A 127420-nucleotide genomic window follows, 5' to 3' on the forward strand; every position below is an offset into this window, starting at 1 on the left:
GATGAAAAATAATAAAGAACGATACAAAGAATGAAAGTAATAAGAAAATTCACCGGTCCTTCATTCACATAAAATACAAACAGAAATGAATATACGTAAAAAGAAGAAGAAAAAAAAATGATCATATGCGAAATGATATAAAGAAAATTTTAAAACTTAATTACATTTCTAGTTACAATTAAAATACATAAAGAAAAGTGGTAATTATTTTACAATAAGTTGAAAGCTATTATAGTTTAAAATTACGTATAATCCCTAATCATTTAAAAGGGGTTATGATAAGCATACATTCAGGGTGTTTCTTAAAGATCACTCTTAACACGTAGTTTTAAAATCCTCATCGAAAATTAAGGAAAAAAGTATATTCATATTAAGGGTTGTAAACTAATATTTAAGTGAGGGAAAAACAAAAAAGCTATCGAAATTCGATAAATTACAGTAGAGGAAGCTAATGAAAAAGCAACAAGAGAGGTTTAATTGGAGAATGAAACTTGAAGGTGTTTCAAATAATCACCCTTCAACTCCTTTCTATTTCCTCATGTTTTGTTGTTTATTACATACAGGGTATCTGCTACATTTTAGATTTTCAAATTCATGACTAATTCCTAAAATTTTCCATGACTTAACGAAAATACTATTTTCTCCGACAAAAAAAACTACAATAAATTAAAAAAAAGCATTATAATAACATTAATTGAAACGATAAGTATAACCAAAACTGTTATACTCTGTATCTTCATATTTATAGATTTTAAATTTAAAAAACAGAGTAAAGAAAGAGCTGATGCAATAAAATAGCTGAAATAAAAATACAAAAGCAAATAATTTTTTTTTATGCAAAACTATATTCTAAAGTTACTTTTCTTGTTTATCGGAAAGGAAAGAAATACTCCTGATTTTTCTGTTCTCATTTCGAAATTAAAAAAATTTGCCAATGACTGGCTTGCTTCAGCTAGAATTTTAAATTGATAAAATAAAAAATAAATAAACAATAAAAATTCTGTAATCAGAGATTTAAAAGATAATTTGCTCTAGAAATGTTGCTTTTTCCTTCATTTTTGAAAGAAAACCATAATTTTTAAAGAACATGATAAAAACATTTTATATTTTAATAAACTATGACTGTAAGTGGGGATTTTGTTACAAATTCAGATATTCGGAACATTATGAAATTGGGAGGGGAGGAATCCATTTTAAAAATTAGATTTTTTGGCGTGACCTAAATCCATGACTTTCTATAAATTTTCTTTTAAAAAAAAATAGGTTAAATCTCATGACAAATTTTGTTCAATACCAAAATTTATGACTTTCCAGGTGCGCAGATACGCTGTACATATAACCTCTTTTACTGTGAAGGCTCATTTATCAATAGTGGTTTTGTTTCTTCCTTGCTTAATAATTAACTTGTGACCCTCAGCGTGCATACTTTTATTTCACTTTTAATAAGGATTCTAAAAATGTATATTAAGAGCTGTTTTTAAGAAACACTCGCATCCTATAAAAAAAAAATTGAAAGAATTAATTTAAAATTATGCATCATTCCAAAGCATTTAAAGTGAATTTTCATTAACATAGATATTTAGAAAAATGAACAAAGAGAATTATTTTACAGAAAACTATAAGCTATACTGATTTAATACGTATGACTCCAAAGCACTTTACAAGTTCTCTAGTGAGTTGAGAAATTCAGATGCTGAAATTACAGAAGAAAAAAATTCTACAAGAGTAATATATATTACATGAATGATCCTGATAATTACAGATGATTACATTTATGAGATAAACTAGATAGACTATAGCGTGAAATTCCCTAACAAACACTTTTTTAGAGTAGCGACTACAAAAGTGAAGGGGGATCTCAGCCATATGTACAATCACCGGTTGGTTCATCCCTTTCGACATCGAGATGAGCAAGTACATGTGCGACACACAACAACACCCAGAAAGACCTGTAGGGACTTTTTTTTTAATCACACAAACTTGCTGTAGGAACTTTAAACCATAGACAACACTGGATTGAGTATGCTATGAACTAGATATTAAAGAACTAAAAAAAAAAAGTTATCAGAAGAAGACTTCGTTTTTTGGAGTATATCAGATAAGGGGATTACTCTAATCATTGTCTTGATATGATTGTGGTAAAAAATTAAGTCATTAAAACTTTCTTTTAGGTTGTAAATTTATTAAAATATATATGACATAACTCTAAAAGGGAATTTTTTTATTACCAATAAAATGTATTAACTTGAACTTAACTATGCTTTATTATATTCTTCAATTACTTATTATGAATAGTAGTAGTTACAAAAATCATTTCAAATAATAAAATTATAAAATAGTACCTATTATTTAAATAATAGTAATTTTTATTTATAGTAGCTTTAAATAACACTTAAGTAGGAAAATGCTTGTGAGAAAAAAAAATTTATTTTTTTTAATTGATTTAAAGAAAGAAAATTCTCATTAAAAAAAATTTGTAAATATTAAGAAACAATTACAAACATATTGCTACAGATGATATTCACTTCATTACTTAGTTGTAATAACTTTCAAGCAAGTTACAATCTGACAAAAAAAAAATATTTCTAAAGAAAGGAATATATTCTTCCAAAAGTTGAGAAATTTCTAAAAATTACAAAAAAAAAATTTTTTTAGAAGAAACTAGCAAAAATCCAATACAGTAGAGATCTATGATAATATCGGTATAAACTCAACAGAATCTGAAGAGTCTCAGTTCATTAAATTTAAAGATGTAATTAAAATGAATGATCGGAGGTCAGTATCATCAATAGCAGTTCTTCAGAATAATTATAGGATAAGCAAAAGCTAATAAAATAAATGCATCCAAACTAGTTTTACTTGGTTTAAATCAAACTTGAACATGTGAATTGCTTCAAAATCTTAATTAGGTAATCATTTATGATTCTCATTGTGTTAGAGGTTATACTGATACATTTTTGACAATTTTTTCTCATTATATGGAACAAGGTTTATATTTAGGGAATTCACTATGAATAATAATGAAGTATTTTGCTTCAGATAGTATGAAGTTAATTAAACAATGAGATATTATTTTAGTATTTTTTAACTTGAAAGTTACTTCTCCATTGATCTTAGAAATGGTTTTATAAAAGTATATGGATTAAAAATATTTTAATTAAAAAGGAGATAAGTTAATTTTAGCGTTCAACATAGACTCATAGAGCACATATTATCAGCAATTACATACTCCTCTTAAGGCACTTACACATTAAAAAATTATTCATCACATGTTCACCCAGGGGTGTGTTTTTAATTAATATATACTTAATATAAACAAAATATTTAAATTAAGCTAATGAAATTGTTAGGACTATGTTATACTATTTCTTGTACTAGTTTTGAGATAAAAGTTAAAAATTGTTTTGAGAGAAAAATTTATTGTTGATGACATTGCCATTTATTGATACAACTTGATAAAAAAAAAACTACATTTAAACAAAATTATTTAAATGAATCAAACTTGCAAAAATTCTGTTAAAAAATAGTGCATACAATAATAAAAATTTTGATGTTCTAATAGCTATGAATTAAAAAAATTAATTACCGGAAAAAGTTAAGATATTAGTAATTAAGACAACAGTTTTTTTTTTCAGCACTGAAATTTCTAAAATAATTATACCCTTTGAAAGATACGAGATTAAGTGGTGCTGTTTCACATGAGGAAAAGAAAGAAAAAAAAAGAGAGAAAGAACAATTTAAACTAGAAATAAAAAATATGCAAATAATTAGAAAATATATATGTAGAATACTTTTAAATCTCAATTTAATACATAATATTTTTCTATAGTGGATGCTAATGATTTGTTAGCAAATATTTTCACTACTTACTCATAGCTGGTCATTGCTTTCATGAATTCTCATAAATTTTCAAGATGAAGTGAAAGAAAAGAATATATCAAAACATACAGATATAAAAAACTAAAATTTTTAATGTATCAGATAAAGTACTAAAAAACTGAGCTATGTTTCAATTTTTCTGAAACATTCCCAGGGAACTCTCAAAGAAATTGCTAATTAAAAAGATGAATATAAACTAATAACCTGAAAATTTCTCATTAATGTATTTAAAATGAATGCTCTAAAAAATGCAGTATTTTCTTTTGTGTTTTGTTAAAAAGAGGTTAAGGAAATTTGTTTTCATCAAAACACAAAGTCAAAGCTGACTAATTGTACTGTTGGGATATAATAGTGAGAAAAAGTTAATAACCATTCGATGTTGTGCAGCCCAAGTTTTGGTTTTCGAAATTTAAATAACTCACATTGCTAGAAAGAAATTAACAATGCACAGGTTAAATGAAACACTTTAAAGCAGTTTTTAAAATCTTTTCAATCAAATCTTTTATATTCTAATTATTATCAAAAAAAGCTTTGACATCATTTAAGATATGAAATTTTTTAAAAAAAGTGCACCAGTATTTAAAAAAATATTTTGTACGAACACTTAATATAAAATTCATAGAGGCCTTCGACAATAAGTCTGTAATATACAATATATAAGGAATATTTCATGATTAATCCCAGAAGACTTTGTGAATCATAGAATTAAATATATAAAAATCTGTTTCAGATTAGAGTTTACTGCTTCATAAACATACAAATGTCAACAAGGTTGCAATAAAATATTAAATGCATGTAAAACCATAACAAGATGCATCATTATTTAATAGAACATATGTCGCATTTTTGATCTTTTCAAATACATCATTTATAAGTTTTAACCTAAATTTAAATAATAAAAATGATCATTGAATAATAGCAAAGGAAAAAGCATTGCACTCAAAATTTGAGAAACATTTTTTAGAAAAACTGTACAACTGTAAAATTCCAATAAATTATACCTAAATTTTAAATAACTGAAATAAATAAATTATAATTAAAATGTCAGTTTGCACAGTATTAAATGTCAATTTGCACAGTATTATTTGCTTGAAATGCAAGTCGGCAAGGAAAATTTTTATAATATATAAAAATGAACTAAGAGAAAATAGGGTTTGTAACTTTAGCTCAACTTCTTTTTCTTCTATCATTATTTAAACCATTTTATAACCTATGAAAAACTGTTTAGATCATTTCTTTTCTTGTTAACAAAAAGATAGATGACGTACAATCAATATTTGAAGTTAAAAAATTAATCTAGAAGTCTATTCTCCATTCTTCAGCCATACTAATGCCAGGTTTTCTTATAACTAATTTATGTTTAGCTTCATCAAATGTAAAAATAAGGTCACTAGATTTAACACCTATAAAATAAATAAAGAAATATATGAGTAATATTTATTTTCAAGATAATAAATTAAAAACTAAATTGGGTATTTTTTTACACATTACCTATTTAATATCAGAAAAAATGATAATCATTCTCTAAAATCACTTAATATTATCACTTAATATTAATTCCGATACATTGATGATTTGATTTTGTTTAATTGTGACGATTATAATTTTATTTATACAATTTATCCTGGTGATTTGGTCCTGAAAAAAACTAATGAAAATTGCTTTAATATTGAATATTTAGATTTTAAAATTGATATTGTTAACAATTTTATTAAAATTGGTGTGTTTGATAAAAGAAAAGCCTTTAATTTTAATGTTATTTTTTTCTGCAACTTTAAAACTAATTTGTGTAGTAAAATATTCAAAAATCTTGTTTTTTCGCAATTAGTTAGGATCAAGAATATTTGTAATAATGTTGAAAGTTTTCGGGAAGCTGTGGATAATTTTTTAAATAATTTGAGTAAAAATGATTTTCCTTTTAATTTTTGTAATGTTAATTTTTTAATTAAAAAAATGATTGATGGTTTTTAAGTTTTTATATATTTTTTCTTTTAACAGGGCGCAATTCTAGTCTTAACTGAGCAGCCCCAGTAAAGCATTCTATTAATTTATCTACGTATCTCCTTCTCCTGACCTTTTCATATCATTTTTAAACTTTTACTGCGCATTATTATAGGGGGCGTTGTTTTTCAGTTTTTAGTGTTTTCTTTTCCTCCGCTTTTGAAGTTGATTCTTGACCTGTGACTGTGAGTTTTTAATTTTCTGATGATTTTTATTGATTTTCTTTTCGTAATTTGTTTATTCTTTTGAATGTATCTTGTTTTTCCTGGACCTCTATGCAAAACCATCGGGGTACTGAGGGAGATATTTTAAGCTTTTGCTTCTCCCTCAAATAGAAATGGTTTTGTTTTTAATGGCTACCGGGGCCGGTACCCCCTGAAGACGTCGGCTTCGGTGGTCATATTTTTATTTTATTTCATTTGTTTTGTATTGATACTTTTTTCTGAAATTTCTGCTGCTTCTTAGCGCGTTTTTTTCAAAGAAGTTTTATCCTTTTGATCTTAATTATTTGTGTTTTCTTTCAGTATTAATATTATTTAATAACAATACAACAACTGAAATACTTAATGCCTTTAACTATTATGCTTTATATTAAATATACAGTACTAGGAGGCTCCGCCCCCTGTTCGCTAACGCTCGCCATCCCCCGAGAATTGCTACGCAATCCTATGAAGTTCACGCCGTGAACCATGGCTCGCTGCGCTCGCTCGCCAGTGAACACAATGTTCTAGCACAAAGACATAGTATATTATCATCAAAGACATAGTATTTTATCATCAAAGACATAGTATTTTATCATCAAAGACATAGTATTGTACTTATGTAGAAGAATTCTATCAATGTTCTTATTGGCTTTTAAAAAAGTATATTAACTATTTAGATTGTACATGGTGAAAAAATCAAAACATTAGCTAAATAAGAAACATATTAGCAAAATAAATTTTAAAGTATTACAGTTACTCACCTAAATTCAACTAAATGTGTATAATAAATTAGTTAATGCTAGAAATTCTGAAAGTTTTAGTAAAAAATTTTATTATTTAAAAATATAAACTTTAAACCCTAACTTTTCCTTGTGAGATAATAACCCTCAAAAAGTCTTTCATTTTCAAGAACACAAAAATTTGTTTTATCGCCAAATGAAATATTTTTTGGTGATCAGCATTATTGAAATCAATTTCTATATTAATTAACATTTGTGATAAAGTACATAACATTTTAGAACAAAATAAGGATGTTTTACATACAATAAATTAAAATGCATGGCTGTTAGCATTACCCGAGAAATACCACGTGGAGGTCGCCATGCTTCATTTCTAATCGGGGAGTTTTGATTTTGGCAGTTCCCCTTGCCTACTGCCAATAGAAGTTTCAATTAAATTTTTTCCAAAAAACATTTTCTTCTGCAAAGCTCTAAGAAATTAACACTAAGCATTTAGAATTTCTTTGAAAACACAATTATAGATTTGGCATCTTGGGGCAATTACTGAAAAGCTGTCAAATGACTTAACTCTTGACAGGCCAACATAAAGTTGTCCATGACTAAAAACTTTTTTAGTCAATACTAAACTGATTTTCTCAAAAGTCTGACCTTGTGACTTATTTATAGTCATGGAGAAGGCCAGCCTAATTAATTCCTAATTGAGTTTAAATTAAATATTATCATGTTTTTAGGGCATGAATCTGAATTGAACAACCTGATAATGCTCACTCTGGTTATTGTTTTCGTTTTTAAAAGCGCTATATGTTGAGCCAGTTTAAATTAAATATTATCATGTTTTTAGGGCATGAATCTGAATTGAACAACCTGATAATGCTCACTCTGGTTATTGTTTCCGTTTTTAAAAGCGCTATATGTTGAGCCACCTGATGTGACATTTGCCATGTGACATTTTTAGCAACAATCATTGGTTGATTTTCTAACGTTGCCATTCGGGGAGTTGTAATGAGGCTTTTTTTTTTGGTGCCGTGTAAGAGAAATATATATATAGACAAGGGAAATTTTTCTTTCTTCTTTTTTGCATTTTTGGTGATTTTTGTCATTTTATTTTTAATATAAAAGATGTTTTAAGTGAACTGAATATAATTATTCTATACAAATTACAATTTTAGTACAAAAATATATTTTATTTTAAAAAATTTGATTTGAGTGAAGAATTCTATCCAGATAAGAGAGTTAACTTGAAATTTTGTTAAGCGAGGGTATGTTTGAAAATTGATGAAAATGACTGGAAAGAGAAAAGCTTTAATTTTTTTTTATGAATAGAAAATGCTCAATGAAGACCATGATCTAGAAAATATCTCTTTTTCTCAGTAAATCAGAACCACAGAATATCAAGCTTAATAAGAAAAATAATCATTCGAGTTCTGGAATTCGAGGAAAATTATTCTTTTCATAAACAACTGTAATGCACATAACAGTCTTCCTAACTTGAAAAACGTCAATGTAAAATATTTTACCACCTCAAAACTAATGGATCAAGGGATAATTAGGAGTTTCAAAAAGAACAATAGAAAACAGCTGTTATGGAAACTTGTAGTAGCCATTGATGAAAAAAGTTCTCTTCCAAAGATAAATGTGTTCTATCAAATTGACTGATTATGCCAGGAGGAATGTGTCTCTGAAAACTATCCAAAATGGTTTTAAAAAGGCTGGTTTTAAGAATAGCTGTGAAGATGATGAACAAGAGGTGGAAGGCACCAGTAAAGAAGAATAAACTATTGACACTGGAAAAGCAATGCCTAATTTTTAAGAATGGAATGCAATAAAATCACGATATAATGTCGAAATTAATTCTGAAGATTTTTTTCCAAGTGGACAACTGCCTGGCAACGTGCGAAACATTGACAGATGCGGAAATAATAGATAATGTCAAAGGAATATCCGATGAAGAAGCTGAAGACTCTATTTATGAACCAAAAGTGAGTGTAAAAGAGGCAGAAAAAGCTGTAAAACTCTGACACACTTTTCTTGAATCCCAGGAAAATGTTGGCTACGAGGAATTTGCTACTCTTTCTAACCTTAAAAGAATTATTGAAGCAAAGAAGGTAAGACATCAAAAATCTTAGAAAGATTACTTTAATATGTAATTACTTAATTATGTAAATAGATGTAATAATAGATTACTTAATTATGTAAATAAATGTATGTGGTATAATTAATTTACAGAAATGCGGATATTTTTCTTTTAAAATAATTAAAACACCTTTAATAGAATTTCTTAATTAAATTTAAATTTTTAAAGTACATGTATAACTCGAAACCTCTTTATCCCAAATTTTTTGCCTTTCCCGCGAGATTCAAGATAAACAGGTTCGACCGTATAATATTTGAGCTAATTTATTAGCTCACTATAAGGAAGCATTTTTACTCAAAATAATATACATTTATTAGAAATTAACCATTTGAGAAATGTAAAATTATTGAGAAAGGTGAAAAAATAAAATGACTCAGAGGCCAAAACTGTACATTTAATAATTGATATAAGTAAATATCCACTAAAGCACCCAAATATTACTTAAATACTCAACAAAAGTTATAAAATATGTTTAAGCCTCAAACTGTAACTTTAAAATCTAATGAAATATATAGCAATTTTTTTGATGTCAGTATCTAAAACAAAAATATATATGTGATTGCAATAGTCTAGTTTTTCGGGAAAAACTTTCATATTTATGCAATTATAAAGAAAGGAAAAAGTGAGAGAAAGAGAGAGGATGGAAGTAGACTAAATGGTACAAAATTTGAAAACCCACTTTAAAAATAAAGAGTGCCAGCAGCTATGCAATATCATTCCAATACACATATCTACATGCATATTTTTTACATTGGATTTGAATTTCACTTGTCAAAAAGTTTACCAGGAGCGAAAGTACTCCTTGCAAATGTTTTGTGAAAACTATCTAAACTATTGTAGACGTTTTGTTAATTGCAGTATTTATCATGCATGAAAATGATATATGCTTGTACAAATATATCAGGTAAAAATGGAGAGAAGGTGACATGACAACTCTTTCATGTATCCTGAATTCAGAAATTTGATTATTTTGCAACACTGCCAATAACTGAAACTGCTGGTTAGACAAAAAGATTTTTCAGGCTAAACTAATAATAATAATGTAAAATTTGCAAGGGGATAAGAATTTGGATGATCTTTACCGATTGCCGTTTTTTTCTTGAAACAATATAGATGTTACAATATAATTAAATGTAACAATGAAGATGGCAAAAAGTTTGAGCAAACTTTAAATTCGTGGAAATAAATGGAAAAAAATCATAAAGAAATTCATTGTAATATATTACAATTTTATTAGTAAGTTTTTTTAAAAACCTGAGTCAAATTTACCCATATGTAGTATAAAAAAAATTAAAAATAATGTGGAGTAATGTTTAAGGCTAAATACTCAATCAATAATTTTAGAAGGCTTATAAATATAATAATATAAATATGTATAACATAAATATGTTAATGATAAAATAATTGTAGATTTCTCTGTTTTGAAGTTCATTTCGCCTTTTAAGTTCCACTTCTGAAAAGTAATAATTGGAAACTCTCTCTAACTTACTCTTGAACATTTTTTTTTCTGGATAACACAGGTGTCACAATTTAAAAAATCAAGATAACTGACTAAAAGTTATTTTTTATAGTAAAAAAGAGTATTTTATATTACAAAATAACTTACTTTTGCTTGAAAGTTTTAAAGATTTTGGAGCTTTATCTAAACCTACAACAATAATTTTCTCCAGCCAGGAATTTGTTCTAAATTCACCTGGACCTCCAATGATTCTAAAAACACATTTAAAAAAATTATTACATAAATATGAAAATACGTAATTAACAGGATGTTCTTAAGAAGACAAAGAAAGATTAATTCCTCTTATAACATTTGTTTTATTGTTGCAATAAGACAATAAAGAGAGTTTGGTTGCACAGTGCTAAAACTAAAGATAATGCTCGTAAATGCATCAGAATATTATATTCAAGATAGAAATATTGAAATTATATTAAAAATTTTCAATAAAAGTTTTTTTTGCAATCTTTAAACTAGTATTAGTAATTACAAGTTTTATATTTTGCACATTTTCAATCTGTTTAATGAAGGAAAATTGGAATCCATTAATTTTAAAATGTAACAAACAAGTGCAATATAAGAATTAATTCATGTTTCAGGAATGGAAATTAAAGCTAATTACAATTCTATAAACAAAAGTTTTTACCCACATTTATTATCATTAAAATTACAGTGTTAAGACCTCTGCAAGTCAAGTATTAAAAATAAGTACTTTTTTTTTTAATAAAAAATGAACCATATTTTTTGATTAAAAGGCAAAACTTTTTTTATGTACAATAATTTGCCCACCAAAATATTTTTATTTTTCACCCTCACTTTTTTTGTAAAATTTCAATATTGTAAAATTTCTACCTAATTTCACTAAAAGCAATTAAGCTAACATAAAATTGTTAGCTTAATTGCTATAGTGAAAATAACTTTTTATATATATTTGCATAGGAAGATTAACAAACTTATATATTTCAAAAAGGTTTAAAAATTTAATTTTAACCCTCTTTTACCCAGGAGCATTAACTGACGTTTCCAGGTTCTTTATGGGTTCAAAATACAACAATAATATTTACATATTTAAGAATTGTTAACAAAAGACTGTCATCAATAACTTTTAAACTGTGAAAAAAAATTACGTTAATTAAAAAATTTCCATTCAATTAAGAATCTCGTTTCAGAAAAATTAAATTTAACATTATAGATATTTCAATTGTCAATAAATTTCAATATAGCAAATAACAATATAGTAAATGAAAATTAATAATTTTGTAGGACAGATTTGAGTAAAAACTTTTTAATGAGTCTTTTCTAACTTCTTTTTTTTCTGGTTAACTTCTTTTTTAGGTTATTAGCAAAAATTTTCATTTTCTCTGATTTTTTTTAAGCTTATTATCAGAAATTTTCAATTTTTGGTTTTCTGGTTTTCCTTAAGGTTTATGATCCATGCATTATCAAAAGCTAAATTTAAGTTAGTGAAAAATAAACGTTTACTAGAAAAAACTGAATTCAGAAGCAAACTCAGACTCACTTTGAATTAATATAATTTTTATCATAAGTAAATTTAAGTAGCAAATAACTTCCTTGTCGATATCTGAAGGAGTCAAAGTCGTCCATGTATAAGGTACCATTGGCAAAGCTACCCTAAAAAACCATAGTATAAATTTAAGAACATATTAAATTCATGTCATTATAAATAAATAATAGTAAAAAAAAAGAAAAAGAAAAACACAAATCCTACAGCTTTATCTAAAGCAATATCTAAAGTATAAGGATCATTGTAGGTTAGTGATGCACTACGCCTTATTCTGTTCTTTTTTGGTATAATACTTCCACCTTTTTGAAATACAGGAATCTGAAAAACACAGAAATGATGAGATATATTAAACATAAAATATATTAAAATGGGTGTTATACAAGTTTGATTTAAGAGTGATCTTATAAATTTGAATTTGTAAAAAAAAAAAAAAAAAAAAAAGAGAATCTTTTAAAAATAGGAAAAAATATAGTTAGGGGTTTGTCTAGGCTTTTTAAAAGGTACCTATTTTGTGAAAATTAAAAATTATATTAAAAATTAACACAAAAATATGGTTAAGTAAGAAAATATTTTTAAAAAGTGTCACTACAAATAAAAATCATTTATGACTGGTAAATTTCTATATATTTTTCTTTATATAGTCGAAATAATTGCAAGTCAAAATGCGCAATTAACCTGTGATTTATTGTTTTTTTAAGGAGACATAAAAACAAAAATTTAAGAAGCGGAAAGTAGAATCTTAGAACTTGCTTTTTTAATATTATTTTGTGAAAAAACAGCTTTTCCTAAAGGTGAATTTGTGAAGATACCCCTAAACGGTAGTAAATTTGCCTTAGATAGACCCCTAATAACACACCTTAATTAACACACAAGTACTCAATTCGAAATGGTAAGGAACCTTTTAAATTTTCTTTCCAATTTTAGAATGCTTTATCTTAAACAAAAGACAACTGTATGAATTTTCTAATGCCTGCATATTACTCGTAATACTTGCTGTCAGAAGAAGTTCTAAAAATATAAAAAAGCAAAATATGCAATTTTAACAATAGAAGTTTTTAAAATACTAATAGCAAAAAAAAATGCTACAGATAAATTAAAGTATAATATTCTTTTTAGTACAAATCTATGCTTTGTTTATTTCTTAAAACTATTACACAAAATATTTGTGAGCATTTTTTATGCACCTATTAAATGCGCAAAAAATTGCAAGATATTACATATTTTTTGAGAGAAGTTTTAAAAATGTATCTCAAACTCCTTTTAGATATTCCACATTCAGAAGTCTAAAATAAGTCGCTAATTTAGGCACAATATTTTAATACAGTCAAAGAAAAACCATTCCCTTCCATATATTTTATATCATTTGGTTCCATATATTTTCCTTAGCATAAAGTAAAGCAAATTTTCAAAATATATATGAGATTATCAATGAATATCAGTATTTCAGAGAATCAAAATCTTAAAATATTGTCTAAAAATGACATAAAAAGCCTAGTTCAGTTTATAAAGAGTAACAGAAAATGCAATGCTATTTCTATTGCTCTTATTTTACTACCATTGTAAAATACATTTTAACTATTTAAAATATTTTTACTTTTCAAATACAAAAAATAAAAAAACAATCAAAATAATTTTATAACACAAAAATTCGCAATTTCACAGTTAGTGCAATAACTGTAATAAATTGAGAAGGAGCTAGTAAAATAATGATTTATTTTTTAAGAGAGAGAGATGGGTTTTATACAGTGCACGAAATCAGTGTGCTTCTTTTAAAATTATAATAAAATAATTACGCATAAAAATTAGAGAGCACTACCTAAAATTACAGTATTTGAATCTTAGAAATATTTAAGGAAAATAATCGATCTATAACAGAATTTACATGAATATTTCTTTACGTTGCAAGCAGAAGTCACCGTAAATTTTTAGAACAAATTTCCTATCATTTACTGCAATAAAAATACTCCATTTCAGTTATGTTTCTTCTGATTTTAATTTTGTAAGATTAACTTATAATATATTATATATACAGTAAAACATTAGTACAATAATATTTTGGGGACACAATAAGATTTTTTTAAATTTTAATGTTATAAATGTATTAACTATAAATATATATACAGTAGGGAACCGATTATACGGAGCGATCGGGACCATCGCTATTCCGGATAACTGATTTTTTCGGTTTTCTGAATCGCTACAAAAACCCGTTTTTTTTTTAATTGTTTAACCCAACTAAAAAACAAATATATGGAAATAATCTTAAAAAGAAGAAAAAACGATGAAGTAATACACTAATGATTATTTCCAAAATGATGGTAAGGTAAACATCTTTCAAAAAAGAAAGAAAAATCCTAAAATCCTATGAGGAAAAAAACATTTTTTTTAAAAAATGGCGGGAAAATTTATCGAATTTCGTTTCGGTTTTTTGGTTTTCCGGATAACGGATTCTGTACTGTATTATATAAAAAGCAATTTGAAGTTATGTTATCAGATGTTAATGTGATGCGTGTGGTCTTTTGTGACTCATAATCAGCTTTTAACACGAGGAAATAAAATTATACAGGAATGTTACATCTGTGACTTCTTAAGAGATAAGGGAGGCAATTCTAAGAAAAGGAAACTCTTGGGGTGGTCAACAATGGGTCCTCTCCAGTCAGAAAAATTGCCAAAAGATGATAAAATAAGATTTTTTACATTTGAAAATCAATTATAAATGGAGAAAATAAGGTTGAAATTTGGAGGAAAAAATCGTTTTACAGGGGTTTATTGCTTCAGAGGATATCGTAATATTGAGAGGAGAATAATATTAATTCATATGAAAATTTGTCAGGATCATGAAACATTATCATAATAGAGAGAGTTATTATTGTATCAGATATCGTAGTAGTGAGAGTTCACTGCATTATAATAAATCATAATATATATATATAATATATCATTGGCGAAAAAAATCGTTTTACGGGGGTTTATTGCTTCAGAGGATATCGTAATATTGAGAGGAGAATAATATTAATTCATATGAAAATTTGTCAGGATCATGAAACATTATCATAATAGAGAGAGTTATTATTGTATCGTATATCGTAGTAGCGAGAGTTCACTGTATTATAATAAATCATAATACTATATATATAATATATCATTTATATAATCAAAACACTCTGTGATGGTACAGATACTGAGTATTGCAGTTATGCACAGACATAGTAGTTTAAGGACCTATTCTTCTAAGATTCCAATGTATCAGGTGTCCAATATATTTAACAACATTTGGTACAATTTTAACAATGCAGGGTTGCCATAGAAAAAATAAACAAAATAGTTGCTTTTAGTAGCCTAAAGCATGAAAATAGTTGCTTAAATAAGAACAAAAATTCATCAAAAATAGGACTAAAATTTTATTAAATGACTTAATTGACAAGTTTTTATATCAAACAATTAGTATATTTGCAAATACTTTTATTTACTAGAACTTATTCAAAAAAATACTTTTTCATTAAAAAAAATACTTACATTTCATTGCAAAAATACTTTTTCATTAAAAAAATATATACTTTTTCTAAAAAATTTCCCCTTTTAAATTCACGTATTGTAAGAGCATATTATAAATTAGTTTTTTTTTTCAAATCATGTGGAATTTCATAGTAATAACCGTTGAAAAGGGGATCGAAAAACGAAATAGACTTACAATGGAATCTGTGCAAATTGAACAGATTAAAAAGTGATAACTCAAATTTGCCATTCAAAATTTTCAAATTTTTTTATTTTTAAGAAAAAAAAATTCAGTGTGTTTATAAGCTCTTGCAGGCCGCAGGTTTTCAACCCAATTTATGTTAAAAAATCATTGCTAGGAATACAGAAATGTCTCCCAATAGTCTCCTTTTCTTGAAAATTGCTACTAACCTAGGGGTGCACAACCTTTTTCAGTGAAGGGCCACATGCACAGCAGATTGACCAATGAAGGGCCGCATGCCAAAGTGTTTAGACCGACATATTGAAAACAATTGTTGGTGGTGATTGCTATATAAACATCATTGTTTATATAACACTAAATTCTTTTTGTCGGTTTACCTTGTAATCTCTTTGCAGAAAATACAATACTTTAAAGCGTTTAAAATTAGAAAATGCAAAACTGATTACTTAAGAAGGAAAACAGAATTCGAAAATCAGAATCAATTTATCAGAAAAAATTTAGATAAATTGAAATAATTAAAAAACTATGGAAAAATTGAAATTTTTTTTATCACACTACAAAATACAGAAGTCCATTTAAACATAAATTTTAACATTAAATTTTTTTTCATAGAATTAAATTTCAAATAAATAAATATTCTAGTTATTAATATAAATTCAAGTTAAATACTTTGATTTAAGGAAAGTTTATACGGTTAAAAATGATTAAAACTAAAACAAAACCCCTTAAGTGGAAAATAAGATTTAGCATTTATTAGGGAATGTACTTTAAGACATTAATTTTTCAGACATTTTTATTTTAAATTAATAATAAGAGGCTGAGAGAGGAAAGAAAAAGAAAGAAAGAAAACACATTAAATTTTAAGGAACTATATTCCTTAATAATAAAAAACTATTAAGATACTTGTTTACAACTTTTTATGACGAATATATTTTTAACATAACACTTACTATTTACAATTAATACACAATCAATTAAACTAACTAACTAACTCAGTGGCGCGACAGCCCATTAAGAGGGCCAAGGCCGACTGTGCCCATCTCAGTTTTCTTGACCTTGGGCTCTGGGGTGCAGGAGCATATGTTCCGGTCAGGTGGTCAGCCGAACGTGGAACCCCCAGTGTTAGTTCCCAAGCATGCTTGGTACTCATTTTATCGACCCACTGAAGGGATGAAAGGCTGAGTCGGCCTTGCCCGGCCCAAGGATCGAACCAAGGACCTGTGGCACGACAGCGCGAAGCGCTACCGCTCAGCCACCGGGCGTCACACAATCAATTAACAATCAATAAAATTTACATTACTTTACGAAACTTATCTTGATTAAATTTTTTATACAGTTAAAATTTAATGATATACAAATCATTTCCCAGCATATAATCATAAATGATATAAAATGGTCCAAGAAGGTAGAAAATGGTTTAAAAAATTTCTTAATGGTTATACTGTAATTTGCAAAATTTTTGAATATTGTGATAATTTTATCTACTTGATCATGTGATATTTTTTGAGCCATTAAATGAAAATGTAATGATTGTATTTAAAGACTACTCTGTAATTTTGAACAGGCCAAATTCATTCTGGAAAACAGTCTTTCGACAGAAGCTGTTGTTGTGGGTAGTATTAAACTTAGAGCAAATAACATAATCAGTTTTGGAATTTGTCCTAGATGGTGTTCTTCCTTTCTGGGTTTTTAAATCGCGGAAATACAAATAGCGATGTGTTATTTTTTAATTGATTGAATATGAATTGCTATGTGTTATTTTTTAATTGCTTGAATACGAATTGCCATGTGTAATTTTTAAATTACGTAAATAAAAAACTCAATGCCTGTCAAATCGCGTGAATACGAATCGTGTGGCTTTTAAATTGCGAAAGGACTACTCACAACACTTGATTTTTAAAATGCATGAATATGAATTGCGATATATGGTTTTTAAAACGCGTGCATATTAATTGCGAGAAAAGTAGCAAAGGATGATATTTTAAACGCCAGAACACAAATCGCGATATGTGATTTTAAATCCCGTAAATGGTTTATTTTTAAATCTCGTTAATGTTAAAACGAAATGCAATGCGCAATTTTCAGAGAGCGTAAATACAAATTACGATGTATGACTTTTAAATTACCTGTGACAACAAAAAGAATAGGTTCGATGTGTGTTGTTAAACTTGCACGTGTTCATGGGACTAAAGAATTATGCCGTGTTTTGAATTATTTTTTTTGCAAAACGGACCGCGTTTAATATAAACACGAAATGCGATGCGCAATTTTCAGGTAGCGTAAATACAAATTACGATGTATGACTTTTAAATTACATGTGACAACAAAAAGAATAGGTTCGATGTGTGATGTTAAACTTGCACACGTTCATGGGACTAAAGAATTATGCCGTGTTTTGAATTATTTTTTTTGCAAAACGGACCGCGTTTAATATAAACACGAAATGCGATGCGCAATTTTCAGGTAGCGTAAATACAAATTACGAAGTATGACTTTTAAATTACATGTGACAACAAAAAGAATAGGTTCGATGTGTGTTGTTAAACTTGCACGCGTTCATGGGACTAAAGAATTATGCCGTGTTTTGAATTATTTTTTTTTTGCAAAACGGACAGCGTTTAATATAAACACATCTCGTTTTTTTTTCCGGGAAGGTGTTGATTTGGCTAAGGTACGTAATTACTTTTTAAGTTACGAAAAAAAATTAAAACTGAATCGAATTTCGCGAGTTGTAATATTGTGTGAAAATATCAGGTATATTCTAAATCACAAATAAAAATGGAGCAATAACGGGAAAGAAGAAAAAACACGTTCGAAAAACCTCTTAAAAAATGCGTGTTAAAATCGGTACAACGCAAATGATAAAATCGGCACAAACAGAGCACATAAAAAATAATTATTTTAATGCGCGATTCAAAACTCGCTTGCTGTCAAACCATAGTATTAAAAATATCATAATCTTTTTAAATCACAGGGAAAGCGTAATAACTACTAAAACAATGACCAAAATACTTTTATATTTCAGATGAAATTGGAGTAAATAAAGTCCATCAAAATTTTATGTAATTTAAATGCCGGATTTGAAATTAAAATGTCGCAATAGCGTATAAAAAATATCGGTACTTTCAAAACCTTGTAGAAATGTGTAGCAATAATTTCTAAAATAACGATTGAAAAATAATTTGATTTGCGATAAAATCGTTACAAGTAAGCCATGTCAAAAAATGGTTACCTAAATGAGCGATTCTTTACTCGCAATTCGCAATAATATCGTGTTAAAATATCGAAGTTTTAAAAACCGGGCGGAAATGTGCAGCAATAACTGTTGAAGAAAGGATCTAAAGTCATTTAGATTTTCCATGAAGTTTACACAAATAAAGCGTTTCATAACTTTCAAAAATCGCTATTTCAGAAACTACTTGAAAATGGGTAGCAATAACTACTGAAAAGTCATTGGAATCGGCACATACGAAAAGCGTCAAAAGTGGTAATTAAAATTCGTAAATCGTAATAATGATGTATTAAAAATATTGGGATTTTTAAAACTATGCTGAAATCCGTAGCGTTAACCATCGAAAAACTACATTGATTGAGATTGGGTGCGTCAAAAGCTTAAAAGTGTAAATTTAAATTACCGAATTTTTTTTATTATTCTTCAAAAACAAATATTTAATTTTTTCATTTTGTTCAGATTGCAGCCGCGGGCCGCACGTCGAGGGTTGGCGGGCCGCATTTGGCCCGCGGGCCGCAGGTTGAGCACCCCTATACTAACCCAATTTATGCTAAAAAAAACATCGCTAGGAGTACAGAAAAGTTTCCCAATAGTCTCCTTTTCCAGAAAATAATTGCTTTTTTAAAAAAAAAAAAAAACCTTTTCAGGCAAAAAAAGTTGCAATAGTCGCCACATGTTGCATTTTAGTCGCCTGCGGCAACCCTGAACAATGTAAAAATACAATTAGACTTGCCATCGTTGGTTGGAGTTTTTAATTACAATTAAAAATCATCCAAAAAAAAGGAAAGAAAATTCATACGAGTGACATTTTGGATATTTTTAATAGCTGATATTTAGACTAGTGAAATTTGTTTCATGATCAAAATGTCAAGAAATGCACTAAAAATTATCATATTGCAAAATGTAAGAAATTAAAGCTTATAATTTTTTTTAATGCAATGCTTTTTAAAAACGACTAGTTTAATAATAAATTTTAAAAAAATTGTATTTATGAGTTTATTTTCTTCTAAGCTACGTATTTCCATAGGTGCCATTCTAAAAATATTTCAAGACTGAATTTATTTTTTGACAAATTAATAAGGTAGGTACAGCATTGTTCACAGGAATTTTCAGAAATAACTCACAAACACCAGAATTTACTTCTCAGTGGATAATGGCCTATGTACTAAATCAATCATTTGGCTTAATTAAAAAAATTTTCTTTAATAAATTTTTGGTAAATAAAACAAAATAGCAGCAAATCTTGTATATCGGAATAATAAAGCTACTAAACTTGTCATGAAATCATTCATATCTCTACTTATTTTTCACTTCATTATTCATTTCATCCTAGCACTACAATTTAAAAAAAAATAATCATGATTTATCTTCAGCTAGCATGCTAATACCTTGGGGGAGGGAATGCTAACTTAAGCAGATTTAGATTCAGCAATAGTACTAACCCTAATCTTTCACTGCAGTGTGACATCATTACTTGATCATTTTGCAATAATTGTGAAAAATAACAATGCTTTAAGTAAAAGGTAACTTTTTTATTTTTACCAGAAAATATATTAAATTTTTAAGGAAAGAAAAGGAATTTAATTTTAATTTAAGTCAACAAATGGGAAAGCGATATTGATGAAATTTAATCCACTGATTTTTCTCAAGACTAATTTCAGTCCCCGGGACTGAAGAGTGGCACAACACATGTATTTCTAAGCAAAATTAATATTTTCCACAATTGCTTAAATAGAATGATGAGAATAAAGAGTATAAAATAGACAGGAAGGTCACCTTTTCAAGAGGGGTGGCTATAGTAGCAGTAGTTCCTCCTTCAAATTTTTGGTGTGTTGTTATGTCATACCAAACCTATAGAAGAGACACACAAATGGTAATTCAGATTAAGGAAAAATAAAATTTAGTATACAAAATGTAATGAAAATGTTCTCACATCATTTTGGCCAGGAAAATAAACATTGACACTAGAAACACCAGCTTCTAAAACAGGTCTCACAAGGAGAGAGGAACCTATAAAAATAATAGCACAAAATACATAAAAATATATGCGATTCGGGATAAGAATTTATACAAATTTGTAAAAAAAAAGAATTTTTAAAATAGCAGGCAAAAGAGAGAGGGGGGAACAAAAAGTCTGAAAATACCAATCAATTCATCATAAATAAATAAAAATGCAAAACTATTCCTCGCAGGCAAAATAAAAAATCTAAATTACTTACATACTTATTAAAAGTTAGTTGTATTACTAGTCACAGTGATTCAAATCAACTGATTTGGATCACCAGATCAGTACCTAACTCTACATTTATGTCACAAATAAAACGTTAAAAAAAATTTGAAAAAATAAAAAATATTTAATAATTTTTTTTATAGATTTATCATATCAATTACTGATTCGTATTAGCACACAAATCAAAATTTGTTTCGAATTAGTAACTGATTCAATCTGTGATTATGACTTGAATCACCTAAGTGAATTAATTCGACTAATTCGAATCACTTCGATAATTCATTTTACTCAGCTTTACCCCTGAGTTGAGATCTATTTTTAGAAGCCAGACTTTTTTACAGCTATCAAGAAAAATGCATTTTATTCTGAAAAACTATAGTAGAAGAGAAGAGAAAAAATCAAAGATGTTTTATAGGCTGTTAACGTTGAAAATAAATATTTAAAATTTGAATTAGAATTTCCTAAAAGAAGCGATGTTGATAGTAGAGATGAACCTCCACTGCCAAATTTATTGTTTCTTGGAGAATTTTGATTAAAAACTCTGTAATAGGGAGAAATGTCAGGGTTGCCACTCAAATCTGGAAAAAAAATCCATGTGTTTTCCCTGCACAAATTATACATAATATATATTAAGAGGAAACACACAATCACTGTACTATTGAGTGACATATATTAGTCTAGCTAATTGCTGGTAAATTTAACAAAAGTAAGGTACAGCTTAACATGCTTAAAACATATAATGCAATAGTAAATAAAATAGCTTAGTACAGCTGAAATATCATCCTCAAATATCTCATAGATTACGCTTTGAGTGGTCACCACTTTTAAAAGACAAAAATAAGAAATAAAATTCCCTGTATTTTCCCAGTCTGTAAGAAAAAACTCAAAATTCCAGACCTGCCAACCTTAGAAAATAAAAAAGCAGGAGACTCTTCCTGTATCACGACATAGCGCAATATTGAAAATTAAACCTGATTCACACTTCCTACAAGAAGTTTATTTCAAAATATATTATTTACATTACATAAAATAGACCACAATAAGATTCTGACACTGACTAATAAAGATATGTGTTCTTACTATAAAATATAAGGTTCTATAGAATTATATTAAAACATATCTTTTGATTTTTTCAAATTTAGGAAGAAGTTCAAAACTTACAAAATATGTCAATAATGAATACAATACTTTATAAATGCATTTCTTAATTTTTTTTTTAACTGCTACTGTTTTAAAACTGCAGATGTAGCTGATTTAGCATTATTTAAAAAAAAAAACAGGCATCTATAGAAAGTAAAAAAACATTTTGCCTAATGGTGTCCAAGATATCTCCGATTTTGCCATTTCATTGGTTATTGCTGTTGTTTTGGTTCACACTCACCATAATTTTTAGTGATGTTACGGGGCAAAGTTTTTCTAAATAAATGCCCAGCATGATCTGAAGCACAAGTTGGGAAGGAAATTGCACAAATTGTTGTTTTTTTCCTCTATCTTGCACTAAATAGAAAAAAGCAGGAGAAAACACCCTGAAGGCCTGAGGGCGAAGATTTGAGACAAAAGCAGGAGACTCCTGCTAAAAGCAGGAGAGTTGGCAGGTCTGAAATTCCCTGCATTATCCCCGCTATTTTAGGAGAGTTTTAAATTCTCTGTATTTTTCAGGTTTTTCCAATCAGGTTCCTTGCAATTTTTTTTAATCAAATGATTCCATTATACTTTAGGCAAATAAATCGTAATAAAATAATTTGATGGACGTCACAAACCTATCATATATTCATCGTTCATTTCAAATGTTATGGATTCAGTTGGGTATTCCATCCAGACGGGCCTCATAGGAGGGACCCCAGTGAACTCATTCTCGTGAAACAGCGTGTACCAGAGGGGAATGAAAGGGTAACGAAGGCGGATGGCATCACGCATCAGGCTCTTGTATGGATCCTCAAACAACCAAGGCTCACGCCTTTTTGTTTCATGGTGGGAATGAGCCCTGAAGAAAGGTTGAAAAGCACCAGCCTAGGAAAAAAAAGCATAACATAATCAATGATGCATATTAAAGAGAGATTAGTAGTTGTACCTCAAGCATAAATGAATTCAGATAAAAGATTTAAAAAAACGTTACAAGCGAAAATGATTTCCTTAACAAAGAATAAGGAGCCGCGACGGCTCAGGGAATAGACTGTTTGCCTTCCAATAAGGTGAATTGGATTAGAATTCCAGCGATGACTGGTCGATACGAATTTCACATCCGGCTTGCACCAGTCACGGAGCTGACCCAAAATATCCTCAGTGGTAGACAGATCATGGGTTGGAGTCCCCTAACCATGGGAGGTTTTCCTCAGCCCCCGTGGCAGAATCAGAGTGACTTGGCGACATTGTCTCAGAACATTACAGAGTTCTTGCAGAAAGATTTTTCTTTTGAAAAGTAAAAAAAAAAAGAAGAAAAAAAAGATAAGTCTTCTACAGAAATTTACACGTAAAGTTTGAATCATGCATTTAGATAATAACTTTTTTGTGTGCTCAATTTACGAAATAGTATCGCAGATCGAAATTTTTTTTTATTGTATTTTCATCAGTTATTGATTTTTAGTGGTTTTTAAATATCCCAATATATTTCAAACAATATGGAAAATTCAAACCTTGCATTTGAGAATTTACTTTTTAAGATAATGATTCTATCGATTTTTTTGCAGCTATTGCTATTGATTTCTCCATAGATTTTAAATCCGATATTTTAGAAAAAAAATATTACATGTTTAATTAAAAGTTATACCTTCTTTCCCCTTTTTTTTTTTTTTTTTTGTAAACACAGCGATGTTTAATTTTAAATTAGTAACATATATGTTTGTTATTATTTAAAGCATCCTGCAGAAAGATATTAATGCTAGAGAGTTTTGTTGCAGATAGCTCAAGAAAATTCTGCAACAGGGTCCTCAGCATATAACACAAATGTGGATTAGTTTCATCAAAATATTCTCCTCGAAGGCAAATTTCTCTCAATACTTGAGCTAGGAGTTCCCTTGTCATCTCGATTGGGTTCAAAATAACAAGGCTACAGAGTTAAACATTAGTGGTCGTAAACTCAAAAAATTGGGTTGACTGTTCAAAGAGAGTTATGTATATATAAAGAAAAAATAAAGAATATGCAGTCTACTTGCAGACTCTTCACATTTCGAAAATATGTCTGCACGTAGATATTCAAAACCAGGGTTTTTTCAAGGTGGGTCCACTTTGAAAAAACCCGCCCGGGTTTTTATTGGGTGGGCCCACCTTGAAAAAACCCACTTGGTGGGTTTTTTCACAAATTGGTTTTCTGAAATTTGGTTGAAAAAGAAGTTTCTCTTAATACTATCACTGGACACATCGTGGAAGTTACAAATATTTTCGAAATGTGCATCAAGCACATGAATGGGCAAATGAAAAAACTGCTTGATGCCCCAATTACCAAAAGTTCATATTGTGACCGTGTAAAAACTTATGCCAATAATTACCATAAATATCAAGAGATGGCTCTTGAACATCAAAATGAAGAATATATATGTCAAAAATATTAAATAATGTTGGGCTTTACCAATTAACTATCAATTTGGAAAAACAAATATCAATTGTTTCTGAAGCTTTAAAAAAGCTCCCATCAGAAAACATTTCAATTTCAGAAGCTGTTGAAATATGAATTAACTTACTATCGTGGGATGAATTAGAACCCCATAAACATTTTGTAAAAAGATTCCACCAGGCTGTTCAGCCACCTCTTTTATTAGCATATGCATCTTGGATCCCGAAACAAGGAGACAATTTTTAAATGGTGAACAAGAGCAATTAGCAGAAAACTGTCTTTCTAAGCATCATGAAGAATTTCTGCCAGGTGTTATGGCATTCAAAACTTACGATCCAGAATACTTTACAAAATCAATGATGCTTAACACCGTTATTCAACAGGTTTCATCAAAAAATAGTGGAAAATTATGGCAAAAAAAAAAAAAAAAAAAAAATGAAAAAAATTCCAAGCTTTCACAAAATTTCTGCCAATTCTTTTTTCCTTTTACACAGCACCAGCATCCTCTGTCTCTATCGAAAGACACTTTTCAACTTTCGGTTTGGTGTGGAGTAAACTATGAAATAGATTAGGAATAGATAAAGCTACAAAACTTGTAAAAGTGTATCACCATCTAAGAGAGAAATGTAGACACTCTGCTGAATGATAATAATAATAATAAATAAAAAAAATTGACTTTTTTTTAAAGTTAACTCTTAACATCTGCTGACAATTTTTAACTATTTGGAAAATTATCACCATTAAAACAGATAAAAATTAAAATATTACTTTTAAGATTTTTTTAATATTATTTTTAAGATTTCATTTGAATATAATTTATTTTGTATATTTGAATCATGTTTAAAAAAAATTGGAAAAAAAAATTCTATTAAGAAATGAATATAATTTATTTTGTATATTTGAATCATGTTTAAAAAAAATTGGAAAAAAAAATTCTATTAAGTGATACACGAAACAACAATTAACAAATTAAAAGTTTTATTTTCTGGTTTTAAAAAAAATAAGCTAAAACTTTTTATACATGCTCTTTTATAATTTTAAGATTAATTTGTTTTTAGAAATTATAAAAGTAAAATTTACCTAAGAATGCAGTCTTTTTTATAAGGTAAAATATTTGATAAATGGGACAAGTAACTGATACTCCTTATAATTATACGTAATTTTAATTTCACTTTCTATTAATCATATTATATAAACATGGAAGACCATTAAATATTTATTCCAGTTTAATTTTACTAAAGGTAAAAGTCAAATGAAATTTTAGTTTTTACTGATTATAAATATTTATTGATTATAAATTTGCAATATATACATATATATATATATATATATATATAATATAGTGCTTCAGTTAAAAATTTTGAAACATTGTGTATTTAACAATAAAGATTCAATCATGTATTAGTGATAGTGCATTATTTTTTGGAATTATTTCTATTTTTAAGCTTATACGACACTATTTCATAAATAAAAATATTTTCACAGTAAAATTTTAAAGTTCATGAGCACTAAATGAAAAAACCCAATTTTCCCCGGGTTTTTTTCAAATAAAACCCAAATTAGTTTTTTCAATAATATCTTTTTCAATAAAACCCGGGCGGGTTGGGTTTTTTCAAACCCTGTTCAAAACACATAAATTATATTAGAGGAAAGTGCAAAACACCCCTTTTACTTATGGCCTTTAGATTTCCAAGAGAAAGTGTTGCTAATGAATTTCAGTATATATTGCTTGAAAGCAATATTAATTTCTATAGCCTTAGGTATAAAATTTTATACTGTGCAATTTATGTTTCTTAAGGGCTCTCATTTATCCCTATTTTAGATTTTGAAATAAATTTGGCATTTTCTGTTTGTTTGTTTTTTAATGCTTTTTTCTTAACAAATTTTTTATGAGAGTATCATTTGACAATAAAATGTCTTTTATCTCTTTTTTAAAAAAAAAAAAAAAGGGAGTAGAAGTAGTATTTTATTTATATCACACAAAGTTGAAGCTTTGCTACAGTCATAACTTTGGATAAACAATTAATTACTGCATATCTGCTTGCCTTTAAGATTTTATTCTTATGAATGTTAAAACAAAAATGGATTCAGATGACGAAAAAATAATTTTATCGTAAATTATCAAAATAGACACTGGTATTATAATAGTGAACTACACTCTTTGAAAGTAATAATTTAATTTCGTTTCAAAAAAATTGAAACTTTAGTCAATGGCCTTTTTGGGGAGATAAACTTGTATTTTAAATGTTTTAAAAGATATTGCTGAGCAGAATAAATATTAATGGAAATTAAATATAGATAATAAAAACCATATGTAAGCATTTCTGCATAAGCTTTCACTGTTGGATTTGGAAATGAGAATTGAAGTCTTTCACTTAGCCAACAAGTTGTAAAACAAAAGAAAAAATCAAAAGCTTCAGTTAAAGCTTAAAATATCTTTATAGGACATCAGAGTGTCAACAATTTATTTGGAAGCACATGTGTTTAATTAGCAGAAAACAAGATTTATAATGTTTCGAGATATTCAATCAGTTATTTATATCAATTTATAATAGTAAATACAAGATAAAATCTTTTCAACTTAGTATTCTAGTTATCTTAATACTAATTACTTTGATTGCTACATAAAAATAAATTTTAGGCAAAAATTGGTTTTCAATGATATTTTAAAGAAAGTCAGAAAAAAAGAAAGACTGAATTTTGGATAACTGAAACATTAAAATAAATAAAAAGAATGATGCATCTATCATTTCCCCTTCTGGTTTCAAAACTGAAAATTATCTGTAGAGACCTACATACATAGTAAGATAAAAACAAAGTAAATGCGCACACAATCCAAAAGTATCTGCAAGCTTACAATATTTTTGATAATACATTTGCTGAATGAATTGTAGAATGATTATATTAAATATACAAAAACAGTTAACTACTTAATACCTTTATTTATTCTTGAGAAATATATATATATATGTATATATATATACATACATCATACACATGCATATTAACTTTAAGAACATTAGAGAAATATTAATAGTTATAGAACTACATTTATATAAAGTAATTATTATATTAAGTATTATTATCAATTTTTTAAAAACGAAATTACATTAGAAGATTTCCTACTGTCACCGCTATCGTCTACTCTCGATGTAAAGCAATAGTCGAATCGAGTTAAGTTGTAAAAAATGAGCTGATTGTAGACTTGACCGCCAACGATGGGATCGCTAATCTTTGGGCTAAAGTAGCTTTTATGTTTGGGAGCAGCATGCATACAACTAAACATTGACTTTCTTTTACCTTGCATTACGCTGTCTGCTTCATATGTTCTTTTTCCCCACTGCAAACTATTTTTTTGTGGAAGGGGATACTTTTTTTAATTACAATAAATATTAAAAAAGTATCTGCAAATTTGGAGAATCTCCACCAATGTATCCGCACACATCTATATTATCTAACTATGGCCATATAGGCTCAAAAATTTAACTCTGACAGTCTTACATAATTTCAAGTTATTATTTCCGATATTAACTTTGGAATGAAGTGATAATATAAGGAATTGTTAGTATTACAAAAAAAAAAGTCAATCACACAGTTTTCAACAAGTTGCGATTTATATTATTATTATTTTTTTAAAAAAAGCATAAATAAAATAAACCATAGTTTTTGACACAGTATGAAATGAATAGCTCACCTGATACCAACGCAGCATTAGCTCAGAATTAGGATTTCTAAAGAAACCTCCAACATCAGCTCCTGAGAATGACATGCCAGTGACACTCAAACTAAGAATCATGGGAATACTAATTTTAAGATGATCCCAATCTGCAATGTTATCTCCAGTCCACACAGCACCTGGAATAAAATGTAAATTCAGCAATTAACATGTGGGGAGTGTTGTTATCGACAATGTCAACTTTCATCCATGAAAAGGTACCCCTACATAGAATTGAGTTAACTTGTCTTATATACTAGTGAACTGGAATTGTATTTTGGTAGTTTTAGATGCAATACAAACACTAGAAATACGGAGGGGTTTGTGTGCCTTCTCCCTCATTCCATGTTGCTCAAAACAAACTTCAAAAATTATAGCAGAGCAATTTTCTAATTTTTCCTGATACGACTCTATTTAAATTCTCATTCAATAATTTAGGTTTTAGCCTAATAGGAAAGTAAATATTGAAACTTATGCTTAGAATGACAGGCCTAAGTGGTTAATGCTAGAATGACGGGCCAGTTTTGCAACATTACCAAGTACATTTTCGTAATTATTGGAACAGATCTTAATAATATTAAATTATAATTTTTCATATATGTTATAAATACGTCACTTTTTTATGAAGAGCTAACTGGAAAGAAAGAAATTATAAAGAGCTTCATTTGTGTCCTAAAACAATATCAGCAAAGCAATTTGATGACAACAATGTCACAAAGAGAATTAATTGCAAGGTAGTGAAAAAAATCAGACTTAGTACACATGCCTGTATTGCGGCATTTCTTAAAATAACCTATTGATTGTTATGAAAACTGTAAAATAAATAAATAATAAATAAAATAAAGCAGAATAGTGTCATAATATATCAGTTTCATTAATTGAAAATGAGTAATTCATATTTGAGATCTATAATTATTAACTTATAAAGAATAAAAACTCAATTATTTGAAGTAAAAAAAATTAGCACAATTCAAAAGTCCATTAATCAATATTTTCAATAATTAAGAAGGTAGGGAAAAATTTTAATGACTGAGCCTCTACTACACCTGTAATAAAATATTTTTAGAAGAATCTGAAGACTGACTATTCTGTTTATAAACTATTGATTATTCCGTAGTTAAATTCAAATTTTTAAATCTTAACTTAATTTTTTAAAAATAAAGATTTACATAAATTAATTTCTCAGTTCACCATTTCAATAATTCTGTGATTAATGTACCGCTAATTAGATTAAAATCCTTTGAAATAAACAGTAAAAGATAGATTTAAAGTTTTGGAACAACTAATCCCAGAACTACAACAAGATTAAAGATTCAAAAGATACTATTTCATCTTCTAAAAGCGGTAAATAAGTATATAACCTCAGACTCGCATCTATAAAATTTCAGGACAGGAAAATGTATTTAATCAGGTTTTATTCCTAAATAGAAATCTTAAAAAATATGAAACAAATAGGTTAGACTAAACAAAATAGTTGGACCACTTATGGGCATTTTGCAGATCGCCCTCAGTTTAACATATGAAATTTTTGCAATATTTGAATTGTTTATTAAATCTTATGATAGAAGTCAGATTAAAAAACAAAGTTTTGTGGATTTGCAGAATAGTGGCACCCCTGCATATAAGAGCCATCATGATACAGTAGTAAACCTCAACTAGTAACATTTGGTGATGAAAATATTTGCATAAAATGACCAATTAATTTTTATACAAAAATATTTGAAATAACTGCCAGTTTCAGCACACTTGAAATTTTAAACCAAATTTATTACCCCATTCAACAGTAACTTAAGTCACATGACCAGAATAACTCATCACTATAGATGAGAAACCAATTATACGATGTAATTGTCATTTTAATAGAAGAGGATAAAGCACTACACTATAATTATAAAAAACCTGATACTGTCAATCTTGCATTAATTAAATAATTAAAGGTACATAACAAAGTAATAAAAATGAATTTCATAAAATAAGAATGTGTTTAGAGGTATTTCATTGAAACTATTATAGTTAGCACACGGATATTAATAAAATTCGCACACAACATTCATAACAAGTATTAGGAAGTTTGAAAGTGTATTTAAGCGAAAATGTAGGAAAAACTCTGTAACTTAAGAGTATTTCAATATAATGAACACTAACCATATCTTTGAGATCCAGCAAAAACAGACCTTGAAAGAATAAAAGGTCTCTGGTTGTTGTTACTACGCATCAGGTGTCCTTGATAAGTAGACATCACCTGTGAAATAACATAAAGAGTTAAAAGAAAGTAAATGCATCATAGATACTTCTGCCAAAGCAGTTTTGTGAATAATGCGGAAAAAAAATTTCATTCAAAACTAATAGTTTTTAGCTTCAATCATTATGACACTTTTAAACAGGGTGCGTAGCCAAATCTTTAAATCAAAAATAAGCACTTTTTAAAAACTTTTCAAGCACTTTACAAAAATTTTCAAGCACTCAAAAAATTCATATTCAATCAATGATATTATTGAAAAACAAAAACTTTTTATAAACAGTTTTAGCGTTTAAAAAAAACCCAAAAAGAAACGGGCGTAAATCGAAACAATCAGTACTTTCCCACATCACCGAGTGAATTCAACTTGACCCTGAACCAAAAGTACCCTTACCCCCTACGTCAAAAAAAGTATTAGAAGTAAAATAAAATAAACAACAAAAAAAAAATTAAAAAGAAAAACATTTCATAAGGATCTGATATTCTCTATCCGAATTGGAGCACTCGGGTTTCGGTTTCAAGAGTGCGAGCATGCGCAAGTCATAACGTGGATACGACATGAAGTTCGCGTGAATGATAACGTAGCAAACTCCCCATTTTTCGTAAAATGCATGGGATCCACCAGATATCACTGAAGGGAAATAAAAAATTATTCGGAAAAAAGCACTTTTTAAAAATGCCAGCTGAGAAAAGCACCTTTAAAAGCTTTTAAAAACGAAATCCCCAAAAAAGCACCTTTAAGTACTTTTTACAAATGCTACGCACCCTGTTAAATTAAATTTCTCCCTAAATTTTAAAGACTTCCTCTTATTGAATTGTCTCGATCATTGAATATTTTTGTAAATTCTTAAAAGTTTGATAACTATTTTCATCCCTTTTTCATATTTTTTTAAAACATTAAAGAAACAATTTTATCCAATATCTGAATGTAATTGTTTAATTCTAAAATTACAGCTTGAAAAAAAAATTTGGTAATGGTACCAAATGATGCTTTCCTAAGACTCCTCAAATAAAAATAAAAAAGAAACTAGCCATTTCCTATCTGAATTTATTTGAATTCTTATATGAATGAAACGAAAAGTTACAACAATAGAACTCTTTCAGTCATTTAACTTGAAATGAACTAAATATGCATGACTAACCTCCAAAATAAACTTAAACATTTAATGTTTTTGCTTTTGGGGAAATTTCAAGGATAAAAACTATAAAATAGGAAATAAAAAAAAGTTTGACATTTTTATAAAAGATTTAAGTTTTTTTGTCAAAAATGATGAATTAAAAAACAATGCTAATCCTATTCAGGCCAATATTCTGCAAAATCTGTCGAAAATTTATTGCTTTTGATGTTATTTTTACTTATTTGATCAAAAAATATACACAAGTAATTCAATTTTTAATAACTCAAGCTATTGGTAATGCACTGTAACTTCATGACTTCACATAAGGTTTCAAAGTTACACGATATATGAAATAACCAAACATTTTGAAAATTGAACTTGGTTGATAATATATTATATTCTTTAATTCACACTTGAGTTGCAGTTGATAAAATTTTATTATCAGAGCAATTATTACAAGGCATTTTAAAACGTTAACTCAGTATTGAAATTAATGAAAGGCAATATTGTAAATGAATAAAACACAAATAAAGACAAAAAAAATGGGCATACAATAGTTATTGTTCTATTAATAAGGAACCATAAAGAACAAAACTACAGTAGGCTCATTTTTGCACTTTATTCTCCTTGATTTACTTTATTCATACATAGCACATCCTGTCTTCATCAGGACAATATAATACTAGCTTTCAAAAACAAAAAATTATGGGGGGAAAAAAGTTTATCCTTCATTGTTTTTATAGCAGGCATAAAAATGAGAAAGAAACAAAAAGTTTGAAAAAAACTGTAAGCTCAAATCAATAAAAAAAAAAAAAAAAAAAAAAAAGCGTGTGAAATTATTTTATACAAAAATAAATAATTTAATTACTCATTAAAGTTTCTTTCTTTTCTTTTTTTACTATGTGTCAACATTAACAGTCCAACTAAACTGTCAAGATATATACATAATGATGAAAAAGAGCATTCAAAATCATTGGTAGTTTCCTAGTCCGAGACTCTTGAAATCCCTCTTAAACTGCCATAAAATAATAATTTTGGTTTGTCGTATACCAAATATGCCCAATGTTAATCAACCGAAGAAAAAAGTTACCAGCGTCAAAGCTCCATGTCAATAAAAAAAGAAAGCAAGAAATGCTGCATAAAGAAAAAGAGATTACATGCAGGAAGAATTACAAATGGTTAAAACTTAATGCAGATAATAACAAATTTATTACGCAGTATGCAAAAGTACAGTCTTAAAAAAATTAAGCCTATACCGTGTATAAATATCCGTGTCAGTAAATATATTTTACTTTTTATTTAGTTAATTTTGCTTTTTAATTAATTTTTTTTATGTAAGAACAATTTAATTATTTATTCAATAATAAGCTATAATTAATCAAGGTTCATTCAAAATAAAATAACAAACTGTGAATTTATTTTGAACGTGAGCATGAAGCATGGAAATTATTTTTAGTTATGCAAAAATATATTAAATGTTGCAGTTCAAGAGAAACAGTGATATTGCCTATGGACTAGTAGATATTAGCACTTACAGACCAGTAACTTTTTTTAACAACTTCTAACACTGTAAATAGAATAAAATAAATAAATAATACAACAAAAGAATGCAGAAATACAATGAAAACAAACATTTATCATGGCATTTTCTTTTATTATTTTCTCTTTGAAAAAATTCAATGGATTTTTTATTTGTTTATAAATATCTGATCTACAATATACAATAACCAATTTGGAAATTTTTCGAAATTTTTCCTTGATGCATATTTTTTTCAGTGATGGAGCACCATTTCAAATTAGATCAAATACTTTTTAATTTTATTCAAATGCTTAGAAAGTCAAAAGAATCTCATATCTGTAGTATTTCAGGGTGGCCACTCGAATCAGATTTCAAATTTCCCTGATTTTTCCAGGTTTTCCAGATAAAAATCTTAAAATTTCCAGGTTTTTGTTTCTTTTTTCTTATAAAGTATAGGATGTGTACAAGAAAAGTGTCTATATTATAAAATATTTTATTCAAAATGTTACTTTTTTAACGTATCAAACTTGAAAAAAAATATTTATTTTGACAATTTTCAAGATTTTTTATTTATTTTTTAATGTTTTGGTACAAAATTTTGAATCAAAAATCATATATTGACCAACAAAGGAGCCCTTTTTTAAAATTAAAATATGTTATAAGAGGTTAAAATGAAATAGAAAAAATTGCCATTAATGCAACAATTGTAACAATTTGTCGACAAACATTGCTGCTAGCGATTGTAAAAAAATGTGTGATTCGTTGGTTTGCTCAGAAAAAATAATTCACAGATTTCTTTGAATGGGAGTAGAAAAAGAAAAAGAGTGCGATATAAAATCTATTATCATAAAATTTAACCAACTAATTTTTGGAGAATTTTATAAAGTTAAAAATACAAAAACATTTTGTCAAAATCGAGAAAAAAATAACCACCAAAGCATCGGAACAAACTTGAGCCATAAATGGATTCAGCCCAAAGACAGTATTTAAAAATAGAAGCTAATATCCTAAATCTTTTTCCACCTACACCAGAATCTTTCCTAAATTGCACAGTCCCATAGCGGTCAAAGGTTTCTGCATTCGTTTAGCAACAGTAGGAGAATTTTATGTGGCATTCTAGTTTAACAGCTGTAATGGAGCAAATTTTGATGCAAGCAAAGTATTGCTAAGTTGATGATATTTCAACTGTTTGGCGATACATTTCCGTTAAAAAAAAGTGGGTATAATGGATGAAATAATTTAAATTAAGAAAATTAGCAAATAATATAAATTAGTGAAATTAAAAAAATTATCAAAGAAAAATTTCCAGCTTTTCTTTAAAATTCCTGATTTTTCCAGGTTTTTATCCAAATTTCCCTGATATTTCCAGGTTTTTTCCAGTATAAAAAAATTCCCTGATAATTCCAGGTTTTCAAGGTTTTCCAGGTGGGTGGCCACCCTGTATTTGCACTTGAAACAACTGAACATTGCAATCACAATAAGCATATAAAAAAACATATGACTTATACACCAATATAAAACAAAGTATATACAGGGTTCAAAGCCAAATCTTTCAACAAAAAATAAGCACTTTTAAAGTACTTAAGCACTCAAAAAATATTTTTAAGCACTGTATACAGTAACAAAATGCAAAAAAATTTTCATTTAAATCATCATGATAAAATAACTAGTTTCTGACAAATAAGTTTTTTTCTAAATTATATTAGCCATTATAAAATGATCAATAGATTTTTCGGTTCCATATGAGACAGTGGAAAATGAAGCCTGAAATGGAGAATATCTTGAAAAATGCAGCAGAGTTGCACACGAGAGTGCAATTATTGCCCTGAACCCACCTCAGAAGATGCACATGCGAACTCGCAAGTATTTCATCAAACAAGTAAAATGATTGGCACTTTCATATGTTATGGACCAACGATACGCCAAAGTTAATTGTGAAAACATTGAATACAACAATGTGAAAAACACAATTTTGCATAATACGCGGCGAAAATCGACATGGCTAAGAAGGAAAAAAATTATCATTTCGGAAAAGGGAAAATTAAGCACTTCTTTAAAAAAACTTCATGAAAAAAAAAGCCTTTATGGGCTTTAAAAAAGACGAAAATATGCACCTATAAGTACAGTTTAAAAACGCTATGCACCATGGTATATGACTTACCATCATCATTCCATACTGATTGTGAACATCCCTATGCTCCCATCCACCCACATGCTTGGCATCTCTTTCCATGGTAACTTCCGGTCCGTTGAAAACCGACGGTTCATTCATGTCATTCCAAGTGTACAGTGCTAGAGTGGAGCCTTTGTACTGATCCAATGCGTACTTAGATGCCCACCATTCACGTACCTCAGGACTGAAGAAGTCTAAGTACCCGGAAGAGCCAGGCCAGCACCAACCATCGTACTCGTTATTGTCTTTGTTTTTAACGTAGAGTCCTTTCTCAGAGGCTTCCTTGTGAATGTAGTAAGAATTATCTTTTTTTATGTGTGGATCAACAAGGGTGACCATTTTGCGGCCTTTAGCTGTAAGGTTGTTAATCATTTCTGTTGGATTAGGAAATTTATAAGGCTCCCAGGTGAAATACCTAAAAAATAATTGATAAGATTTAAATCACACATTTTAAATATTTTTATTAAACAAATTTTTTCTCAAATTGGTTTTAAAAATATTTAAATGAGGGCCTTAATATGCTTTTCTTCTGAGTTTAACTTAATGTGGATAAGTTAAATTTTAAATAATAATAATAATAAAAACCCTTCAAGTATTAGGGAAAAGTTTTAGAAATTACAAATGATTATTAATATACAAAATACATTGTTTTTAATGATACTAAAGTTTCATAAGTAACTCCTCCTTGCTATACTAAGTTGATTTATTTCAGTTTCATTAATTACTAATAGACTTGCCAAACTCATAAACTTTCATATCAATTAGAAGAACTTCAGAATAACAAAAACACAGAAAAGATTCAAGATCTATGAATAATTAAAAATTAATAATGAGTGGGAATTGAACAAGTGTGAAATATCTTCCAAAGAAAATCATAGAATCCTTAAGTATTTATCTGTGTCTCAATCAAATTAAGAATACAACAAAAAAGTTTTAATAAGAGTATGTATCAAAGAAAATAAAAACATCCCTCTCCTTTTTAGTAAGTTGCATGGCTCCTTATTCATTTTTTTAATATTTCTAATCGGAAGATTAAAAGACAAGTACAGCAATAAATACCAATAACCATATAGAAAACAAACATAGAGAGAAAAAACAGAAAACAATAGAGATGAGCTACCTTTTGGAAGTTCTAGCCCATCTGATGAATTTTAATTTGAACCCAAGAAAGATAGGAATACTTAGAGCCCAAGATACAGGATAAAGGCCAAATTTTGCAATCATAAGGCACTCAGCGTTTGATATTTAAACAAGGAAATTAGTAAATTTAAAACTTTGCTATCACCAACCTGTGAAAGAGAAAGTGAAGAGCAAAACTGAACTAACTCAAACTCCAAGATAACTAAAACAAAATTTAAAATCAAAATATTAAGCTAAATAAAAGTCATTTGACAATCAGTGCTAGTCTCACAAAGCAAAAGCACCTAACAAAAATAGGAGATTGTTGAAATTTTTATACCTAATAAATTTTACATTTATCAAATTTAACCAAATAATGGAACTAAAGATTTGTTTAAAAGTTGTAAGAAAGTTCATGAAAATTTTATCCTGAATCCGATCTTGCCAAAAACCTTTTTTTTTCTTCTCACTAAACAAGCTTGTCTCATAATTCGAAAAAAGAGAAGCAGCATCCAAAAGGCTCTTAACAGGGGTCACAAGAGAATGTTTGGTTAAATCTCAGCAAAGAATGAGATGGTTTCCATCCCACATTATAAAGACTTCAGACAGGACTTGAAACTAAGCGGAAATGGTGCAAGTCTTTTGGAAGACAGTGGCGTTCTTAAACTCTGCCACCATTTTATGTCTGACAAGGGAAACTAGGGAAGTGTGACTCGCCAATTTTGAAATAAACTAGTGGGATGTATGCCTCATGAGGAATTATTTTAGGGGGAAACATTCGTTTCGGCCCATAGAAGGTCCTGTGAGAGATAAAAAATAATTCAATATATAGAAAAATCGGTATTTTATTACCTCAATGCAGACTATTAGTTATTGTAATTATCTCATACTCCAATTAATTTTGTGATACTTTCACGTACTATATAATGCATATTTATTGTCAAAATTGATTTCGAAAATTTTACATATCTGTAGTTTTTCAGAAAAACCTGTTAGGTTAATTTTTAAAAAAAATTGACATAAATTTTTTAAAATTTTTTTCTTCAAAAAATTTTCCAAATTAATCTGAATATGTAATTGCAAATCAATTAATTTATTAATTAATAATTAATAATAATTAATTAATAATTAGTTAATTAATAATTAATTTGGTAATTAATTTATTGATTAGCAAATTAATGAATTAACCAATTAATTACAAATTAATTGGAGTATGAGACAATTACAATAACTAATAGTCTGCATTGAAGTAATAAAATACCGAATTTTCTATATATTGAATTATTTTTTATCTCTCACAGAACCTTCTATGGGCCGAAACGAATTTTGCCCCCTAAAATTATTCCTCATAAGGCATACATCCCACTAGTTTATTTCAAAATTGGCGAGTCACACTTCCCTAGTTTCCCTTGTGAGTCATTTTGAGATTAAAGATAATTTTGTATAATTCTAAAAACAAGGTTCTTTTTTAATTCCTCAGACATGAAATTTATAGTATAAATAAGAGGAAAAAAATTATCATAAACATTCACATAATGGGAAATGAAAGAAAACTTACTTTCGATCGTTAGTATGATCCAAATCAAGCCAAAGAACATCATATGGAATATCGTTTTCATCAAAGCCAGCATCAACATTTCTAACATCATCCTGATCTCGATAATTCCATCTACATTGATGATATCCCAGAGAAAACAGCTGAAAGGAAACCAAAATTATTGAAATAATACAGAACAAAAGTAGTATTTTTTAATAGATAATATACACACTCATATTATCAAAATTTAGGCTATTAACCAAACATAAAATTGAAATCTATGAATGAAACATCGCAATTACACAGCTACCAAGTCTCCTAATTTTTCAAACCTTTTGAACATCTAATAAATTTAAAACAACTTAGTGATCTAATTAGGTGCATTTTTTTTAAATAAACAAGCAAATATATACATATAAATATACACATACTAGCTTAATGAAAAAAATACTTTGTAAATAAACTTATGAACTATTATTAAATAATTTAAATTAAATGAATAAATGAGATATACTTTAATATTACATTATATATTTCATATCAAATAAAATAAATCTGTACATGAAACAAATTGAAACATAGCTTTATTTTTATCAAGTAAATATAATTTACTTAGGAATGAAAATATTAAAAATTAAATATTTCTTTAAACTTGATTAATTATATTAAAAAAAATTTTCTCCAATTTACAAAGAAAGTACCGAAAGAGTCACTCCTTGCAAATCAAGCATGATTTTATGAAGAAAAAAATTTTCATACTACAGTGAAACCTCAATAAACAGGACGCTCTTAAAACAGAAAAAATTGTCCGACAGAGAGAGATGCATGTTTAAAAAGAGGGTACACTAATAATGTAAGAATAATAAATTGTTTTTAGAAATAATTGCAACAATATAAGATAAATAACATATAACAATTTAGACAGATATTTATCATTTCCTATATGTCTCTACAGTTATGTTTACTATTTCATAGAAGCAATGTTATTTTTAATGCTTATTAAACTGTCTGAACTGAACAGTTCATTTTAATATAGTGACAAAAAATTTGTGCAATATTGAAATATGTCGTTTGAAAAAAATTTAAAATACATTTTTAACTTTTAATCTACTATATTAAATAGTACTTGCAGTTGACATAAAATACTGCATAACAGTCAGTTTAATAATTCTATTTAGTGTAAGAGACTATTCGTGGGGGGATTATGGGAAGGGAATTCGTCAACAGCTTCTTTCGATGAAAGGGAGAAAGTTTTTTTTTTTTTTTTTGTATGAGGGTGATAAAAAGCAAATTGATTTGTACATTAATTCACTCATGTATTGAAAAATTTCTCAATATAACATTAACCGCTTCCCTGACTATACTGAGTTAACTTGGGTATGTATATCTTGCAAATATTTATTATCCCGAGGAAACTCTGGCGCTGCAGAATTCTTCAGTATGTTTCGTTCATGTTTTTACTCGACCGGAAGCAAAAAACAAAACAAAATTAACAAAAATTTAGGATAGGAAGTTTGTTAAGTTTTGTTGATGATTTGTAGGATTGCACACATGTTTATTGCAATTGTATATATGATGGTCGCTGAATGTACATAGAAAAAAAAAAGAATAAAAAAATGGTATATCACTTCACTGACATTTGGAATATGCTCAACTTTGTTTCGTGCCTTGTTTTAAAAACTATCATATAAAGACTAATATTTATCTTTTTTTCATTTGCCCGAGATAAATCTGGATAGTATACTGATGGTAAACAAAATGTTTTTTACACAAAAGAAAAATTAAATCTCAACCTAAAACTTGTGTATTACGTTTTGTTTTAGTTTCTTGTATTTATTAATGAAATAAAAAAAAGTCAATTTTTTGTTTTTTTTTCCCAAAAAAATTTATAAGGCAAACAGTTAACTTTACTATAAACATCTATCAAAGACTTCAACTGTTTCAAACAAAATTAAGAACAGAAAATGTTTAGAACAATCAAAGATCAGAAATTCTTTAAAGGCAAATTGAGTTTCTAAATTACAACTTACGGGTGGCAAAGGGGTAGTTCCAGTAAGTCTTGCATACTGATACATGACGTCCTTCGGATGAGGCCCCAGCAGGAAGAAGACATCAATGATACCACTTTCAGAAAACCAGTGAGTGTCTCTCTGAGGAGTCTGGCTGTTCCCCTTAACAAAATCCACAATTGATGAAACAACACCCTTCAACAAATGGAGGATTTTGGTTCAACAATAAATTATAATATTTTTTTTTTCCTTTCACTTATTTCAAATGTTGCACTTACCTGATTGGAAGGGGCTTCAATGTCAACCCACGTTTCCGCAGCATTAAGCCAAAACAAGCCAACAGTATTTGTTTCACTAAAAAGAAATTAAACAAAGAATTTTTTTAATAAATAAGAGCACTAAAAACAAATAACAGAACTTCCAAAAATATTTTTCATGTAACATGTAATATCAATATGTAAATGACATTGTCCTGGAATTATAAATATGATATATTTTCTATTTTTTATTTATTTCATTGATTTTCTAAACACATATTTAATTCACAAATCTCTTTCTCAATAAATAGTACATTTAACTTTGTTATTATTATATGCGGTCAGAGCCAAATTCTATTTTTAAATTTTCTTTTCATTAACTGCAAACACATAATAAGCATAAAAAAATGAATTCCTTTCATTTCTTAGCGATAATTTTGTAGCATCTTTGAAAAATCATCAATAATGAATCTCTTACTGTATTTCCAAGCCTCTATTAATACTTTACTTTTGATTTATTTTTCTAGTAAAGAGGTGGGAGGCAAAGGGCTTTGCTTTTATCTTCTTGTCTACCGATTAAAAATAAAGAGTATTATATGCTTGATCTATAGTTTTTAAAATCATGGTATAAATCACCACTACAAACTATCTAGACGCCTAGTGTTAAAAACACTATTACTTAAAAACAAAAATTAGGAAGAATTTTATAATTACATACGTAAACAATTCTGTCATTTAGGAAACTTGAACATTCTCAAGTAGAAGTTGGCAAATAGAATAGGGGGATGATAACAAAAATATATTTTATTTTAGAAATGCCAATGTAAACAAGAAATTAAAATAAGCATGTTATTTATTTATAAAATGTTTTCTTCTAAAATATAATTTTTCATAAAAATGTAATATATTTTTTTTTTAAAAAATTCATACTTTTGATTAAAATAAAGAAATTACTAATGAGTTCTGGAGATATAGTAAAAATTAAGGAGCTTCCTCAAAAAATAGTGAGAGCTGGTACCTATGAAATATTAGTAATTAAACTATGTTTAAAAATGGTGATTATTAAGATTTTTTAAACTTAAAATTGTAAAATGTATAGGTAGGATTTTGTTTTAAATAGATTATTTGTATGAGCTATTTTTTGTAAAAAGTTTACATGCTTTAATAGTAGCACTTTTCATTAGAAATAAATAGTAACTAAAACTTATTGAAAATATTTATTGCTCAAGCACATTTATTTATGGGGAAACTATAATAATGTATTATTTGTAGTTAATCTTAAGCCATGCTAAATCTGATATTTCATTTTTAAATTCTTTTATATGCAAGTAAGATACACATTACAGGGTTCAAAATAAATTTTTAAAAAAAAAATCCTGACTTTTCCAGGTATACCAGATAAATTTCAATGAAAATAGAGACCATATCTTCATCAAAAAACATTGATTATTTTATTTGTAATATGAAATATTAGATTTTCTTTGTAAAAAAAATACCATTAAATGAGGATGGAAACATTTCAGTTAGACTAAAAAGTGAAATTTTTACAATAAATAATTGTATTAGATGTTAGAATTATTTAACTCGAATCTCAATAACTGATTACTGCTAAGAACAATTTTAAGACTGGTTCAGGGGCAGCAACAAAGTTTTTTAAAATTTTAGGGTAATTTTAGGAACTTTTTTCAAAAAATTTTAGGTAAATTTTAGGGGTAATATATGATTTTGCTAGGATAAACACAGATCACACGGTAGTTTATTACATAACAGAAGATTATTACAATTCATCCACACATATCATAAATAATTGCAAGCCATAAAATAAAGCTCTGAAATTTATTAAGTCAAGAATGAAATCTCTAAAGTGTAAAAATGAAATTTCAACTTTACATATTACCTATAAGAAATTAAGTGCATAATTCAGGAACAGGCAAAAGTGAGAATAAATCAAGAGAAAAAATAAATTAACACCAACTTGGATTTTTATTTAATTTTTACCTTCTTAATCAAAACTTTATTATTACCCTTTACCTTACTTTATTAAGATAAACTATTGTGTGATATTATTAGATTTCAAATCAGCAATTTATATTAGAAGTTAGAGAAAAACAAATTAATCATGATCATTTTTCTAATATATTCTTGATATGATTTGTGAGATTCTTTTACTGCCCTTAATAGTGTTGTGGTGATCTTCAACACTCCTCCATAATTTCGAATGGTATCTTTGATTAGTCTAAGAGACATAATAGTATTCTCATGGTGACTCACATTAAGCATTGCTTTATTTATCGAAAAACGTCTCTCAGGATAAGAATTCCCAGGTGGCAAAATTAAAACAGTTTTAATTAATGTAGTTAAATTCTTATATTTTAGATTATTGCTTTTTTATTTATATTTAGCCTATAACTCTAATTTTTTAGGCACACCAACAAAATTTTATCAGATTTTTAGGAATTTTAGGGTTTGCACCTAGTTTTAGGAATTTTATGAATTTTAGGGGGAATGCGACCACTGCTGGTTATTTTCCATGTAGAATATAGGACTATTACAGGTTTTTGTAAAAAATTAAAGCTTTCCTTGATTTTTAGAGTTAAAATAAATTTCCCTCACAATCCTAGGTTTTCCCTGACATTATTAAGTTTTCAGTGATACTTGTTTTATCATGCCTTTTAGCAAAGTATTATTTTAACTTTAAAAAGAATATAATGTGTCTTCTATTTTAAAAAGATTTATTTTTGATCTTTTAAGGACAACTCATTCTGATTGATTGATGGAAAATTCATCTTTTTCTTTTGTTGAATGATTACTTAATCAATTACTAATTGCCTTTTCTTTCTTAATCATAAAATATTCCTATTGATCGTGTTTTGGTTCAGGTGAAAATTACGATCTGCAGATGGATGAATGGTGTGTCAATGTGTCCTCCCTGTAAAACAGGATGTGATGTATGAATGTTGTCTCCGCATCCCCCTCAGAGATGTTTCCCAGACCGTGACCAATATTCTATTGTGAAGCACTAGAAAATATTCCCCTTTCATGTACTATGTCTTTAAATGGGAGTTATATATTATTTTTAATAAAGACCTGTTTTTAATAAAAAGGTGTCAAGAAATTCGGATTTGATGGGTCCTAAGGATCCACAGTTTCAAAATCCTAGCGGAATCATTGCTTAGTATTATCAAACTCCTGTCTAATGTATGCTGATGTCAATTCCTATGTAGGAACAAAAATATATATAACACCAGGAGAAATATCACAATTGAAGAAATGTCTTACCTATGAGCTATCATAAGAGGTATAGATCCATAGAGAGCCATGGGATTATTTAGTTCATATTCAAAAACATCTAAATTGAATAGGCGATAGGGATCAGATGCGCCTCTAAAATAAAAACAAATGAAGGCATTAACTAACATATGAAACTAATACTTTAGTAACATTTGTTTTTTTTAAAAAAAAGGAATTAGTTAAAGATATTTTCAAAAGTTTTAGTAGAAATTATTGATAAAATTTTTAAAAAAATATTATAAAACTAATGTATGGATAAAAAATATTATTTCACTACTCTAACAAATTGCTGTAATAAACACATAAAATAAATAAAAGTATAGTAATAAATACTAGTAATATACTTACATAGTATATTACTAGTATTGTGCAAAATGCAAGTATAATACTCATTTACTACTTACATAATACGTTTGAACATTACTTTTTTTTTCAAGGTAACATTTTTTTTCCTAATAACTATTGAAACTGGGTATGATAGAATTATTAACCCTTAATGGTTATAAAGTATAAGAAGTTAATTTACCACCAAAATATAACTATAATGATTAATTATAATTAGATTAATTTTTAAAATGGCTACAATAAGTGAGATAAAAATAAAAAGATTTTGGCCATCGTAAGCGTGTTTCTGGACCCAATACGAAAAAGTGACAAGACGCTTATAAAACTGACGACGCTGTTGAAATTAAAATGCAATGAAAAAATGGAGTGTTTTACCGTAATTTTTCCCTTTTGAAGCATTGTTTAGCTTTTAGAGTAACAACTTTATAAAAAACTGAAATTAGGTATTTCATAATGCATAAAAAAATTTTTAAAATAATTCCTGCATCATTGATCACTAACATGAACTTAAAGTAGTATATTGAACATATTCCTAATTAGTTACTAAACAAATCCTAAATAAATTTTAAAACTACTTCTCTGCACTAAGAAGAGAGCAATTTTGAGCAGATTCGGAAACATTTCCTAGAAAATATTTCTTTTTCTCGCACTTTGATACATTTTTTAGATTGGGTTGAAGCAAAAAAATAGTTTTAGAAAGATACCACTGAAATTAATAGTTTTAAAATTCGAAGAAAAGAAAGAAATCTACATACTTTGTTGTTCTAAGGGGGAAAACATCTGCATGCTCAGGAATGCCGTAGACTTCTTTGAAATCTACAAACGAGAAGTCCATCCCAACAGAGGCTGGACCTGCAAAAATGTAATTAAAAAGTTTATTAATACACATACACACTTACATATATATATATATATATATATATATATATATATATATATATATATATATATATATATATATATATATATATATATATATATATATATATATATATATATATACACACATACATATATACATGTACATACATATAGATAGATACATAAAATGAGAAACACATAGAAAATTGATAAGTTTCATTTACTGCACATAAGCTGCAAGTACATAATTCATAAAATACGTTAAAAATACAGAAAAAACATGAAAGATAATAAAAATTTATGAAAATAGCAAATAAAATATTTTTAAAAAATATTAAAAATGTTTTTAAAAAATTTCAAAAAGTATATTTTAAAAAGCCGGAAAACAACATAATGAAAAGATATAATCATGAGAGCTGATGAAGAGATATCTGCGAAAAGGAGTGCTTTCCAATATTGTATCAATATAGCCAAAGTAATTACACTATTGTATTGATATATTTTGATTTAGCTACATTGATACAATATTAGAAAGCACTCATTTTTGCAGATATAATCGTGAGAGCTGACTGAAAAGATATCTTTTCATTATTTTGTTTTCCAGCATTTTAACATAAAATTTTTGAATTTTTTTAAAAACATTTTATTTAAATAATTTTTCTTTGTTTTTTTTTATTAATTTTTTCCATGTTTTCTACATATATATATATATATATATACACTTAATCTAATCCACAAATATCTAACAGGCAATCAGTTAAAAACTTTTCCACAAAGAGAGTAATAATATTGATTTAATTATCTCATAAAATGTGAGGATATGTCTATAGTAGCAAGTAAAATCGATAAGTCTCATACTAATATCTATTAATACTTAAATATATTGTCCAAAAAGATATAAAAACTCTTTTCAAGGTCAAATCCTCTTTTTCCTCAATCTAACAATCATCATATACACTTCATAGATGTGGATTGGGCCTGACCTTTTTTTACATGAAATAAAATTTCAACTTTACTGTTTACGAATTTTTGAAGTACCAGTTTGGTATTACGACTACCAAATATAGTATATTAAAACTATTACATAATTATTTTCAGACACATTTCTAAAATTTTTTATACTTACCCCTACTTTCCCCTTACTTTCTTAAAAATGCATTAGAAAATAATATATATATATTTTTTGGTAGAATAAGAAGTATCTTCTAAATTGAAAACATAAATTGAAAACATAAGTTGTGTAATCTGTTGATATATTTGTCTTACAAGGCAAAATTGCAAGCATTTTTCTACTTAAATAGACAACATTTGAGTATAAGTAAGTGTCTTATCTATTATTGTCTATTAAAAATAAATTATTATATTAAATTTACATACAAAAAAAAGCCTTAATTAAATTTTTATTAACAACAAAAGGAATGATTATTTCAATTTCTTATTTTACCATTTGGTTTTGTGTCAGTGTTTCCCCTGAATGTTTCTTCCCACAAAGTGTCTTTAAACTGTTCTTCATCAGCTGATAATAGAGGTTGTTGTTCCTGAACATAAAGAAACAGTCATAATTTTGAAGAAAAATAAATAGAGCTCAATACAAATTTACAAAGAAATAGAAAAAATGCAGCTATGATAAAGATTTTTTTCTAATTTTGTGGTCACAACAATTTAAGTTTTTACAAAAATTGATAATATCTTAATTATTTATCAATGTAATAAGAAGAATATTATTTAGTCTAAAAAATGTTTTAAAAAAAAAGAGTATATGAAAAGTAATCTTTACATTAAAAAAAATAATAATAATAATTACATAGCACATTTTGCACCAATTATTAAAACAGGATTTTAACTTTCTTTGCAGAAAAAAATTATTATTTTTTAATGCACATAAATTACTTGCACATTCCATTTCTAATAGAGCATTATGCATACATAATAACATTACTTTTGAAGATGTTTAAAAAAAAAAAAAAAAAAAAGCTTTTTAAAAATAAAATGTTGATAGAATAGAACTTTTGGACTATTTGAATTATTATCGGTGAATTTTAAAATTTTAGCATCAGGGATATTCAATGTTTTTTCAGAGTTTGCATAGTTAAAATAAGTGTCAGAAACAATTGCCCATTTCCTGATGCTAGTTATGAAGTCTTTTCTCCTATTACTTATTAGTATGTAGGCAGGAGGCTACACATTAACTATTCCTGAACTGAAAGATGTAAAAAACATGAATTATTGTTTTTATAATTATTTAAAGGGTTGGATTGAAAGTAGATTTAATTGGCACAAAAGTAATTAAACATTGATAATCACCAATGACATACACAAAATAACAAATAAAGTGGTCCTTTAAACTAAGTCTGATGCAAAGACAAAAAAGAAAGATAGGAAATAAAGTAAAATGTCAAACGATCGAAAGATCTATTGGCTGTGCAATCTGCATTTGCAAGAAAATAAAAATCCAGAGGAGAAAATAACTGAAAGAGAAACAAAAAATTCTAATCCATGCATAACATATTTTTTTCAATTCAAATACAGTAAAACCTCGATACAACAATATTTTTGGGAACAAATAAATATATTGTTGTACAGGATATATTGTTATATTGAGGGCCTACATACTTTGAGGGCAAAATAAGATTTTTTTTTAAATGTTAACGTTATATATGTATTAACTATGAATGTATATATTAATTTGCAGATAGGTTAATTATGGTAAAATATTAAAAACAAATGAAATAAAATAAGATCGTAAACATAGCGGAAAACCGTTTTGACTGAAGATTTTTTGCATTATTTGAAAACCATTAATAACTGGAGAAAATAAGGTTCAAAATTTGGAGAAAAAAATTCTTTTTACTTGGGTTTATTGCTTGAGAGAATATCATAATTGAGAGAAGAATAACATTAATTTGTATGAAAGTGCGTCGGGACCATGAAACATTATCATAATAGAGGGAGTTACTGTTGTATCAGATATCGTAGTAGCAAGAGTTCACTGTATTATGAATAAAAAAGAATAAAATAATTAAAAGTCAATTATAAAACTTAATATTTAATATGAATAGATGTTTTACTTAATTACCTGGACTTCATTGCCCTCTCCTCCTTCTTCAACTGCTTTCCTATGTAAAAAAAAAAAAAATTATTAATTAAATGAATTTTTTCAGGTTCAATTGAACATTCAAAATATAATCATTATTAACTAAATGGCAATTCTCTTGTGTAACTTTGTAATCTTAAAACATAATTTTATCTGTAAAAACAAAAAAAACCTTTTTTTCTATTAAAGTATTAATTAAATTACGTATGCCACGTAGGGGACATTTAAAATTGTTTTTAGATGTATCTAACAAGCGACACTACAGGAAAAGGAAAAAAAAGTATTTTTTAAAATGTATCTTTGCCTGAAATATGAGCTGTGATGGCTCGATACCAATTCCGCATCTGGCTTGCATTGACCACAGAGCTGTCACAAAGTATCCTCTGTGGTCGATTAATCATGGGTTAGAGTCCCCTTGCCGTCAGGCCAACCGTGAGATGTTTTCCTCCCCATGTAATGCAAATGCGGGTTAGATGCATCAAAAAGTTCCCCACAAAGGCAAAATTTTCTCTCAATACTAGATCCAGAAATTCCCCTGTCTTCTGGATTGGTTTCAAAATTACAACACTATGGAGTTGAACATTAGTAGTCGTAAAAACAAAAAATTGGGTAAGCTGTTCAACGACGGTTATAAAATAAAATACCTGAAATATCTAGTATGAAACATAAACCCATGAAATAATTTTATTCATATTTATAAAAAATAACATCCATATTAATGAAATTATAATATTCATCTGATTCTCATTGATAGTACTATAATATAGTTTGCCAGGAATTTCACTTTGATGTATGACATCTATGTGATGATGTATGTGATCAAAAATACACTTGCAAATAATAGAACACTTTAATAATTAAATAGAACACTTGCAAACGCTGTACACAACTTTTAAATGGTGGGAACATAACACTAATCTAAACTTAGAATCTAAACAGGCTGCATAGCCAAATCTTTCAAGCAAAATTAAGTATTTTAAGTACTTTTTAAGCATTCAAAAAAAAATTTTTAGCACTATATACATTAACAAAATACAAAATAATTTTCAAGGACTTTACATGATTATGATAAAATAACTACTTTCTCACAAAGAACTCTTTTATTAGCCACTATAAAAAGAACAAAAGATTTTTTGTTTCGATTTCAGAGGGTGGAAAATGAAAACTGATATTAAGGATATCTTGTAAAAAGCAACAGAGCACATGAGAGTGAAAGAATCTCACCGAACCCAGCTTCGAAGCCCATGCCGACTCGCAAGTATTTCATTAAACACGAAGAATTATTAACGTTTTCTTACGCTACGAACCAACGGTCAGCCTAAATGGATTGTGGTTGAATGAATTGTAAAAACCTTGAATAGAACAATGTGAAAATCACGTTTTTGCATAATATGTTTGTTTTTTCTCTGTACCAAGGCGAAATTCGTCACAGTAAGGAAAAAAAAAGATAATCTAATTTTCGAAAAGGGAAATTTAAGCAGTTTTTAAAAACACTAAATTTAAAAAAAAACTTTAAAGGTTTCAAAAAACAAAAATAAGCACTTTTTAAAAACACTATGCACCATGTCTAAAAGAAAACATAGCAACTGTTAAATGTTATAAACAAAATAATTAAAACTGGAAAAAAGCTTTTATTTTAAATTAAAATGTCTACCACAATACAGAAATAAAATAAAGACGTAGTTAAATAGGAAATACATCAAAATTTTAATAACAAAAAAAAAACACTTGAAACGGAAAAAGAGTAAAAGTTATTAACTATTTTTCAATCAGTTTGATTTTCAATATTTTGCATATGGCACTTAGTACGTTACTGAGAAATCATTTCATTATTCAGTTATCACTGCCCCGTCCCATCTTTACATATACAGTAGAGAACTGATTATCCAGAACGATCGGGACCATCGCAATTCCGGATAACTGATTTTTCCGGTTTTCTGAATCGCTACAAAATGCCGTTTTTTTAATGTTTATAAAACGAAACTAAAAAATTATTTTTAAATGGTTTTAGAAATAATAAAAAATGATAAATAATAATACACTTAAGTTTAAATAAGGAAAGAAATTATGAAATAAAAATTATATACAGGCTTATATATGTTATTATTAGCATTAATAACATATATAAGCTATTTGTGCTTACGTGAGATTCGTCTACAAATGGCTTTTGATCCATCCTCTAAATCAGTTCTTTCGTCAACTCGATACGACGTACGCTCTAAATAACAAAATGGGCTCAAAATCTTGCAGGAAAAAAATAATTTTTTTTAATGGAAGAAAATTAATTTCCGGTTCCGAATTTCATTCCGGTTATCTTGTTTTCCGATATTCGGATAAGAGGTTCTGCACTGTATTTCTCTCTCTCTCTCTCTTTTTTTTTTTTTTTTTGACTACTACAGTAATCAATAATAAAAGTGCTATTTTATAAGAAAAGGTAGAGAAAAACAGCGAAAATGATATGACTTTTATTATTTCACATTGCCAGAAATTTTTTTTTTTGGTTATTAAATTTTGTTCTATAAATTTCCTGGTTAACTTCATTTTGTTTAATTTCAATATGTTGGTAGACATATTTTCAATTAAAATTACTTTTTCTAGCATTATTTCTTTGTTTATAACAATTAGTAATTTTTATATTTCACTATATCATACATGTTACCAAGTTCATGTAATACCTTAACTCAATACCATTGTTCAATTTCCTTAGCAATTTCCAAGATACAAAATTTTAATAAGTAACTGAAAAATATAAAATTGGTTAATAGCCAATTGAATCCTTTTTTTGAAAATTATTTAAACTGATAACTAAATGCTCAAAAGCCTATTGGAAGTAAATAGTTTCATAAAAAAATATTAACTTTAACATATCTTCTTACACTTCAGGAACTTTAATTCATTAGTTTTTGTAAATAAGGAAAAAAAATTATACTACTAAACATGACGAAATAATATTAAAGTAGTGAAGGAAAACTTACGGTTTATCTCTTGGTCTGAAATGTTCAAATTTCATCAAGCCACGAGCGTTAGCACTTACAACGAGTTTATCATCAGTATAAATGTCAACTCTAAAGGGACTTCCATTCAAAACGGCCTTGTTATTTGTCCCAAACTTAACGACCAGTTTTTCAGAGTCTTGTGAAACAACACTTAAGCTGCAAATATATACAGTAAAATAAAAAAGGCAAGTTTATATAATAAAATAGTAATTTTATCTACTTTCTTTTGCATTGAAAAAAACAAAGCCATTTTCCTATTATTTATTTAGGTTTTACAGAGAAATTTTAAGTCTGTTTATCATATTATCTAAGAGTAAGTTTGAGAATTTATACTTACCAGTATTTGATTAGAAAAATTAGTATTCTACTTGTAATGTGATTTGTGGTAAGCGTATATATTTAAAATGTGATTTTTTAATTTAGTAAAATCACAGGGAAGCCACTCGAATTTGGAAAAAAATTTCCTGTGTTTTCCCTGTACATATTATACAAAATATATTAAGAGGAAACAACAATTACTGTGCTCTTGTGCGACCTATATTGGGATAACTATATTTATTAGTTTTAATTGCTGGAAAAACAGCTAAACATACTTAAATAATGCTATAGCAGTGTTTTCACTACAGAACGAGAACGTGAGAATCTCATATTTTTTTTCTTTTCTCGCATTAAAAAATTTTTTTTTTTTTCCAATGGCAGGCACTGAACATTATTCTTTGCCTATACTATGCCAGAATTGTTGCTCATTTCGCGTTACCCAGTGGGCACCTGTGAACCAAAGTCACGGAGGCGAGCAACATTGCCCACGCCACACTGCCACAAACCCGTTTATAGGGTGGGCCACATTTACACATCATACACACACACAACAGAGGACAGCACAAAGAGAGAGAGAGAAACATCCATGCCCAGAGCGGGATTCGAACCCGCAGCCTATGGCTTCGCAGTCAGGCACGCTAACCGCTCGGCCACCTGGCCGGCGCATTAAAAAATTATTAACGAGAGAAGTTAGCGCACTATATTAATCCATTTTAAAATGCGTGAATCTCTCAAATTTTGGAAAAAATTTCGTCTTCCGCCGTTTTGAAAAAGACATGAAAACAACTATAGCAAGTGTTGAGAAAAAATATGAGTCTTTTATAAAATATTGTTTAAAGTTAGCTCCATTTTTGGCTTTTAATGAATTACCAAAGTCCCTCATCGATAATTTACAGCGATTTGTAAAAGTTGAAGTCTGTGAAAACTATGCTGGAAGACCTAACAAGAAGTTTGAACATAGAAATAACTTCAATGAACTTCACTATTCTATAACAGAAATAATTCAAAAGCCAATGCGGACAGATGTAGAGGACAGGAAAGTGTGTGCTACAAATTTAATTAGTGATTGCGAATAGTTCAGCATCTGTTGCAAGGTCACTTAGCACCCAAATCCGAATTAAAATAAAATATCATAACAGATTGACTGATGAGTATGTGAGCAACCTAATGAGAATAGCTGATGAAAAAGTAGATATGGAATATTTTCCATATGCGATGAAAATATTCAATGGTTTAGAAATTAGAAAATGTAAAAAATGTATTATAAATTAAATTAAAAAATTTTCCAAGTCTATTCGTTTTTTTTTTTTTTTTTTTTTTTTTTTTTAATTTTTAGAAATCTCACCCTGTTTTTGAGAAAAAGTGAGAAATTCTCTCCCATTTTTTTTCTGTAATGAAAACACTGTATAGTAAATGAAATAGTTGAAAAATCATGGTTAAATATCCCATAGATAACGCTTTGATAGGTCACCACTTTTTAAAAAACACAAATAAGAAACAAAATTCACTGCATTTTCCCGGTTATTTTTAAATTCCCTGTATTTTACAGGTTTTCCCTGTGGAGTGGCAACTCAGAATCAATAAAATTTTTATTATATTTTAGTAATTCGTTTTATAGTTATAAATTAAGTTTTTACTAAACTCATGTACATAAAATATTGAAAGCCTTTAGTTTTAATACATTTAAAAATGATATAATAAATAAATTAGGTATAGTTAGATAATATAGACCAGGGGTTGCCAAACTTTTTTGATCATCGACCCCTACATAATTTTTCGAAATCTCCATCGACCCCCATAAAAGTAATTTTCTGTTAATTAAGATAAAACTCTATTAGATACTGTGTTTGTACATTTATTTTATGATTTTGAACATTTATTAAAGTAATAGTACATAGTGTAACAATAGTTTTATGAAAAATATATTAATGTTGAAATATAAATACCTTAATATTTATGAAATAATAAGTAATTATAAGTAAGTAGAAATAATAAGTAAAGTAACTACGGATTTATTGCTTCTTAATCAATGACATGGGTGTGCCTGGTGTTTTTTTTTTTTTTTTTTTTTTTGCAAGGTTCGTTATATTGGGTTCAAAATTGGTCAATTATAATCTTAAATCCCCTTGAAACTCCACATTTAATTTATTTCTGTTCTTAGTTAAGATTGAATTTGCGTGAGTGAAGCCGGCTTCAACCATATAGGTAATAACTCAGCTATCATAAATGGCTGAGCTATTTCGTAAAGTCTTACATATTTTTGCATTATATTTATATTTGTCCAAAATTTGCTTATAGTTAAATTTTTAAAAAGCGTCTTTGCTTCAAATCCCCATAATAATTCAGCAAGCTCATCTTGCAGGTTGATGTCCACGTTTTCAATTTGAACAGAAAATTGCACAATAATCCAATCAGGGATGTCAATGTTTTCCAAATCACCAAAACGCACTTTAAAATGTCGCTCAATTTTTGAAGATTACCAGTATATATTTCCAAGTCTTCTTCTTTTATTTTTAACTGTCACATATCTGAAAAACACTGATAATCTTTCGACCAATCGACCCTTTCGCTTCGGATCGACCCCCATTCGACCCCCTGACTCAGATCGACCCCCGCTTACGTTAAATAGACCCCTTGGGGTCTATATAGACCACTTTGGCGATCTCTGATATAGACACATGCACGCCGTGTATGGTCACATTGGTGGCGATTCTCCAATTTTGCAGATACTTTAATATTTATTGTAATATTAAAAAAAAAAGTATCCACACAAGAAAAAAAAGTTTGTAGTGGGGAGGGATATGAAGCAGATGGCATAATAATGATTTATGCAAGCTAGAAGAAAGTCAGTGTTTAGTTGTATGCATGCTGCTCCCAAAGAGAAAATCTATAACTGCCACTTAGTCCAAAGCTTAGCAATCCCATTGTTAGCAGGCGAGTCTATAACTAGCTGATTTTTTTACAACTCAACTATCGCTTTGCAATGAAAATAGATGATTGCAGTGACAGTAGGAAATCTTTTAATGTAATTTTGCTTGAAACGAAATTACTAATACTACTTAATATGATAACTACTTCATGTGAATGTAGTTCTACGTATAACTATCAATGTGCATATATATACTGTGAAATCTCCTGTAATGGACACTCCTGCAAAACGGACGCCTCTCAATACGGACATATTTTCAATTCCCTGATAATCTTCTATCAATAAACCATTATGTACAGTCTCCGCAAAACGGACACTCCCATAACCGACCGCGGATAGTCATTTTGGCCCTGAAACGTTATTTTCTATATCTTCAAACCAGACACTACTTTTTCTAAACTTAAAAAAAAAAAAAAAAATACTATTTCTGCTTTAAATTGCGAGAGGGAAAAAAGGGCAACTTTTCACCAATTTTAAAGCATATAATTTTTTTGCCTCATCCATAACCAGGGTTCGCCAAGTGGGCCCACTTTGAAAAAACCTGCCCGGGTTTTATTGGGTGGGCCCACCTTGAAAAAACCCACTTGGAACGATAAGTGGGTTTTTAAAAAAAAATTTTTTTTTTTTACTAAAACTTATTGTTTTGCATTTACTTTTATATAATTTATTGTGCAGCATAAATTTGTCAAATAGAGTTGCATGATTTATGTGATTAAGTTTTTAATATTAGTAAAGTAAAAGAAACTCGAATCTTCATATAGTTTTATAGTAGGTACTATTGAAAACTTTAAGTGGGTTTTTTCAAAAAGTAATATTTTAATGATATTAAATCAAATAATAATTTAAATAATATAGTCTGAAAAGATCAATTTTTCGAATATAGTTGCATGCTTTATATATTAATAAACAAGTTATTATTATTAATTCATATGTTTAAAAAAATTGAAAAGAAACAATTTCTTTCTTTTTTTACCAAGTGATACATTAACAAATTTAAACAGTTTTATTTTCTGGCTTTAAAAAAAAAAGAAGCTAAAACTTTTTATAAGAGAATTTTTTAAAATTATTTATCGAAAAATGAAATCATTTTCCTAGGGTTAATTCTTTGAAAACAAATGGGACAAGAAACTGATACTCTTTATAATTATACGTAGTTTTAATTTCACTTTCTATTAATCTTATTATAAAAACATGTAAGACCATTAAATATTTATTTCAGTTTTTTATTTAACTCAAGTCAGATGAAATTTTAGCTTTTACTGATTATAAATATTTACAGATTATAATTTTATAATAGGTAATATCCATATGTTTAATAAATATAGTAAATAAATGTGTGTGAAAACAAAAAGATTAATAAACTTGTTTCTTTTATATTACTGCATTTATATTTTATAATTCTTGAGTTAAAAAATTATGAAACATAATGTACTTAACAATAAAGAAGATTCAAATATGTGATAATAGTGATAATGCATTATTTAAACTTAATATAGAATACATATAACCAGGGTTCCCCAAGTGGGCCCACTGTAAAAAAACCCACTTGGTTTTTTTCACAAATTGTTTTTTTTTTTTAATTTGGTTAAAAAAGAAGTATCTCCTAATACTATCATTGGACACATCGTTGAAGTTAACAAATATTTTAGAAACGTGCATCAAGCACATGGATGGGCAAATGAAAAAAACTGCTTGATGACCCAATGACACTAGGTGGAATTCATATTGTAAGAGCGTAAAAACTTTTGCCAATAATTACCATAAATATGAAGAGATTGTTCTTGAACATCAAAATGAATCTAATAATAATATGTCAAAAATATCAAATAATGTTGGGCTTTATCAATAAACTATCAATTGAGAAAAACAGATATCAATTGTTTCTGAAGCTCTAAAAAAGCTTCAATCAGAAAACATTTCAATTTCAGAAGCTGTTGAAATATGAATAAACTTACTATCGTGTGATGAATTAGAACCCCATAAACATTTTGTAAAAAGATTCAATCAGGCTGTTCAGCCACATCATTTATTAGCATATGCATCCTGGATCCCGAAACAAGGGGACAATTTTGAAATGAGGAGCAGGACCAATTAGCAGAAAACTGTCTTACTAAGCACCATCCAGAATTTCTGCCACGTGTTATAGCATTCAAAATTTCCGATCCTGAATACTTTTCAAAATCAATGATGCTTGACACTGTTATTCAACAGTTTTCATCAAAAAATAGTGAAAAATTATGGCAAAAAAAAAACTAAATAAGTAAATAAATAAAATTCCAAGCTTTCACAAAATTTCTGTCACTTCTTTTTTTTGCACTCAACACCAGCATCCTCTGTCTCTATCGAAAGACACTTTTCAACTTTCGGTTTGGTGCAGAGTAAACTTCGAAATAGATTAGGAATAGATAAAGTTACAAAACTCATAAAAGTGTATCACCATCTAAGAGAGAAATGTAGACACTTTGAATCTGTTGTATGATAATAATAATAAAGGAAAAAATGGACCTTTTTTTAAAGTTAACTCCTAACATCTGCTGACAATTTTTAACTATTTGGAGAAAGTTTATCACAATTAAAAAACAATTAAAATATTACTTTTAAGATTTTTTAAATATTATTTTTAAGATTTCATTTGAATACAATTTATTTTGTTTCTTTTAATCATGTTTAAAAATATTGAAAGCAAACAAAAAAAATTTCTATTAAGTGATACATTAAACAACAATAAACAAATTTAAAGTTTTATTTTCTGATTTTAAAAAAATAAGCTATAACTTTTTATCTATGCTTTTTTATAATTTTAAGATTAATTTGCTTTTTGAAACTATAAAGTTAAAATGTATCTAAAAATGCATATATTTATCTAAATATTTGAAAAAAGGGACAAGTAACTGATACTCTTTATAATTATACATAGTTTTAATTTCACTTTCCATTAATCGTATTCTAAAAACATGGAAGACCAATAAATATTTATTCCAGTTTAATTTTATTACAGGTAAAAGTCAGATGAAATTTTAGTGCTTACTTATACAACACTATTTAATAAATAAAAATATTTTCACAGTAAAATTTATGAGCACTAAATGAAAAAACCCACTTTTCCCCGGGTTTTTTCAAACAAAACCCAATTTCCCCCGGGTTTTTTCAATAAAACCCAGACGGGTTGGGTTTTTTCAAAAATCCCCGGGTTTTTTCAAACCCTGTCCATAACTAAAAATATAGTTAAGCTATTTTACTGCCGAAGAATCGATCTTTCTCCTGTCCCCTTGCCTTATTTTTCTAAAGAAAGGAAAGAAAATGATACAGCTCTCCTGAAATAATTCGGACAGTGGCATCTTTTGGTCTTTTCATCTGAACTACACAGGTTATAAGACCCCTTAAGTTGAAATGACATCTTAAATGCTCTCAATACTTCTTCCCCATTGAAAATGTTTTTAATTGTCTTATCAATTTAGAGACTGTATTTAACATAGCTGGGGTAAAAAAAAAAACATAGTATAATCTTTGAGGTGCTCATATAAATGAAGCATTTATTCAGACACTTGATAACTGATTAATTGTGAATAATCATTTCCATATGTCCTCAAGACTTACAGGTATGTATTGCTTTTTTTCTCTTCTTCTGTGAATCGTGGGAGGTTTACTTTCAAGAAGGCATTAACCACGTTCCCTATCAAATGATAGGTAAGTGTAAGGGGATGTAAACCTAATAATTGAAACTGACCGAGGACTGTAAGCTCCAATGCAGTATATGTCTAGCTTGAGTATCTATGCTAATAGGAAAATTATATTCACTTATCTGCAGCTACATCTAGAATTATGTATTTATATCAAACTTCTTTATATATTCTTTTTTATCTTTCTTAAAGTTTAAATAAATATCCTTGTAGATAGTTATTGTAGATTGTTTAATTATTTCTACATCTTTGAAAATATTCTAAAAACAATTTACGGTGTCTAACTTCGCTATTTGGGTACCCTTCCCGTAAACAAACAACTCTCATAAAAGGATTATTTTTTTTTTGGTTCCATGAAAGACCCCTTAACGTAGGTTTTACTATATATATATTGTCAAGAATAAATAAAAATATTAAATAGTTAACTGATTTTGTAAATTTAATAAAATTATTCTATTACCAAAAATATTATGAGCTCGCAGATACTTTTGGATTGTGTGCGCAGATACTTTATGTTTTTATCTTACTATGGCTTAAACATTAATACTGTTATTTAAACTACATCACAATTGTTAACTGTTTAAAAAAACTGTTCAGTAGTTTTTTCTATCGAAGAAACTTGCTATCCCAGCCTATTTACTTTATGATTTTTTTTAATAGCAACCCCTAATAAAAACACTGAATTTTTTTAATAAGTATTTATGAAGATACAATGTACAGGGTATCTGCTACATTTTAGATTTTCAAATTCATGACTTTCCATGAATAAATCCAAGAATTTTTCATGAATTACTGTTTACTTTTTTTTATTACTGTTTAAGTTACTTTTTTCTCCACGAAAACACAACAATAAATTTAAAACACATTATAATAACATTAATTGAAATGATAGGTATAACCAAAACTGTTATATTCTGCATTTTCATATTTTTTTATTTTAAACATAAAAAACAGAGTAAAGAAAGAGTTGAAGCAATAAAATAGCTGGAAAAAAATACAAAAGCAAATAACTAACTACTGTCAGATATATGTAGCTATTTAAAGCTGTTTTTTTTTTCTTCTTTAAAAAAAATTGTAATATAAAAAGCCTAAACTAGAATTTCAAATTGATAAAATAAAAAAAATTCTGAAATCACAGAAGTTTAAAAGATAATATGCTCCAGAAATGATGTTCTTTCTTTCATTTTTTAAAAGAACACAATTTTTAAAGAACAGGATAAAAACATTTTATATTCTAATAGAATATGACTATGAGGATTTTGCTATAAATTTAGATATTAGGAACATCGGAACACTGTAAAATTGAGTGGAGGGACGGTAAATTCCCTTCTAAAAATTAGATTATTTGGCAACCTAAACCTATGACTTTCCATGATTTTTTTAAAAAAATAATTAAAATCATGATATTTCATGACAAATTTTGTGCAATACCAAGATCCGTGACTTTCCAGGTGCGCAGATACCCTGAATGTAGCTAATGTACTTGAGTGCATAATTTTTAAAAAATATATAAATTAGATTTAAGGTAAATTAAGTAAGATAAAATATGCTTTTTGAATACCTTAATCACATTTATATAAAAAAAGGAAATCAATTTTTAATAATAATGATGGGCTTCGTAAGAAATGTATTCACCTTGTTTCTTCAGGATCACTAACCAAGGCATCCTTTGCTTCAAATCTTGGCCTTATTGGATTGAGTTCTGCCACTTTCATGCGAACCATATTGTTTTTCAGAGGAATCAATTCCAGTTTCAACATCACACCATTCAATGAATTGACTAAAACACCTTCTACGCTGGTTGAGTAGATTTTGAAGCTGCTCATCTCCAGATAGTAAGGAGAGTGGCCAGACTGGATGTTACGATGTCGCCTAAGTGAAAGAGGAGAATTGCAATAAGAAGACAACTTTTCACCTGATTGACATCAAAAATGAACTTATATGCCATTTCGTTACTGGCTGATCATAAACACATGTAGTTAAAATCAGAGTTGGCAAAGTTTAGGACAGAATGGATTTACTAGGATTTAAACCGTCCCGTCCAAAACCCATCATTTGTCCAAAACTGTCTTAAAGTGTCCAAAACCCTTTAATTCAAATTATGACACAATTTTAAAAAAATATTGTGAACAATAAATAGTTAATTTTTTAACAAGAAACAGAATGAAGACAAGTTTTTGCTTTATTAAAAAAGTTTATTATTATTTTTAATAGGCATTTGCATTATTTATCCTTAAGTGCAAACATAATTTATCAGAATTAAAAGCACATTTAATCATATTTAAAGGATAAGGTATTCACTTTCATTGTTTAATGAATTGTGGAGCTTCAAAAGATATTAATCTTTTCCTATTATATTATTTTCCTTTAATAAGTTAAAGCAAATTGTATAAAAAGTATCAAATATTTATTAATATATGTAATTATTATGTGTGTAATGGTTACATTTTTACTTTTAAAAATTTTAATTTTCTTTTCTGCTGAAATTTTCGTTCCACTTTTTTTTGTGGTATTTATTACTACTGATTTCCACATTGTTCTTAAAATCCAATATTTTTAATATCATATTGTTTATTACAACAACTGAATCTCAAATTGAAAACATGCATTTAGTAATCCCTTTTTGAAGAGTCTGATTCAAATGATTTCGTTATCAATCTTTTTTTCAGTAGTTACAGCTACAGATTTCAAGATTTTTTATTATATTTTTTTTATGTGATGATATACAAAATGCAAGAAATGATATAATTAGTATGTTACCTTTGTACAAAATGCGAGAATATTGCCCATAATATTATAATAAAAAATATTATAGGATATTCAATTTAAAAAAATTTGATTTTATCTGAATTGTTTTTGTTTTTTTTTAAGTTCATGCTTCTGTTACTTTAAATTAGCAACATGTGTATTTGTTATTATTAAAAGTATCTAACAGAAAGATATTAGTACTGGAGAAATATGTAGCAGAAATACCGAAAAAATTCTGCCACAGGAATGCAAAGCAATCAGAAAGAAAAAGTGGACAACTTAGGATGTTGTCAGAGTAATACTTTGTGCAATGTCACAATTACAATGTTTACATTCAAATCTTTTCATCTAATTAGTTTAAATCACTGCTGTTTACTCTTAAGTTAATGACAATTTTAATTTATAGTATGTAAATTATATAAGTTTTGATTCTCAAAATAGTCTCTTCCCTTAAAAAGAAGAAAAAAAGAATTTTACCTTTTTTTACTTTCATGAGATTATTTGCCCCTTGCGATTCGTATTAAATTTCTTGTGAGTGAGGTAAAGTGTTTTGAATCTTGTTTTCGATGTTTTGCCACCTTTTGGAAGAGTATGAATAGAAACAAGGTTTATGAATCTGTTCATATTGTGGACAAATTAGCTTACTGAAGGAGTTTATTTCTCGCAGAATCACTTTGTCAATCATATGTTTCAGTTTCATGTACTTGTAAATTTTAATTGTAAAACATTTTGTCAGGTGGTTTGCCCTCTGAAATACTTTGTGTCATCTACCATTTTCAATTTTCCACCATTTGATTTTCTGATTAAGATAATAAATGTAGGACACCGAGTCTTTTTCTTTATTTAAGAGGCAGTCTTTTCTCTAAGCAAAGGGTTATTTTATTCAATATTTCCATTTAAAACAGTTAATAATCTAATTTTTTTATAACAATTAGATTATATTAATTGAATTATATAAATTAAATTATAAAACTCAATTTATCTCTATCTCCAGAAATTAAATAACAGAAAATATAGAGCCCTTTCTTTCATGTTCTTGAGAAACTAATAGGTATATCCTCTTTTTAATCAATCAAATTTTAAACTATTCTTTGATCTAAAATTTATCACTTATTTAAATTGGTTCTTTACGAGTTCTCTAGTATATAAGACAATTAGAATGTGACAATTACAGTTCTTGGAAAGTGTTAGTTTCAAATTGCTATCTTTAACATTTAAATGCATTACCCATTTCTTAAGAAACCAAGTCAATCTGTTTCCTGCTAATGATAAACAATCAAGACAATAAAAAAAGTAATGCTTAAAATGCTTGTGACTTACTTGCAAAATCCACTCTGCTCGCAAGTTTTGAAAAGGCTCTTGTCTACAGAATTAACTATTTGGATTAATAAAAAAGCTATTGAGAGTAGCCACTGCCACCGACAACTGAAAAACAAAAGTTTACTATTCAGGCAAAATAAAGTTTTAATGAGTCAGTAAGTTTATATAATTCATGAATACCAAAAAGCTTCTTTAATACACATGCACAAATATGTATATACAGAGTTCATTCTAGGCAGGGTAGGGAAGTAAGTTTGCACTTATTTCCACTATCATTAAATCATGACTACAGATATTCAAAAACATACATTTATTATTTTATTAATCTATACACGCATTTTAAATAAATTACTAAGCTAATTAGATCATTAACTTGATATATATGTTAATTTATTAATAAAAATTAGTATTAATATAATTGCTTTGCTACTTTTAGTAAAGTAAAAAAAAATATTATTTTCCTAATTGACAATGTTATTTAATAGAACGTGCAAAGCCCATAGAAAGAAATTATTGCCTTTTTAAAATAATGCCCTTTTTTCAAACTTTTGCACCCGGCCCTTTTTTCTGCCTAGAATAAGTTCTGTGTATATATATATAAATATATATATATTTGATTGATAATTGGCAAACAAATATTCAAGAAAATTTATTAGAATAAAAATGTATGTAAAAAAATTATAAAGAAATCTTTTTATTGAAAAATAGCAACTTAATTTTTACAAAATTTAAAATAAGGTATATAATAATGCACATAGAAAAATTCTTGTCAATTATAAAGCTTAAGATTGGTACATGTATTAAATTAAGCACCTTTATGTTTATCATGTAAGTGAATACTTGATCAAAGTGAGCACCAAAACAATAAAATGCAAGCATTTTATAAAATTTTAAACCATAGATAAAACGGATGAAAAAGTGTTTTTGAATTTTAAGTTTAATTAAAAAATAAAAGAAAATAATAGAAATATATTTTTGATCAAAATTAGAAATAGTGAACAAAAACATCAGCAATAAATATGATAAGCAATATAATTTATTTTATCTAAGTAGTAAATTTCTGTTAGTTTATTATTAGCACGATTACTGCATCATAACTATGATAAAAAGAAATGTAAGGAATATACGCATAACTTGGATTTAAACTGTAAAATACAGATTTTATCGTTATAGAAATGATAGTAAATTATTTGTACTTTAACTCTTTTGTCAGATTTCTTCGATGGCATTTTTTTTTTTTTTACGAAAAAAAAGAAAAACCTTTTAAAAACAAGCTAAGCAACACAGAATTTTAAAATAACACCTATACAGTTTCTACTTTAAAAACAAATTTGTTATAATATATTACTGAAAATCCTTAAGTAAGCATTTCATCTTTTGTAGAAATAACAAGTAGTAATCCAGTTATATAGAGAGAGGGTCAAAAAATTCAAATTTCGAAAATAAACCCCTATAAATTTTTTTAAAAAAAGCTTTTCTATTTTTTCTTTGTATAGAAAGTGATGAGGTCTCATTAGTTGCTAGGCGACAAGATAAGATATATTTTAGAACTATAACGTTTAAATAGACAGTTTCTAATGAAAGAAAACATTAAACTGCTGCATAATAAATACCCAAAATTCGTGGCCATGGTGGCGATGAATTTTAATTGATTTAAAAAAAATGCCGACAAATCCTAGACAGAAAGGGTAATCGTAAACAATAGAGATGAGTAGAGAAAAACGTCAGCTGCTTCTTATGAATGCCGTAAAAAGAAAATACGCTTATTCATAGAAAGTGTGTTTTATAAATTCACCACTAGGTAACGCTTAAATAAAACTTTCGTGTGTGAGATGTTACTTTACCACTTACACCGTTGTAGGTTGTAGAGTCTCGCAGTGGACTGATCGTTAAGACGCTGCTCCGAGCAGATCAAGCATCTCTGGCTACGGTCAGTGTGCGGGTGGGTGACCACTTGGATCAGCCTGCGTAGGGACCAAGGGTGCGCGGTATTGGTCCTCGTTAAACTGTTCTACCGTAAGCTGCTGGACTTCGCTTGCAGGATGTCAGGCTACCGAAGCGGGGGTGCCATCCCCTCTGCAGCGGATCAAAACAGCGATGGCATGTCTTCGGATCATCCTCAGGGATGTTTCCAAAACAGTCGCCAATAGCCCATTGGGCAGCTCTAGTGTGATGTAAATGAACTACCACCACCACCGGCCTGAATAAAGTAATTAAATTTAACTCCAAATACTTTGTGGCGTAACTACCACTACGAAAATTAAACATCAATTCACTGGTATATAAGATATGCTAACTTGATTCAATCACGAGGTACCTTTTGATAGATGAAAGATAGCATGGTCGATAACTTCAGCCCTACATTGGTGACCTCCGGACGTGATTTGAACACGCAGTAACGTTAACTTTGATCTTGTAACGCCTACTTTGTCGGATGATCTACATTGAATAGTTTACATGCTACGTGTGATTGCGACATAATCAACCTCCTCACGCTTTGCTACTCAGTCTCGTATCGATTAAACACAACGACTGCCTGCATACACTCGACTGCTAATGGCAACACAGGAGCGACTACGACTGTAAAGTTAATACGCCTCTTACATTCAGCACTCAAAAACCCGGTGACCTTAATTACAGCACTCCCGGTCTTTCACAAGTACAGCAACTAGTCCATCGAATTCTATCCCTGATAAAATTCTGATGGGGGAGTATTGTGGCGTAACTACCACTACGAAAATTAAACATCAATTCACTGGTATATAAGACATGCTAACTTGATTCAATTACGAGGTACCTTTTGATAGATGAAGGTTGGCATGGGCGATACAACTTTTGACTAGCAGATTTAAACATTGCATTTTAAATTTAAAAACTTTGATGTAAAGAATTCTTAATACTTATTGTTTGATTTTACTGGGAAAATAATAATTTTCCAATCTCTAGAAACAATTATTAGATACGAATACTCATAAATTAACATGAATAATTGTATACATAAACAAATTTAACTTTTTTTTTCTTCGAAAAAAGGAAAGAAACGAATTGATAGCAAATTTATCGTAATGCTACGATGTAGATCTTTTAAAATCTTTAGTCTTCCAAACGGGCTGGAAACTCTTCCCCCGCATCTTTTTCACCTGTAGAAAATGTTCAAGGATAGCGGGCAAAGAAACGACAAATTCTTAACATTATTCCCCACCACTGTTTATCCTGCCTGTCACTCCCATATAGACAAGTCCCGCAGTGGACTGATCGTTAAGACACGGTTCCCAGCAGATCACTGAAGTCAAGCATCACTGGCTGCGGTCAGTGTGCGGGTGGGTGACCACTTGGATCAGTCTGCGTAGGGACCGAGGGTGTGCGGTATTGGTCCTCGTTAAACTATGCTACCGTAAAGTGCTCGACTTCGCGTGCAGGTCGTTGGGCTACCGAAGCAGGGGTGCCATCCCCTCTGCTGAGGATCAAAATTGTGATGGCATGTCTTCGAATCATCCTCAGGGATGTTTCCCAGACCGTCGCCAATAGCCCATTGTGAAGCTCTAGTGCGACGTAAATGAACGACAACAACAACCATATAGACAAAACATATTCTAGAACGATGGGGGGGGGGATATTTAGGGAATTTTTTTGCTCGTGAGAAAGGGACAAACATGCTAAATGTTATAAACCGGAAGTAACGATTAAGCAATTACGATTAAAACGATGATAATATCAGCCAATGAAACAGCTGTATTTAATTAAAAGGTCTGGTAGCCAAGCAAGAAATACTCTTTAAACATGCCATAAATATTTTCTGCGGTTATATTGTTTAATTATTTTCACATTCATTTCACTGTGATCCTTAGAGACCGAAACTATTTGGTCTTGAAGAAAATAATAAAGAAGTGTTCCTTTTATTTAAATCATGTAGATTAATTAGAAGCTACCCCACACCATTTAAATAAGTAAATAAAAATGAAATTCTTGTCAATAGATCGGTTAGAGATTGGAATTCTACTTTATGTTCGCTAAATAGCGATATTCGAACAAGTATTTTAGTGATTCTTTATTCAGTACGGGTAGTTCAATGTTATAAATTTATCAATATTTTTTATCAAAGTTAACTGACCAAAATGTGTTTATTATCATTCTAGTATTTACGTAAAAGTTTAAGTGTACTTATTAAGTTGCTTTTAATCGTATCAATATTTTTAAAAAAATTGTGTTTTAAAAAGTGTAACTCTTTTGCATTTAATGTATAGATTTCGACTGAATAATTGTAATTATATCCGCTATTATATAATCGTTGTAATAATATTGTAATGATGCTCGTATTATTGAGCTAAGACTATCGTTTGTCTGTAAGACATTATTTATTTGTTTTGGTCTTTTTATTTTTTTTGTGAACTACCAAGATTATTAAAATTTATAAGCATAAAAATTTACTAAGAAATCTTATCAACAGTTGATTTTTGTTAAGATTTTATGTAATGACAATTATGCAAGAGTAAAATTTTTCCTTTTTTTTATTGGTTTGCCCATTTTATTTCATCTAAAATTCAGCTTTATTTTTGAAGTAAAAATAATAATTTGGAATTTACTCTTTTGTAAACTTTAAGGAGATATTTCCGTATTGTGATCTGTCGCTCCAACTACAATCACCAAGGTGCCAAATAGATTTAAAACTTGCAAATTTAAAAAAAAAACAAAACATGTAGATGTTTGCCTGGGGGTGGCTACGAGTTATACCTTTAGAATTAGTACCTTTTTGTGATTTTTTTTTTAGTTTCTCGTGGGCCACTGCCCGAGAGAAACTAAAGACTTGGCAATTACTCTGCCACATATCGCGATACGGAAATCTCTCCAACTTTAAAGTTTTATGACTGCAATGATTCATTAATAAAAAAAACTATCTAAACAGAAAAAAATATGTTTAGTTAAAAAAGGTGTACACTTTAATGCAATAAAATGGAAAAGATTATGAAGAATTTTTATTTCTAGTAATTTTAAACTTAAAGTTTCTTATTTACTTTTTTTTTAATAAGAAGGGATGATTACATAAACAACAATTATTAGAATCAGTAATATAGAGGAGGGGGTGTTCATTATTTGCTGCCTCACATTTAACGAGAAATACCAAAGCCACCCGCTAAGGATTCACATCTTCGATAACTTTTTCTTTTATTTCAAATAGTTTTGTGAACTTTTATTTTTGTAAATATATATTTAAATATATTGAACTTTAAATGGAATAAAATTGAATATTTATGTTTATATATAATGCATGCATTTTATAAAAACTGTCACTTTTTGTTTTCTATTGCAATTATACATGCTTATTTCAGAAAGAAAAAAAATTGTACTCTAAAAGGTGGGATTATAATTGTTCCCATTATTGAAAAATTAGTTAATACAACACTGACATCTCTTATTTTTTTCTCTACCATTAGAATATCTTTGAAGCAACTTTCTAACAACAAAGTTTTTTTAATCTTTTGTTATAATATGCAGGGTATCTTCATACCTGGAAAGTCATGAATTTCGGTATTGAACAAAATTAGTCATGAAATGTCATGATTTTAACTATTTTTTAAAGAAAGTCATGGACTTAGGGTGCCGAAAAATCTAATTTTGAAAATGGAATATCCATTTAGTAAATTTATATCAAAATATTGTATATCCTCCCCTCAATTTCATGGTGTTCCAAATATCTGAATTTGTAACAAAATCCCCATTCACAGTCATATTTTATTAAAATATAAAATGTTTTTATCAATTTCTTTAAAAAATTATGTTCTTTCAAAAAATGAAAGAGAAAACATCATTTCTGGAGCGAATTATCTTATGAACTTCTGTGATTTCTGAATTTTTGTTATTATTATTATTATTTTTTTATCAATTTCAAATTCTAGCTGAAGACAGTCATTGACGAATTTTTTTAATTCTCAAATGAGAACAGAAAAATCAGGAGTATTTCTTTCCTTTCCGATCAGCAAGAAAAGTATCTTTAATAAATAATTCTGCAGAAAAAAGGAAAAAAAACTATTTGCTTTTGTATTTTTTTCAGTTATTTTATTGCTTCAACCCTTACTTTACTCTGTTTTTTAAATTTAAAATCTATAAATATGAAGGTACAGAGTATAACAGTTTTGGTTATATCTATCATTTAAATTAATGTTATTATAATACTTTTTAAATTTATTGCTGTGTTTTTGTCGGGGAAAATAGTAACTTTGTTAAGTCATGAAAAATTCTTGGAATTAGTCATGAAAAGTCATTAATTTGAAAATCAAAAATTTAGCAGATACCCTGCATATGTTTTCATTATTTAAAACATATTTATTAAATAAAAGAGTTTTGTTTTTAACCTTTTCTCTGTTGGCATTGCATCTCATATTTTGAACGTTTTTGTGCCTGTGATTATTTTTATATTTCTGAATATTGCTAACAGATGGCAAAACTAGTCCCACTTTCTTCAAAATTTTCACTGTAAGATTTCTAGCCTTGAATTGAAATCAAAATCACTATATTTCACTTTCATTAGTTTTACTATTTTACTGTTATTTCGTTAGTTTACTGTTATTTCGTTAGTTTACTGTTATTTCATTAGTTTATTGTTATTTCACTTTCATTAGTTTTACCATTGCATATCAAAATCATTATGATGTATGAGGTTTGAAAATTATTTTGGTTGGAAAATTATTGAGGTTAAGTTGGAAAATTAGTTTCCAAAATTTTTTTTTACCTAATTTTAATAATTATTTTATGCAGATATTCATCTTAACCACCTTTAAGCAATAGAGTTAATAAATATATTACCACAGTGTATTTTTTTAAGATAAAACTTGGGTACAGTGCAAGGAAGCTGGAAAATTATTTTCCAAAAAATTTTTTTACCTAATTTTAATAATTATTTTATGTAGATATTTATCTTAAAAACCTTACAGCAATAGAGTTAATAAATATACAGTCCCTGTCCAAATTATTAGACGCACTATAAGATTTTATGTAAAGTCTTAATCATCAGGTGATACTATACAGCTTTATTGTTTTTTTGTGACTGAAACCGGTTTGCACTTGTTTACATTAGTGTATTAATTGGTTAAATTAGACGATATATAATGTAAATTTGACGATAGGATTCATTAGACAATATATTATATAAATATAGAATATTTATTATATCAAGCATTATATTAGTATATTATAGTAATTAGATCAAATTATTAGACACACTGTAGTTTTTTAATAATGACATGATTTTCACTAGTTTATGCAGTACTTTTATATTTAAACATACATGTAATGGGTTTTTATTCGGGAGTTTTATTATATACTTCCTATTTGTATTTATTTTTAACATATTGCATTACAATGTTAACCGATTGATACAGGAGCGTAAACAAATGCAAACCGGTTTCATCTGAGTGAAAACAATACAGCTGTATAGTATCACCTGATAATTATAATTTTACATAGAATCTTATAGTGCGTCTAATAATATGGCCTGGACTGCATTTTCACAGTTAATTTTTTTAAGATAAAACTTGGGTGCAGTGCAAGGAAATCAGTGGACAGGACTTCACATATTTCACTATCCAATCACATATTTCATTATCCTATAGGTCAAGCAAAAAACTGCTTGCTGACAAAAATATTTTTAATTTAGGATAGAGCAAGTATTAATTTTCATCAATAATAAAGAATGCTTTTTTGGGTCGGAAATTGGGAAAAAGAAATCCCTCAGAGAAAGGGTTAAACAGTTATTTCCTTTTTAACAGAAGCTGGATTCTAAAAGAAAAGTTGTATTTAATATGTAACATCTGATCGTTAATATTTAACTCTATTTACTTTACATTATTATTATTTAACACTATACTTATAAAAACTTAAATATTTTGATCTGAATTTAATATACAACACTGCCTGCAATTATGTTATTTGAATATTTACATTAGTACTTAAGTAGGAATTTTTAGGTTCGTCACAGTTTTTTAATGCAGGTTTTTGATATGGCAATTTTATTCACGATTTATACGAAATGTTAAAAACTGTCAAATGTTAAACATTGGCCTATTTCATTAATTTACATTTAAGCTATTGTTTATTATTTTAAGCATCTGATAGGATAGGGGTGCACAGCCTGCGGCCCGCGAGAGCTTCTAAACACAAAAAATTTTTTTTTTAAAAATGGCAATTTTTAATCGCACTTTTAAGTCATCACGTTTTGACACAATCAATTTTAGCAGATTATTTAGTAAATGTACGTTTAACTCGCTTTCTTTAAGCCGATTTTATCGTAAATATAAATGATTTTTTTTAACAGTTATTTCTGCTTTTCTACGTGATTTCGAAAATCCCGAATTTTTATTGCGACGCGAGTTTCAGATCGCAAATTTAAATAATCACTTTTTGTGCACTTTATTTGTGACGATTTAATCTTAAATCTAAGTGATTTTTTATCTTTTTTTTTTGAAATTCTTTCTTTTTTTTCAAAATTTTTTTTCGGCAGTTATTGCTATACGCTCCCACGTATTATAAAAAATTCCAATTATTCTATTGCGACGTGCAAATTTTAAATCATGCGTTTGACACGCTTTATTCCTGCTGAGTTCAGCATAAATATATTTTTTCCCAATTATTTCTATACTTTAACACATGATTTTGACGATCCCGCTATTTAACTATGATGTTATTACGACACATGGTTGTTAATCGCACAATTAAATAATCACTTTTTGATACGGTATTTCGGTACAGTTTTATCGTAAATCCTAGTTATTTTTCCTTCGTTTTTATTTCCGCAACGAATATGATTTGGTCGAATGTGGTAATGAAATGTGATTTGATCAAAAACCAAATATTCCGCAAAAAAAAGAAAGAAAAAAATCGACTGAACGCCGTACACTTGGGGCCAAATAGCAGAATCTTTTAGCAACATAGTAACACTGAAACTAAAATTTCAATGCTCAGAATAATATTTCCTGGAAAAATGTATTCATATATTAACTCTAAAAAATAAGGCCAATCAAGAACGTTTTTGAAAATGTCAAAAAGCGAAGCAGAGAACATAAAAATCAATGTTAATTTTGGAAAATTTTTTTTAAAGCTGAACATCTCAGTTTTTCAATTACCAGAAAAAGCCAAGAAAAAAGAATTAAGTCAACAAAAATGCTATTAAAAATTACTGCATTATTATGAAAACGTCTAAAAAAGGTGTTTTATTTATTTAAAGAAATTAAAAATTCTTAATTTTTTAAATGAAAATCTTATGCCGAAAATCTCAATTTAAATTTTTCTCATTGCCATAATTTTAGAAGAAAAGAAATTGCTATAAAATCAATTTTATTAGTAACTTTATTTTTAAAAAAAATGCTGAGTCATAATGAAAATGCCTAAAAAAGAAAAGCAGAAAAAAACGAATTTTTCTTAGTTCCTGAAACAAAACTTTAATACTGAAAATCACACTTTTCTATGTTACTGGTTATTTATATTACAGTACAGGGAAAGAGTGATAATAAATTAACAGTATAAGACGTTCTGTTAAAATGCTGGGTTATAATAAAAACAGTAAAAAATGGAGAAGGAAAAATTCTTCTCAATTCTCAAAGTATCGAAAAAATGACAAAATTGACTTGTCTGATTATAATTTTTTTTAAAAAAAAAAAGTAATATCTATAAAAATTCAAAAATAAAAAAAACTTAGAAAAATACATTTCTAAAATATATTCTGCCGAATATTTGACTGATCATTCAACCAACTGAATTTTTCATAGAAGGACCAAATACTCGTTACATCCCTCCCTAATTTAAATGCAATGTTATTGCAACTTGAGAAATTCATAAAATGGCGGAAAACATGAATTTTTAAACTGCTCACTGTTTGTAGTTTAGATTTTAATTTTTTGTTGCTTAAGTGATCTTTTTCAATAAAAAAAAGGAAAATGTTTACGATATAAAAAAATTAATAAAATGAAATAATAAAGTACATTACAAAATAAGCATTGAATTTTATTTTGAACTATCACAGTTTTGCTTTTATTTTAGGTTCTTGTTTAAAACCTTTAAATTTTCTTCAATTAAAATATTTAATTTGAATTTATATTACTTAATTATGACTGAACTTTTTCCTGCTTTCATTCTGTGGGCATTGCAGTTTTTTTTATTTATTAGAATTTAATTCTAAAATGAATTTTCATATTGCGTGATATGATTAAAAAAAAAACATTTATTTTCTTCAATGTTTATTTATTTTGATAAATCTATTGTTCATATGATAAAAATAGCAAGTTTGTTTATTTTTGAATGAATTCTAATAATGGAACACTACTAAGTTATTGATATTACTAATCTTATTGATAAAAAGAAATGGAATGCTAATGTTTAAATAAACATTACTACATTTGTCATTAACATGTCTAAATACATGTGTGGCCCTTCGTTAGACAACCTGCTGTGCAAGTGGCTTTTCACTCAAAAAGGTTGTGGACCCCTTTGATAGGATATCATTAATATAATTCTTGGCTAAAAAGGGTTTTATTTTTTGTTTATTCCTTACTAAATTTTTTAAAAAAAATATCTTGATCATTGTTATTTTAACTTTGAGTTAAATCAATGATTTTATTTTTCTTTTCAGTTAATCTGGTGCTATTGATTGTTGATATCTGAGACTAGGATTTTGATAACATTTGCATTTTTGAACTCTTTTGATAAGATATTTTTTGGAATTTTATATTATCTTTTTTTTTTTTCATTTTAGGACATTTTTTAAGTAATAGGAATGTTTGTTATCATTTTTGAAATTCTAGGAAATTTTTTTTATTTTAGGGCACTTTTTGAGATTCTAGGAATTTTTATTTTATTTTAGGGCACTTTTAAAAATTTTTCTAAGTATAATGGCATTTGTGTAGATCTTACAGCTGTCCACTTTTTATCTGAGTTTTACTATTTAATATATTACAACTTGAGTTTTACATAATTTTATTTACACTTGAAAACCGAATAATTTTAAATTGTATTAATTTTATGAAGACATTTTTGTGATGTTATGCTTGAGAAATCCAAACTGTGCTGATGATTATTATTTTGAAACTCTGAACAAAATTTACACTGTGAAACCTCACTACAACAATATTTTCGGGTCAAAATAAATATATTGTTGTAGAGGGATATATATTGTTATATCGAGAGCCGACATATTTTAGAGACACAATAAGATTTTTAATTTTTATGTTACATATGTTTTAACTATAAATGTATATATTAATTTGCAGATAGGTTAATTATGGTTAAACATTAAAAATAATTGAAATAAAATAAGATCGCAGACATACCTGAAAACCGTTTTTATGAAATCCGATATTTTTGTTTGTTTATTTATCATTCTGACAGTTAAGTTAACCAACAAAGTATGCAACAAGTTCAAAATACGAAAATGATTTTCATTTGTGAATTTTGCTCCACCATCCCCATCTACGGAAAAATTTCTCTTTCCGGTGTTAATGTGATGCTTGTGATTATTTGTGACTCATGATCAGCATTTAACATGAAGGAAATGAAATCAGATAGGAATGTTACATCTGTGACTTCTTAAGAAATAGGGGAGGTAATTCTAAGAACGGAAGCTTTTGGGGTGGTCAGCAGTGGGTCTTTTCATGTCAGAAAAAAATGACAAACTATGATAAGATAAGATTTTTTATATTATTTGAAAACCAGTAATAAATGGAGAAAATAAGGTTGAAATTTGGAAAAAAAATCATTTTACAGTGGCTTATTGCTTCAGAGAATATCATAATATTGAGAGGAGAATACCATTAATTCATATGAAAATTCGTCGGGACCACGAAACATTATCGTAATCGAGGGAGTTTTATGTTTCCAAAATCCGGACTCTAATGATTTCAATCCTTGTAATAAAGGCTAACTTATTCCAATTTTGTAGCATTATGGAAAATGGGCATAATGCTGCTGCTAGTTCCTCAACTAGACATCACAAACGGATGCCCTCCTTTGTGGACCTTCTACCAGACTTTAAAGGGGCAGATTCAATATCAACACAATGTTCAGAAATTATGGATCACTTCAGCTTGGAGGTAGCTCAACTGATTGCTTCAAAAACTGTTGTTAAAGTGAGTTCTTTTGTTATTGTCTCATTAAAATACTCAAAAAGAATTTATAAATTTGTTTTTAAAAAAACTCATTTCTCTATGCTAAACCCTGTGGCAGAATTTTTTCGGACTTACTAGTACTAATAATATTTTTCTGCAAGATACTTTTAATAATAACAAATATGCATGTTACTAATTTAAAGTAACCAAAGCGTCAACTTAAAAACAAGAAACTTTTAAGATAAATTTTTTTTTAATTCAAATTCGTAATATTTTTTTATTCTAATATTATGGGCGATATTTTCGCGTTTTGTAGGAGAAAAGCACACTAATTATTTCTTTTTTCGCATTTTGTAAATCATCATTACATTAAAAAAAGCAAACATGAAATCCGTATCAGTTACTACCGAAAAAAGATTGACGGTGAAATCACGCGAATCGGACGCTAAATGTGTGTTTTCATTTCGAGATTCAGCTGTTGTAATAAATAGTATCGTATTAAAAATATAGGATTTTAAAACCTATGTGGAAATTAAAAGTAATAACTGCAAATAAAAAATAGAACGAAACTTTCTGTTGAAGAAAACCAAATTTTTTACTACATTATTCTTTATTATATTTTTCATTATTCTCAAATGCGAATAGAAATGTCACAAGCATTTTTTTTCCTACTCAGATGCACAAAAAAGGCATCTTTTGAATATAGTTTTGAAAAACGTAAAATTTTTCGAAAATTTCTGCAGAAAAAGAAACTGAAATTTTTTACTTCTCAAAGAAAAAGTCTTTCTGCAAGAACTCCATATTGTTGCCCTGTCGCCACGATTCTGCCATGGGGTTGCTAAACTATGAAGAATTCGCAATTTCCTGATAATAACTAATTGATATTTTGAGGTATTTTTGTTTCATTTTATTGATGAAAATATTTTTTTTATGGAACTTAATCATCACATTTTAATATTTTTAAAAGTTTACTAAGCTATTTTCATAATTTTGAAAAAATTTTGATTTGATTATTATTTATTATTAATTATTTTTAAAATATATTTCTGTTCTTGCACTAAAAGCTATTGAAGAATTTTATATTTGTCGTTAGACGCGTTATGCTGTATTGATTGTGTTCTGTGCAGAAAATCGACTTTTTCTCATTTAAAAAAGGTCATTTTAAAATAGAGCACATAATATCCATTTCCCAGATGGCCATCGTCGACCGAATATTTAAAGTAGAGGAGTAAGTCAAGAGTGAGTCTTGTGAAATGGCCAGTTTTGGCTACTGTCTTGTCATCCTTCAAATCAAACGACTAGCGGCTGGGATAGCCTATTTGTTGGGGCACTGGGCCCATGTCCAATAGTTTGTGGGTTCGATACCTGCCGGTCGAAGACTCCCCGTGTAGTATGTGGAGGCTGATGCACAATAAATATGTCAAGTTGCAAAGTCCTCTATGTTCCCATAACAAATCAATACCTCTGGGGGTACTGATCCAGGAGTTTCCTTGTCTTCTGTATTGGTTCAAAAATTACACGGCTACAGAGTTGAACATTGGTAGTCGTAAGCCCAAAATTGGATCGGCTGTTCAACGACGGATATAAAAAAAATTATCAGACTACTAGAGTCGCAATGGCTCTGGGGAGAGAGCCTTAGCCTTCCAATGAGGTGAACCAGGTTGAATCGAATCCGCATCCGGCTTGCTCCGACCACAGTGTTGACGTGAAATATCCTCAGTGGTAGACGGATCATGGGTTAGAGTCCCTTTGCCATCAGGCTAACCGTGGGAGGTTCTCATGGTCTTCCTCTCCATGTAATGGAAATGTGGGATAGTTCCATCAAAAAGTCCTCCACAAAGGCAAATTTCTCCCAGTACTTGATCTAGGAATTCCCTTGTCTTCTGGATTGGGTTCAAAATGACAAGGCTATGGAGTTGAACAGTAGTAGTCATAAACCCGAAAAATTGGGTCGACTGTTCAACAACGGTTATAAAATAAAATAAAATCAAGCTACTAACCATATTTTTCATAAAAATTCGAGAATACAGTACTCAAAATTTGCTAGAGTGATTTTCACAGTATTACAAGTAAATGGACCCTCGTAACATATTTTGATCTTGACTAATGGTATTTTGATGCCAAAATGTCGAGGTGTACAATACAAACTTGAAGTGTTAAAAATATGGGGGCATTCTTAAAGTTTTTCTTATTTTAATAACTTTTAATGATATATGAATGATATAGAATCATTAAAACTTTATGGCAACCTTACTTTAAATAAATATTATTATTTTTTGCAATCAATTTTCCTACATCTTTTTTTGGTTTTTGTCATCAATTTAATATTTAAAAAAATTGTTCAATGTATTTTTTCGAGAAAATTGAGTTAAAATTTATAACCTGGCCTTTAGAACTGCTTTAAAATGACTCTATTTAAGATGTCTAATTCTAATAATATGCATTTTCAAACTTGAAACAAATGAATGATTTCAGGAAATTGAGGAATTGAGCCATCAGATCTGTAAATATCACTCATTAGCTCTTACAATTGGTACAAATATTGATGGTTCCTCTCTGCGACAAGAGCTTTTGGAGAGACAGCAGAAAGCCTGTGATAAAGTAATCTCTACCACCAGTCAGCTGTCAAATGCATTTAGGAGGTTTGTCCTTCCTTATCTAAAACAATTTTCACAAAATTCTATGTGAGATAAAATTAATTTGCACTTTCAACAATGTTCAAAAATTAAAGCTATATCTGCGCAACTTGAAAGTCCTGAATTTCGGTATTGAGCAAAATTTGTCATAAAGTTCATGATTTTAACTACATTTTTGAAAATAAAATTATTGAAAGTCATGGATTTAAGTCTAATCTAATTTTTAAAATGGAATTTACCCCCTCCCCCCAATTTCATGGTGTTTCGAATATCTGAATTTGTAACAAAATCCCCACTCACAGTCATATTTGATTAAAATATAAAATGTTTTTATCATGTTCTTTAAAAATTATGGTTTTCTTTCAAAAAATGAAGGAAAAAACATCATTTCTAGAGCGAATTGTCTTTTAAACTTCTGTCATTTCAGAATTTTTATTGTTTTTTTATTATTTTTTATTTTAATTATTTAAAATTCTAGCTGAAACAAGCCTGTCATTGGCGAATTTTTTTTATTTCGAAATGAGAACAGAAAAGTCAGGAGTATTTCTTTGCTTGTCGATGAACAAGAAAAGTATCTTTACAATATAATTCTGCAGAAAAAACAAAAAGAAATTATTTGCTTTTGAATTTCTTTTTTACCTATTTTATTGATTCAACTCTTTCATTACTTTGTTTTTTAGATTTAAAATCTATAAATATGAAGATGCAGAGTAAAACAGTTTTGTCTATACCTATCATTTCAATTAATGTTATTATAATGCTTTTTTAAATTTATTGTTGTGTTTTTTTCGGAGAGAATAGTAACTTAGTTAAATCATGAAAAATTCTTCAAATTAGTCATGGAAAGTCATGAATTTGAAAATCTAAAATATAGCAGATACCCTGCCTATGTGATTTTGCCTCTTTTCTATTAGTATATAAATTTATATTCATTAGCAAAAAATAAAGAATTTTAATTCAGGCTTCCAACAATGTTCAAAAATTAAATCTATGTTATTGAGCAGACAATTAATTCCTCTTTTCTATTAATATATACATTTATATGGATTAAGAAGAAATAAAGAATTTTAATTCAAGCTTCCAACAATGTTCAAAAATTAAATCTATGTTATTGAGCAGACAATTAATTCCTCTTTTTCTATTAATATATACCAGGGGTGGCGAACCTTTATACACCAACGTGCCATTTTCTCTAAAAAATTGCTTAATGAGGTCATAGACGTGCCGTCAAATAATTTTGACTTCGTGATTATTGGGAAAATAATAATACTAAATACTATCAACTCAAAACTCATTATTTACATTGAAAAAAAAACATTTTGCAATGTCTCAGTTATACACGTAATTCAGCTTAAAGTCACAGTGTGACTTCTGTTGTTGCAGATTAGATGACCAATAACTTATATTAGGTTATAAGATGTTAGTTTAAGCAGGACTGTTGATTTTTTTTTGCTAGTTATTTATTGTTAGCTTGTTTTTTGCTAGTTATTTATTGTTAGTTTGTTTTTTATGGTTATTAATTGTGTTTTTAGTATTAATTTGTAATTTTTTTATCAATAATTGTTTATTATTTTGTTTGTTTTTGTGAATTTTAATTTCATTGCTAGGTATGCTTCATAGCGTAATAACATTTATGTAATAACAATTCATAAGTGTAACAACAATTGTGATCGGTGGAGTGTTCAAAATATTGTGTCGCGTGCCATAAATGGCACGCGTGCCATTGTTTCGCCATCCCTGATATATACATTTATAAGGATTAACAAAAAATAAAGAATTTTAATTCAAGCTTCCAACAGTGTTCAAAAATTAAAACTATGTTATTGAGCAGACAATCAATTTCCCTTTTCTTATTATATGCGTTTATATGGATTAATAAAAAATAAAGAATTTTAAATCGAGAAAAGAATTATATCTGAAATCAAGATTTCTAATTAGAACTGATGCCTCGAGAAAAAAATTGACTTAAATAACCCACTCGGGGCTCACGAGGATTGAGGGTGCATGATCGAGAAATAATACACTGTATGATAAGTTTGCACAACTCACACCTGCCAACTCTTGATATGCGGCCCGCCCTAGTACCTAAACGTAATAAAGAAATTTTTTCTTTGGAAAAAATTTTTTAATTTTGAATTGCGCAGTAAGTTTTTTAACGCGCCAAATCTAAATCAATGTAATTGGTGGTTATCACTACAAATTTCCTAAGTTTTAGAAATCCCAATATTTTTAATATGACAAAATTATGATGTGTGAATTTCAAATTTTAGTAATCCCTTTTGAAGGTTTTTTTTTTAAAGTCCATTTCATAGTTAATTTAAGAAACTTTTCGATCACGTTTTCGGAGGTTATTGTCGGATTTATACATGTTTCTTGATTTCCTGGTCTTTATAATACAATATTATAATGACTTTTGAATAGCGTAAATAGTAATCGCCTTTGATGTGCTTTATTTCGATCAATTTTATCATAAATCCAAGTTATTTTTATATTGTTTTTGAATTACTATGTATTTCCACTCGGTTTTAAAACCCCGATATATTTAATTTGTAATAGTATGATACTCGATTTCTGCATTTATATGTGCGTTTTATTTTGTGCCAATTGCATCACAAATCTAAGAAATTCTTTCTTCACCATTCTTTCAACAATTATTGCTACAGGGTGTTGAAAATCCTGATAATTTTTGAATCAAGTCCAGTGTTGACATGTGTCACATTTCTTGATGAGGTGCAATATGCATATATATGTAAGTGTGTGTATATATATATACATAATATATATACAGGGTGCGTAGCATTTTTGAAAAGTGCTTAAAGGTGCTTATTTTCGACTTTTGTTTTTTAAAAGCCCTTAAAGGTGCTTTTTTCATTGGATGTTTTTAAAAAGTGCTCAACTTTCCCTCTTCCAAAATGAGATTGTTTTCTTTAGCATATCAAATTTTGCCTCGAATTACGCAAGAAGCGTGATTTTCACATTGTTCTATTCAACGTTTTCATAATTCATTCAACCACAATCTATTTCAACATGCCATCGGTCCGTAGCGTCTGAAAGCTCCAATCATTTTATGTAATACGTACTTGCGGGTTCAAATATTGAGCTGGATTCGGTGGGAAGGATTCGTGCATTCTCATGAACAGTTCTGCTGCATTTTGCAAGAGAGATGATCTTTTTAAATAATAGTGAAATTAATTATTTATAATTTGGAATAAAATGTTTTTTACATAATTGTGTAAAGTAATTATAAATTTAAAAAATTTAATGATTCACTCAATATTGAATGTATTTAAAATAGTGCATAAATTGTATTTATGGTGGCTAATATAATCATGAAAAAAATTCTCTGCCAGAAACTAGTTATTTTTATTATGATCATGTAAATTTAAAAACTATTTTGCATTTTCTTAACATATATATATATAACTGAAGAACTTTCAACAATATGAAGGTAAAAAAATTATTAGTGCACATATCCTAATTATAATACTTTAAAAAGTGCTTAAAAAGTACTTAAAAGGTGCTTATTTTTTGTTACAAAATTTGGCTATGCACCCTGGTATATATATATTTATATATATATATATGTAGTGCCAGTTCTTATCTGTAGTGCCAGTTCCGATCTATAGTGCCAGTTCCTGTGCTGTAAGCTGATCTAGCTAGAATTCCAACCAGATTATGTAAGCTGCAAGTTAGACCCCATGCGAAATTCCCTAAGACAAGAGAGCGCGTTGTGGAACGAACTGAATAGGAGACGCTGATGGATTCCAGAGAGGAGTAGCAATGATAATTTTCTTTTAACTTCACAAAGACGAACTCATTTATTTATTTTGGTGTTATTTATGTGTTTGTTTATCGTCCATTTTTATGTAAATTTAGCGTTTAATATATGTTTTGTTAAAGTACAGTGTCACTCATTTTCAAAGATGACCACTCATGCTGTCCCCCCCATATATATATATATATATATATATACATAATATACATACATTAGTGTTCCAGTAACATAAAAATTATACTTTGGATTTCATATTCTTACAATTTTAAAATCAGAGTTTTAATAAATAATACCTCACATCGATACTTTTATTAAAGCGCTGATAACATTCTGATGATAAATGCTTCTTGCATACAATTTTTTCTTGCTCAAATTTCAGTTATTTTTTTTAATTATTTAAAAAGTGTTTTTGCTCATAACATTTCTATTTCAGCTTGTTTGGTTTTTTACTTTAACTCATCCCTGTTGTATAAATTAATATAGTTTCATAAAAATTAGAGAAAAAAATTTTAAAAAAGAATCCATGATTTTTCAAACAAACTTCACTAAAATGAGATGAAACTTTGTTTCAAGAGTTAATAATCAGGGCTTGTAGAAACTTTTTCATTTTGTGTGGCTGTTTGCTAATTGCATTTTTTTGGATGTAGGGTAGACATTATACCAAAGAAAGAAATCAGTGATCTGGAGCGTGCTTGCAGGATACTAGTAGCCTGCATACACACCTTAGATCGAGAATTAAGAAGAACCATGAATCTCTACCATCTTTTTCCTTTGGTGCCAGATCTAGGTGAAGATGCAATTTGTACTCTCTTAATTATTATTGCTAATGTAAATCAAGGAGATTTTATTCTAGTGTACAGTTCTCAGTATAACATCCTGAATAACTTATGATTTAACACTAAACATTCCAACTCTATATCCATTTCTACCATAGCCGATCAAATGACCGGACTTTATGTTAATAAGGAACTTTACGTTATAAAGTTTATGTTATTAAGGAAATAAACTGAAAAAACGGTATAATTAAACAAAATTGTATATTGCTAATGTTTATGTATTACAAACAATTATGTATTGGAAACAATTTTAATTTATTGCTCAAAGCATTTTTTACATATACAGGGTGTTTCCATTGTACATTTTCCGCAAACATATTTATTCTAATCATTATTAATTCTTATATTATTGTAATTCATATTATTTCTTCTACGAACTTGTGCTGTCTTATTGTTTCGACATTTTTCTGGATAAAAACTAACAGTTAGTCAGAAATGAAGTAAAGTTATCCAAATAAAATATAAGCTACTTACCAAAACATTTAGTTTTTGTCACACGGTTTTGCCACAAAACATTTACTTTTTCTGACACAAAAATGCCAATCTAAAATTTTAGGTACTTTCTTGAGATCTGAATTCACAGTTTTTCTGATTGAACTAACTACGTAACAGTCTTTTCAGAAATGTGCAACTCATTGAATGCTATACGTCAGGGGTGGCGAACCTTTATACACCAACGTGCCATTTTTTCTAAAAAATTGTTTAATGAGGTCATAGACGTGCCGTCAAATAATTTTGACTCCGTAATTATTGGGAAAATAATAATACTAAATACTATCAACTATAAACTCTTTATTTACATTGAAAATAAATACATTCTGCCATGTCTCAGTTGCATGCGTAAAGTAACATCAGTGTGACTTCTATTATTGCAGATTAGATGACAAATAACTTATATTAGGTTGTAAAATTTTAGTTTAAGCTGGACTGTAAATTTTTTTTACTAGTTATTTATTGTTAGCTTGTTTTTTATGGTTATTAATTGTTTTTTTTAGCATTAATTGTTAATTTTTTTATTAATAATTGTTTATTATTTTGTTTTGCTTTTGTGAATTTTAATTTAATTGTTACATATGCTTCATAGTGTAATATCATTTGTGTAATAACAATTCATAGTGTAATTACAATTGTGGTGGGTGGCGTTCCCAAAATATTGTGTCTCGTGCCATAAATGGGACGCATGCCATTGGTTTGCCATCCCTGCTATACATGAACATGCATTACATCGTAATTTCTGATCCGATAACCTTATAATGCAATAAATCATTCTCCCAGTCAAATAACCGGCTGTTTTAAAAATAGGTATACCATAAGTATTATTCAAAGCAAACAAAATACAAAAAAAGAAAAAAGAAAAAAAAGAAAAAAAACATGACAAGATGATAAGCGCATTTTCTATGGAAAAGTTCTTAAACGGTCATTTGAACGGTTATGGTATGTTCAGTGTTAATAATCAGGTTTTCACCTATTAGGACTTAATTGTTTAAGAGCCTGTCTTTAATTATTCTTGAATAGACCTTGATAAATATATACAGAAACTATTCAATCTAATTATTTTTGACAGATCAAATTTTAAATGCAAGCCTTTTTCAAAATTTTATTTTTCTCAGAAGCTGTTCAACAGATTCCATTCAATTTTGTGTTTTGCTATTTGAAATGACATTCTTTTAAAAAGCATTATACCTTAAAATTTAAAGTTTTTTGATTTTTATTAAATAAAATTATAAAAAATAAAAATTTAAATAAAAAAAATTTTTTTTTGCATGGAATTATAAATGGGTAAATGAATTTTATAATTGTGTGCAAAATTTTTTCATTTTGTTGAAACATGTAAAAAGTAAGATTAACATTAGGAAATGGGATCTTCAAAACCTGACTAAATTACTGGAACTCTATTTTCCTCATTACGACTACCACCTTATTTTGAGAGTCAAAAATCTGAATCCATAAGAAATTTATGCGGAGATAGTATGTCTTTGTGTCTGATTTCCTAACTTAAAACATTGTCTGCACAATTTAAGTAATATATTTGATGTTAATCCATCAATTTTAGTCATGATATGTGAAAATAATTAATTCAGTTATAAAATAATTCATATTTTTTTAAAACTGTTTTTATATTTATATAATACATACGAAAATATTTTACATAAATATGAATGAAAAAGTTTTTTTTTTTAAATATTTGTGTACACTATTAGCTATATAAATATATGTCTAGATATATATTCTGGGGCATTTCTAAAACATTTGATGTCAAATTAAGGAAATAACTTTTCCAAATTAGCTAAAACATGAAATTGATACTAATTACTAATCTGTAGTGTTGTTCCCTGTGGCAGAATCACGGCAACTTTGTCAGAAATATTTTTTTTTTTGCAGAAATTTGGACGTTAAATTTGAATCACTTTTTAACATGCTTAATTTATGCCGATTGTATCTATTGTAAATCCATATAATGTTTCGATTGAATTTTCGGCAGTTATTGATACTGATTTTCACATATTGATATTCATATTGATATCCCAATATATATTTTAGACAATATTGAAAATTTAGCTACTGATTATTGCTACTATTGCTACTGATGCTAGTTATTGCTACTGATTTCCCATAGTTTTTAAAATCCGATACTTTTTATCTCATATTATTTATTAAAACGACCTTATCTCGGAAAGGAAGCAGGCATTTACCTAACCCCTTTTTAAAGAGTCCGCATGATTTCTTCATCTATCTTTTTTTCTTCGTTAATTACTATTTCATGATTTGTAATTATTTTTTTTAAGTGATGATTATTTAAAAAATGCGAGAAAGGAAATAATTAGTGAGTCCCCCCAATAAACTGCTAGAATATCACCCATAATGTTAGAATAAAAAAATATTACATGTTCAATTAAAAAAAATTACATACATTTTTTTTTACAGAGCACTTTTTTTATTTTATATTGGTAACATACATGTTTGTTATTATTAAAAGTATCTTGCAGAAAGATATTAGTGCTAGAGAGTTTAGTCGCAGATAGCTTGAAACAATTCTGCCACAGGGCTGTAGTTGATATTGTGTTAAACAAATTGTAAATTTAAAAAAAAAAAAATTTTTGTTAGAAAAAATGTAATTATTTAATAAATATTTTTAAAATTTTTTTTTATAAAAGCAAATTATATTAATACTGTTACTTGATCTTACTTGCTGGCTTTACTTGTTATTAGAAATTAACTTGGGCTGTGAACTATCCAGTTAAATTTCCCATTATTATTATTTCACTGGTTAGCCAGTTTGAAAAACATGACTTCCATGTAAGTTCTTTGCTAACAAAAATGAATTAACTTTAAATATTAAATTTCAGTTTTAATACAATAAGCTGCTGATAAACAAATTAGGACCACTTTTGATTAAAGGAAAAAAATAAAATAAAATTTTCAATGTTTTCTTTTCTACTTGTATATTGCAGCACACATGAATTAGGTATAAAAGTGTCAGTCTTATTTAAATTACTGATTTTTATCTATGTATTGTAACTCCCTCTGTGGCAGAATTTTTTTGAGCTATCTGCGACAAAACTCTCCAGCACCAATATCTTTCTGCAAGATACTTTTAATAATAACAAACATATATGTTACTCATTTAAAATAACAAAAGTTTCTGTACGTGTTAAAATGACAAAAGTTTGTGTAAAAAAGTCTTTTAAAAAAACTATATATTTTTATTTCATTGAACGTGTTATAATTTTTTATTCTAATATTATGGGTGATATTCTTACGTACAAATTATTTCTTTCTTCACTTTTTGTAAATAATCATGACAATAAAAAATAATTAAAAGTCATAAGATCCGTAGTAGTAATTGCCGAAAAATGTTAGACGACAAAATCCCGCGAATCGGACTTCGCAAATGCGTGCTTCATTTCGAGATTAGTATAAAAATATCGGATTTAAGAACTATGAAGAAATCAATAGCAATGACTGGCAAACATTTGATCGAATTATTCCCTTAAAAAGTAAATAATCAAATGCAAGATTGGAATTCTTCATATTGTTTGAAATATATTGGATATTTAAAATCCACATAAAAATCAATGTCAATAGTTTGTGTCAATACCAATATCAATAACTGCCGAAAATACAATCGAAACATTACATCGATTTACGATACTATTGGGGTAAATTGAATTGTGTCAAAAAGTGGTTATCTAATTGCATGATTCAAATATTACGTTTAAATTTCTGTAGCAAAGTTTTTTTAAAAGAAAAATCTTTCTGCAAGAACTGTGTACCATTCTGCGACAATGTCGCAGTTTACTTGCGATTCTGCCACGGGGGTAACTCCTTTGGTGAAATAGGAATCAGTTGATCAAATAACACGTAACAAAGATATGTTAACAATGTCATTTTTATTCACAATATTCTTAAAAATACATTTGACACAGATTTCGTTTTGAAAATCCTGTTTTTTATTTAATAAACAACCATCAGCTGCATTCTTTCATGATATTAATTTGCATAGAATAACCACATGATTTAGCGATGGAGCTTCCCATTTTGTGTACTATATTGCTATAGAATTTGCACTTCCCAGCAAAAACAAATCTGTAGGTCCAGCTCCACAAAACTGCTGTTTGCCACCAGCTAAAGCGACGGGTCTGTGCCGGCAAAAGTCACTTTCAACTGTACTAAAGTGAATGGCTGGCCTTCTGTCGAGCCAACAATACCGGCCTATCGATGGCCGGTAGTACCTAACCCAGCAGTTACTGTCTAAAACGCGCTGGGTGAGTGATTGCCCGACATTTTCCAGTAGAGGGTAATCAATGAATCAATAATTGAGGGCCAGCAATTTATATACACCCAGCAGCATCCCTTTAGTTTATAGAGGTTTACGAGAGGTCATTGACCTAGTTACAGGAGTAATTAAAACCCACAAACCTAATTTTTATTTAATTCAATTAGCTAAATAAATATCTAGCTATCTAATACATTTCTGAATAAATTATTAATATATGAACTAAGAAAATATTTCTAGGTTAATTTTTTCATTTAAATTGTTTTATGCAAAGAATATTTTTTACACAGTTCAACCCCTTAGTCCTAAAGATTTGCTGTGCACAATCTATGCTTCCACTTATCAATACATTTTTAAACTAGGTAAACATATGTAATAATCTTTTCTTTACAGTGATATTCTACTTAAAAGCAGAATAATAAAACTGCTGTCCAGAATTATGAAAATTCTGTATCTCACAAGTAATTTTTCAAGTTTTAACTTGAAGTCAATATATATGTCTATAATAGCTTGTAGTCAGTATATATATGTTTTAAAATAAAAGCTGTGTTCTTAAGGAATCTAGTGATACTATTGTACCCTATACAAAAATAAATACAACCTACAGCCGATAATATTAAGAGGCTGTCCAGAGATGATCATTTAGTGCGATACTGATCATGAATTCATGTTTTACTGATTATATTTAGTCTTGCAGCAAATTTAACAAAAAATAGGTGTATTGGACAAAAATGTACTGATGTAGCCAGTCATGTAATGAATTGAATGTACCCTGAAATTAGTTAAATGAATAATCAACATTGTCTCTTGCAAACATTTTATTATACAAAGACATATAAATACAAAGACATAACCTTAATCAATACAAATATTACACAAATTTCAATTTAATTTTAAAAATAATAATAACAACAGAGAAATCATATCTTTGTCTACATAGAATCACTTGGAATAGCACAGAAGAGTTCTCCTGAAAGAGAGGATAATAAAATAAAAATTATGCAAATCGTATATTTTAAAAACATAAGTATTTTTGTGAAAATGAGCTTTTAAAACTAAAATTTCTATCGAAAAGTTTTTGCTTTTATCATTTCATTGATAAATTTTGACTCATCAAATTAGTAACACCATGCAAAACATACACCTGTCTTATAATTTAGAAAGATTTTGAACATAAAATTCCTTTCTGAATGAAATTATTGAATATTGACTCACGAACCCATTAAGATTGACAACTAGTACATGAAAATCTAACTGTTAAATGAAAAGTTATTCAGGGTGTTTAATTTTGTGCTCACCTTTTCTCAGAAAATATTTAATTTTAAAAAACATGCAGTTTTTTCTTCATTAATTTTATGGTGCTCAATTTTATTGCATTTAATATTTAAAACAATTATGATATTCTAATGTAAATTATTGTTTCAAGGAAAGGTATAGAAGAAAAATTACTTTTAAATATATATTACTTACATGCACGAATGTATCAATAGTATTTCTTTTTCGCTTTACTTTTATGATTAAATTTTTAATTGTATACCCTTGACAAAAAAAATTTCAAAATTTACAACATTTTTCATATTAAAATAGGCATCAAAACAATAATATGTATTGAATTGAAACCAGAATTGAAACCATATGAAAAAAGGTTGCTCAAAATTTGCTAGTTAAAAAGGCAGATAATTTTACAATTCTGTAATAACTTTATAAAACAATAAATTCTTAAATTACTTTAATGGTGATGCTTTGTGAAATTAATATTTTCCTCATATAAAAAACACAAGAACTAGATAAGAATAACGACAGATTTGACCAATGTCACGATTTCCGTAATGTCTTTATATAACTGGTATAGATGTAAGACAAAAAATGAAAAGTTTACATAAATATTAATAACATTGTTTACATCTCTGATGAAATTTCTTTTCTTCAAATTTTTTTATTAATTTAGTTCCTTCTTTTAACAAAAAATATTTGTTAAATACTCCATTACTATGCCTAGGAATAAAAAAGGGAAAGGTGCTTCCTAAAAAAAAAAAGGGTACACCGAGTTTTTAAAGGGCTTTTAATTAACACCGTAAATAGTTAACAAAATGTGTACTATTATGTAACAGCTGAATTCGATTCTTAACGACTGTAAAATTACCATCCTATACCTACTATTTTACATGTATATTTCAAAAAGTAGTTCTCACCCATTATCAAAATGAGAAAAATTTGTAGCTTACAAAGAAAAAAAACATGCTAATAGAAAATCATTGTGCAATAGAAAACATTGTGCAATAGAAAAAAATATTGTTAAACTTAAAGGCTTTTTCCATAATTTAAACTATTAACTAATAAACAATTAATTAAAAATAAATATTGAAAGGCACATATTTTTAAAAAAAATATTCATTTCAAATTTTTTTAAAAAATCTTTTAATAAACTTATTGATACTAAAAAAATCTTTTAAAAATTTAACCAGTTGAGAATTAACAAAGTAAATATTTGTAATGGTATCTGAATCAAACTTATTAACACGAATAATTTTAAAAGTGTGTAATCATCATTTACACATTAAATTTTTTAAAAGGAATATTATCAGACAGTGTCGTCAAAGGGCAGTGAGGACGGTTGGCCCTTCTCGAGGAGGTACACTGCATTTTTATTTGATACAGAAAAATTAGTTGTCATTTTCTGTAGATTAGAATAGCAGGAGTTGCACATTAACCACTTTCAACATATACTTTTTGAATTCTAGCAAATAAACTCTGTAATAGGATACACACATTATGGGCCACAAATAAAAAGAAACAAAACTTATTTAAATCTAATGAATAATTCAGAGAAAAATTAGACTGAAAACATTTAAACCTGTTTGATTGCCCAAGGACAGGAGCGTTACAATGGGCGTTTCCTTATTATAGACTTTTCCCCCCCCTTTTTTTTTAAATTGCAGGCATTGGGGGGTTGTCCCATTGGCCACAGGAATGCCAGAACTACTACTTTCTTCTCGTTACCCAGTGGGCACCTGTGGTGAAGCAGGGTCGCCCACGTCACACAACCACAACCCGTTTATAGGGCGGAAAGTTAAAAAAGAATCTTTAAAAACTTCAACATTTCAATATGCAATTAAACTGGTTCTGATGTTTTTCATCTCGTTTAACTCATAAAATCGTAAGATTTCTATAATCTTTTTGCTTCTGTCGCACTTAAATGTTAGTTTAGAGATTCCTAATGTGTTTACATTTTAAACTTCTGCTTCATGAAAACTTTTTTGTTTTTAAAAAGGTAGGTGTATATATTTTTGCCAAATAAAAATATTTTGTACTATTGAAGAATAGATAAATAAGTGAAATGTAGGTGTTATTAACATTATTTCTTAGTTACCATAAATTAAATTTACTTACACATTTTATTAAGAATTTTTTAACTTTTACGGGGCATTTTATTTGCTTGGACTAAAAAATTGTTCTTATCGCAAAAATTTTTTCTACCAAATAATGTCTTAGAAGGCATTCAATATTGTACAGGTTAGTTTCAAGATGCTTCAAATCAGTACTTTGTCGTTACTTTTTTTTTTCTCTTTAACCTACACGTTTTTAAGCTATGTTAACAAGGTAGGTTTTTAAATATGATTGTGTTTTCACAATCAAAATCTTACTGTACTTAATAAAATTTTTAAAAAAATATTTTATATACATCAATAAAATTTATAAATATAACACTTTTTTTCATTGAATAGGGAAGTGAACGATTAAAATGAAAATTAATAACCATTATTAAAATATAAAACTACATACAGTGACCAATCACTTCTGCGCCACCTCTTTTATGTGCCTTTTGCATATATACAAAGGTTTTCAAAGGCCCTTGATCATTATATAGGAAAATAATAATAATTATAATTCTTTATGCATCATTCAGAAAATAAATATTTCAATTCAGCACACAATTTTTTTTTAAAAGTCTAAAATTTTGATTTTATTTTTTGTTTAAATAGAAAAAAATAATCCCATTTTTTAGAAAAAGTTTTCAGTTTAAAGCAAATAAACAATCTTCGTTACAGATAAAAGGAAATAAGTTACTGGATCTAGTAATACAGTTCATTTTTCTTCCCTAGGGTTTTTTTTTCACCTTTATTGTTTCTAGGAAGACATTTTTTTATATGAATTTGAATAAGGTGTCTTATCTATCATACCACCCACATTGAAACCATCATATATACCACCCATATGCTTTCAAAATTTATCTAGCAGTGTCTTTCCCACCACCAATTAAAACGTTAGTTTTTGGTCAAGGAATGTAAAGCTATAGCGATTACTATTACTCAGTTTACGCGAAAACAGAGATGACAAAAACATTACTCGAAATCATTAAAAACAATTAGAAGGTTTAGCCGCTATTCACGACTATTTGTAGTTTTATTCAGCTATTGAAACTTTTCTATCTAGCTTTTCTTATTTGTATGAACTTACTGTTTTTAAAATCTTATGGACTTTTTCTCTTGGTCCCAAAGACTGAAGCATAATGAGAATTCACTGTATTTTATAAATGAATTCGCTTAATACATTAAAATGTCCCTAATCCTTCTTTAAAATCATAATTCAAATAATAATAATTAAAATAATACTTCTCAAAATAATAAATTATTTATGCACATCAAAGATTCTGCAGATGATAAAAGTAATAAAACTTACAGAAATTCATGGTGGACTGGCACAGGTTTACCAACATTTGAAGAGCTAAAAGGGAAAAAAAAGGGTCTTATTTTTATGTAAATATTAACTTGAGATATACAGTAAAAAAATTTTTCAGTAAACTTTTAGCAGAAATTTAAAAAACATTATACAACGGACACCCAGAAAGATTAAGTAAAAATTAGAATAATATTTTTTAGAAATTTGAATGAGAAAAATAACTTGCAGGCTACGAAATTTTATTAACAGAATCGTCATCAATAAAACAACAAAATTTTCTAAGTTCGCCTCTAGGAACACAAAATATAAGGTCAGCGTTTAAAATCCTCCAAAGAGTTAATTGAAATTTATTTTTTTATTTCCACTTAAAGATTCTCCACAAAAAATTATTGTAAATTTAGCTTTCGCTGAATCTGAAGCTTTTCTTATGTGCATGAACTTACTGTTTTTAAAATCTTATACACTTTTTCTCTTGGTCCCAAAAACTGATGCATAAGGGAGAATTCACTGCACTTTATAAATAAATTTGCTTTATACATTAAAATGTCCCTAATTCTTCTTTAAAATCATAATTCAAGTAATAATAATTAAAATACTACTTCTCAAAGTACCTAATATTAAATTAATTATGTACATCCAAGATTCTGCATATGATAAAAGTTAAAAAACTTACTGAAATTCATGGTGGACTGGCACAGGTTGAAAAGCTAAAAGGAAAAAAAAGGTCATATTTTTATGTAAATATTACCTTGTATACAGTAAAAATATTTTACGGTAAACTCTTAGCAGAAATTTAAAAAGTATTACCCAATGGACACCCAGAAAGATTAAATAAAAATTAAAATATTTTTTAGAAATTAGAATGAGAAAAATAACTTGTAGGCCAGGAAATTTAGAATAAGAAAAATAACTTTTCGACCAGGAAATTTTATTAACAGAATTGTCAACAATAAAAAAAAACACAAAATATAAGGTTAGCATTGAAAATCTTCCTAAGAGTTAATTGAAATTTATTTTTTTATTCCCACTAATAGATTCTCGGCAAAAAATTATTGTAAATTTAGCTTTTGCTGAATCTGAAGCTTTTCTTATTTGTATGAACTTACTGTTTTTTAAATCTTATACGCTTTTTCTCTTGGTCCCAAAGACTGGTGCATAAGTGAGAATTCACTGTACTTTATAAATGAATTCGCTTAATACATTAAAATGTCCTTAATCCTTCTTTAAAATCATAATTCAAATAATAATAATTAAAATATTACTTCTCAAAATAATATTAAATTATTTATGCACATCAATGATTCTGCAGATGATGAAAAAAAAAATAAGTTAATTGATAAATCATTTTAACTATTAATAAATTTAAAAATTTGTATCAGGGGAATTGGTTGGTAATAGTTGCTTTTCTCAATTTAATTTATGTAAAATAGAACAGTTTCACATAAAAGTCATTTTTGAAATTTAATTTATTTTGAAAAAAACTTTTCAAATTGATTATAATCAAATTTTTGTCGTTTCCATATGGTTCGCCCCCTAGTACAATAATTTAAAATATGTGCGTTTAAACCCTCACTTTGCTGTGGTCAGACTGACAGGCAAACAACTATTTTGCTCAAGCCAAAACAGATTATGAAAATAAAATAAGAAAATTATCAATAAAAAAAAGCGGATAGATTTTTTCGTTAAGCCGTGTTTCAAACTACTCGTAAATTTACGTTTAAATTAGTGTTCAATGGAATCTAATATTAAAGCATATTGTGTCTAATAAACTATTATTAATAATTATATTAGTCTAGCACTTCCATACAAAGCTCAATATAAGGATTTGATATTTAGTTTAAGAAAAAAAAATTCCTTTAAGTGATAAGATGTAAGTTGTCAATGGAATAAGAGTTGAATTTGGAGCACTTCAGCTACTTGGAAAGTGAAGTTGATGAGAACAGAGACGCAGTACTTCACTCAGTTGGAAAATAGTAGAAATTTCAATTGCAAGTTACCATTGTTACAAACATGAAAGCGAGATAATTCAATAAATAATAAATACATTAAGTAATAAAACTTACAGAAATTCATGGAGGACTGGCACAGGTTTTCTAACATTTAAAGAGGTAAAAGAAAAAAAAAGGTCTCACTTTCATGTGAATATTAACTTGAGATATACAGTAAAAAAAATTTCGCTTAACTTTCAGCAAAAATTTAAAAAGCATTACACAACAGGCACTCAAAACGTTTGAATGAAAATTAGAATAATATTTTGCAGAAATTAGAATGAGAAAAATAACTTGTAGGTCAGGAAATTTTCTTAACAGAATTGTCAACAATAAAACAACAAAATTTTCTAAGTTCGGCTCTAGGATCACAAAATATAAGGTTAGCATTGAAAATCTTTCAAGGAGTTAATTGAAAAACTTTTATTTCCACTGAAAGATTCTCTGCAAAAAATTATTATAAATTTAGCTTTCAGTGATTTGGAAGCAGTTATAACTTGTTTTCTCAATAGAATACAAGTTAAATTTGAAGCACCTCGGCTACTTCGAAAGTGGTCAAACATCCTTTTAAGAAGTTGTATTTGTAAATAAAATGGTATTATATTCTGTCTATAGCGGTCAGGAAATGATTGTAATTTAAATTGTCAACAAGTACAGAGCTCCTGTAGATTTTAGTACTCTAACTAGTCGAAAAGTAGAAATTTTGATCGCATGTTACCAATATGAGTGCGAGTTCATTAAATTAAAAATAAACACAGCAAGAAATAAGAAAACCTATAGAAATTCATGGAGAGCGCTAACAGGTTTTCTAACATTTTTAAAACTAATAGAAAAAGAGTTTGTTATTTTTATTGAGTATGAATTTTGTTTTCATATTGTATTGAACTTTTATATATTTTTGTAATCCCTATAAAAATCGGGCATTATTTTATATGAATATTAACTTGAAATTCACAATAAAAACATTATTCACTTAACTCTTAACAAAAATTATGAAGTAACTTAACATTGATTTCAAAATATAAAAGAATTTTGTAATATTTTTTTTTTGTATAAGTGGGGTTAGACAATATACAATTAAGTATGAGCAACTGCGTGCTAAAAAACTTTCCATAATCTATATTTTTTTTAGGTTGTTTAAGAATTCACAGCACGATTCTTCGCAATTATTTATATTAACATGTACAAATAAATTTTTCATCTTAATTTAAACTATTTAGTATAAATTATTAAACCTTTACCTATTTTTACACTTGAATTTAGCTCAAAAATTTCATTAAAATGAAATACATATAACAGAAACAATTTTTAATATTACTAACAGCAATTAGTTAACTAAAATCTAAATATTATTTAACATAAAGAAATAAGTTTTAATGAAAATTCTTGATTATTATACAAACCTATTTTCATAATATACTTAGATAAACCTGATTTATATCATATGCTACAACATATTATGAATTGCACTTAAAGAGTCATCATACAACAGAATTTATATTTGTTTTTGGCGTGCTACTGCTCGATTGTCGCTAAAAATTTGGCGGCGATCTTGGTGTTGATAAAACATTTGTCTGTACATTTTCATTGAATTAAATTTAATATTTTTTATTATTCTATCTTAGAAAGGTGTTAATTATGATGTATTAATTGAATAAAGATGATTGCCAATCTAAAACATAGCGCCAAAACAGCACTTCAAACGCGGTTCTTTGTAAACCGAAATCTGCACGTCGTAAACATATTTGAACATATTTGAACGTCGTAACATATTTGTAAATCAAAAATGATTAAAATAATAACTTCAATGTAATAGAAAAAAATAAAACCTTACCTTTTTTGAAAATTATAAGAATCCAACGTGCTTCTTTTTCTAAACAATAAATTCACAGTTACAGTAACTCGCTCGACCGCTTCACTGGCGGCAGCAGACAACTTTAACTTGGTGGCCCATTGGGTAGATTCAGACTGACGGAATGCGGCTGTTTGTAATGTACAGGCCCAACACTTCCTACAATGTTGGCAAAAGTTCATAGGGTGGCCCAGCAATCAACCCAGCTGACAGTAATTTGCACCTTCACTTTTCAATCAGTACCGTCAGTAATTTCGAAGATGGCCAGAACTTATGTTTTTGCTGGGTTGTTTACGTTATTGTATCAATTGGTTAAATTAGATGCTAGATGATATAAATTTGATGATTAAATAAATTAGACAAAAATATTAGATAAATATAGGATATTTATTATATCAGATATTATATTACATCATTATAATGATTAGACCAAATTATTAGACGCACTGTAGTTTTTTAATAATTGCATGTTTTGCACGAGTTTATATGCAATACTTTTATGTTTAAACATACATGTAATGGGGTTTTTATTCAGGAGATTTTTTATATACTTCCTATTTGTATTTATTTTTAACATATTTCATTGCAATGTCAATTAACTGATATCACATAATATCATATAGAAATAATAAAGCTGTATAGTTTCACCTGATAATTAAGATTTTACATAGAATCTTATAGTGCGTCTAATAATTTGGCCAGGAACTGTATATTTATATATATTTTTATTTATTTATTTATTTTTTTTGTATTATCAAGCCAACACTTTTGCATAAAGTAAATAAGTTCTTTACTGAACAAAAAAATAAATTTTTGTTGAAACATATACATGCTATACTTCCAGAGTTCTCCCTGAGAATAAAAAAGGGTAGAGGGCTTCCTCTCGGAATAGGGCATTTTGAGTTTTGAAGGGGCAGTCACTTAACATTGTAAATATTCCTCAAAATATGTAAAATTGTAATATTTAAAACTGAATTTTATCCTCAACAATTTTTAAATTACCCTCTCATACTATCTTATGAGTATATTTCAAAAAATAAATCTTTCTCATTATCGAAATATGAGAAAAATTTGTAGTTTTAAAGGCAATCTCTGTGCATATTCTTTTCCTCAAAAACAAATTACATATAATTAATTGATAAACAGCTTGAAAGCTTTTTTCTATAATTTAAGCTAACAATTATGAGAAAATAAACTTTTAAAGGTTTTTTTTTAAATATTTATTTATTAAAAAGAATAGTTTTTAAAATCACTTGAAAAATTTATTTATATCCCCCCCCCCCAAAAAAAAAGATACTTATAAAAATTTAATCAGCTGAAAATAATCTTAACAAAGTAAATGTTTGTAGTAATCAGAATTCAACCTATGAACACATAATTTTTCCAATGTGTAATTATTATTTAAACAGTGAATAAATTTTTTTCAGAATATAATCTGAATAATGGCAGCTTGTTTTTACAAAGAGGGCACACTTATTGGGATCAAAGGGCAAGCAGAGTGGGCTGCCCTTCAAAAAATGCTTTGGGAGAACACTGCTACTTCTATCTCTGTTTGTACCTCAAAAAGGAAATTATTGAAAATCTGTCTAGTTTAGGACTGGATAACCATTATAAAAAGTAGAATCATGAGATTTTGTTTGTATTTTTTAGAATGTACAAAAGAGTCTCACCTTGTAAAGACTGGTTACTTTGAGAAGAATGATTTTAAAGTTCCTCCTCTGCTTTCATTTCATGCTTCTCCTTCAGAAAAATATTTGAAGGAGAGAGAAAGTTGGAAAGAGCTTGAGAAGTAAGCATATTTCTCCAAGAGTTATATAAGTTTAGAATGTATAAGTTAAGTCCGAGAGTTATTAACTTCTCTTTAAGTTCTCTGAATCAGTTTTAGTAGATCGAAATCTTTTATTCTGTAACAAAAATGTACACTACTGGCAATTAAAATTGCTACACCTAGAAGGAATGCAAATAACAGAATGATATTTATTGGGCACATACATTATAGTTGGAGGAACAAGTGATTAAATTTTCAGATGCCATCATGATGCTGTATACAGATCCTGGATTCGTCTGAAAAGACGACGTCATGCCATTCCTGCGTCCAGGTCCGTCGTTGATCACACCATTGGTGGCGCTCCTGAATGTGATGCAGCGTCAAGGGTAGCTGCAGTGATGGTCACCGTGCGAACAGTCCATGCTGCTGCAAACGATGTCGAACTGTTCGTGCAGGCACTTATTTTCTTGTCAATTACCCAATTTGTTTACTCAGTGCTCGTGACGTAGCTGTATGATCTTGTAAGATTTCAATTCCGTATTTTAATAAACAGAGACAGAAATAAATTATAACACTTATGGAATTAAGCGCGCCTATCTTGGCGAGTGGGGGCCACTTTTGGGAGAGGAGATGTGGAGTTGATTCGAAGAAGTGAAAGGGAGAACACGGACTTTTGAACGTTCTCTCGCTCGAGATTTTTTTTATATATTATTTCATGTGTGTGTGTGTATTTGTTTGTGTTGTGGAAACGAAGAGTTTTAAATAAATAATAGTTTCCAACCTGGACTATTTATTTGTGCCACACATTACAGACAAGTATATTTATTGGAGGTTCCACCGAGATCGGGAGAAAAAAGGTATGTGTTCTCATTTTGTTTCACATCCCAGGCCATAATATCTTCGAATAATTTTTCCAACCTGGAAAAAAAATTAACACACCAGTGTTGCAGAGAAGGGAATGTATTGTGAATGTGTTTTTTTCATGAATATTGAAATATTTTCGAATAATTTTTCCAACCTGGAAAAAAAATTAACACACCAGTGTTGCAGAGAAGGGAATGTATTGTGAATGTGTTTTTTTCATGAATATTGAAATATTTTCGAATAATTTTTCCAACCTGGAAAAAAAAAATTAACACACCAGTGTTGCAGAGAAGGGAATGTATTGTGAATGTTTATTTTTCATGAATATTGAAATATTTTCGAATCATTTTTCCAACCTGGAAAAAAAAAAAATTAACACACCAGTGTTGCAGAGAAGAGAATGCATTGTGAATGTTTATTTTTCATGAATATTGAAATATTTTCGAATCAATTTTCCAACCTGGAAAAAAATTGAACACGCCCGTGTTGTTACAAAAAAGGGAATGTATTATGAATACATGTGTATTGTGAATGTTGATATTACATGGATATTGATTAAGTTTAAGTTATTCTTATCATAAGAATTAATAATATCTTGGTATTCTCAACTTGAGAATTTTTGTTTTTATATGGTATTTGTTCTGATATTGTATTTTACTAAAAATAGTGATTTTCATTGATATGAAGGGGATGTGGATTTGAATTGTTTATATGTAGGAAGAAAATGGTTAAGAACGTCAGTTCTGAACCTATTCGTTTGACATTGATTTAGATGAAATATTTTAACGAAATCTGGTTTTCATCTAGTGTAGATTTATTTTATTGATAGTAGGCTCACATTTGTGCAGCAGTTTTATATATATATATAGTTATGTAAAGCTATATAATTCAGTTTGAGTGCTTTTAATTGATCTTAAGCGAAACTCATTTTAGAATTAAGAAAACGAAATATAGACTCTTTGATGCGTCAGCCTTTTTGGCGCCAGCAGAAATATATGAGAATTCGTTTTTGTTTTTTCTTTTCCTCTATTCAGTTGAGAGGGGGAGGAAAGGAGACTGTTTATGTTAAGAGTAGCCGATTGGCGAAGTGAGTTATTTATGTAGTAGAATTGAATTCATTTTTATAGTTGTAAAGGAGAAGAGCATTAATTTCTTTTTATAGAATTTAATATTAAGTTGTGATATTTTTTTTTCTCTCTTACGTTCAAGTGGAGAGATAAATGATCTATTTCCTCTTATTTTTGTAAACCAATTATAGTGGTAGTTATTAGAATTTTTAAGTCTTGCTTTTTGAATTATTTACTTGATTTATTATTGTTATAGTAAGATCTACTTATACATTTGTAAAATGTCTTTTTTAAGTAAGGCTAAAAAGTGTGATCTGTTTGTGATCGCGGAAGAATTGGGAGTAGAGGTTTCGGAGGACCTTAAAATAATTGGTTTAAAACAAAAGATAGTTAGTAGTGAAAACTATGAGGAAGAATTTGTTAAAAATTTATGTGAAAGTACGATAAATACTAGGATTGAAAAAGAAAGGTTAGACAAGGAAGAGAGAGATCGGGAATTTGAATTAAAGAAACAGGAAAAAGATCGGGAATTCGAATTAGTGAAACAGGAGAAGGACAGAGAATTCGAATTAGAAATAAAACGGTTTGAACTCGAATGTCTTAAAACAAAACAGGATACCAATGTTTCTACATCAGTTGTAGATTCTACTTTTTGTCAAAATTTTCAAAAGCTTATGCCAAAATTTAACATAAAAACAGATGATATAAGTTTATTTCTCGAACTGTTTGAGAGACAGGTTAAGGTGTTAAAAATTCCTGCAGACAGGTGGGTGTCATATCTTATCGGTACACTACCGACAGAAATAAATAATTTAATTGCTCGAGAGTCAGAGGAATTAACTCGTGAGTATCCAAATGTTAAATCTTTGTTACTAACCAGATTTAAATTAAGTGCCGAAAAATTTAGGCAATTGTTAGTAAAATCACAAGAGAATTCCGATTCAACGTGGTATGATTTCTATCACGAATTAAGCACTTATCAGGATGGGTGGCTTGCAGGCCTTAAAATTGAAACTTTTCAAGAGCTCAAAGATTTAATGTTAGTAGATCAGATTAAAAGAAGGGTTCCGATTGAATTTAAAGAGCATTTTCTTGAAGAATGGGCCTCTATAAAGTCGCCTAAAGAATTTGTAACAAAGATTGAGGAATTTGAGGATGCTAGGAAAATCATTAATGGGAAATCTAAACCTGGCGACCCTAGAAACAAAACTATGTATAAGTCCAATAGAAATAATAATTTCGGGGATTATAAATACAAAGATAAAAATTTCTCTTGGAGGAAAAATAATGAAACGCGTAGTTCTGCAAGTAAACCAGATATTTCTTTTGACCAAAAAAGGAAGTTAAGATGTTATGAATGTGGTTCTATGGAACATCTCCGGCCACAATGTCCTAACCTTAGAATTCCGAAATCTGAGGCAAATAGGATCGAAACAAGATCAGATAAAAACTTATTAGATCCGTACACTTTTGAGGGTAAAATAAATGGATTCAAGATGCCCATTCTCAGGGATACAGGAGCAACTGTTGATGTTGTTTGTCAGAAATATGTCAGTAGGGATAGAATGACAGGAGAACACGTTTGGGTTAAGCATATTTTTGATAACCATATGACATGTTTACCTGTCGCTAAAATTGATGTAGAGTGTAATTTAGGCATGATAACAACTAAAGCTGTAGTTGTCGGAAATGACTTAGATCAGGGACGTTATCTTTTAGGAAACGAAACTGCGTCTCTTTTTGAACAATCTGGGGGAAATGGTGGTTCAAAAATTGAAACTGTAAATGCCGTTATTACAAGGTCTCAAAATCAACAGATTAAAAATCAGGAAAATTTAGTCGACAAGGAATTAGACGTCGAAGAGGAAAACGTTGAACTTGAAGAGAGTGAGAAAGGGAGTGATTCACAAGATATGGACGTTTTACCTCAGTTAGATAAAAATGACTCGACTCTAGATGTTATTAAAATAGACTCTAGTACTTTTATTGAAGAACAGAAAAAAAGCAAAGAGTTAGTACCATTATTTGAGTTAGCTGAAAATGAGGATAATCAAACTGATTTTAAAATAATTAATGGGGTTTTAGTGAGAAAAAAAATAGATAAATTGGGGTTTGAAAAAAATCAGATCGTTGTTCCGGAAACACTTAGGGAGCAAGTTAAAAAGATAAGTCACGAAGACACATCTTGTCATTTAGGGATCAATAAAACGAAGGGCAATTTGGGGAGGCATTTTTACTGGCCAAATTGTTATAAAGATATTGAAGAATATGTTAAGTCGTGTGATGCTTGTCAGCGAGTAGGAAAACCATTCGACCAAAAGAAAGCACCGTTAATGACTGTACCTATAATATCGGAAGTTTTTTGTAAAATTAATGTGGATGCATGTGGACCACTGCCAACGTCTACACAGGGCAATAAGTATCTTATTACAGCAATGTGTTTGTCCTCGAAATACCCTGATGCTATCCCAGTACAAAATTTAACTTCCAAATCAGTTGTTAACGCTCTTTTGTTGATATTTAGTCGGATGGGTTTCCCTAAAGTAATTCAAACCGACCAGGGCAAGTATTTTACGAGTGCTTTAACGGTAGAATTCCTTGAGAGGTTTGGGGTGAAGATTGTTAGGAGTTCTGTTTACCATCCACAGAGTAATCCAATCGAGCGCTTCCATCGTTCTATAAAACGAATTCTGAAAGTTTTATGCATTGAAGCTGCTCCTGACTGGGAAAGTCAAATACCTCTTGCTCTTTTTGCATTAAGAACTGTAACGCATGATAGTACTGGGTTTAGTCCTTCTGAGCTTGTGCATGGAAATAATCTTAGGACTCCCAACGCATTATTGTACGAAAAATGGTTAGATCCTTCCGACGAGGAGAATACGGTAGTACAATACGTTTTTGAGTTAATAAATCGCTTAAAACGAAGCCAGGATTTAGCTAAAGAAAAAATGGAAGAAACTAGGGACAAAAGGAAAAATTGGTACGATCGTAATGCTGTTAAACGGGAATTTCACGAGGGTGACTCAGTGCTTGTCTTTACCGTAAACCGACCTCATAAATTAGCTCCTCAATGGAAAGGACCAGGTCGAATTGAAAAAAAGTTATCTGAGACCAATTATGTGGTTAGTTTTGAGGGTAAACAAGAACAAAATAAAGTTTATCACATTAACATGCTAAAGTCTTATTGTAAAAGACCTGAACTAGTTAATATAGTAGATCTTACGAAGAATGAGTCCTTTGAGTCTGAAATTGATGCAGACTTCCCTTACATGTTATCCGATCCTAATGTGTATGATTTTAACGAAATAGTTGAATCAAATAATTTAAATGCAAGGTTAAATGAGGAACAAATCAACCAATTAAAAAACTTGTTATTTCAGTATCGTAAAATGTTTTCCAATATTCCGGGGAAAACGCATTTAGTTGAGCACGATATTGAACTAACTAGTGATAAAAGAATTCAACAAAAACCCTATAGAGTGACACATCGTCAAAATGAATTGCTTAAAGCGGAAATTGATAAAATGTTAAAGTATAATATTATAGAACCAGGCGATTCTGATTATATATCCCCAATGATCTTAGTTGAAACTCCGGGTAAGGAACCTAGGCCCTGTATAGATTATCGTAAATTGAATGAAATAACGCTAACTAAATTTTATCCTATTCCGAATATTGAACAGCGAGTAGAAACTGTAGCAGCTGCCAAATATATCAGTTTAATTGATTTAACCAAAGGATATTGGCAAATTCCGTTGAGCAGTAGTGCTCAGAAAAAAGCCGCTTTTGCCACAATGTTTGGAACTTATAGACCTTTGCGTATGCCGTTCGGGCTCAAAAATGCCCCATATCACTTTAGTAAGATGATTAGTGAAATTTTAAAAGGGTGTGAGGATTTCGCAATTCCTTATCTTGATGACATTGCGATATTTTCGCAAACTTGGGAAGAGCACTTGCAACATTTACAAGAGGTTTTAAGGCGAATAAAGAATGCTAACTTGACTATAAAACCAACTAAGTGTAAATTTGTGCAAGAGGAAGTAAAATATCTTGGGCATGTTGTTGGTAAGGGAAAACGTTCACCCGCGGAACTTAAAGTGAAAACTATTCAAAATTTTCCTATACCCACTTGTAAAACAGAAATTAGGGCTTTCTTAGGTTTGGCTGGATATTACCGTCAATACATTCCTATGTTTTCGGTGATAACTGCGCCACTCACGGAACTGTTAAAGGGTAAAAATAAAAAAGGGAAAGTTGTGTGGAATGAGGAATGCACTCAAGCATTTAATTCTTTAAAGGACAAACTTGCGAATAAGCCTATTTTACATGCGCCAGATTTTTCAAAACCATTTATTTTGCAAACAGATTCGTCAGATTTAGGATATGGGATTATCTTAGCTCAAAAAGATGATGAGGGAAATGAACATCCGATTTTGTACTTAAGCAAAAAATTCACATCAGCTGAGCAAAAATATTCCACAACCGAAAAGGAATGCGCTGCAATCTTATACGGTGTTAAAAAGTTAAAGGGATATATTGATGGGCAAACAGAATTTTGTATCCAAACAGATCACAATCCTCTTGTTTGGCTGAAAAAGAATGCCGGACAAAATCCGCGACTTCTTCGCTGGTCTTTGGCATTGCAATCGTATAATTATACGATAGAACATAAAAGAGGAAAGGATAACTCTAACGTAGACTGTTTAAGTCGAAATCCTTTATACAAGGATTGATAAGGAATATTAATTTTTCTTATTGGTTTACATTCATTCTAAATTATGTTTTATATTGTTTAATATTCATATTAACATGTTTTGTATTCATATTTAATTGTTTTGTATTTATAATCAAATGTTTTGCATAGATTTCTGTATTTAACTAAATTGTTTTATGTAGTAAGTGCATGTACATAAATGTTGAAAATTTTTGTTAGCAAGATTTCATATGCATATTATATTTATATCCTTCTATATTCTACAAACTCCTGAACTTATATCTACATATGTATATGAAGAACTAAACGTTTCTTAGATGGTAAAATTTTATCTTATGGCCTGGTGATGATGAGAGAACTCCCTACCTTACTTCACCAAAGGGAAAGTTTTTCTTCCTTTGCTTTCCCCTATGTATCGGGAAAGGCAAAGTCTGGTGGTTGGAGGTGTTTGTAAGATTTCAATTCCGTATTTTAATAAACAGAGACAGAAATAAATTATAACACTTATGGAATTAAGCGCGCCTATCTTGGCGAGTGGGGGCCACTTTTGGGAGAGGAGATGTGGAGTTGATTCGAAGAAGTGAAAGGGAGAACACGGACTTTTGAACGTTCTCTCGCTCGAGATTTTTTTTATATATTATTTCATGTGTGTGTGTGTATTTGTTTGTGTTGTGGAAACGAAGAGTTTTAAATAAATAATAGTTTCCAACCTGGACTATTTATTTGTGCCACACATTACAATCTCTTTAAGCCATGTAGATAGCATGTCTGTCTTCTCGGCTGTTAGTGATCTGGGGCCACTGAGATCCCGCACGGCGTTCCATACGATCGTCATGAACCCATCCATATCCTGCTAACAGTCATAGGATCTCGTCCAACGCGAGCAGCATTACTTTGCTATGATAAACCGCAATCCCAGTAGGCCACAATTCGAACTTAGACATGTGCTGGTAGGCATTTCTCCTTCTTACACGAGGCATAACAAAAACTTTTTTACCCAAGAACAACGCTCAAATTCAATTTCTGTATGAGAAACTTACTGTAAAATCTCTTCTTTTATACATATTGTAGGTGTCGCTATCGCCGCCTTCTTTGCATGAATGCACCAATAAGCTAATTATTTGCATACCACAACACACTTTATCCGTCCTGTAAATTTCACATTCGTGGTGTATCACCTTCCTGGTGTAGCAATTTCAATGGCCAGTAGTATATTACCACACCAGATGTTTTGATTTTTGTAAACTTTGAGTCAATTAAGTTAAAGGAACGAAAGAAATAAAATTAAGTTACCTCTTGAAGATTAAAATGCTTCTGCTCTGTACAATGTTTTTATAGCAGAATAATCAAATTAAGAAGGTGTGAGACACATAAAAAAACTGATAATAAAGAAATATTTACAGTCATAAGCTAAGCTTATGACCTCCATTTTGACATGGATGATAATTTTTAGTAAAAATTAATTGTTAAAAAAATAAATGTATATTTATCCAGTGAAGCTTGTTGTAAAAGAGTACACATATTTTTGGAGCATAAATCAAAACCAACATGGCAACTAAATTTTCATTTTTTTAAAAAAAAATTACTCTAAGCTTTATTATATTTTATTTCTTTCGTTCTTTTAATTTAAATATTTTTTTTTAAAGTTAGAATATTTTTCATTTGGGCCAAATAAAAGTAAGTTTTGCATTAATCAATCATTTTACCAATCATGTACTAAGTTATCATTAATGTTGAAAACATTAAAGTAGTTGTATAAAACTAGACGGAATATGAACTAATTGGATTTTATGCAATCTTTCAATTGGGCAGGATTTTCATTAAAAGTTTTGTGCTCCAAAGCATTGTGTAGGGGAAATCATCTTTGTTTTAAATGCTGTTCAAACTGTAGTGTATGTACCACTACAAAAATACAATTCCAATTCCCTAGTTTATGAGACATATTAACTCGATTCTATATTTCGGGTACTTTTTCATAGACGAAGGTTGACATGGTTGATACCTCCCCTCAGAAAACTAAATAAAAGTGTAAAAAAAAAAAATTTAGATGGTTTTCAATGACTGCATAAAATTTTGTTTCTGTTTACAGTTATTGGGAGAGATTCTTGAGTGCACTTTTAATACTTAAAAGATGTCTTCCATTCTCCCTACATACAGGGTATCCGCACACTTGGAAAGTCATGGAAACTCATGAATTTCAGTATTGAACAAAATTTGCCATGAAATGTCATGATTTTAACAAAGCATCTGTTTTAAAAAATTGTATGTATTTTAAAAAAACATTAAAAGTCATGGATTTAGGTCGCCGAAAAATTTAATTTTTAAAATGGAATTTACCTCCTCTCCCGAATTTCATGGTGTTCCAAATGTCTTAATTTGTAACAAAATCTCCACTCACAGTCGTATTTGATTAAAATATAAACTGTTTTTATCCGTGTTCTTTAAAAATTATGGTGTTCTTTCAAAAAATGAAAGAAAAAACATTTCTAGAGGGAATTATCTTTTAAACTTCTGTGATTTCAGAATTATCATTATTATTTATTTTTTAATTTTACCAATTTAAAGTTCTAGCTGAAGCAAGCCAGAAATTGGTAAAATTTTTTTTATGCGGAAATGAGAACTGATAAATCAGGAGTATTTCTTTCCTTTCTGATGAACAAGAAAAGTATCTTTAGAATATAATTCTGCAGAAAAGAAAAAAAAAAATATTTGTTTAGCTATTTTATTGCTTCAACACTTTCTTTATTCTGTTTATTAAATTTAAAATCAATAAATATGAAGATGCAGAGTATAACAGTTTTGGTTATACCTATCATTTCAATTTATGTTATCATAATGCTTTTTAAATTTATTATTCTGTTTTTGTCGGAAAAAATGCTAACTTCGTTAAGTCATGAAAAGTTCTTAGAATTAGTCATGAATTTGAAAATCTAAAATGTAGCAGATACCCTGTACATAGATAATTTAAAGTATAGTAAATTATGAATTTTGGAAAGTTGAGGTATTATCCACTTACTACTTTTTTTTGTTTTTGTTTCGAGATTATTGAAACCCTACTTTATAATTGACATTTGAGCAAATTTTAATTCAATATTGGTATGAGGAAATGTTAACTATTTGATAGTGGTCATTTTTTTAATACAACAGAATTGTATAAAAAATTTCTATTTATTGATATCAAATTATTATGAGTTGTTCAGTGTTTTCTTAATGAATTTTTTTGGAAACCATTAAGACTTTCTGTTCTAAGCAAAGTAATTCTGAAATTAGAAATAGTATTTTTTTAAAATTATTCTTTTGCTATAAAATTAGCTTTTATTATGCTTAAGTAAAGTGTTGGAACTTTTTAAAAGTGTACCAAGTATATTTATACTGTTCGAAAAAAAAGGCCCACTACAAAGCCTGTATACTAATACCTAGTTATAGATTATTTTTCATTTTACCATTTGTTGCTAAATGACTAATGTGGTACCTAAAATACAAGTAATAACTTCAAAATGTGTTACAATCAATTGACTTTGAAATTAGTAAATTTACATTAAGTACAAAAAATTTTAATTAGCAAAATTACAATGTTTGTAAATTTTGGCTTAATCGCACTCTTTTTCTCTTCAGCTTGATCAATAAATGTTTGATACTAGTAGTAGATTACTGTTATTTTTCTGTAAACACAGAAAGTCCCTCATTGTTTCAAAGGCCACAAAGCCTTATGAAAATGTTGGCACTCGTTGTATTTAGTTGCAATTCTCCAGTTTTACCAACCATTTCTTGATCTGACACCACAAGTTTCAATATTCTCATCAACTGATTACTTAACCGCTTCCCTTACCAACTTTTTCGAAGAAAAAAAATGCAAAAAATCAACTTATTTTTTTATTTCATTAATAAATGCAAGGAACTAAAACAAAACCTAATACACAGGTTTTAGGTTGAAATTTTAATTTTTTTTATGTATAAAAAACATTTAATTTACAATCAGCTTACTATCCGAGTTATCAAGGGGAAGAGGAAAAAATTTAAATATTAGTCTTCGTATGTTAGTTTTTAAAACAAGGAAAGTGATACTTTCCAAGCACCAGTGAAATTATATGCTATTATTTCACCCTTTTTTTTTTCTATGTAAATTCAGCAACCATCGCACAAAACACGTTTGCAGTCCCACAATCCAACAGCAAAACTTGGCATACTTCCAATCACAGCAGATTATTATTATTATTAGTATTATTTTTTGCTTCCAGCCGAGTAAAAATGTGATAAAGCAAAACTTACTAACAAATTCTGCTACACCGAGTTATCTCAGGATAATAAATATTTGCAATATACCCCCAGTTAACTTTGGATAATCAGTAAAGCGGTTAAACATCAACAACAGGCTAATTAGGGCATTTTTGCCAATTGGTAACAAATTCTCTTCATTTTCTTTTTTGTCAATAGTATCAGAAATTGCTGTGTTTCTTCTGGAAACAAAATAACTTCAATATTTTTTTTTTAAGTTGTGAGAATTTCTGGTAATTACAAAAATGGGCATTGTTAACATTATGAAAGCAGCATTTGTGGCAAGATGATACCTGTGGGGATGGTAGTTACCGACAATGTCAATTTTCATCTACGAAAAGGTACCCCACCGTAGAATCGAGTTAACATATCTTATATACTAGGGAATTGGAATTATATTTTCGTAGTGGTAGATACACTACGATACCTAAAGTGAAAGATGGGGAAATAATCGATCGAGGTTCAACTGCAACTGAAAAACAATTTTCTTCATTTTATTTTTTATAGAGAGATCTTGAGAGTGCATGATTTGGATGTAGAACTTCATAGAGACAGTGTACTGGGGCCAATATTAGACTACTTAACTCTCTGCCCAATGGGTAAGGAATATTTTACATTTATGATTTTTTCCTCATGAATAATAGCATTTTGAACAATTAGTAATAAAAGTTTTTTTTTTTTAATTTTAATCTCTATTATGTAATCAAGTAAAGTTAGGCTGTTATGGTTTTTAAGAGTGTGGGGTCTGTGTACGCCCATGACCTTTCAAGTTGACTTTGAAAGGGAATTGTATCTTCAAATTTTAAGTAAAGCATAATGCCCAGATTTTCTTTTTGATTCAAAGCTTGATTCTTTATAATAATTTTTATTTTTTTCTTTGAAAAGGGAAGTAATTTGTTCTGATAAAATGGAATAAGTCCTACAATTTTATTTTCGATGTGGAATTGTTCTTTTAACGGCTTCCTTTTTTTTAAAAAATTTAACCTGGATTAATTTTTTTTGTTCTTCTACAGGGTGCGTAGCGTTTTTAAAAAGTGCTTAAAGGTGCTTATTTTTAATTTTCATTTTTAAAAGCCTTTAAAGGTGCTTTTTTTTATTGGATGTTTTTAAAAAGTGCTTAAGTTTTCCCTTTTCGAAAATGAGATTTTTTTTCCTTTACCATCTCGATTTTCGCCATGTATTATGCAAAAGCGTTGTTTTCACATTCAACGTTGATCATTCAAACACAAAGCATTTCAGCCTACCATCGTTCCGTTGCGTATGAAAGCGCCAATAAATGTACATGTTTGATGAAATGCTTGCGGGTCCGCGTGTGCATATACTGAGCTTTATTCAGTAGGAATTATTCTTACACTATCATGTGCAACTCAGCTGCATTTTGCAAGAGATTCTCAATTTCCGACTTCATTTTCCTCCCTCTGAAATCGTTCTAAAAATCTCTTTATGGTGGCTAATGTAATCAAGAAAAAGAGTTCTTTGTCAGAAACTAATTATTTTATCATGATCAAATAAAATATTATTTTGCAATTTTTTAATGTATATAGTGCTTAAAAATATTTTTTATTTGCTTAGAAAGTACTTAAAAGGTGCTTACTTTTTGTCGAAAGATTTGGCTACACACCCTGTTCTAATTTTAGTTTATTTGGGATTAAGTAAGCTTATTAATTTGTCTCTTAATTACGTTAAATGGACATTTTTAATTTGATAGAGGACATCACACATTGAAAAAATAAATTTTGCTTTTGGTAAAAATATTCATGTTGAAGTAATTTGATAGATAAATCTGTATTTTGTTTTACTAAATTTCAATTTAATTCATTGTTATGGTACACATGCTATAAAAAAAAATCTTGAGCTAAAAAGAGTCAACTGTTTTCATATCTATTTCTGATCTAATAAGCAATGAAATATTTGGAACAAAAACTACCTCTAACTGATATTTATGAAATCATATGGATGGTGTTTTCAATATAAATGTAAACAACGACAATCTCAAGCTCTTGACCTGCTCGACTTCCGATTAGAAAGTATACAGCTGCTTACTACAGCTTATTCTGCGAGGCGAGATTTTCAAACAGATAATTTTAATTATTAATAAAAAAAATAAATTATATAATTTCTGAGCTCAAATCTGCTGTATTTTGTTAGATATCAATGATATTAAGTTATTCTAGTGAGTTTGAAGTGAAAATTTGTTTTAATTATTTAGAGATGTATTGTTAAAAAAGGTGACTTGGTTGCTAGATTTAGAAAAAACTCGCATTTTTGGCAATTCTGATTTTACCTCTTTTTTTAGTTGTTTATTACTGTTTGTTCTTGTTGCAAGCCGTGTACCATCATATGATTGTTCGAGCAGCAAGTTTAAGTTCATTTTAAAATTTATCATTTAGGTTTGAATTTCGAAGTTGGTAACAAGTTGGTATTGTTGGTATTGGTATTGTTAGCAAGGTAAAAAGTGTTTTATAATGATTCTTTTTTCAAAGGATAACTCTAATGTCTTAAAATGGTAGGTTTTCAAATAAGGATTCTTTTTTTAAACGCAAATAATAAATCAGGCTACAAATACAAGAATTACTACTCTAGAGCCTTGTGTCAGAATTTTTTCGAGCTACCTGCTACACAAACTCTTTAACACTAATATCTTTAGGCATTATGCTTTTAATAATAACAAACGTATATGTTGCTAATTTAAAATAGCAAAAGCGCTGTTGTAGATATTGTTGTGTGTGATGCTAAATAATGAAATAATTCAACCTCTTTTGAATTATTATATTTCACAACACAAATGCATATATGGGTTAAAAACCACAGTAATACTTTTATATAAATATATTAGAATTTATATCTGAAACGGGGCGAAGCCTGCACATACATCCGCTGGCATCGGAATTTTTCTTACATCTACTACAACAATGACAACACGTGACTATGTGCACCGCAAGTTGGTTCGGCATGCACAGTGAGTTCGAGCCCCTGTGTTTACAAAAAAAACTACATAATTTTTTCTTATTTAACATGTAATAATTTTTATTCTAATATTAAGGGTGATATTCTTGCATTTTGTTCGCAGGGGGGACTCACCAATTATTTCTTTCTTCGCTTTTTGTAAATAATTATCACAATAAAGAAAATAATTTAAAATCATGAAAACCGTAGTAGTAATTGGCGAAAAAGCGACAATTGGCGACAACGAAATCGTGTGAATTGGACTCCTCAAATGCGTGTTTCGTTTCGAAATGAGTTTGTATTAAGTAATATCATATAAAAAAATATCGAATTTAAAAACTATTGAGAAAACAATAGCAATAACTGCCCAACATAAGATAGAATTATTGCCTTAGAAAGTAAATACTCAAATGCACGATTCGAATTTTCCATATTGTTTGAAATATATCGGAATATTTAAAATTCACGTGAATATCAACAACTGCCGAAAATACAATTGAAACGTGACATCAATTTACGATACTATTGGCGTAAATTGAGCATGTCAAGAAGTGATTATCTAAATCTATGGTTCAGATATTGCATGTAAATTTCTGTAGAAACAAAAAGTAATTTTTTTTTTACTTTTCAAAAAAAAAAAATCTTTCTGCAAGAACTCTGTAACGTTCTGCGACAATGTTGGTGTGTCGCTGCAATTCTGCCACAGGACTCTAGAGAGTCCCAAATGGCTTAAAAACACACCACAAACAGTAACCCTGAAGTATAGGCAGTCAAGAGCTTGTGTAGAAAACCCCATCTATAAATAACTTTTATTATCTGTAGGAGAAATACCAGGAAGTACAGTCTCGCTTGATGATACCAGTGACTTGCCTGCTGGATACTGTGTAAGTCAGTTTTTCTTTTATACCTTTTTTCTTCTTAAATTTATATATCGATACTTTTTATCTGTCCATTTGTATTTAACTTCTGTTAAGACACAAAAATAGCTGGTTATAATTTCAATATATTTGGTGGATTTTCAAAATATTTTTTATATTAAAAGTAAGTACAATTTCTTATATTCATATTAACAATGCAGGGTTACCACAGGCGACTAAAATGCAACTATTTGCAACTATTTTTGGCATGAGGCGACTATGGCAACTGTTTTTGCCTGAAAAGGCTAAAAAAGCAACTATTTCCAGGAAAAGGAGACTATTGGGAGACTTTTCTGCACTCCTAGCTATGTTTTTTTTAATTTTATAATTTTTTTTTAAGATTAATTGAGCGGAAAATCTGCACTCCACAAGATAGTTTCTGAACACACTGAACTTTTTTTTCCTTAAAAAATAAAAAATGCTGAATATTTTGAATTGCAAATTTGAGTCTTCACTTTTCAATTCGTTCAATCTGCACAGACTCCATTGTAAGTCAATTTCATTTCTCGACCGCCTTTTCAATGATTATTGCTACGAAATTCCGCATGATTTTTAATAAAGTTTTTGTATACGATATTACGATGCGTGAATTTCGAATTTGAGTAATCAATTTTCATATATATATTTATATAAACATTAAAGTTTATATAAAAATTATCATATTTGCCACCAACTTGACTGAATGGATCATGGTATACGACAATTAAGTCATTAACAAAACTTTAGTCATATTTTTGATGAATTTTTGTTCTTATTTAGGCAACTATTTTCCTAGTTTTTGGCTACTATTTTCATGCTTTAAGCTACTAAAAGCAACTGTTTTGTTCATTTTTTTCTGTGGCAACCCTGCAATGCAAATATATATATATATATATAATTTTAAGTGTAAACCTAAAGAAAGAAGTAAAAGAGTATTACTTTTTTCACATAAAACCATTTTTTGACACAAATATTTTTTTTGAAAAGGGTTTTCTTTACACATGGTACCATGTTAAAATAGGGCTGCATAGCTGCCAACTCTACTGGATTTCCCAGTCAAATCCCTATTGAAATAGAATTTTTGTACAGATTATTGCTTGCTGAATATGTAGATAAGTATTACTAAGTTTTACACAATGAAGCAAACCTCATTTATAGAAATAAGTTCAAAACTTTTTTTGTTATAAAATGTCCAGTTTGTTCAGAATATGTTTGTTCAGAATCAATATTTTCCAGGTGTTCAGAACTCTCTTTTTAAATTAATTAAAAAAATCTTTTAACTATCTTTGATGAATTAAATGCTTTTTAATATTTGAATTTATGAGTACTATATGTAATACATAACAATTCAAATGTGTTTAATGTCAATCATAACTGGAAAATATTTCAATTTTTATATTTTTATGATTTTAAAAATACCTAAAATTCCCTATGTGTAAAATGTTTAGTACATTATGCAATAATTATCATGAAATTTATATTATATCTACTGGATTTTTTTTCCTGTCCATATTGGCAGCTATGGGGCTGAATAAATGAGTTTGACTGTATCAGGCTCATTTTAATTTTTCTCTAAGTTGAACCCTGGCATTTTTGTGTTTTAGGAACAAAAATAATTTTTTGTTATGCATTGTTGTATTGTTTTAACATCTATGCAAGTTTAGTTTGTCTAAGCTAAGAACTCCTCATTCCACAAAGTCTGAGGCCGTCTGATGCTATGGAAACAAGAATGGCATATTTTAGGCAGGGTAGCTTCACTTTAGGATTAACACAATAAACCGAAGAAAGAGATTCCTTTTCTCATGCAGAAACCACTCCAAAACAGTGACCTCGCACCCCTACTTGAAATAGTCATACTTTGTTACCGTAGTCACCGCCGCAGGTCCAGACGAATGTCTGGGGAAGTTCTTATTTTAGACAAACTATAATATTGGTTGTTTAGCATATTTTGTGTTGCAGGATGAAGAGACCCTGTTTCAGAAGAAAAGCAACTTGATCTGCTACATTTCAGCCATTATTGCTGTGGCTTGTATCGGGGGTGGAGTATTGATGGGAGTCATCTTCATGATGGTACAATGAATCTTCTTCTGACATTAACATGAAAGATCCGTCCACTCGATGATCCCGATCGATCTCTCAGGAGTTGAGGAGAAAGAAGCTCAAACAGTCCCTTGCAAAAACTCTTTAATAGCTAGACTCCAATAGCTAGACAATGGATGAAAGTTTATTAACTTATTGTAACTACACTAATATGCCACAGTTGTTGCAGCTCACACCTACAACAGCAGCTTTGAGGGACCCTTCCTACTTTAAATATTAAGAATGATATAATGATCTCAAAGTTATTGAGGAACCCTGTGGCAGAATTTTAATCGGGCTTTCTGCGACATACCTCTCTAGTACTAATATTTTTTTACAAGATCAAAAATAGCAAATATGCATGTTACTAATTTAAAGTACCAAAAGCATAAACTTAAAAAAAAAAATAATTATAAATAAAAATTGGATCAAATAAAAAAAAATTTAAATTTAATATGTAATATTTTTTTTCTAATATTTTGGGCGATATTCGCGCATTTTGTTGGGGAATAACACACTAATTATTTCCTTTTTTGCACATTTGTAATTCAACATCGCATTAAAATTAAAAAAATCGGGAAATTCTTAGCAGCAACTACCGAAAAAAAAGATCAACTGCTAAATCATGCGAATCGGACTCTTTAAAAAGGGGTTACTAAATGCATGTTTTCTTTTCGAGATTCAGTTGTTGTAATAAATAATACTGTATTAAAAATATCGGATTTTAAAAGCTATGTGGAAATCAATAGTAATAACTGCATGAAAAAATAGAACGAAAATTTCTACGGAAAAGAAAACCAAATTGTTTACTTCATTGCTTTTTATTTTTAACTGTCCTCAAATACAAAATAGAAAAATCACAAGCATTTTTTCCTACTCCAATGAGTGTGAAAAGCATCTTTTAAATATAATTCTGTATAAAAGATAAAAATCTTTCGAAAATTCATGCAGAAAATAAAAGCAAAATTTTTTTACTTCCCAAAGAAAATATCTTTCTGCTAGAACTCGGTAACGTCCTGAAACTATGTTGCTGTAACGCCATGATTCTGCCACAGGGTTGGGGAACTACTTACAAAATGATTTGAAATGTTTTATTTCAGTTGTAAAATCTATCTACAGAATATCTCGGTGATTAAAGTTACTGAGCTGTCAATGTGCAGGATTGAGATTTGATCCTCAGGGGTGGCTCGAAGACCACCCAGCTGCATATTGACTGGCACCAGCTTGCCTGGAAAGTAAAGGCTGTCAGTGCACAATGCTATCATCATTCCATTGGTCACAAAATTATGTGGAGCCTTAACCGCTTCCCTTACCAATTTTTTTGAAGCAAAAAAATTCCAAAAAATCAACATTTTTCTTTTATTTTACTAATAAATACAAGAAACTCAAGCAAAACATAATACACAAGTTCTAAATTGAAATTTAAATTCTTTTATGTGTAAAAAGTATCTATAATTTATCATCAGTTTACTATCCCAAATTATCTCGGGCAAATGATAAAAGTTAAATATTGCTATTCTTTTCTATATGTTCACATCTTCATAATCTGAAAAATCATCTGCTTTACTTTCACTCGCGAACACCATTTTTTTTACTCTTTTTTCTTTATAAATTCATCAACCATCGTATATACAATTGCACAAAATACGTCTGCAGTCCCAATAACATCAAAACTCCCACACAAAAATTGGCAAACTTCCAATCACAGCAGATTAGTATTATTTTTTGTTTTGCTGACAGAATAAAAGCGTGATAAAACAAAACGTATTGACGAATTCTGCTATGATCGAGTTTACTCGGGATAATAAATAATTGATTAATTGGCAAACTTCCAATCACAGCAGATTAGTATTATTTTTTGTTTTGCTGACGGAATAAAAGCGTGATAAAACAAAACGTATTGACGAATTCTGCTATGATCGAGTTTACTCGGGATAATAAATAATTGATTAATTGGCAAACTTCCAATCACAGCAGATTAGTATTATTTTTTGTTTTGCTGACGGAATAAAAGCGTGATAAAACAAAACGTATTGACGAATTCTGCTATGATCGAGTTTACTCGGGATAATAAATAATTGATTAATTGGCAAACTTCCAATCACAGCAGATTAGTATTATTTTTTGTTTTGCTGACGGAATAAAAGCGTGATAAAACAAAACGTATTGACGAATTCTGCTATGATCGAGTTTACTCGGGATAATAAATACTTGCAATATATATGTACACGAGTTAACTCGGGATAATTAGGGAAGCGGTTAACCTCTGTGACTGCCTTGGCTTACAGCGGGCTGTTGCAGGAATAATTTTTATTTTGTTTTCAGCTATTTGGATAATTTAAGTTCTACATTGCTTTCCAAAAATGTATATACAATGGTACTTTCATTGATATTTTATTCATAAATATTGCACTTGTAATCTATGTTATTCATAGTGAGAATCTTTATTCAAACAGAGTATTTAAACAAATTATTAATTTTATAACTAAATAGTAGAACTCTAATAATCTGGAATGTCGTTCAGATTGTTTTGGGAACAAAAAAGATAAATTATGAAACTCAATGATGCCAACTACTTCGGATTTTCTGTAATTTTTATTCTATTCAGAATTATTTAAGTCTTTGTAAAAACTTTTATTTCCTGGTATGGTGAGCTTGAAAAATATATATCACCCTAAATAACTTTTGGTCTAATAATCAGGTTAAGTACTAGTCTTAGTGATTCAAGGGGTTGTCCTCAAACTTGATAAATAATTAGTTTTCATTCATTGTAGATAAATTTTTGAGATCAGATGCAAAAACTTATTTTTTCTGATATAACTTACTTAAAAAAAAAGAAAAAAGAAAGATTTAGAAACCCCGAATATATATGAGAGTAACTGTTAGCTGCAAAATGTCGACATAATAGTTTAGTCAAGAGAGGCCAAAAGTTTGCCCCCCTTTGCTGTTAATTTCACTTTTTGTGTTCAATAAAAAAGATTTTTTTAAAAAAAAAATCAGAAATTTTTTCTAATATTATAAAATTTTAAGTTTATCTAAAAATGATTCCATGCGAAAAATAGTTTTTATAATTATATATTATTATTTTTTAGTGTTAAGACTATTAAAGGTCAAAAATATTGTGAAAGTAAGGTATAAAAATGTTTATTTTTAATAAAAAAATATAAAATTTGTGCGAATTCGGTCAAATAGTTGAGTAAGAAAATTTCAAAAAAGCATATTTTTAAATTTAGTTTTCTAAAAAACTATTCAGTCAATTTTGCTCCTAGTTTGTGTTTTTTAATTTAAAGATTTTGTAGTTTAAAGATTAAGTTTTAAGTGATGTAGTACAAATTGTTTCTACCATTATTAAAGTAAGTTATAAAAAAAATAATAAATAATTTTGAAAAATTCTTTTTTACATCAAATTATAAGTTTTCCAATTGTGTTTAAAAAGTTTCTTATTTGTCAATAGGGACATACGAAATGTCAATAGGGAAATACAGCTATATTTTTGTGCATAGTATTAAATGCTCATATTTTAAACTTGTAATTTGTGAAGAATATGTTTTCTGTCTAAAAGAATACTGAAAAAACACAAATAAAGTATTTAAGCACTGCCTTATTTAAAGTATTTTTAAAAAAGAAATGCAAAAATGCTTATTTAAACAACTCCCCCCCCCCCCAAAAAAAAAGTAATAATAATTGTATGAAATGGATATGTTTTAAACTGATCTTATTAAAGCGTAGCTTGATTTGAAGTTAATTTATAAAATCATTTTGATAAATCTTAATTTTGTACAGGTTTTTTAGGCTTTTTTTTAAAAAAAAATATTTTTTACTTCTCAGGGGTCTGTCCAGGGCAAGTTTACTACTGCTTAGCGGTAACTTCACAAATTCAACTTTAGGAAAACCAGTAGTTTCACAAAATGCTTTTATAAAAGCAAGTTCTAGGATTCTCCTCCAGGCCTCTTAAAATTTTGTTTTTGTATCCCCTTAAGAAAAGGTAGCACATGCTTCGTCAGATAGTGCGGTGTGGTAAGCCTAACCAGTTGCTTACGACATATTATAGCGAGTTTTTTTTTCTCTCAATTAAACGACGAGGCGCTCCCTCTGTAAGCTTTACTGGAAGTTGAAATTCGAACATTATTCTAAACATTCAAACATTGTTCTAAATTTATTCTAACAGACCTTTAGTTTTTTAATAAAACATTTTTTTCTCTGCGAAACTTTTTTCTGTGTGACGGGAAATGAAAATAACTTTTAGTGCAAGTAATACTGTTAAATGCATGTTTTTTTAAAATTCAAGTTGAAATTTAACAATGATTTTTATGGATTTTTAAATTTGGATACAATTTTAAGCCCAAAATTTTACAATAGCAAAATTATTTTTGAATATGTGGGGGAAAAATATATAAAAATTTACCAGTCATAAATAATTTTTATTTGAAGTGACAATTTTTGAAAATATCTTCTTACTTTACCATATTCTTGTGTTGATTTTTTAACAAAATTTTTAATTTTCACAAGTTATGTCGAAATTTTTACAAAATAGGTACCTCTCATAAAAACCTAGACAACATTAGAGAAGAAATTCAAGCTTTGTAGATGAAACCCAATCTTGTCATTTAAAATATATCATTGTTAGTCAAATCTAGTCATAAATTGTTTTTTTATTTATTATTATTATTAAAGTATAATTAAAAACAAAATTTTTCCCCTTGAGAAACCGTCAGTGAACTCTCAATGCTGAATTTTTGGAAGACAGTGCCAACTGGAGTTCCACTGTATTTAGTTCCTTTTTTTTAACTGCAATAATTTATGATAACCATCTTAGCTAATTAATGTGTACATAATTAAAACTATAAAATGATTTCTTGTCTTTTAAAGATATCTATGTAAATATATAATGGTGCGGTATCAAATGTCGAAAGAATTCGGGTATTAAAAGCGTCTAGCTATTGGAGATTCATAGAAAAGGAACTGCTACAGTCTGTGAATATGTAATTATATTATTTTTGTTAAACAGATATTTTATTTAAAGTAAGAGTTTGTCGAACAAAATATTCAAATCGGATGCTCTCGAAATACGAGGTGTGATGGACAGGATTATTATGTCATATCAAGAAAAAATTTTATGCTTTTGTTAGTTTGCATGTTTTCCAATTTGTTCTTTGCTGATAATACAATAAGCAGTCTTAAATTGTACTTGTTGACCCAAACAGCAGAGATTCATTCAAGCTGGTTATTTCTATAGGAATAATTTAAACAGTGATGTTTAAATTTTTAGAACCACATTAGGTTGGCATAGAACCTAAATTGATTTTTAAATCAAAAGATTCCTTTCATTATTAATGTAACAAAATTCCCTGAACTTCAATTGAATATGAATATTTACTTCTTAAATCAAGCATTTGAACTAAACTTAATTGTTCTGTGCATGATTGCTTTTCCTGCTTCTTTTTTCTTGTAGTGTTAACTCGAATTGTTGCTAATAGATTAGGAGGAAAAGATTTATATGATAAATATTAACATAACATTTAATGAAAAATGTTGTTTTAACTCTCCAAAATATTAGTTCTAGAAACTACTTATTTTATAAGCTATATATAATTAGTTATTAAATTATATTAAGAGCAAAATATTTAATTTTTTAGTACATTCAAATCAACTCTTTTATCTTCTTAATTTCTTCCTTATTAATAAGAATCATTGGTTCCAGTTACTTGTAACTGGAAATATGCAGTATACAAAAAAAGATTTTTACAGATCATTTTAAACTGCAGCGTTGATTGCAGACTTATGATCGGCATTTAAAGCCAAATTATTATGGTTAATTTTGACAGCTTTAAATTTCTTCATATATGCTTCAAATTTGAAAGAATAATTCAAAAATTTATAAACAAAGACAAGATACTGCTTATACTTTTTATTCAATTTTCGAGTAAGAGATGTCTTTCTATTTGATGAGGGGAACGCGTATGTTTAATCATGAGTTGAAAACCGAAATTCTAGATTACAACAACCTTTAATCAATTCTCTTTAATTGTTCGATTCATTTTGAGATCTTACTTGAGCTATAGAATACATTACAGATGTTATCGATCTATTTCTAAATTGCCACTGATTTAAATTGATATTAGCTATATTTTGATACATTTTTATTAAAATGGGATTGAATTGATAGTGCACGAACAGCTTATAGTGAATGAATAAATGAAATACTATAAGAAGGTATTTATGACCAATCATTGCACATTTCTTTTTCACTTATCACATTTATGTAATGAAAAAAAAATTATTTCAAGTCTGGAATTAGGAAAATGACAAAGTACCCATAAGGCATTACAGTATTTAAAAAAATGCCTCAGTGTGTTCTTTCTTATATAGCTACCATTTCTTGGCATAATTTTGCTTGAGTATAATATTATTTTTTTTTTAATAAAGTTTAAAATAGGGTAATAATCAGAATTAAAATCATGATTAGATCATTTGATTTTTTTAAAAAAAATAATTAATTTTAATCAACTTAATTTTTTTTTTTTAAAAATCATGAATTATACTTTATTGTTCTGTATATTAACTTATACTTTATTATTTAAAACACATTAATTGAAAGTTTAAAATATTTTTTTTTATATAATGTAATTAATAAATATATTTTTAGTGTGCTATTTTTTTTTTTAAAGTCAGCAGATTTTATTGATAATGAAGACTTAATACAAAAATAATTATGAAAAGGAAATGAATATAAATTATTATATTCCAAAAAAGACTTCAAAAGAGTGGCATTTATGCCACTCTTTTAAGTCTTTTTTAACTTTTAAATTATAATTTTTCATTACCTGCATGCAAAATAATTTGCTGATAATACACATATTTCAGATATACTCATTCGGTTTTTATGCTTATTCAAACAGAAGTATTTTTAAAACTTATTATATGTGTTATTAGTGGATATCATTAACGAAGACTTGTTCTAAACTAAACTCAGTGGCGCGACAGCCCATAGAGGGCCAAGGCCTACCGTGCCCATCTCAGTTTTCTTGACCTTGGGCTCTGGGGTGCAGGAACAGATGATCCGGTTAGGTGGTCAGCCGAACGCGAAACTTAGTTCCCAAGCATGCTTGATACTCTTTTATCGACCCACTAAAGAGATGAAAGGCTGAGTCAACCTTGCCCGGCCCGAGAATCGAACCCAGGACCTGTGGCACGAGAGCGCGAAGCGCTACCACTGGGACCTTTCGAATGTTGTGGTTTTTACTCGTTTGATCAAATGTTGTGGTTGATACAATGTAAAAATAAAAAAACTGATTTAAATAAAATAAAAAAAATCCAATTTAAATTAAAATTAATTCTATTTTTTCAATCATTATTTTTGCCAACGTTGATTTGAAATTCACATTTAACTAAATCATAGTAGAATACTTTACTTCCTTAAAGAGAAGACGCAGGTGCAGTGAAAAGTGTGCAATAATTACGAATTGTTTTTTATTATTTTTTGTGTTATAACTGTGATGTAAATATGTGTACATAAAAATCCTTTAAGAATCTCTCTCTTTTTCTTGAAGGGGTCATTAGTATTATAACCACCATTATGAATTGAATGAATGTTTGCATGCATTTGAGAACAGTTATTAAAATATATTTTCATAAAGTGTGTATTGTAATGCTTTTATAACAGTCTGTTCAAAATTGTACATAGGTAAATAGAACATATGATACATAAGGAGAAAAAAAATTCATTCAGTAATCTTAATAACTCTGGCAGCAAAATAACTTGGCCCCTTATTGGACCAATATTCACGAATCTTGGCTTAATAAGGGTTCAAAAGGCAGTTATATTGGCCCTATATAGAATTGTTCGATTTACTCGATATTTTGCGGCCAATATCAGCCCTACAGTCGTCCCACAGTGGACTGATCGTTAAGACACGGTTCCCAGCAGATCACCGAAGTCAAGCATCACTATCTGCGGTCAGTGTGCGGGTGGGTGACCACTTGGATCAGTCTGCGTAGGGATCGAGGGTGTGCGGTATGGGTCCTCGTTAAACTGTTCTACCGTAAAGTGCTCGACTTCGCGTGCAGGTCGTCGGGCTAACCGAAGCGGGGGTGCCACCCCCTCTGCAGAGGATAAAAATTGTGATGGCATGTCTTCGGATCATCCTCAGGGATGTTTCCCAGACCGTCGCCAATAGCCCATTGTGCAGCTCTAGTGCGACGTAAATGAGCAAATCAAATCAGCCCTACAGTCTCTTGCCATATTATTAGACGCACTATAAGATTCTATGTGAAGTCTTAACTACCAGGTGATGCTTTACAGCTTTATTGTTTTTATATGTCTGATTGCACTTGTTTACTTTCGTGTATCAATTGGTAAACATTGTAATGCAATAGGTTAAAAATAAATACAAATAGGAAGTATATAAAAAATCTCCTGAATGAAAACCCATTACATTCATATTTAAATATAAAAGACATGTAATTATTAAAAAAATATAGTAGGTCTAATAATTTTGTCTAATTATTATAATATAATACCTGATATAATAAATATTCTATATTTATATAATATACCGTCTAATTTATCCGATCGTCGAATTTATATCATATATCGTCTCATTTAACAAATTGATGCACGAACGTAAACAAGTGCAAACCGGTTTCATTCTCGTAAAGCTACAGCTTTACGAGAATCACCTGATAATTAAGACTTTACATAGAATCTTTTAGTGCGTCTAATAATTTGGCCAGTGACTGTATATAGAATTGACAGAACAGAATCACCCAATATTTTATATTTATTATTCAGCCAATATGCGCCCTATATAGGCAGTTCTAGGACCAATATTACAAAATCTAGACATCCCAAAATGGGGCCAAAGTAAAATTGTTGCAAGGGAATAATTAAGTTCAGTGTAGTTTACAATTATTTCTTGTCATTCAAGGATAATGACATTTCATAATTACAGAGATGATTGTGCTCCGGAAAGAATCCTGATTTTTCGCTAACCGCGATCCGGAAGTTTTCGGATATCCATAGGTCCAGAAGTTTCAAGAAATCATCAATCACATTTATGTCTAAAAATTCTTGTATATTTAATTTAGAAATATTAGAACTAGAATTTACGCTTGGCATCTCTTTCATTTGTAAATATTTTTTTCTGGTATAATAATAAATGCGATTAGACATAACAGTAAAATTGTGCATAATTGTTCCTTTAAATTATGCTGCATAAAATTTATTTAGAATTTAATGTTTTGAATATGTCAATAATTTAAATTTATAAAGACATTAATTTTTTGAAATTCGTCATGAATGATGTTATTGACGAAATTCTTAGGATTTTTGAGTTGGGCTCACAATCACCCCTGTAATTATATAGTTTTTTCCGTACATATTCTTCTGCTTCCAAACCTGGCACTCATTGTTGTTAACAAGAAGGCTTTTTAACATATAATATGGTATATATTATTAATGATTTAGAGAAGCCTGGAAAATGACAACATGAAAACCTACTTCGCTTTGGCCCCGTAGTGGACTGATCACCGAAGACAAGTAACTCTGACTGTGGTCAGTGTGCGGGTGGGTGACCACTTGGATCACTCTGCGTAGGGACCGAGGGTGTACGGTATTGGTCCGCGTTAAACTGTTTGATCGTAAAGTGCACGACTTCTCGTGCAGGTTGTCGGGCTACCGAAGCGGGTGGTGCCATCCCCTCTGCAGAGGATCAAAATTGTGATGGCATGTCTTTGGATCATCCTCAGGGATGTTTCCCAGACTGACGCCAATAGCCCATTGTACAGCTCTAGAGCGACGAAAATGAACTACTACAACAACCTAGTTGGCTTTTAAAATCTCCTTAAATGGATTTTTATCTGTAACTGTCTTCTCTGTTCCTACTGGGCAGATTTATTTTAATGAAATAGCTTACAATATGTACATTTATGGCCAAGAATTCGATTTCTGCCACTCCCGTTTATAGAGCGAACCCATTTATTCATAGATAGATCGTAATTTTGACACGGACCAGAGGACGATCTATGTCCAATTCAGTACCCCCAGAGGTTTAATTTGTTATGGGAACATGGAGGATTTTGTGACCTAACAGATTTATCGTACACCATATACTACACGGGGAGTCTTCAGCCAGCTGGATTCGAACTCTCGTGTCCAACGCTCTGTCAACCAGGCTATCTGGGCCTTCGTGGATTACAGTGAAATGAAAATATGTGGCTGGAATTTAGCTCAATTTAAATTATAATCCATCAGATTTTTAATACATTAGTTTTTTATACTCTTTTTGTACATTGAGGTTAACATTCTAAATTTTATTAAGGACAAGAATAAAGAAAAACAATTTACAAATATGCATGGAGCAAAAAGCTTCTGGAGACAAATTCACTGCATCATTTTCAAAAGACAAGTGCGCACTTTTCAACATATAGTTTTCATATCATGTGATCCATAATATCCGTGCTCCTTTTTTAGAATTGACGCCGCAAGAAGTAATCATAAGTTCGTATGACGATATATTAAAATATTTATTAAATTGAATGTGGTTTCGGTTTTATGAAGACACTTTACTGCTCAGCATGAATTCATTTTAAAATTAAGATTACATAACATTTCTAACTAATTAACGATAATATATCATTTAAAATTCTCATCTGTTAGAAGGGCTAGTCTATAATTAAAATATATAAATTATTTTTAGGCTTAATTTTAAGATCCTTTAATTCTACTACGCTATTATTCTAGATGTTACATTATATATAAATCATTAAATATGAGATTTTTGGAAAGGTTTACTTTTTAAAACTGCTAAAGGGTTGCATTTTTTGCACGAATAATTTAGAATAGATTCACAAGGTTTCGTCCTACACAAAAAGGATTGCTATGAGCTATTTACAGGAACATTCTTTTAACCCTTCGTCACAAAGGCATTTATCATATGTTTCCACTATTACATAACTAGTGAATGGCTGAGTTATCCACTGGAAAAATTCAAGTTTTGGACAACATTAGAAAAGGCCTTTTTATTTCATAGCAAACAGATGATTTGCAATAGAAAAAAATCCAGTAGATTTTGCAAAATATAAATTTCATGATAATTGTAGCAAAAGGTACTAAATATTTTGCATAAAGGGAGTTTTACGGATTCTTATCGTCATCAAAATAGAAAAACTGCAATATTTTCTTGTCATTATTAACTTGAAATGTTACGAATTATGTCAACTCATAATTTTGAATACGCATTTAATTCATCAAAGTTAGAGGATTTTTTTAATTAATTCAAAAAGGGAGTTTTGAATAAAAAATAAACTCGAAATTTTAGAACAAAAAAGTTTTTTAGCTGATTTTTATAATTAAAGCAAGTAATAATCTGTGCAAAAATTCTATTTCAATAGGGATTTCTTTGGGAAACTTACTAAAATTTAGGGAATATTTATAAATGTACAGAAAACAGGAGAATTTTTATTAAACTTGACGATTTTGATTTTATTTTATAACCGTCGTTGAACAGCCGACCCAATTTTATGGGTTTACGACTACTAATGTTCAACTCCATAGCCTTGTAAATTTGAAACCAATCCAGAAGACAAGGGAACTCCTGGATCGAGTATTGGGAAAAATTTGCCGTCGTGGAGAGCCTTTTTGATGGAGCTAACCCTGCGTTACATGGAGAGGAAGACCATGATAACCTCCTACGGTTAGCCTGACGGCAAGGGGACCCTAACCCATGATCCGTCTACCACTGAAGAAACTTCACGTCAGCACTGTGGTCAGTGCAAGCCGGATGCGGAATTCGTATCGACTGGGATTCGAACGCACTATCCCCGTCCAATGAGGCGAATCCCCTGGCAAAATTAAGTAGAGTTGGCAGCTATAATAAGGCACAGAAAGTAGATTGAAGTACTAGAGCAGGGATGGCGAACCAATTGCACGCGTGCCATTTATGGCACGTGACCCAATATTCTGCCCTCCCCCCCCGATCACAAAGTTCACTATGAAGCATATTAACAACTAAATTTTTAAAAAAATAAACAATTATAAACAATAACATTTACAATTAATGCCAACTAAACAATAACTATAAAAAACAAGCCAACAATAAATAACTAGCAAAAAAACAAAAATTGACAGTCCTGCTTAAACCATCTTACAACCTAATATAAGTTAGTCATTTAATCTGAAACAACAGAAGTCACACTAATATTACTTTAAGTTAAATTACGCGTATAACTGAGACATTGCAAAAAGTTTTTTTTTCGTAGTAAATAAAGAGTTTTGAGTTGATAGTATTTAATATTATTATTTTCCCAGTAATCACGAAGTCAAAATTATTTGACGGCACGTCTATGACCTCATTAAACAGTTTTTTGAAAAAATGGCACGTTGGTGCATAAAGGTTCGCCACCCCTGTACTAGAGTTTATGACACACGCACAAATCCAGGAAAACTTGTTTATTTTTTTGCGGAAGGGGGTATGAATTTTATTCAAAATCTGCCCTTTCTTAAAAATTCAACTGTTATTTTGTATTTCACTTTAAATATAACCCAGCCTATTGTAATTTTGATGCTGGGAAATAGAATCATTGCAGATTATTTATGAGGTATTTAATGTAGATTCTGGAATTTTCAAAGTGAAATTAGTTTTGAATACATACAGTGCGCAAAAAAAAGTCAACATGAATAACTTTTGCTCCAATAATCGGATTTTCACGTTCTAAGACTCAATCTTAATGGCTCGGAGGGGGTAACCACAAATATGCTAATTAAATTGGAGCAAACGATTTTCAGATATGAAATCCAACACAAAAACGTATCTTCTCCGAGTTTTTTTTCGATGGATTCCGATTTCTGACCCTCAACATTTAGGGGATAACCGCAATCTGGAGATATTACCGTCCCAAAAGTTTGCTTAGGAGAACGGTCCTAAGTTCTAATGTTAATTTTACTTTTTGCGAATTTCGTTCAATCTCGAAAACTTTTTAAGCGAATTAAAAAATGTTTGCCCATAACAGGGTTGCCACTCAAATCTGGAGAAAAAGTTCCCTGTGTTTTCCCTGTACATATTATACACAATATGTTAAGAAGAAACAACAATTACTGCACTCTTGTGTGAGCTATATTGGGCTAACTATATTTATTAGTTTTAATTGCTGGAAAAACAGCTGAACAGACTTAAGTAATGCTATAGTAAATGAAATAGTTTATTTTAGCTGAAATATCATGGTTAAATATCCCATAGATTAGGCTTTGAGTGGTCACCATTTTTTAAAAGACAAAAGTAAAAACAAAATTCCCTGTATTTTCCCAGTTTGTAAAGAAAAAATCAAAATTCCCTGCATTTTCCCTGTTATTTTAGGTGATTTTTAAATTCCCTGTATTTTCCAGGTTTTCCCTGAAGAGTGGCAACCCTGCATAATTATAAAATTTGTTTATCAAAAGATGAAAAAAAGTTTTAGTGAATATTTTATTTAATAATGATCAAAAACTGTCCTGGAATTAGTTTGCCCAAAGATAATTCCACGCAAAATATAATCTTAATTAAATATTTATTATTTAATAATGGTCAAAACAATTTTGAATTGTAAGGTATACAATGTTTTGCATCATTTTAAAGAATATACATGACAAAATCAGTTAAATAGTATTCGATCAATTTTCCTTAAAATTCAAAAACTTTTTTACTATTTTTAAATTGAATAATAAATATTTAGTTGGGGTTATTTTTGCATGGAATTACCTTTGAACAAATGAATTTTATAAGTATGTGCAAAATTTTTTCAATTCACTTAAAACCTTTTCGAGACAAAGTAAAATTAACATTAAGGGATAAAACTCTGGACTGCTCTCCTAACCAAACTATTGGAACCAAATTTCCCGGATTGCAGCTACCTCCTATAATTTGGGGGTCAGAAACCCGAATACGCCGTAAAAAAGGTATGTTTATTCAGATAAAGTACGTTTTTGTGTGTGATTTTGTAACTTAAAATATCGTCTGCACTTATTAATTAGCACATTTGAGGTCACCCCCGATCAAAAGTTATTCAGGGTGTTCCTTTTTTTGTGCATTGTACATTATATTTTCCGAGCAGATCGAATAGGGGTGATAGTGAGCCCAAGCCAAAATTCTGAAAAATATCCAGAGTTAAAAAAAAAAAGTTTAAATTGAAAAAAATTAAAACAAGATTTTTTTTCTTCCTCTTTCTCAATATTTCTTAGTTTACTTAAAAT

General features: G+C 28.7%; 2 protein-coding genes and 1 long non-coding RNA gene across 18 annotated transcripts; 1 reads left to right on the forward strand and 2 right to left on the reverse strand.

The window, feature by feature from the left end:
* Positions 1 to 5111: 5111 nt before the first annotated feature.
* Positions 5112 to 63725, reverse strand: GCS2alpha (glucosidase 2 subunit alpha). Of its 4 annotated transcripts, none has more exons than XM_071184708.2 (21): positions 63568 to 63725; positions 61955 to 62059; positions 59522 to 59758; positions 50939 to 51115; positions 47946 to 47985; positions 46314 to 46407; positions 44764 to 44860; positions 43652 to 43756; positions 40394 to 40469; positions 40137 to 40277; positions 38128 to 38267; positions 35439 to 35865; positions 30547 to 30643; positions 28381 to 28541; positions 22897 to 23146; positions 20840 to 20916; positions 20683 to 20757; positions 12182 to 12295; positions 11972 to 12084; positions 10564 to 10667; positions 5112 to 5282 (listed from the first exon to the last, which is right to left on the reverse strand). In XM_071184708.2, the coding sequence occupies exons 1-21, from the start codon at positions 63582 to 63584 to the stop codon at positions 5176 to 5178; spliced, it is 2754 nt and encodes a 917-aa protein (XP_071040809.2). In that variant the 5' UTR covers positions 63585 to 63725; the 3' UTR covers positions 5112 to 5175. The 4 variants fall into 4 exon arrangements, with proteins under 4 accessions (XP_071040809.2, XP_042909479.2, XP_042909478.2 ...); XM_043053545.3 differs by having other exon boundaries at positions 40137 to 40310; positions 63568 to 63718; XM_043053544.3 differs by having other exon boundaries at positions 40137 to 40310; positions 63303 to 63697.
* Positions 63726 to 65703: 1978 nt separating this feature from the next.
* LOC107445328 (uncharacterized) lies at positions 65704 to 113993 on the forward strand. Of its 4 annotated transcripts, none has more exons than XM_016059689.4 (8): positions 65704 to 66009; positions 73878 to 74064; positions 76519 to 76685; positions 81102 to 81241; positions 96238 to 96376; positions 107783 to 107874; positions 111044 to 111105; positions 113077 to 113993. In XM_016059689.4, the coding sequence occupies exons 2-8, from the start codon at positions 73882 to 73884 to the stop codon at positions 113194 to 113196; spliced, it is 903 nt and encodes a 300-aa protein (XP_015915175.1). In that variant the 5' UTR covers positions 65704 to 66009; positions 73878 to 73881; the 3' UTR covers positions 113197 to 113993. The 4 variants fall into 4 exon arrangements, with proteins under 4 accessions (XP_015915175.1, XP_015915177.1, XP_015915176.1 ...); XM_016059691.4 differs by having other exon boundaries at positions 65763 to 65901; positions 113077 to 113636; XM_016059690.4 differs by having other exon boundaries at positions 65778 to 65986; positions 113077 to 113636.
* On the reverse strand, positions 86868 to 94874 carry LOC147802126 (uncharacterized). Of its 10 annotated transcripts, XR_015429524.1 has the most exons (5): positions 94570 to 94874; positions 92811 to 92840; positions 91421 to 91454; positions 90748 to 90792; positions 86868 to 87037 (listed from the first exon to the last, which is right to left on the reverse strand). It is a non-coding gene; the product is annotated as an uncharacterized LOC147802126 (long non-coding RNA). The 10 variants fall into 10 exon arrangements; XR_015429528.1 differs by lacking the exon at positions 92811 to 92840; XR_015429522.1 differs by having other exon boundaries at positions 90748 to 91454.
* Positions 113994 to 127420: the final 13427 nt, after the last annotated feature.

Source organism: Parasteatoda tepidariorum, chromosome 10 (genome assembly GCF_982258835.1).
Source record: "Parasteatoda tepidariorum strain Cologne lab strain chromosome 10, Ptep-v5.0, whole genome shotgun sequence".
Lineage (NCBI taxonomy): Eukaryota > Metazoa > Arthropoda > Arachnida > Araneae > Theridiidae > Parasteatoda > Parasteatoda tepidariorum.

Coding starts and splice junctions, on each gene's coding strand:
- LOC107445328 (XM_016059689.4), top strand. CDS start 73,882: ATGGAAAATGGGCATAATGCTGCTGCTAGTTCCTCAACTAGACATCAC. Junction 81,242..96,237: donor TCCTTTGGTGCCAGATCTAG/GTGAAGATGCAA, acceptor TGTATTTTTTAG/AATGTACAAAAGAGTCTCAC. Junction 107,875..111,043: donor CTTAACTCTCTGCCCAATGG/GTAAGGAATATT, acceptor TATTATCTGTAG/GAGAAATACCAGGAAGTACA.
- GCS2alpha (XM_043053544.3), bottom strand. CDS start 63,328: ATGAAATGCTTACTTAAGGATTTTCA. Junction 47,986..50,938: donor TTCAGACCAAGAGATAAACC/GTAAGTTTTCCT, acceptor TTTTTTACATAG/GAAAGCAGTTGAAGAAGGAG. Junction 35,866..38,127: donor GATCATACTAACGATCGAAA/GTAAGTTTTCTT, acceptor ATTATTTTTTAG/GTATTTCACCTGGGAGCCTT.